Source organism: Jaculus jaculus, chromosome 8, assembly GCF_020740685.1.
Source record: "Jaculus jaculus isolate mJacJac1 chromosome 8, mJacJac1.mat.Y.cur, whole genome shotgun sequence".
NCBI classification, from domain to species: Eukaryota; Metazoa; Chordata; class Mammalia; order Rodentia; family Dipodidae; genus Jaculus; species Jaculus jaculus.
In genome coordinates, this window is record NC_059109.1 from 126,430,112 (window position 1) to 126,572,360 (window position 142,249).

General features: G+C 48.6%; 2 protein-coding genes across 10 annotated transcripts; both read right to left on the minus strand.

Moving 5' to 3' along the window:
* Nucleotides 1–804: 804 nt before the first annotated feature.
* Nucleotides 805–13,075, minus strand: Slc35c2 (solute carrier family 35 member C2). Of its 6 annotated transcripts, none has more exons than XM_045156825.1 (10): nucleotides 13,007–13,075; nucleotides 8,243–8,620; nucleotides 7,814–7,964; nucleotides 7,124–7,187; nucleotides 6,344–6,416; nucleotides 5,545–5,713; nucleotides 5,378–5,461; nucleotides 2,857–3,032; nucleotides 1,808–1,979; nucleotides 805–1,532 (listed from the first exon to the last, which is right to left on the minus strand). In XM_045156825.1, the coding sequence occupies exons 2-10, from the start codon at nucleotides 8,360–8,362 to the stop codon at nucleotides 1,420–1,422; spliced, it is 1,122 nt and encodes a 373-aa protein (XP_045012760.1). In that variant the 5' UTR covers nucleotides 8,363–8,620; nucleotides 13,007–13,075; the 3' UTR covers nucleotides 805–1,419. The 6 variants fall into 6 exon arrangements, with proteins under 6 accessions (XP_045012760.1, XP_045012759.1, XP_045012761.1 ...); XM_045156824.1 differs by having other exon boundaries at nucleotides 8,243–8,623; nucleotides 13,007–13,062; XM_045156826.1 differs by lacking the exon at nucleotides 13,007–13,075 and adding an exon at nucleotides 12,520–12,607 and having other exon boundaries at nucleotides 5,545–5,650; nucleotides 8,243–8,623.
* Nucleotides 13,076–14,381: 1,306 nt separating this feature from the next.
* Nucleotides 14,382–61,049, minus strand: Elmo2 (engulfment and cell motility 2). Of its 4 annotated transcripts, XM_004663888.2 has the most exons (22): nucleotides 60,963–61,049; nucleotides 46,953–47,080; nucleotides 46,624–46,664; nucleotides 46,179–46,251; nucleotides 44,669–44,719; nucleotides 40,078–40,259; nucleotides 38,538–38,637; nucleotides 37,211–37,362; nucleotides 33,327–33,405; nucleotides 32,039–32,074; nucleotides 30,032–30,082; nucleotides 25,064–25,186; nucleotides 24,636–24,770; nucleotides 24,020–24,124; nucleotides 23,819–23,927; nucleotides 23,167–23,303; nucleotides 21,411–21,574; nucleotides 21,187–21,299; nucleotides 20,971–21,078; nucleotides 20,172–20,254; nucleotides 17,936–18,013; nucleotides 14,382–15,796 (listed from the first exon to the last, which is right to left on the minus strand). In XM_004663888.2, the coding sequence occupies exons 2-22, from the start codon at nucleotides 47,028–47,030 to the stop codon at nucleotides 15,596–15,598; spliced, it is 2,199 nt and encodes a 732-aa protein (XP_004663945.1). In that variant the 5' UTR covers nucleotides 47,031–47,080; nucleotides 60,963–61,049; the 3' UTR covers nucleotides 14,382–15,595. The 4 variants fall into 4 exon arrangements, with proteins under 4 accessions (XP_004663945.1, XP_045012275.1, XP_045012273.1 ...); XM_045156340.1 differs by lacking the exon at nucleotides 46,624–46,664; XM_045156338.1 differs by lacking the exon at nucleotides 32,039–32,074.
* Nucleotides 61,050–142,249: the final 81,200 nt, after the last annotated feature.

Below are 142,249 nucleotides of genomic sequence, written 5' to 3' on the forward strand. Positions count from 1 at the left end.
GGCTGGCAGGATGAACCCTGCTTCTAGGAATCAGGCTTCAGGGGGACCCGCCATGCCTTTTGCTTCTGTACCTTGCAAGCCTTTTTCTCATGTTACAAGTTGCGACAGACGCCATATGGTCCCCAAAATGAAATATTTACTATATGTCCCTTCACGGAGCCACTGTGCAGACCAGCTTGTATGCTACTAGAGTTGTGGGCACAACTGAATGAATACAGCAGCTCTAATTCTACACGGAGCCCCTTTCCTGAGTCCTGGCCCACAGACTCACTGTCCCCCCTCAGGCGCACCTCGGCTGTCCGTGTTTGTGACAGGGGTGGCAAGAGGCTGGCAGAGCAAAAGTGTGGGCTGATGGCGCCACCTGCTGTGAGGGGCCCAAGTATTTCTGCTGGAGAGTCTCATGGGGCCCACCACCCCTCTGCCTGGCCAGCAGGGAGTCTGCTGTCAAAGACCGGTCACTATAGCCTGGAGCAGAGAAGGGGCAGAACTTGCTTGGATGAGCTGAAGGCCCACGCACACACACACTGACCTGACCTTGGAGCCTCAGCTGCCACTCAGTAAATGACCTTTTCTAGGTCTTGGGCCTCTTGGTTCGTAGAAAGATTTAAACAATAAGCACACAACATTTAATCTGCTACCAATGGTGGTAACACTCTTTTGAAAGGCTGGGATGGGCATTATCCTCCTCACAGACGGAAACACCAAGACACAGGGAAGTTACGTCACCTGCTTTTGATCACACAGCTAGGGACTGAGGCAGGATTCAAATCTGGGCTGTGAAAACATGGAAGTCCCAAAATGCAGTTCTGAACAAATATCCATTTATTTTCTGCCTGCAGGTGTGGCGGGGATCCAAGGAGGGGGCTCTGGGCTCACAGAGAAGAGTGAGGCAGGAGGCCAGGCTGCGGAGCAAGGCCTCAGGCAGGGGAAGGGGGGGAAGGCCAGGCCCAGGGCTCTCCCTGCCCTCATGCCTCACAATGTGAGGACCAGTGGACCGGAAACCATTTATTTCCCGAGTATAAATAAGCCTCTCCAAGGAAGCCGCTGTCCAGGAGATGAGGCCCAGCCTCTCCGTGTTCCACTCCTAACTGCCCAGCAGTCCAAAGCCATTGTCCTGGGGAGCATTCCTGCTCAAGTCTCAGCTTTCAGAGCCCGGTGGACAAAGAGCCACTGCGCCCTCACTGCCTCGGTCTAGCACAGCGGGCCCAGCTCTGGCCAAGTCCTGGGCAGGGGCACCCTGTTGGTTGAAGGGAAGGGCAGGAGCAATGAGCCCCTGACCCAGCCCCTCCCCAGAGACTCCCCGGCCACTGCAAGGAACTCCCGGGGCTCTGAGCTGCTGCCCAGTGAGTGTCCCCGCAGTGAGTGTCCCCGCAGCGCTGCTCGCTGGGTGGACCGCTTCTCCTGCGCGTGGGCTGCTGCTCACTGCGGCCCCTCCTCCTCCTCGTTGTCCTCTCCCTCCTGCTGGCTCCGTAGCAGCAGCTCCAGGTCGGCGCTGGAACCCACACCTTTCAGGGGCTTAGAGCTGCCATCACCTTGGGGTACGGAGAGCACAGTTACCACCCCGGGATAACGTTCTTGCCCTCCCCTGGGTGGTCAAGGCGCCCGCCTCTCTCTGGAGATGACCCTACATCCTCCCAGCGGGGGGAGGAGACCACCAGACATGCCTCCTGAGCTCAAGGAGTAGCTGGTGAGAGGCAGCTCCTTGGGGAAATAGAAAGCCCTGGGCTTTCCTGGGTGGCTAGGTGAAGGAGGCCAGGGGTAGCGGGCCCCGGGAGGACATGGGAAGTAGCTCTGCAGGCTCCAGTACCTCGGGAGTGTAGAGCCTTGAGGGCTACGTGCAGGGAGATGCCTGAGAGGCAGAGGGCAAAGCCCAGCCAGTTGACGAGGCTGATCTGATCACCCAGCAGGTGAGCTGCTAACAACAGGGTGCAGACCTCCTGTGGGCAGAGGCAGGAAGAGGCGGTTAGCTGGAGCTGGCTCTGTAACGAGGAGGATGGGGTCTGGTCACATAAAAACCCGATCCACAGCACACAGCAGGACAGGTGGCCTGGAGAGCGGGGGTCCGGGGCCTGGGCTGCCAGCCTTCTGGAATCACTGAGATGTTACCACACGGGTGTTTTCTACAGGACTCAGGCAGAAAAGGCAAGCTAGCTCCAGGGCTGCGGCACAGGGGTACCCCCATCCCTTCATGCACAGTCACCCCATGGGGAGAAACCTTGGGGGCCACAGCTTGGGCCTCAGCCCTTGGCTGGTAGCTGGCTGTAGCCAGCAAGCCCCTTGGAGTGACTGCATTTCCGCGTTGGGGGACATGCTCCAGCAGGGCAGATCCAGAGCCGCACAAAACCCCTGCACAGCCCTGGTGGGGCTGGAGAAATGGGGTGAGACAGCGGAAGGGCAAGGGAAATGTCTGGATTAGCAGGAAAGGGCAGTGTGGCAGCACGTGTCACGCAGACAAGGGCCCTATTCCAGCCAATCGTGGCATTCGGGATGTGGCTCCTGTTACAGCTTCATGCTGACCCATGCTGCTGGTTCCCAGCGACAGAACTTTTCACTAACGTGCTCAGATGGGTGCTTTCTAGCCTAGGCTCCAGCCACTCAAGGCACAATGTAAGCACACCTCAGGCCTCGTGTGTGAGATCAGACTCTGCCCAGTGTGTGCATGGCTGGCAGGGGCACTTCTACCCCTGGATGCAGCTCTCAGGGGGAAGACCAGGCCACCTCGGGGGCCATACGCTGTGCACCTCCATCTTTTCTCCAAAGTGCCTGGGGTACAGGAGCAGGATGGAAGCTGCCAGAAGATGTCATCACGGAACTCCCTCTTAAGACAGGCCTGGGGGGTCACCTCCCAGTGAGTACCTTAAAAATGCCTGCGATGGAGAGTGTGAGGCTGGAGGTCCTGGAGACCAGGAGGAACTCAGAGAAGCCCAAACCGAAGGCGAGGATCCCACCCAGGAAGAGGCTCCCGAGAACCCTCAGGAGAGGACCGGTGTCCTGGAAACGGAAGATTTTCTCAGAGGTGGACAAATGGAGACCTGAAAGCAACAGGGAGAGAGCGGGAGGCTGGGGCCAGGGTCGCCCTGTCTCTCAGCCGCTGAGCAGCTGGGCCTCTATTGGCAGCAGTGGACCTGCTCAACACAGGAGACTTAAAGTCACCCACACAGATGGCCTGAGACCCGGGGAGACCCTGGTGGCTACCACGCACTCTGGAGCAATACAAGTCAGCAATGTGAACAGGAAATGACTGCTGGGGCCTCAGTATTGCTCAGAAAAGTGGCTACAGGATCCTAAGGCTCTGTAGAGTGTGTGTGCAGACCTGTATGTGTGCGTACACTGCACGTGCGCCCACACAGACATGCTTTGTGGAGCTGAGGATGGGACACAGGGCCTCCCACATGGTCAGCAAGTGCTCTGCAACTGAACTACAGCCCAGGCCAATCTAAGTCTTGCTACTTCAGAGCCACAGGACTTGGGCTCCGAGATGTCCCCTTCTTAGCTGTTGGTTTCCTTAGTGACAGAATGACAGGGCTAGAACTAGACTGGTGTTTCTCTAACAAGCAGCACAATGTGATAAACACATTTCAGAACGAAAACACACAGCTGGGCATCGTGGGGGGGCACACACCTGTAATCCCAGCATTTTGGGGTGAAGGCAGGGGGATCAAGCATTTAAGGGTTGCCTTGGCTATATAGTGAGCTCAAGACAAGTTTGGGTTACACGACACCCAAAGGACCCAGGTTTAATTCCCCAGGACCCACAGAAGCCAGATGCACATGGTGGTGCATGCAACTGTTCATTTGCAGGGGCTGGAGGCCCTGGCATAATCATTCTCTTTCTCTCTCTGTACCTGTCTCTCTCTCTCAAATAAATAAATAACTAAATAATTTTTAAAAATAAAAAAAAGCAAACAACCAAAACCCACAAACAAACACAAACCACACACACATAAGCATGTGACAAAAGCCAGTCTCTTACTCCAGTCTAGAATGCATAACACACCAAAATTTGCTTTGACTTTTGGGAGCTATGGTCCCTCTCTGTGGGAAAAACACACTGGGTTCTTCCCACAGCAAGGTCCCCAGGGTGTGTCAACATTCACTGGACACCACAGTGACACCTGTGGCTGACAGAACTTCGGGGGTTTGGGAGGGAAGCACACAGAAATGCAGTGACAATGTCCTAGGCCAGCGGCTTTGCAATGTAGGCCATCTTGTTCCATGCTGGGCTCAGCAGTACTGCAAAGGCGTTGGCAAACTGAAGGGAATTCGGGGAAGAGCAACAGAAGTAATGAAGGCGCTTGGGGGATTAATTTACCAGAAAAGATTAAAGGAGCTAAATCCATGCAGCTTTGCTAAGTGGCAACGACCAGGGGTTTTCGGATGAGGTTTACAGAGCCGGGAATGGTGCAGACGTCCAGGGAGGGGCGAGCGTGGCGTTCGGTACAAGGGGCATAATGAAGGGATGGGGCGAGTTTCAAGAGGAAAAACACGAGGCTCTGAACACAAGTTTCCTGGACAACGGGGCTGCAGAATAATTTTCTCAGGGCGGCTGGAGACGCTTCACTGCTTGAAACTTAAATGGATGTGGGATGGAATTTTCTGTAATGACCCTGAGGACAGCCGGGACTCTGGGAGGAAGGCTACAGAGACAGGGACAAAGCCTAATCCCAGAACACCGGAGGGAGAAAGGTGGTGGCGTTCCTCCCGCCCTACATCCGCACTATCCTGGCCTCATCTCTTCTCCGCAAGGGCCCAGGGAGGGCGGGAACAAGAGCCCATGCCCCCAGGCTGCCCCCCACACCACATCTGGAAGCCCACATACCCTGAACACACCGGGCTGGATTTCCTGCCCCGCTCCGGGGCGCCCTGATGCTATGAGCAGATCCACATTCCATTCACCATGCAAACCATGGGGTGTGGAGGCCTTTCCTACTCCCACCCACCTGTGCTACCAGAGGCACACTGGGGGGGGGGGGGCGGCAGTATGACAGTGGGCCCAAAGTTTGGCTTAGGAGCTATGGGACCTTTCAAGGGACTGTCCCTTGGCTGTGCCCTAGTGTGTTTCTTCTGCCAAATGGGGATGGCAGCAGTCCTCCACACCTGGTTATGGGGAGCGTCTCATGAGTTAGTGTGCTTAAGAAAATGACCAAAATGGTCTCGCAGCACCTCCTCCTGGGGCTCTGTCCACACCCCACCACCCTGATGGTCCCTGTGGCTCACTCATACTCATCACACGGGATTCCAGCCCCACCACTTCTAGGCGAGGGACCGTTTTTTAGACAGTGGGGGTCTCTGCAACAAGCGGCTCTCTAGGCTCAGAGCTGGGACATGGGATCTGTTGGACCATGCATGGTACCTGGAGGTGAGTGACCCTACGTACCTTCAAATACAGCAAAGAGAGGGAAAAGCCCCAGGAACATGAGTGGCTGCAGGTGGAACATGGTGTCGATGGGGTTTTGGAGGCCTGCAGGACGAACAGAGAGCCGTCAGGCCTGGCCCGCACCTGTCCAGCCCTAGCCCGCACCGGGCCCTCTTGCTGTCTCTCACCCAGCTCGGCCTTCTGTAGGAGCATCTGGGTGAGGGTCCAGCGGATGCCACCAATGAACGAGGCCCCCAGCACCAAGGCGAAGCCCTCCACGTTGAACTGTGTGGACTTATAGGTGAACATGAAAAGGCCGCCAGCGATGAGGAGGACCACCAGCACCAAGGCCGCGCGCTGAGGAAGGGGCAGGGGGGCTCAGGCTCTAAGAGCTTGTCACACTTGTAGTTGGAGGGTCAGCTGGTATCCAGCTGCCCATGGGGCAAAAGAATCCTTGTACATCTCACCCCCTCCAGGGGTTCTAGATAGGTCATGCCTGTCGATAGGAGCCGCATTCAGCTGGCATGTCCCTAGGACCCTAACTGATCTGAAATACTACATACTTTTTTTTTTTTTTTTTGGTTTTTCGAGGTAGGGTCTCACTCTAGCTCGGGCGGACCTGCAATTCACTATGTGGTCTCAGGGTGGCCTCGAACTCAAGGCGATCTTCCTACCTCTGCCTCCCAAGTGCTGGGATTAAAGGCGTGTGCCTGGCACTGCATGCTTTCTGATCCAGGCCTCAAGTGCCCCCCCAGCAAACAAGGGATACAGTCCCCATCCAACAGAACCCCCGGGATCCGGCCCCCCACAGACCCTCATGCTTTCTCGTTCTGCCAGACCCTGGACACACCTTTCTAAACATCCTGCTACCACCTGTGCATCCAGGTCCCTCCTCAGAGAAGGGGGCAGTTCAGCCACCTGGGCCAAGACTGTCTGCTGTCATACAGTGACAAGGCGGGTCTAGGACAGGGGATTGCGGGGCCTCACCAGCTCCTCCAGCTTGAAGATAAGCGAGAAGATCAGGATGAAGAGCACAGCGGAGGATTTGGTCATAGTGTACCTGCAAGCGGACACCCACATTGCTCCGCCGCAGCCTGGGGCTCACGCCCACCGCCAGGACAGAGGTTGAGAGCACCCATCAGTAGGCTGGGGGAGGGGAGGCCTGGCTTCCCAGAGGGCAACTGGTGCTGCTCAGGGCAACAGGGTGACCTGGCCCAGGAGAGCAGTCTGCACTGACAGGCCTTTTGTGGGAAGCAATCTGTGACCCCGGAAAGGGGAGGGCGCTGGATGGTCACAAGAAAGAGCTGTGGGTCTGACACTAAGCTTGCTCAGTTTGGTTCTTCACCAGGCCCTTGGCTGAGATCAGATAAGGAAGATGAGAGAAGGGGGGGGGGGCAAAGAGAAGACAAGCCTGAGCTCTCTGAAGCCAGACATCAGATAAGCCACGGCTGTGCAGCCTGGTCTCTGAGAAGCCGTGCTGTGACCTGGCCCCTCTCCTCCACTGCCTGCTCTCCCCCACCATGCCATGCCTGTGACTGCTCTGCCGGGTCCCCTGGCGCCACCTGCTGCCCGGAAGGCAAGCGCGGCGGCCCTGCGCCGGGCTTACTGAAGAACTGAAGACTTCCCGGAGAGCTGAGAGAGCCTGGGCTGGTCCCAGAGGGTGGTGGAGCAGCTGGCCCATTGCCAGGCGTGCAGACCGCCAGCCAGCTGGACAGCGAGCGAGCGAGCGAGGCCTGAGGGGAGGCGGAGGGCGAGGCTGGTACTCACAGTGAGACGGTGATGTAGAGGAAGCTCCAGTTGGACAAGCCCACATCAAGTGCTGTTGCCAGTGCTGCAGAGACAGGGGCCGTCCGGCAATGAGGGCTGGCGCGCAGGCACACCGCTGAGTCACCCCAGGGCCCCTTCTTGCCCTGTCTCTCCCCGCTCCTCCTCTGGGGGTCCTCAGGCCTTCCTTTCCATCCCCCAGCCCCAGCAGGGGAGGGCGTGAGGCAGCTTTAGTGGTGGGAACCCATTGGACTAGCCAGGGTCGTAGTTCCTTTTGGTTAACTAACTTGAAAAGCTCCTGAAAGGGATATTAACCTGATCCTGCCAAATTTTTCAAGCGGGTACTGGGCCCTCTAGGATCTAGCCCTGCCAATTCGTCTTTCTCCCACTGAGCTGTTCGGCTCCCATTCTGACATCACACTCTGCTGGGTGCCCGCCCGCTCACAGGCCTTGCCTACTCAATACTCAGTCTGGTCCTGACCAGTATGGCCACCTCTGTGCTGGGTGGAGTTCATCGTGGCCCATCTCAGCCTACAAGGACAGAGCCGCTGCCTGCTTGGCATCGTGCTGGGCATGGGACCTCCAGGCCAGGGTTGGGGTGCAGGAAGAGGCGCCAGTCTCAAGGGCTGGAGGACTCCTCTTGGCTAGGCCCTACGTTTTTCAGCAGCCCAGCCTCCTGGCACGGGGACCTACCTGTGGGAGCCACTCTTCTGAGGTAGTCAGTCCAGCTCAGCACCACGCGGGCCCTGTGACTGGAGCACTGAACCAGCACCCGGGACAGGGCGGAGAACAGGAAGATCACAGCCAAGTGCAGCAGGGTCATGAAGAGCGGAAAATGGAAGCTCTGCGGGCCCAAAGCAGACACAGCCATTGCCTTGACAGCTGCTCCACAGCCTCCAGGTCTCCCTCCTCCCTCAGCTGTGGGGGCTTATCCAGTGTTGAGGGACCCGGATGCATCACAACCCCTGGGAATGTGAGACTGTGTGTCCCCACTATGGAGGCCAAACAGAGAGGAGGCGGTCCAGGGGCTCAATCCCAGCCCCTCCCAAGGCCTACCTCGAGGCAAAACCCACCATGGGCCAATACAGCCACACTAGGTATGGCCGCTGCCGGGCTCGTTACCTTGGTCAGCCATTTGTTGTAGAAAGTGATGCCGATGGAGAAGCAGTAGTAGAGGAGAACCAGGCCCAGGGTCAACACTGCCTTCCACACAAAGGCCACGTCCAGGGCCCACCTCCCCATCCGTGGAGGAGGGGCAGGACTCCAGCCCCTGGGCCAAGAGGGACAGGCACCTCTCTTGAAGATGGCCAGCAGGAAGGGCTGGAGGAGCTGGACAATGGCTTTCAAAGGGTAGGTCCCCCAGCTGGAAGAGTTCTCTTCACCTCCATAGGTGGCAATGCTCAACCGGCCCGAGTCGGACTCCTCACCTAATGGGCTGGTGGCCAGGGCCGACCCGGTCCATGGTTAGCTGGACGCAGGGCTCACAGGTCCCCAGATCTGCTGCTGGAGAGAGGAGAGGGTGGTTCTGGTAGCTTTAGCCAGAGACCAGGCTGAGGCTGGCCGTGTGGGCAACAGCTTCTGGGGCGGGCCTCCCCCTCTAGCGCAGGCACTCAGGACCCTAGGTCACCTCAAGCTGTTCTCTGTGGCTTCTCACCAAAGTGAACTTCCAACACGAACACCTGGTATGTCAGGCCTGTTTCAAATCTCCCGGGGCTCCCAGCATGCTTACAAAAGGTCAAAACCTTTTCTGGGGCTGAGGGGCCCACACACCAGGCCGCTTCTGGCTGCCCCGAGGAGCCCACCCTCCCTCAGTGCTCCCCACTTTTCCTTCATAGCCGTTTGGAGCAGTACAATCAGACTGTTTCTTTAAGTGCTGGGGACAGAACCCAGGGCTTCATGCCAGGGAGCAGGCAGCGAGCTACCACCGAGCTCCACTCCCAGTCCCTTGAGTACCACTGGTGACCCCTACAAGACCGTGAACCCCACCAGTGTTCAGTGTACAGGGCAGTGTTCACACCAGCTTTGCACATACTTGGCATTCTGTGAATCCCTCCATTTGGTCTGATGGCTCAGTAGTGGCATGTGTGGAATTGTCAGGAGACTGACCTGGTCTTTGGGGGTTAACAATGGACCAGGCCTACCTAGCCTTAACCTCTAGCAGCTACTCCCAGAGGAGCCTGCCTATCACTGAACCCTGAAGAGTGCCCAGGACAAGCCATGCTCAGGGGACAACGCGTGGGCGGGCTTGGGCCCAGCATACCACACCACACCACAGCTTCGTCCATGGCTCGTCCTTTAGTCTCTCTCCTCCCACTCTGGCCTTCTCAGAACCACAGCACCAGACGCTCCTCCTCCTCATCCAGCTTTTGCCCTGCACTTTGGAATGTGTTGTCACTTCCCTTCCCCGTTGACAACCCAGGAGCTGGCTCAGGGCGCCCCAGAAGGACCTCTAGGCTTCAAGGGAGCTTTGGAACCCTGGGGTAGTGACACGAGGGAGGCTCCCGGTGTGAGTAAGCAGGAATCACAAAAGCAGGGCTCACACTAAGCATTGTTCCGCTTTCTGTGCGCCTCTGACATTCACGGAGGTAAAAGGTACCTGATTGGTTTATGGTTACTGTAAAGAGTTTTCCACGGCTCTGCCATGCACAGACATTGCCAAGAATACAATAACCACGCACACTGGGGAGACACAATGCCTTTTGTCCATGTGGCACCAAGAGCTCTCATTCCGGGAAACCGTGATTGGCAGCAGTGGCATTGATGGCCCCTGAGCTGCTGACACCAGAGCTGTGAGCTGGTACTCGTGGCAAACACCCTCCTTCCCCTGCATGGCAAAGGAAGCCCACCGAGCCCTGTGACCCCAGCACCTTCTGCCCAGGAACTAACAGATGGAAACACATTTTATGTCATTGTCAATTTCTTTTCTTTCCTATTCTAGTTAGAGCAACATTGATTTTTAAAAATTATGTGTAGGGAAAAAAAAATTAAGTGTAGGCAGTTTTTACTAATTGCCAGTTTCATTTCAGGATAGTAAAAGGGGTAGTTAGGAGACATCTGTGATACAAAGGTTGTGGTGGATGGGGACGGGGGAAGAGCCACTGTCCTATCGGGCCTAAAGGCTCCTCATGCCTTCAGCAACGCAACAACTCACTCCCCAGCCGGCAGGCAGGCGGACTCCCAGGGTCCCAGGGGCAGTTCCCACTGTTGCCCTGACGTTCTCACTTGGAGAGCCTCAGACATCTCACATCCATGGGGTCCAACACTGACCCCTGGTGCCCACCCCCCACTCCAGGGACCCTGCCCTCCCACGGTCCAGGACAGCACCCACACCACCACAGGCAGAAGTCCATTCTCCACTGATTTCCCTCCTGCCTTCGCCTTCTCGCAACCAAACACCGTCAGCTGTACCCTCAACACCCCCCATCTGCCCAGACAACATCTGTAGGGTTACACCAAGGGGGCGGGGGGTGCAACCTGGCACCACAGACGTCTGGGGCTGGGTGAGTCTTCCGAAGAGGCCAATCCCATGCACTGCAGTCTGGCCTCTACCCAGTCCATGCCAGGGGCATCCCATCTCCAGCCTCAGTTGTAACAAACTGTCAGACACTGCTGAACGTGGCCTGGGGACCAACAGTGCTTCTGGTAGGACTGGGGACGTGGAGCCTGTCTGGCATCTGAGAGGTGTGGGGTTCACTGCGCGGCACTGCAGGCAGGAACTCCCTCAACCACTAGTGCACATGCTTTTGGGGACCACTGCTCTCCCTCCAAGTCAGTCACAGGGCACGCTGCTGGCCAGATTAAAAAGACTTTCTTGCCAGGCGTGGTGGCGCACGCCTTTAATCCCAGCACTCGGGAGGCAGAGGTAGGAGGATCACTGTGAGTTTGAGGCCACTCTGAGACTACATAGTGAATTCCAGGTCAGCCTGGGCTAGAGTGGGACCCTCCTTTGAAAAACAAACAAACACAAAGACTTTCTTCCTAGCACGTATTCATGGTCCTTCCAGTGGCTTCCATGCTAGAGTATTTTTTGTTCCTTTCTCTGAGTAGACTCTTTGTTGCTCTGACTTCTGCTCAGTTCCTGTTCTGACACTATAATGCCCTTCCACTACTCCAATCCTGCACCGCCGCCAGGAAGCCCTGCAAAGCCGGGACCACAGGGAGCAGTGTTAATTAAGGTGTTAATAACACTCATATTCTTATTAGCATTCAGAAAGTCACCAACCACCCCCCACCCCCCCAAAAAGCCAGATCTCGGCTAGAAAGACCTTTGAAATTAAACAGCCACTTACTCAATGTGTATTCATTAACGCCTGTTTGCCCAGCATTGGAACCAGTAAGGACCTCACCCACACTCTATGGTAGGGGAGAAAAGGCTTCAAATTGCATTTGTTCAAGAAAGGGATTCCATCTTGGGCTTGCCTTTTCCCAGGAAGCAGCAGCCCCGCAGGGAAGAACAGGGACACTGCTGTAGCACCTGGCTGCCCTCAAACTCCTCAAGGGTCACACCTGTTGGGTAGTTTAGCGCTCTCAAAGTGCACGCTTTTGAAGTCAGGCCTGGGAGCAAATCCTGCCGCCTCTACCTAGAATTGTGACTCTAAGCTACTTGACTTGTGGACTCAGTTTCTCCAGCTATGAAGGGGGATAAAACCATGTGTCTCTTAGGGAGGGGAGCGGCAGGCATTCAGCCCAGCACTTGATCAAGCTGGCCCACGGTGGGTGTCACTCCCTTCCCTCGTCCCTACAGCCAAACTTCCCACAGGACTTTCACGGCCAGCCGCACTCCCCTGCCTCCGTGTCACTTCAGGCTCTCCCACTGCCATTCAAGGCCGAGTCTCTGCTTCTCTTACACAACTGAACAACTTCCTCCTCCCAGAGAAACTTCTTGGATGCCACCTGCCACACTTCGGTGTTTTCTTCCGCTTTCTGGACAACTTCTTGGCCAATGCCTCTTCTCCAACTCAACTTGGAAGAAACGGTGCCTGAGGCCTGGAACCTGGGTTCTCCTTTCTGACTCGATTCTAACCCCAGCTAATGTCATCTGACTCAGCCAGCTAGCTAATGACTTCTGCATTCATTAGCCCTAAACCTTTTAGTGAATGCTGAGCAGGTTACCTCTATGCCCTTTCGGTAAACTCAAGATGCCCCCGGGGAGATATCTTAATTACCCCTCTGGCCTCTTACTCCAAAGTCACAGTCTGAACTACCTGGTTACTTAAACCCAGGGCAACCAATGAGTAAAGTCATTTTGCCTCCCTACCTCTCTTCAGACCCAGCCCTGTCAGGTCCACTTCCAACTGCTTCTAGACCCATCCCCAAGGTCTTGTAGCACAGTTTACCTGACATCTTACACCTGACCCCAGCCTCCCGGGGCTGCTCTCCCTTCACACTTTTACCCTTACCGTCTGCACACCAGAAAGAGCCACAGAGATGGCTTCATCAGAGACCAGAGTGGCCTTGCCGTGCCTGGACCGATTCGATTGCACCCCTCCACTCAGTCCGCGAGAAGTACTCCCCGGATCTGGGTGGCCTTGAACTCTGCAACCTCGTCTTCCTATCCCTGACCCCCCGCCCCAGCACCCGCGCCCTTCCCGGTGCTGGTTCTCAGCCTGCACCCCCTCCTCCCGCGGGCCGCCCCCTCGCCCCAGCACCGCCACCACGGCGCGTGGCACTTCCCACCGCCTGACGTCGGCCCGGGGCCCCCGTCTCTAGCAGATGCTCGGTAAGAAGCCACGGGAACCGACACAGGGCCCTCACTCCGCAGGGCGTCCGACCCCTTTCCAGATGGGGAAACTGAGGCTCGGGGTGGACGAGGGGGAGCACTGGGCGAGCCCATGCGGCCGCGCGCGCGCGAGGGGGACCGTCCGTGTCCCGAGCGCCAGCACTCACCTCGGCCGCGAGCGCTCCGGGCCCGGGATTCTCCCGCCGGAAGTGCGCGCCGGGCCCCGCCCCTGCGCTGCGGGGGGGCGACTTCCACCGGAAATCGCCGAGGGGGGCGGGGCGGGGCGGGGCCCGGGCGGCGGGGACCAGCCGGGGTCCGGAGCGTCTGTCTCGGGAAGACCGCGGCTTGAGGCAGATGTCCCCCTCCCGTCCTCCCCCCGCGCCCCCCCGCAATGGTCACCTGCTCAGTTTTTGCTAAACGTCCAGCCCAGTGCTGGGCGATCGTGGAAAAGACCGACGAAGATATAAATCTCTCGGGGACGCTCTCTTCTGGGAGCTCCAAGCCAGCTGGAAAGTGATGTCCAGGGCCATCGCATTTTGAGACTTAACGAAGTAGAAATAAACATTTGTGATAAGCTTAAGATTTTGTGAGGATTATTTAATAGGTTGAACGGGGGAAGAGCATTCCAGAAGAAATAGGAGACCACTGGGAGGGTGAGAAGGCGCCAGTCTTCGTGGGAGCTCAGGAAGGGGCAGGTCGCAACGTTCTCCAAAACAGGTATCTTACGAACTGGATTGCAAGGCATCTTTGTTGGCAGGGGTCAGAGCCCTCAGGCCGGGAAGGGTAGGGGGCCACTCTTCCTGCTTTTGCCCCTCCCCCCTTCTGGGGCTCTGCCCTAGGCTTGTCTGCAAACGGGGATTCTCAGGGTGACTCAGCTGGGCTCCTGGCCCTAACAGAAGACTCAAGGCCAGAGTGTAGGCTGTGTTTTGTGCACACTGCTGCGGAAGCCGCTGCCAGCTGGCATCACGCAGACATAGTTCATTCAGTGCTTCCCAAGACCTACAATGGTACCCATCGCAGCCCAAGGTCTTGGCTCCATTCAGCCCTGGATGCACGCACTTTTCTCTGCCTTCTGAAAGAGCTTGTCCTCGCTCCCATCTCTCAGTGGCAAGAGCAAGTATCTACTTTCATCATTGCCCTCATTCAAGCCTCCCAACTACCAAGGCTGTGGATTGGAGTAACAGCTTACAGCTCCAGCTGGCAGGCTGGGCACTGAGCACAGAGACACACAGGGTGCGGCATGTGTCTTCTTTGTAAGACGTGAGCTCTCGCGCTGTTGCCTGGCAGTGTCCCTGGCAGCAAGGCGGCTATGTTCATGGGGGCGTACAGTCTGCCTTTCTGGGTTGTACCCAGCAGTGCTGAGCAGGAAACATTTTGTCCCAGGGTCACAATGTTCAAGTATCCTTAGCTGGCAGGTGTGTGTGTGTGCCTGATGGGGCAGGGTGGATGAGGAAGGGGGGCGGGCAGCTGGAGCTCTCCAGAAGCTTCCAAGCACACTGAAATCCAGGCTGCTGAGTGACTCCTCTGTACCAGAAACCAGTCTGTACATGAAAGAGTATTTATTGAAAACATGGCTACTGACAGGAAGTTCCTGACTGCCCTCTGGCTCTACTCATGGCTCATGACTAGAACATTACTGTTTTACCCTCAATTTTATTTCCCCCAACCAGTCCGTCCTATGATAGGTAGATCTTATATATAAATATATATACATGTCTGTATAAGTATGGCCTATAGTAAAGAAAATATATAGTACACTCTTCATTGGGTAGTACCTACCATGCCAGGCTACCAATACTGAATGCCACCATGTTCACGTGCATCCTAGCAGAGAGGCTGCGTGTGGTTCAAGTGCCGCAAGCACCAGGGAAGGCCCACGGCACAGCTGTGGCCTCAGCTGGCCTTGACCAGCTCCCTGAACATCATGGCCAATGGCAGAAACCACAGCGCCAGGAAGGTGAGGAGGGGAAGGCAAACTTCCTGGATCTTGAAAGGCCAAAGAAAGCAAACCAGAGGGGGCTGTAGTTCAGATTAGTGGGAACTTTCAGCCCAGAAAGGAACGATCTTGATACAGGGGGAGAGGTGAAATTCTGGGACCTCACTAGGCTGGGCCTAGGCCTAGGTTTTCCTGGCAGCATTCCTGGAGCTTAACTGGGCAGGACTCAGCTAGGAGGTCTCTGCCTGGCCAAGATGAGACAGACAGCTTGGGAGGAAGAGAGAGCCATCTGCCCCAGTACTTGCATTGGCAAGAGAGGTCTGCGGCCCTACAGCCTGCAGATGCTGGGCCAGACCTCAAGCAGCAGCAGCACGGCACCAGATGAGCCCTCACGAAGACCCGAGCAAGGGCCCATGGCCTGTCCTTGAACGGGCCCCTGGGGAGGCAGTCACTCCAAGCCGCTCATCACCCTCAGCACACCTGTCCCTGTGGGCGGTCTTTCCTGGGCCAGCTCTGGCTCACAGGGGTCCAGCCAACTGGAGAGCAGGCTGGGAAGAAAAGGTAGTGGCTGTCACTAAGCCCAGTTCAAGATGCAGTTCCAGGCTGGAAGGCAAGTGCATCTTTGTTCCGACCCTGGGCTGGTCAGTGTTGAGGAGGGCAGTGTAACCCACCTCTGACGCTAGTAGACAGGGGCCGAGAGAAGCTCTGGGTTCCAGGTGGGTTGGAGGAATAGCCGCCATGATCACCAGAGATTCTGTACAAGTGAAGGGCAAGGCACCAGACTGCCAGTGTCTCTCCCGGGCCCCAGTGCATGCCCAGGTCAGCCGTAGTGGTACACGAAGTCGTAGCTGCTGGGCTCTTTGGGGACTGGTGGCGGGGCCTCGGGGATCTGGATGTTCTCCAGGTCCAGCAGGCGCAGCTTCATCTCCATGCTCAGCAGCGTGTCCAGGTCACTCTTGGTCAGCTCACTCGACATGTCCTTCCCCAGGAGGGCACTGAGGCCATCAATCCAGATGCAGTACTGTAGGCAAGATGCAGAATGTCACATGGTGGCCTTGGGGCTGCAGTGGACGCATAGCAATCCCTTCTGGCACCATTCAGAACAGGCAAAACCAGTATGGGTCAGAAACAAGAATAATGGGGAGGTGACCACTCTCTTTCTCTAGGGGGGCCTGGTTCTTACGGGAGATTTACATGAGAACTCCTTATAACAACATGAAATGGTATGGAACAGTTCACTTAAAGAACACAGCAAAATGGAAGGTCCTGGAGTATTACCATCCAAAGTCCCCCAAATCAGACAGGAGTGGAAAATACATGTCAGGGAAAAAGCAGGACACAAACAGGAACACTACAGAAATGCAATTTGTTTCAAAGAGGGGAAACCTTAAACATCCCAGTTAAGGTGCTGGAGAGAAGGCTCGGTGGTTAAGGCGCTTGCCTGCAAAGCCTAATGACTTGGGTTCAATTCCTCAGTACCTATGTAAAGCAAGATGCACAAAGTAGTACATGCATCTGGAGTTTGTTTGCAGTGGCTAGAGGCCCTGATGTGCCCAGAAACTAACTCACTGTCACTCTGTCTCTGTGTATGTGTGTGTCTGTATCTGCTTGCAAATAAACAATTAAAAAAAAAACATAAGCTGGGCGTGGTGGTGCACACCTTTAATCCCAGCAGTCAGGATGCAGAGGTAGGAGGATTGCCATGAGTTCAAGGCCACCCTGAGACTACATAGTGAATTCCAGGTCAGCCTGGGCTAGAGCGAGGCCCTACCTCGAGAAACAAAAAAAGCACCCCAGTTAATCTTTTTAAAAAATAAGTACTGAAGAAGTTGACATAGCCAGGCATGATGGCACATGCCTGTAATATCAACACCTAGGAGGTGGAGACAGGAGAATCAGTTCAAAACTAGCCTTAGGGCTGGAGAAATGACTTAGTGGTTAAGGCGCTTGCCTGCAAAGCCAAAGGACCATGGTTCAATTCCCCAGGACCCACGTAAGCCAGATGCACAAAGTGGTGCATGCATCTGGAGTTTGTTGGCAGTGGCTGGAGGCCCTGGTGTGCTCACTCTCTCTTGCAAATAAATAAATAAAAATAATATTAAAAAATTTAACCTCAGATACATAGCAAATTTGAGGCCAGTCCCAGGCTATATGACACCTGGTCTCAAGAACAAAACAAACAAAAGAACAATTGAGGGCTGGAGAGATGGCTTAGCAGGTAAGGCACTTGCCTGCAAAGCCTAAGGACCTACATTCGACTTCCCAGAATCCATGTAAGCCAGATATATATGGTGGTGAATACTTCTGACATTCGTTTGCAGGGGTTAAAGGCCCTGGTGCACCCATTCTCTCTCTAATAAATAAAAAATACATTAAAAAAAATAGAATGGCCGGGCATGGTGGCACACGCCTTTAATCCCAGTACTCGGGAGGCAGAGGTAGGAGGACTGCCGTGAGTTCAAGGCCACCCTGAGACTTCACCATGGTCAGCCTGGGCTAGGGTGAGACCCTACCTCGAAAAACAAAAAAATAGAACGATTGATCTGTCAGCTGCTGAAGGACACAGTGGAGCAGAAGAGAGCCCTCCTCACCCTCCCTTTAACTCCACCTGCCCCTCTGGTGTTGATTTCCTTTGTCAGCTGCCGGCTGGCTCACCTACTCCTGCCTCTTCCTCATTTCCTCCCAACAAAACTCCCCTAACAGCTCAGGCCTGGTCTGAGTGCCCACTCCTCCTGCAACCCCACCTCAAGGGCCCAGTGATGGATGCCTCAGTTAACAACTAGCACCTCCCTGGGCTGCGGGTGGAACCCAGCCTTTTGTCCCGAGAAGCACATCCAGCTGGCTCCCCAGCCCAGGCTGGACCTCTCTCATGTGACTGTGGGGCCTGAGCAGGAAGCTCCTGTCAAGTCCACCTGGGGCAGGGGCCATGGAGGATCTGCCAAGAGAAGAATCCTCTGCCAGGCCAAGAAGCTAACCTGAGATGTCCCTACTCTGAGGAGAAGGAGCTGCTGGTAACAAGCGACAGCGCAGCCCAGTGTGGCACATCCTTGGAGTCCCAGCCCTGGTGGTCTAGTGTGGCCACCTGCTCTCAGGGGGATGCTCCTATTCTGCCCACTCTTCCCCTCCAACTGAAGAGCCACGGTGAGGGCACACTACTCACTTCATATTTATTAGGAGCAATGAAGTTCAAGGTCTCATCAGGGTCATACAGGATGGAGAAGGCCAATTCCAACACCTCCTGGAAGAGAGAGGGTCTCCATCACCGGGAGAAATTACTCGGTTCTGACATCACCAATGGCTCTAAGCATGTGCATAGGTGTGGCTGACATTAGTTAACCTTAACTCAGCCACCGGTAAGACTGGAGCTGGGTGTGGTACTGCATGCCTGTAATCTCAGCACTTGGGAGGCTGAGGGTTCAAGGATAGGCTGGGTTACATAGGGAGACCTAGTCTCAAATAAGCGAATAACCAAATAGACTGAAGGGAAGCAGTATTCAACATTCAGAGCACTCTTGAATGCCAGACTCCAGGACTGTATGTTTCCCTAAAAATTTTTATTTTGTATTTCCAAGATGACTGGCTTCCTCTTTCTATTATACTGTAATTGGCACAGAAAAGCCGTCTTAAGAGTTTTTTTAAAAAAACCCAAAAAACATAACAAAAGCAAATTGCAGACAAAAGCTGAGACAGCGTGAGTGTCAACGCAATAACTGCAACAGACAGACTCAAATATAATTTGCTAAAATCCTCAAGCTCATAACACTAAACCAACACAAAACCGGTCATTACTGAATGATTCCAGGGAACCACTCACTGCTTCACCAGTAGTACACAATGGTAGTCAGCCTCAGCCTCCTTCCTTACAGACACTGTGCCAGGCACAGAGAAGCCAATAGTAGCTAAGGGCACGTCTCTCCACAGAGAAGTGGCCCAGCTCATTAATAAGTGGGTCATGGCATGAGAATACCCCTAGTTTGCAAACCTAAGCCTCTGAGCAGCAGCAGTCTGCTGACGACAGAGACACACCCAGCCACTATGGGCCTCTTGATACAGGTCCTGATACCACCCAGGACACGGCCTTGCCACAGCACAATCACATCTGAGCCGCTCAGGCTGCCAGATCCCTGTGCCAATTTACAGATCTGAAACAGAAGAACAAGTCAAACTACAGGGAGAAAGTCAGCAGAAATGGCCTCTGGGAAACTACCAAACAAGCAGTGTGTGGCTCCTTCAACTAACAAAAAAGGAAAAGAAGAAGGAAAAAAAAAAACATGGAGGGGATGTATGAATGGAAAACTTAAAGAGACTCACATTAATGTGTGGATCTTACTGGGGTTCTGACTTAAAAGTGGGTATGTGGGCTGGAGAGATGGCTCAGTGGCTACAGCCTACAGAACCTGACGACCTGGGTTCAATTCCCCAGTACCCACATAAACCCAGATGAACAAGGTGGCACATGTATCTGAGGTTCTTGCAGCAGCTAGAGGTCCTGGTGTACCCATTCTTTCCTTTTCTTCTCTCTCTCTCTACTTGCAAATAAATAACTAAATAATGATATAAAAGTGGGCATATGGGGCTGCAGAGATGGCTTAGTGGTTAAGCGCTTGCCTGTGAAGCCTAAGGACCTCAGTTCAAGGCTCGGTTCCCCAGGACCCACGTTAGCCAGATGCACATGGGGGCGCACACATCTGGAGTTCGTTTGCAGTGGCTGGAAGCCCTGGAGTGCCCATTCTCAGTCTCTCTCTCTCTCTCTTTTTGTCACTCTCAAATAAATAAATAAAAAATGAACAACAACAAAAAAAGTGGGGATATGTGTGACTGTGCTCACATATAAACCTGTCTATATTTTTATAGACAGAAATTATGGTATTACTAAGACAAAAGGTAGACCTTCAAACACAAATGGAAATTTGGTAATAGATACTTTTTCATTTATTTGTGAGGACAGAGAGAGGACAGAGAGTGAGTACACCAGGGCCTCTTGCCAATGCAAACGAACTCCAAATGCAGGCAACACTGTGTATCTGGATTTATGAGGGTACTGAAGAATCAAACGCCAGCCAGTGGGCTTTGCAAGCAAGCACCTTTAATGGCGGAGCCGTCTCCCCAGCCCCAGATACCTTTTCTTGTTAATTCTGGTAGTATCATGGTCAAGAACTCGGTATTTTAGAGACACATACCAAACATTCATGGATGAAATGATCTGACATGTGGGAGCATTTCAGAGTCATAAGGACAAAAGCGTGGTAGAACGTGCCACGGTTGCCAAGGCTGGGGAGGCATGTACTGGGGTTCTGCTTATTTTGCGTGTTCAAAGTTCTCAGCAGAATGTCTGGGAACAAACACTCCACCAGCTCCTCGGCAGGACTCGCTGTGGCAGGGGTGGAGCCTCTCACCTTGTTCTGCTTCAGAGCGCTCTTCTCCTTCATGTGGGGACAATCTTTGCCAGTGACAATAGCCTTAATGTCTGCAACAGGAACTGATAAAATGACGGAAATTAGGAACTGGAGGCTGAGGAGGATGCTGGTCAGCGCTGGCCTCAGGGCTGGAAGGGAAGCCCTTGGCAGCTCCGACCGGCTTCAAGGGTCCTCCCAGCTCAGGAAGTGTGGGCACAGGCAGCACGGGCTTGCCCTGTTCCCTCTTCCCTGGTCACTTCTTGTGGTCTGGTGAGGCTGTGTCAAAGCTCATGGGGTGTCATCTGGGCTCATTTCCCCACAAAGCAGAGCTTCAGACCCTGCTTTCCCTTCCCTAGAGTCAAAATGCCAATGCAACTGGAACCAGCTAGCTCACCTCTGCCAGCACTGAGCTACTGCAAGTGTTTCTCCCACAGTCCTCCTCGGACAAAGTATGGCTACTACTTCCATGGCAGAGAAGAAATCAAGCAGGGAAGAGGATTGCCTTGCAATTAATTATCATGAGTCGCTGGTGCGAGGCAAAGCCTAGGCTTGAATTAGAGCCTGCCTGCCTGCTGCCCACCCTTCCTGGTCGACACATGCATCCGCCTCTGTGATCTCAATCATGCTCCAAACCACCCCAACAGGCAGCCAGAGAGAGACGCTTTCTCACAGATGGGGAAACAGGCTCAGCGAGGGGACTTCCCAAGACTGTATGCTCAGTGTGAAACTGCCAAGACCAGAACTCAGGCCTCCTGACGAGTCGGATTATCATGACACCCTGACGGAGACATGCACCTACTTTTCTCTTGCAGTGATTCAAATGTCACTTCCCCCTGAGGGTTGTCGTCCAAGTCACCATAGTGCAGGACCTTGTGGTTCAGGGCCAGACGGCAATACCAGAAGCGTTCTGGAACAGACCAGCCAAGCAGGTGAGCGGGGACAGTGCTGGGCAAAGGGCAAAAGGACAGTGTGGCCACTGGTTCCCTGCAGGGTCATCCAGGCAGGCTCCCTCTACCTTGCCTCCGGCGATTCCCGATCTTTCGAAAGCTGCTGCCCTCGCAGAGCCGGTTCAGGCGCTGCTGCTTGATCAGCTCCAGGATCTCGGGCTGGATCTTCTCCCGAAGCTCCCTGGGTGCAGAGGACAGGCACACTAAGGTCATGGGGACAGTGGTGTCCTGGAAGACAGAGCTGGCAGCCCAGCTGCCCCCCCCCCATGGGCCTGTCTAGGATGCCACTTACACAATTGGTGGGGACTGGAAGTCATCCTGGCTCATCCTCTCGGACTGGCGCAGCCGCAGAATCTCTGAGTAGCTCAGGCTGCGAAGTTTGCTCTTAAATTGATCCAAAGAGTTGGGTTTGGAGGGCAAAGCTCGTGTGATCTGCTCGCGGACTACTTGCATAACCTGGGAATAGAAGGCAAGAAGTTCATGCCACTCAGGAAAACGGGCAAGCTGACTGGAGACCAGGGCTCCGCCTGACCTGTGTCTCCAGCACAGCAGGGCGCGCAGATGTGCACTGAGAGAACAGGACCGGCTTCGGTGGCTACTCAGGTCACGTGACAGAGGTGACAAGCACTTCATTTCTCATACATGTCAATTAGCTGTGGCATCAGAGAATGAGGCCTGGGGTGTGCAGTCAGAAGAAATGAGTCTGATCTTGAGTTTTAGTTCTTAATCTGCTTCTTGAACAAGTCAACTCACATCCTATGGCTTCTGCCATCGCCTCTCAAGTGATGGGAAGGAAGACATCTTCCAAAATGTGCCACCATGAGGAATGTGAGATGGTACATGCAGGGCAAGAATGGCGACTGGCACACTGGGTATATTACAAAAAAAGTGCCAGCTTCCATAAAACAACAACTGTTAAAGAAACTCACCCCCTCCCCCCACTGCACGGATAGCATGATCCTACTAGGGAAGAAAAACAGATAAGGGACTAGGGTGTGCAAAGAAAACTATCACTGGGTGGCGGCACTGCAAGTAGCCTTTTCTTCTTTATGCTGTCCATGTTTGTTCACTGTTGTTCTGTTTTGCTTTGTGAGACAGGTTCTTACTACGTAACTTAAGGTGGCCTCAAACTCATAACCCAGCTGCCTCACGGGTATGTGCCACTATGCCTGCTTCCTGTCCAGTTATTTGTTTGTTTATTTATGAGAGACAGAGAGCAGGAGAAAAAGAGAGAAAGAATGGGCGCGCCAGGGCCTCCAGCCACTGCAAATGAACTGCAGACGCGTGCGCGCCCTTGAGCAACTGGCATATGTGGGACCTGGAGAATTGAACTTGGGTCCTCAGGCTTTGCATGCAAGCGCCTTAACTGCTAAGCCATCTCTCCAGCCCCACTTTCTCCTTAAAAAAAAAACAAACAAAAAAAAACTATTTATTTAAAAGGCAGATACATATATAGAAAGAGAATAGGCACGCCAAGGCCTCTGGCCACTGTAAAACTCCTGACGCATGAGCCACCTTGTGAATCTGGCTTATGTGGGACCTGAATAAATGAACCTGGGTCCTCAAGCTTTGCAGGCATGTGCCTTAACCACTAAGCCCCTTTCCCGTTATTATGTGATGGCCTCAGAACATTACCTCCTGGGTTGTTGCTATGTGAGGGTGTAGGGATTGCTAAGGCCTGATGAGCAGGTCCCATGACGTGCACACACAATGTCTGCCTCCCACAGAGACAACGACACACAGGCACTGACGCTAGGCCATAGCTACCCCGCTATGCTGATCTTCCTGCCGTCTACAGAGGATGGCAGGACAGGTTTGAGCTTCACTGAACAAAGACCTTGAGCACCAAGGAAGAGACACCTGCTCAGGGTTACAGAGGATGTCACAGCCTGCTGGGCGGGAGGCTCTCCAGCACCTCAGCCTTGTGACTCAGCTCTGCAGAACAAGGTGATTTCCCAGCCCAGGCTTTCCCAGGAGCTGTCCAGCTGCCACGGCTGTCGTGTGATGATCTCCTTCTGTGGGCCTCGGCACAGCACAGGGACACTGACCTTGTTGAAGTCCTCTGCTGTCGCCCTCATCTCCTTCCAGGTCTTGTTCAGCAGCTGGATGCAGATTCCAAAGAGCTCTTCGAAGGCCCGGTCGTGGGTGAAGAACATTGGATGGTAGTCGTTGCGCCCTTCATTTGCTGTGAAGAGGTAACAAAGGCATGAGGGCTCTGCTGCAGGGCCTGGGTGCCCTTTGAGGAACTGAATGCTCTGTGCCAAGGTGAATCCCAACATTTCATAGTCTTGGTATATGTGGCTTTGTGCCTTTTGGTCCCACTCCTGGGGACACTGCTAGGGTCAGAACAGAAGCCAAACTGAGGATGGTGGCCACCATGGGCCTTTCCCCACAACTGTAGCTTTCTTGTCCAGTGTTTTTTCTTGGTCTCCTGTTACCGGGTTACAGCTTTAGCCAGCCTTGCCACACAGGCCTGGGGGAGCTTCTGAACACACCTCAAATTACCAGCTCAAACAAAGCAATAGCCACGACTGCCCTTAACAAGAGTAAGATGGATCATCAGCCATGCAGCAATTAGAAAACACCACACAAGCCCCCTCGGGCCGCCAGGGCCTGTCGACTTCTATCTGCTCACAACCTCTAGTCCTGCGGGCTCCTGCAGACAGCACTGGCTGAGGCGAGCCGGAGGTGCGGACTTACGCAGCTCCCCGACCTGCAGGATCTCACAGAGCATCTTGGTGAGCTCGATGGCGCTGCGGCCAAAGGGGCATTCGTGTTTGTCCTCTCGGCTGCTGTTCTCCAAGACGATCTGTGGGCAAAGAGAAAGGGAGCATCAGAGGGTGGGGGTGGAAGGTATGGATGGGCAGAGGGAGTGACAGGCCAGTCCTCCCCGACCTTTACCCGGATGTAGGTGTCCTGGTGGACTTTAGCCAAGTACAGCATGTTGTCCAAGGCCAGCATTCCAGGAGGAGTCTGGGTGAAGTCCAAGGCCGGGTTGATATGGTTCTGAAAAATCAAGATAGCAGATCTGAAACCTGGAGCGTTCCTATGTGTAGAATGAGCTGGGGGAAGTCTTCCTACCCTCCATCTTTACACTGCCAGCACACGAACTCACCTCCATCTTGATTCTGCTACTAAACTGTGAGCTCCTGGGATGCCAGAGTGGGGCCACCTCATCTTGAACCCTAGTACCTGGCTTGTCGCCAGGCACTGAGCAGGTGCACAACAAATACCTAATCGAACCAATCTCACCTACAGCCGAGCCATGCTCAACCGTGAGAACGTAGCTGCTGAGGTGCAAGGATGGGTCCCCTCTCCCGCACCGTGGCTGGTGGCCTCCTGGGCTTCCAACTGACGGATTTGGATTGCAGGGCCAGGTGTGCACACATCCTCACCAAGTAGCTACTGCCAGGGCAAACCAAACACCCAGACCCTTTCCTTCTTCCTGCCTGCTACATCACGAATGGGGAGCTGCCGGGGCTTGTCAAGGAGGGAGGCCTACAACTCCAGTACTTACAGTAAATCCCAGCATTTTGTAGTCCTTGGTATACATGGCTTTACGTTTCTCGGTCCCACTCCCAGGGACGCTGCTAGGGTCAGACTCGGCGTCAAATGCAATCCTTCTCAGTTCAAATATTATGTCTCTTTGAGCCTGAAACACAGAGCAGACAGGAGGCAAGTCAATAAGTGAAGCTAGGGAAGCAGGGCGAAAAACAGAGGGGCCAGCTTCTGGAGCCAGACTATGCCAGCGAGCGCTTAAGAAGCCTCGGCGACACCACAGCAAGTCCCCAGCCCCAGAAAACACACTGGCTCTCCCAAGGTCACACAAACCCTCTGCCCCCACATGCCACGCAGTGTGCTAAATGTGGACTGCTGGCAGAATGGACCCCAGCCAAGAAAACAGCAGGCCTCGAGCTGAGAAGACCCCCCCGACCCAGCACCTGCCTGGTCATTGGGGTCCATCTTAGTCATCATTCTTTCTTCCAGAAGGTTAAAGGTCAGGACTTGCAGGACGTATAACTGATGGGCCATCTCTGTTTTGATCGGGCGGTTCCCTCGAATCACATGCTAGAAAAAGCAACAGCAAGGAAGAAAAGGGGCTGAGCTGAACTGACTCTTTTGGAAAAACCCTGTCCATGCTGATGAGCAAAGGTGAGTACGCCTGGTGGGGAGCACCCCCTCCCCACACAGGGACTTCGGGTTCTGGAAGGGGTAGACGGCACTGACTCACAGCAGCAGAGGGGCCATCCCTTCCTCCACACTCCCTTGGGCAGGAAAGGTGGCATGAAACATGGAAGCGCCATCCACTTTGACCATTCCAGAATGGGGGAGGCAGTGGGCACCCCATCAAGATGAGGATGAGGGTCTGAAGAGACGGCTTAGCAGTTAAGGCGCTTGCCTGGGAAGCCTAAGGACCCAGGTTTGATTCCCCAGGACCCACGTAAGCCAGATGCACAAGGTGGCACATGCATTTGGAGTTCGTCTGTAGTGGCTGGAGGCCCTGGTGCACTCATTCTCTATCTCTTTTCACTCTCTCTAAAATAAATAATAAATGTATTTTTTTTAAAAGATAAGGATGGGGCCCCAGTGCTGCCTACTCCAGGCTGGCTCCTTCCAAGACTATTACAGCATGGCAATGGGCAATGGGCAATGGGAGTGCTCGAGAAGCAGCCATTCCCCTTCCTTGGGCAGATAAGCTTTACAAAAGGTGCTCGTCTTTAAGGGCTACCGAGTCACTACGAGGAGGTCCAACCACACACCATCCTCCCTTCCTTCTCTCCTACCCTTGCCCCTCTCCTCTCCCACCATCCCATGGAGACCACTGCATGCCCCATGCTCCCTCCTCCAACACCCCCACTCTGTGTGGCTCCCACTGTCATCTTATCACTTCCCCCCTTTCATCCGATGTCACCCCCCCAAGCCTACCATCATCTTTTCAGCTTCCATCTGTTTTGCTCTTATACATTCTCTCCCCATCCTGTGCTGACTGGTCATGTCTGGTCTGATCCTGTCCCTCACTCCTTTGTTCCTTGCTCCCAGGACTTCTCACACACCCACTGTCCTGAATCCTGTCTTTCTGGGTCCTTTCTTATCCAATTTCCCACATGCCACCTCTGCATCCTTCTGTAACCCAGACACTAGAACCATGCTGTCCAATGTGGCAGCAGTTTAAATCGGGTAGAAGCAGAGCACGGGCAGCTTGTGGCTCTCAGCAACAACAGCCACACTCAACAGGCCCTGCGGGACACCACCACCAGCACAGGCGTGCTCTGTGCAGCCCTGCCCCGGAGCTGACTCTGAATAAGTAACATGCTAGCTCCCAAGGGCTCTCTCCAGCTTGCCCTGGCTCTAGATCAGTCACATGGGATCTGTGCAGCGCAACTTGGTGGCCTGAGGCTCATTTGGCTATTGAATGTTAGTCAGGTGGCTATTCTAAACCAAGATATGCTCTAGGTATCAAAAGTGCCCAAGACCTTAGGCCTTACCTCGGAGAAAAGAAAACAGGGTGTCATTAATAATGTTTCATTTCTATTATGTGTTGAAGTGATGTTCTGAGTACCTTGTGTTAAATAAACTGTGTAAGTTTAATTCCTCCTATTCCCTCCTATTCCTTTGCCTTTCCACTAGTCAAGGCTATTCTAAATGGCTCTCTGCTTCCCTGCATCTACATTGCCTAGAGCAATTGTTGCCACAAGCCATACCCAGGTGAATCCAGCTGAAAGCCAGGAGGTTTCCAGCCATGCTGGAGTCACTTTCCAGTGTTCAGGCAGCTCCACCTCGCCCCTGCCACCCTCGGAATGGAATGAAATTGGGGACACTTCCTGCCCTCCAGCTCCCACTAGCTCCCATCTCCGGCAAGAGAAGTCTCTTGTTAGCTCAGTCTCAGGCACTGTCCCAAATCCCTGTGCTCAGTGCCCTTTGTCTGCTCTCATGGCCCTGGGCTCCCTCTGTCACTGCTGCTTGTCCCCCACTACACCTCTTCTGCTCTTTCTCTCTCTCTCTCTCTCTCTCTCTGTCTCTCACTCGCACTCTCTCTGACTGCTCCCTAAGTGTCCACCCCTAGTCCTTCCTCCTCACATTTCTCCATCCTTCATAAGATGGCTTGAAGTGAGGTGAATGTTAAATGCTCTTGGTTTTCACCAAGCTTACTTCCTTCCTCCAGGCAAGAGTTAAATCCTGTGCCAGAAAGGGTCTGGGCTCTCTGGTATGACTCAGTTAAGTCCCCGGTCTTCAGAAAGAATTCTTAGCTACTGTCTGGAAGATGGTTTAAGTCCTGATACTTCAAAACCCACAAAGGCAAGTAAGTCTCCAACATCATTACATTTCCCCAGGAAGGGTACTCCATGCATAGTACCACCACCCGGGGGCAGTGTTCTGGCATTTACAGGCAGCAAGGAGGACCCACTTGGGTGAGAGGAAGCTGGCCGACTGCAGGTTGAGACCTCTGACACACTTCACACACAGCAGAGCTCCCTCCTTGAGTTCTGTCACCTTGGTGTCCAGTTCTACCCATAGAAAGTCTCACCAGGTGCCAGGCACCCTGCTAAGCACTGGCTCGTTTAGTCCTCAAACCCAGCTGAGCAAATCAAACAGCCAAGGAGGTGGCTGACACTGTTGGAGATCAAAGAAGGTTGCAAAGTGACAGAGCGGGGCAGGCCGACTCTACAGCGCACGGTAAGCTTTATTCAGCCTTTCTTACCCGACCTCGATGTTTCTTTTACTCCCCTCACTACGGTCTGTGGGCTTTCCTTTGGTTTTTTTGTTTTTAAATATTTTTATTTATTTATTTGAGAGAGAGAAAGAGGCAGATAGGATGGGCACGCCAGGACCTCTAGCCACTGCAAACGAACTCCAGAAGCATGAGCGCCCTTGTGCATCTGACTTATGTGGGTGCTGAGGAATTGAACTTGGGTACTTAGGCTCTGCAGACAAGCGCCTTAACCACTAAGCCATCTCTCCAGCCCTTCCTTTGTTTTGACACCTGATAAACTTGCTTCCTTTGAATCCAGATCCTCAGTTCTCATCTCCCCCATCGACCCACATTTGCCCTCCTGCGCTCATAACCACTACAATCACAAGGAAGGAGGGCTCTTCCCAGGGTCCCCAGCAACGCCTCCTTCGCCCTCAGGAAGCTCCCAGTTCCTTCAAATATGCCTCTTTCAGCACCCGAAGACTCCTCAGTCACACTGGGGCTAAGGACTGACGCGATCGATCGCTCCAGCCTCAGCACAGCTTTGCTCCTTGCCCCCGCCTCTGACTGCAGAGCCCTCCAGCTACACTGCCTGCGTGTCCTGCCTGCCTGTCACCTTCAGATGACACCCCCACATCTACTATTTTCCAGTGCCATAAGTGCCAAGAGTTGACAGTTCAGCCTCTTTGTCCGCCTGCCTCCTCATATGGTCCATTTCAAAAGATTCAGTTGGTGCTTCCTCAATAACCACTTTTTTATGAGAAAGAGAGGGAATGGGCACATCAGGGCCTAAGCCACTGCAAACTCTAGACATGTACACCACCTTGTGCACACGTGTCACCTTGTGCATCTGGCTTACATGGGTTCTGGGGAGTTGAGCCTAGGTCCATAGGCTTTGCAGGCAAGCGCCTTAACTGCTAAGCCATCTCTCCAGCCCTCAATAACCACTTTTAATTCTTATATTCACAGCCCTCTCTAGCCTTCTGCTAACTTTTTTCCAGACCACCCCAGCAGGTTACTCAGACTTCTCCTGATGCAAGCATACAGACAGGGGCCTTTAAACTTTCAATGGAAAAGCCTCTAACCTAACAGCCATTTTCAGCCAGAGATGTCAGAGAGATGATCACTGTGGAATTCACCCCACCTCATAAGGCTTCTCCTCTTCTTTCAAAAGTTGTCTGTCTCTGTCTCTCTCTTTTCTTTTTTCAAGGTAGGGTCTTACTCTGGTACAGGCTGACCTGGAATTCACTCTGTAGTCTCAAGCTGGCCTCGAACTCACGGCGATCCTCCTACCTCTGCCTCTCAAGTGCTGGGATTAAAGGTGTGTGCCCCCACACCCAGCTCTGTTCTCTTTCATGTAAGCAAAGATGCTGGAACGTAAGAGACTCCGAACTGCCCACCCATCCTCCTCTCCTCCCTGCCACCCAGCGAAAACTCACCAGGAGATCAAGCCGAACAATCTCCCTTTCCCTTAGCACCAGCCACACCTCCACCAGCCCCTCCCTTCCACTGGGCAAACTGCCACACCCCAAGGGCATGGGCATAAAAACCAGATGTCATTCTCTCACTCTCTTTCTGGCTCTTTCCTGAAATAATCCCCGGTGCTACGGTCCCTGGTGGGATGGCTTCCTAGAGACAGCTCTCCTCACCGAGGAGGAGAAAAAGCATTCCAGTTTGAGAAGCGCTCGCAGGGCTCAGTGGGTAAAGTTCTTCCTGTGCGAGTGTGAGGGGCTGAGTTTGGACTCCTGTCGGGTGTGGCAGCACGGTCCTGCAATCCCAGCAGTGGAGTGCCGGAGACATGTGGACCCCCAGGCTTACTGGCTAGCTAGTCGTGCTGAATAGGGGAGCTCTGAGGTCAGTGAGAGATCCTATCTTAAGAAATACGGGGGCCGGGTGTGGTGGCCCATGCCTTTAACCCCAGCACTCGGGAGGCAAAGGCAGGAAAATTGCTGTGGGTTTGAGGCCAGCCTGAGACTGCACAGTGAGTTCCAGCTCAGCCTGGGCTAGAGTGCAACCCCACCTTAATGAAGAACCTCTGGTCTCCACATGCATGTACCCACATACCCAAACATACCTACGAGCACACGTACCCCACACGCGGTGCTTAGCTCCTGCTCATAAGTTCCCTGTGCATCCCTGCCACTCTATTTCCACGTAACAGCCATGCTAACGGTAACAACTGCTATTAAGGAAACAAAGGACAGCGTGTCCTGGGCACTTACGTTCAGGATTATGGAGCGGAGGTGCTTCTGAGCAAAGGCATTGGCCATGTCCTGTGGAGAAAACCCAGTGAGTGTAAAGGAGGGCGGCAGCTCGCGTCTGCAGCCGCTAGCAAGAGGAAGGAGGTGGTATAGTTCTGGGGCCTTTTTCTTAATTCTATTCCTTTCACATGAAAAATGAATGAGCAGAAGAAAACCCACTGACCATTAAATATATTTCACACTCTAAAAAATTCCCTCACTTTTTTTTTACATGAATGCAAATTAACTTCCTTGGGGCACAAGAAATGCACAAGCGCATTGTCTGTCTTCACAGAGGCACGCGGCTATGACAGGACACTGCCACGCAGATGCTGGGCAACGGACATGGCACAAGGAGCACACAGCAGCAGGACGGGTCCCCAGCCACACGCACGGTCCCAGGTGGGTGCCACAGGAATGGCTCGGAGATCTCAGAAGCACTGACCACACAGCTGACAAGGCCCGGGTCCAGCACCCAATGGTGACCTGAGTCACTCTAGCCTGGTCAGCAGCAATGTGCTGGGTGCCTTTGTGTAAGTTTTCATGATAGCTTCACCTTTTTGAAAACTCTTATTTGGCTCAGACTTTGGCAGGAACATTCTATTTGTTTAGTTTGCCCAGGAAATAAAGTATCCCACTTAAACGAGTCTTCCAGAGCAACGTTTTAAGGGTTCTATGAGCACTAATATTTTGCCAATTTTTTTAAAATCTAGGGCTGCAGAGATGGCTTAACAATTAAGGCACTTGCCTATGAAGCCTAAGGGCCCGTGTTCGACTCTCCAGATCCCACGTAAGTCAGATGCACAATGTGATGCAAGGGCACAAGGCTGCACATGTGCACTAGGTGGTGCACGCATCTGGAGTTCGATTGGCTAGAGTTCCTGGTTTCTCTCTCACTCTCTCATTAAAAAAATCACCCCCCCATAAATCTACATACATCCTTCACTTCTGGAGGCGACAGTAATTATTGCTCAGTCATTGCCCAAGACTTGGACTCATCACAAAGAACACTTGGGGGGCTCTGCTATGACACTGCCCTGCCCCCAGGAGCTACTGAATCGTGAAGCTATTTTCGCCTGAGCAGAATGGCCCCCGGTTACGATGCTTTTAATTTTTCTGACAGCTTTTCACCATCTTTCTGTCTCCTCCTTCCAATGTCAGCAGTCAGTTTGTACTAATGTTAATTAGAATGTCTTCCCTTCTCAACAGCTGCCTTCATTTAGCTTTATAGACAGCTGTAAATCAGCAGGCCTGAGGGAGTTGTCACACCTCTCCTATTTAGTAGTATTGGTGAGCTCTCTCATTTTCCTCCAGCTGAAAGGTCTTTCTCACTTCTAAATCTCTACGCATGTTCCAGGTGGTTGGGGCTCTCGGGAGAGGGTAGTCTCACTTTGCCGCTATGCAGCACATCCTGGCTGGCAGAGGAGCAAGGTGGCCTGGAAACTTCTTTTTGTTGGCTGAACTTTTAAACCTTGCTGTGGACAGCACACAAGGTGGGCAGCCAACAGCAGTCTCGAGATCCGAGTGGGAACGTCCTTAACCAAGTGTCCCCCTAGTGTGCTGGGGTGGGGAGCATGCAGCCCCTTCCACGGCCTCTCCAAAGCTCCTTCTAACCAAGCAATGAGTGTTTGCTACTGGTCTAAGCCCCCTCAAGTCTATCTAGGGAAAGTCCTGACAGGGCCCGAGTTGCCCTCATTCACTTATTCTCTTGAGATGAGAGGTGCGACATCCACGTGATCACCTGGACAAAAGCCACAGTGATGATGATCTTTCCCCTGCTGAGCCACACACTCACAAAGGGCAAGTCACAAAGGAAAGCCTGGGCCACATCCTGAGTCCTGTGTGACCTGGATGTGCGATTTGCAGCCTTTAACCTCTCCTGGGCCTTGGGCTCCCTCACCGGCTAGACCAGCCTTGAGGTAGGTTCCTGCCTCCACGACCTCCCACCGGAAAGAGCGAAGGCCCTTTCCACACAGCCGCGCTACTTACAGTGACGGGCAGGTCTAGAGGATTAAGGTGCTTGTCCTGCCGGCAGAAAGCAAAAAGCACAGAGAGAAGCAGACGGAATGAGCTTTCAGCTGACATCCAAACAAGGACCAGGAAGAGAGTCACAGACCAGATCACCCAGACAGACAAGGACAGACAGACCAGTGATGCTTGCAGGCCTCTCTCTAGAATCTACCTGGCGTTTGGCTCCTGGCCCCCTTGGATTTCATTTTAGCATGCCCACGATAGTCACAGAATTAAGGTCTTCCTCTGAACAGCACGAGCTTTGGTCTGAGAGCCCTAGCATGTTAATGTTGGAGGCCTCAGAGACCATTTCACCGGCTCTTTCATTCTGCAGAAAAAGGAGCTGAGACCCAGGGAGGCTGAGCCACCCACCCAACCAGAGGTGGGAAAAGGACCCCGTGCCAGGACCTCCACTGAGGTCGGTGCCTGCTCTACTGCTCAGCTGATTCCTGTGCCCCTCATTTGTAAAGCAGGGGTCGTGTTTGTCCCCATGAGACCCTCGTGAACAAGCACAACAAATGTCTCTCCCCGCATTGTAGGTGAGGAAACAGGTTCAGAGAGGCAGAGCGTAACGTATTTGCATAGCCTCACACGGTGATGTGAGGAGAGGAAGGCGTAGGGTTTGGATCACAGGACCTCTACACGTGAAACTATGCTAAATTCTTTTAACCCCAGACCCCTGGGTCCCTAGCAATGATGGTCAGAGGGTCTCCCTTTTCATATCCTTTGTTTTGTTTTGTTTTTTCTAGGTAGGGTCTCTCTAGGCCAGGCTGACCTGGAATTCACTATGTAGTCTCAGGCGTCCTCAAACTTACAGTGATTCTTCTACCTCTGCCTCCTGAGGGCTGGGATTAAAGGTGTGTGTCCGGCTCCCTTTTCATATTCTTGGCTTTCTCACCAGTGGGTACACTGGGCTTGTTGGCTGTCTGTGTAAATGGGTTTTATAGGAAGACAACCGTACCTGTTCTCCTCTTGTCTGAGGTGCTTCTGGCTATAATAGCCAGGTTGAGATAGCACATTGGTCCACGAAGTAGAGAATATTCTCAGAGGAAAAGCTTTCAGGCCTCTGCTCTGAACCAAGAATCAGCGAGCCGCCCCTCCCAGTTTTTTCCCCAGGGCCTGACTGTGCTTGACTCTGGCCACAGGTTAGAGGGGGGAACTCTTGGGAGCAGGGCTAGATTTCTTCTCTCTGCCTAGCAGAGTGGGTGTGGTGGGAATTCTTCTCAGAAGAGCCCAACAGGAAAGGCGGGGAGAGGCAGCCACAGACCTGCCGCTTGTCCTCAGGAGCCTTCAGGAACAGCGCGTTAATGAGTGCGATGGCGTAGGTCTGGATCTCCTGGTTGGAGCTGTGTCAACAGAGGCAGAGGCAGGGGAGATCAGACAATGCAAGAGTAAGGTGATGATGCTCACAGACAGCTAAAAACAATCACAGATATCAAACAACAACCTGGGGCTAAGTCTGTGGAGCAAGAAAGGCAGGCATATTCTTGATGCAGGAACTCCATCATAGGAATTTATCCAAGAGAGCGGTGGGAAAGCTAGGTGTGATGGATTGACAGACTGCTTGACTAGATACCACTAAAAAGACGGGAATGTACCGGTTGTGGTGGCGCACACATGTAGGATATTGCTGAAGATGCGGAGGCAGGAGGATCAGGAGTTTGAGGCTAGCCTGGGCTACACATTTAGCCAGATATGGTGGCTCACACCTTTAATCCCAGCATTTGGGAGGCAGAGATAGTAGGATTATCATGAGTTCAAGGCCACCCTGAGACTACATAGTGAATTCCAGGTCAGCCTGAGCTAGAGTGAGAGCCTACCTTGAAAAACCAAAAGAGAGAGAAAAAAAAAAAAAAAAGAGACAGGAATGTTAAGTGATCCAAACACTCTCCATAGCAGCAAGAACCCTAAATTGCTCCTGAAATTGTGTTTTAGGATAAAGATTCTTACCCCGGAACTCAGAGATAGCTTAGGGTATCTGTGAACCCAGAAATTATTCTATGTATCTAGTTATTGTATGCTTTCTTTTCCAAAGAGGGAAAAGTTCATAGCAGTGAGTGGACTTTCAAAGACATCTGGGAGGTTCAGAATTATGTTTTTGGAAGAATCTTGGACATGGAAGGATGTCTTTATAGAAACACTAAGGTACACAGAGTAGGTATAGTAGTATGTCAGTTTTGTTAAAAGCATGGAAAGGAACACAACATCCTGGAGGGACATGAATTGAATGTCAGCAGTGGTCGTGTCAGGAGGTGGGAGAATGTGGCCGTGCGTCTTTTGCGTTCTTTTGTCTTTTCGAAGCTTTGACTACAAACTTCTCTTACTTAAGTGAAGAAAACAACTATAGCCATGCTCTGGACTCTTAGCATCCCGGCATGTGCATGGGTGCCCTCTGTGACCCCTCCTTGTCAAGGAGATGCCACACTGAGCACGTGTGTGCTGCTAATAGTGTGGGTCCAGAGTAGTCACGCGTGACCCCTAAGAAGTGCACGTTCCCAATCAGTCTTTTATTTTGACTGATTGAGATGGAGAGGGGATATGATGGAGAACAGAGTTTCAAAGGGGAAAGTGGGGGGAGGGAGGGTATTACCATGGGATTTTTTTTATAATCATGGAAGTTGTTAATAAAAATTTGAAAAAGTAAATAAATAAATAGGTTAAAAAAAAAAGAAATGCACGTTCCTCTGTCATCTTTGGGGAGGCTACTGTGGTCATCTCCAATTCAGAGTCAAGAAACAGAGAAGTGTAATGTTATGGGAAATGAGAATGCTCTCTCCAGGGTTCAAAATGTTGCTCTCGTCCTACTCAGCCTTGTTGGTTCTTCAGGTATGAAAGCTGGGGCTGAAAATAAATTAAAAAAAAAAAAAAAAGGCTGGAGAGATGGCCTAGAGGCTAAGCCTTTGCCTGTAAAGCCTAAGGACCCCAGTTCAAGGCTCGATTCCCCAAGACCCACGTTAGCCAGATGCACAAGGAGGCACATGCGTCTGGAGTTTGTTTGCAGTGGCTGGAGGCCCTGATGTGCCCATTCTCCCTCTCTCTCTATCTGCCTCTTTCTCTCTCTATCTCTCACTCTCAAATAAATAAACAAAAAAAAATTAAAAAGAAGAAAGCAAGCTGGGGCTGAAGTAGTCTTTAACAGTGCCATGGTGAAGCCGGGCATGTTGGCGCATGCTTGTAATGGCAGCACTGGGAATGAGAAGGCAGGAATACTGGGAGCTCAAGGCTAGGCTCAGCTCCGTAACACGTTCTAGGCTAGCCTCGGCTATATAAGACACTCTCAAAAAAAAGGGGGGTGGGGAGATGGCTCAGCAAAGCCTGCCAGCCTAAGTTCTATTCCCCAGTATCCACAGAAAGCAAGATGCACAAAGTGGCACACACACCTGAAGTTCATCTGTAGCAGCAAGAGGCCCCGGTGTGCCCGTATGCTCCTGTTACTCTTTCTCTTTCTTTCCCTCATTTTCTGCTCACAAGTCAATAAAAAAAATAATTTAAAAACCAGCAACAGGGCTAGAGAGATGGCTTAGTGGTTAAGCACTTGCCTATGAAGCCTAAGGACCCCAGTTCGAGGCTCAATTCCCCAGGACCCACGTTAGCCAGATGCACAAGGGGGCACACGCGTCTGGAGTTAGTTTGCAGTGGCTGCAAGCCCTGGCGCGCCCATTCTCTCTCTCTCTTTCTCTCTCTCTCTCTGTCTCTCTCAAATAAATAAATAAAAATAAACAAAAATTTGAAAAAAGAAAATTTAAAAACCAGCCACAATGAAAAGGAAAGAGTTATAGCCAGGCATGCTGGCACACCCTTTAATCCCAGCACTCAAGAGGCAGAGGGAGAAGGATCACTGTGAGTTTGAGGCCAGCCTGGTGCTACAGAGTGAGTTCCAGGTCACCCTGGGCTAGAGTTAAGACTTCGCCTTGAAAAAAAATCAAAATCAAACAAACAAAACCCCAAAGGGGAAATTTAAAAAGTGACAAGGTGAAATTGTTATGCTTTCTCTTCTCTTGGATTAACCTGGGGAGCATAGTTCAGTGGAGACAGAGCAGCTGGATCTGGGAGCTCAGACTTCCTCAGGACCCAGCGGGGAGCCCTTCAGACCACATCCTCCAACTGGCAGGAAGGAGCGCTGAGCCCAGCAGGACTAAAAGTCTTACCACCCTGCTGGGAAGGCCAGACCCAACGTCGTGAACACTGGTTCCAAGCGAAGACAAAATTATAGAAAGAAAAGAAACCTACTTCACAGAGGCCACCAGCCATCTGGTTTTATTACAGCTAAGATACACTAAGCTTGTAAAAAACCAACAAACCCCAAAATCCTTAGGTTAGGTGTTGATCTGGGCTGGCCACCATGCCAGTCCCTTCTTAAATTTTGGATCCTTGGAAATCTGGGGACGGGGTGGGGGGTGGGGATGACTCACCCACGTCTACAGATGAAGACACTGAGGCTGGCAGAGAGTAGGTACTTGCTGAAGGCAGAGACCTTGCATTCCATGCAGCCAGGAGTTGAACTAGTACCCTAACCTCACACCTGTCCCATGCTTCTTTCATTTAACTATTTCTTGGTTTTTTGAGGTAGGGTCTCACTCTAGCTCAGGCTGAGCTGGAATTCATTATGTAGTCTCAGGGTGGCTTTGGTCTCTCAGCGATCCAGCGATCCTCCTGCCTCTGCCTCCCGAGGGCTGGGATTAAAGGCGTGCGCCACCACATTTCTTGCTGAGCACACTATTGACTCTGTAAGTGCCCAGCCAACAACTATAAACCAAGCTTCCACTTAAACCCAGGCAGGGGACTCAGATACAATGGGTCTTTGTTCTTAAAGTTTCAGACACAACACACGTAATGAAAATACAAAATTTATATCAACATCACCTTCATAGTAAGCGAGCCTTCCAGGCCCTCAGCAGTGGACGTGCCTGGCTCTCCCTGGCCCCCGAGTGGCGGGGGATACTGAGAACCTTAGCACTGGTCTAAAGGGAAAGAAGAGTCTCAGAGGGTTTTAGCGGCCTGGCAAGATGGGGCCTGGACTTCAGGAGGAATTCCCTGGTGCTTGTGTGGTGGAGGTGCTGAAGGGATGTGCATGGCAGAGGCAGAATTGTCCGAGGAAAGAGAAGAAACAGTGTGGGGAGGGAGGGAGGGAGCGCTGGGCCTCTTACTCACACCTGCAGGTGTGAGATGAGCTGTCCCACGGTGATCTCCTCCGCTATCTTCTGGTACAGGCTCTGGCTGTTCAACACCATGCTCTCCAGGATGGCCAGGGACCGCTGCAGGATGGACACGTCCACCATGGGCTGGCTCACATACCCTGCAATCTAGACCCAGAGAGGGGTGGGGCGCTCAGGGCACAGGAACCCCCATAAGCTTTTTCCTGGTCATGCTGCCTGAGTGTGGGCAGCAGTGGCTAGGGGCATCATGGCATCTGGTCTATGGTGCTCCAGCCAACGTGCCAGGACTCCTCCATCTGGGAGGATAGTAAGTATCCACCTGACTGTGTTTCCTCAAAATCTGAGAGCCTAATCCTTCTTTTCAAAATAAGAGTTCAGGCATAAGAAAATCCAGTATAGAAAAACAGGATCTGCTAATCCCAGATCTTCTCCTCTTCTCTTCTGACATACCCTTCCTCCCTACACCAAGTTAGACCTTCAGAGTGAGAGGCCTTGCAATCGAATTCTTCTCAGTGCTCAACACATGCTCACTTCCTGGTGCCAGGAAGTTCCCGGTGTCCCAAGCCAGGAGTGGGTGAAATACTAGGCTGTGGGTATAGCACCATTCACTGGTCTTAGCTCAGTTTTCTAACTGACACTGCCCCTCCTGGCAGAAGAAAGGAGTGCAGAACCAGAAGTGCCCTTCTCATAAGTCAAGGAGGCTAGCTGGCAGCTGTGTGACTGGAAAGCACATTTGTAGGTGACATGCACATTTTCTGCCCATGGAGAAGAGAGAGCTAAGGAAACAGGCCAGAAGGCTCTGGGATGGTGCTGACTGACTGGCTGTTTTATTCCAAGTCTCACTGAAAACCAGTTCTGCTTGGAGTACATTCAGTGAGAGGCCTGCTGTGGCCTCTTGGTGCAGCCCCAAGATAAACCATCCTTCGCATTTTGTTCTTGTCCTGGGCAAGTGATGATGACAGCCTGTCTTGTGGGCACTGGAAACGAACCACAGCTCCCAGTCAGGCCTAGGACATTACTGTGTACTGAGCTGCTAAGTAAGCTGGGAGGCTCGGCAGGCCTGGGGCAGTACCTGCATTTCAACCTGATGCTATTTTCAACTCATGATGCGTTTATCAAGTCAGAGCTCATTGTAAACCGAGGAGCATCTGTTCAGCAACGTATAAATCTTTCAGTTGCCATGGGAAGATGATACCTGGATGATGAGAAATGCAGCCCCAGGGGACATAAAGCTGACCTTTGCCAGAGTGAACAGGCCATACTGCCCGCACCTCCCCTTACGCCCAGAGAAAGGGATGAGAGACAGAACTTAGAGACCTCACCTGCTTAATAAAGGTGATTGAAACCATGTCCCAGGAGACAATGCCATGGTCCATGAGCTCTAAGAAGGCAGTCAGGGTGAATGCCAGCATCTCACTGTAGCTGAGACACGCACGACACACACACACATACACACACACACACAAAATAATACAGAGATTCAGATGCGGGGAACAGAAGTGTGAAGGTAGCTACAACACAGACCTCAGTAAATAGCCCTGGAAAATCCATCGAAGGAACAGCAGGAGCCCATATGCAAGCCTGGCCAGGTGCGGAACAGACGCAGCCTGGGCATCTAGTAATACAGCAGGCTGCTGGGTAACCAGGCTTGCCTTCTCCATACTGCTCCATCCGTTAGTCATCTACCTCTCAAAACACACTTTCATCAAACTGATGCTGGTTGGAGACCTAAGAGCTTATGTCCCCTTTAAGCCAAAAGGCACTAGAGTAAGGGAGAAAGCCTGACCGTTGTTCAACCAGTTATTAACCATGCACACTTCATCTTCTCCAACTTCAGTTTTTTTCCCCTATAAACTGAGCGAGTTTCACAGCATTGGCTGCCCAGTGTGGTTGTGAGGGAAACTGAGGAAGGGTGTGGAGCCTTGCAGTAATGCTGCTGTAAGAATTAGGGTGTCTCCTGCCTCTGACCCCCTTGCACATGTCATCCTCTAAGTATCGGCGCAGTGCTCTGTAATCAGCACACTGTACTTCCATTTACCAGCATGTACAGAGGAAGCCCCATAGCAGGGCTGCTCATACCCTCAGCACAAGGAGGGCATCATCCCCATTTCAAGAGGCGGAAACTAAGGCTGCACTGGCGCAGCCCTGCACTTCGCCGATGGCAGCCAGAGGCTTTAGGACTTCAGTGCATGTGGAAGACTCCAGACTTAATACAAATACCCATGATTAGCTGCTTGGTTTAGCTAAAAATTTCAGGGGCTCAGCCATCGCCTGAGAGAAGATTTCGGACTCCCTGTCTGCCAGCTTAGGCTCAGTAGGCTTAGGCAGAAATCTGAGCATTTGTCACTCGCTGATCAGAGCCACTGTTTCCTACCATATCCACTCGACTCTGGGGGGCAGTAAAGACGCTCGTGGGGTGGCATCAATTCCTGAGCTCCTCACGTGTGCAGCAGGGAGATAGCAATGGCAGGGGAAACATGGCACACATGAGGGAAGGCTGTGTGAGTGCATGCACATGGGGAAGGAAGGAGTCAGGAGAGATCTGTCCCCAATGAAATGGTCCAGTCTGCTCCCTAACTGTCGTTACGCCAAGAACTTTCCTTAAATGGCAAAGTCCATCATGGACTGTTCTCTTTATTCTTAACTCCTACAGCCCCTACCTTCACGACTACTTGGCCTGGCACTGGGTAACAGTGGCAGTGAGTCACTCACAGCCCCCTGGACTCTGAGGTGCCAGACCCCAACAGGGAAGGAGACCGTTGGGTGTGGACTCCAGCTTAGCCCAATGCTGTGTGCAGCCAGGGTGCAGTGCCCCCGTGTGCCCCCACGGAAGCCCTGGGAGAAGGCTGCTGCGGTACTCACTGGGACAGGAGCTTGGTTCCGCTCTCCACGAGCCTTGTCAGCACAACAACGCCATCCATGTTGATGAACTCCGTGGCAAAAGTCACATCAGCCGAGAGCTTGGCCAGCTCCTTCATGGCATCCAGCCGCGTCTCCATGTTGGAGGACTGGGTCCTTTCCATCAGCTGGCGTGCAGCCCGGGACTGCAAGACCAGGGACAAAACAGATGCCATCTGCTCCTTGCGACAGGTTACTACTCTGTGGATAGCTCATGGGGGCTTTTCTGCAGACATTTGAGCCCCAGACCGAATTAGTTTTTCACACGGCTTAGGAGCTGCTAAATAAATGTTTATTGGACCAATCAAGGAATTTCCAGTATGCCAAGACCAATCTGTAGTTAGCTGTATTTGTTTTTTCTGTATCCTCTAGTGCATTACACATTTAAAAACAAACAATTCCTAGCACTGAGGAGATGGCTCAATTGGTAATGAGCTTGGCACACAAACATGAGGACCTGAGTTTGGATCCCTAGCCCCATGTAAAAAGCCAGGCATGGTGGTGCACGCCTCTAATCCCAGTGCTGAGGAGGCTGAAGACAAGGAAATCGTTGGAGATCACTGGTTGGTTACTCTTAGCTGAAATTGTGAGCTCCAGGATCAGAGAGACCATGTCTCAAAAAAATAAGGTATAAAGTACTGAGACAGACACCCAATGCCACACACATTTAAGTGTGGAGACGCACGCACACACACACTCCTACCAAAGAAATCTAGAGAGATCTGGGAGATCTGGGGATCTGGGAGATCCACATCACTGAGAGGCAGGTCTGGGGAGTTTTCTATTAACGAAACTACTTAACAGAAGAGGAGGGTTCCCTTGAGGAACCTGGCTCCCTGCCACTAACAGCAATGAAGGCGAACCTGGAATCTGACAGAGACACACTAAGGGCTCACTGCACTAGAATTTTATCCAGTGACTCTTAAGGTCCCTTCTAATTTTAACATGTGATAAGCCTTCCAATGTTTCAGGAACTGTCAAGGTTTCACACCATCATTCCTCAAATGAACAGTCCCAGGGAAGCCACAAATGTCAAGAAGCTGAAGACGTTCATTGCGAAAGAGCTCTATGAACATGACGGCTGGGAAGACGAGCCTTCCTCCCACCCTGGCAACTTCCACCAGCAGGGTGCTTGCTTCTTGCCTCCAGTCTCGGCTCAAATCCCTCCTCTCCTGCCCCCCCCCCACCATTATTCCTTGCTAACACATAGTCTCATCCTCCGCTATGTTTTGAACTTAACATTCTTGGCTGGAAAGATGCATCTTAAGAGCAAAAATGCTCCTGCCATCTTTCTTTTTTCTCAATATCTGGCTACTGCCTAAAGCCCAGTTCTGCAAGACGGCGGCAGAGGGCAAGGAGGCAGGCCACTATGCCCCTTCGCCTCTCCTCTTTTACTGTTACAGAGGGGCCAGCTCTCAGCAATCCACAAATCCTCCAGATCCTAAGGCAGAGGAGAAGCGTGTGGTGAGAAAAGGTCACGGGCTCGAACAATGCGCATAGCACTGCCTGCGTCACACTGAGACACGCCAGTCCAAATGTCAGCTTTCCTCTGGAGGCAGCCTTCCTGGCTGCTGCCTTGGCTCCAGACAGAGGGGCTTCTGGGAAAGCCAAGCACTTTGTGAAGAGGCCTATAAAAGGTTTTTGTATTTCCACAGAAGTGAGGAACTCCTGGGCCATTATGTGAAGCCAGCAGAGCTGGGTGTGTGTGTGAAGTCCTTCAGTGAAGGAGGGAGAGGACAAGATCCAAGTCACACAGGGCTGACTTCACTACTTGCTCAGCTGTGTGACAAGTAGCAAGTTTTGAAACCTGTTCAGTTTCCCTGTCTGTAAAATGAGGCTTTCAAGAGCGTCGTCCTCTCCTCTCGGCTCCTTGTCAGGATTTAGAGACAGGACACAAACCCCTTAGCATGGCCCAGGCGTGCAGTTAGTGTGTTGGAACTTCTCTATACTTCCCTTCCTCTCGGGTGGGCTGGTGTCTCCTCGCCAAGACAACAGGTGCCACCCTCCCCTGAATTTCCTGGCAGACCTACAAAGTTGACCAAGGCTGTACCCTTGCTGGTCATCTGTCACAGGCCTAGCAGTCAAGGTGATCCCCTCTACTTGGGCCCTGAACCCTATCTGTCCTGACCCCTGTCCTGCACCTTCAACCTTCCCCTCTCCCTTCTGAACTCTTATAAGGACACATAAAACAGAAACTAACAACTGTGAGGGGCCAGAGAGGTTGGGAACCCAGAGAGGGCCAGGAGGCATAAGACCACAGAGGTGGAGAGCCCAGTGAAGGTACAGAAAGAGTGAGACCTTTCACTACTTCTTAGCCCAATTGCGTTAAGTTCTGAAGTACATCAATGTTTTCCTTATTTATTTTTTTTGGCATGAGTATCGTGCTGTGTGTGTGCATGAGTGTTTGCATGCTTGCATGTGTGTGGGAGCACATACATGTACATGTGAGCAAAGGCCAGAGGCTGACTCTGGGTGTCTTCATCACTCTGTGGCTTCAGCCCCAAGCATGCCAATTCTGCTAGTCCAGCTAGCTAGATAGTGGGGACCCTTTCTCTGCCTTCTGCTTGCTGGGATTACAGGTAAACTGCGACACCCACCCGGCAGGGATCTAAATTCCTTGCCCAGAAAGCACCTCATCCACTGAGCCATCTTCCCTTGTTTTACCTATTTTAAAAAAGCATATCCTGGGCTGGAGAGATGGCTCAGTGCTTAAGGCGCCTGCCTGCAAAGCCCAATGACTCAAGTTCAGTTCCTCAGTACCCAAGTAAAGTCAGGTGCACTACGTGGTGCAGGCATCTGGAAGTCATCTGCAGAGGCTAGAGACCCTGGTGAACCCATTCTCTCCCCCTCTCTCTGCTAGGCATGTGACACAAGCCTTTAATCCCAGCACTGGGGAGGCAGAGGAAGGAGGATCGCTTGAGTTCAAGGCCAGCCTGAGACTACATAATGACTTCCAGGTCAGCCTGGGCTAAAACAAGACCCTACCTCAAAAAAAGCAAAACTAACAAAAAGCCCATCTTTTGACTCTACATTCCCTGAGTTACTACCTTTTCGGTATATTTCCTTTGAAACCAAGCTTCCTGACACATGGGTAGACTTAAGGCTCTCTATTTTTCCCCCAGCTATTACTGTGCCCTCTGCCATCTCTCCACTCACTTTCCCAACTAGACCTGGCTTTGTGAAGATCCTGGTGCCCCCTGCCTTCTTGTCTGTTCTGTTTACCCTATCTGCTTACCATGAACTGCAGAACGAACCTTCCTCCATCTTGACCTGCGGCCCCTCGCTTGGCTCCAGAGTTACCGCACACCTTTCCCTGCCCCTTTGTTTTTAGTTTTTTGAGACAGGGTCCTATATAGACCAGGCTGGCCCTGAATTTCTTAAGAAGTAATTTCTGATCTTCCTGTTCCCATCTCTCAAGTGCTAGGTTTACAGGCGTGTGCCACCGCGGCTGGCCTGGACCCCTTCCCTTCTTTTGAGACAGGGTCTCTACTCTGTAATCCAAGCTTCTCTATAGTCTGGCTTCCAACTCATAATTCTCCTGCCTCAGCCTCCTGAGTCCTGGGATTATAGGCTTGCACCACCACACCTGGCTCTGCCTTGATGGTTTCTTCTTTGAGTTGTCTTTAACAGTTGCTCATAAAGGGGGATGAAGAGGTGGCTCAGTGGTTAAAGGGGCTTGCAAGACCTGACAGTCTGGGTTTCATTCCTCAAGCCAGATAAACAAAGTGGTGTATGCACCTGGGGGTCATTAATAGTGGCACGAGGCCCTGGTGTGCCCATTCTCTCTCCTCTCTCTCCTTGCAAATAAACAAATAAAAATATCTTTTAAGAGTTGCTCATATGGAGCAAGTAGATGTGTCCTCTACATCCGGCATGTGACCATGTTCATGAAGGTCATCTCTTAAGTATTCCTCACAACAGTCTTTCCAGCCCACCGCCTTTGCTGGGACATGAGCATTCCTTCCAGCCACTCCGAGGTCCCTCCTGCAGCCAGCCTTCCTTCTTGTAGCCCGTCTTCCAGGCTGCAGTGAGCATAATCTTCCCGAGACTTACATCTAAAGAGTGTACCTCCCCGTGTGTCACCCGCTTCCTTTTGATAAAGTGCAAAAATGTAGGCGGGCCATGCAGGAACCTTCAGGGTTCAGCTTCTCAAGGATTCCACTCTCCCTGAGCTGCCAGGGCTCCCGCCTCCGCCACCACACAGTTAGGGTAAACTGAGAACAGAGCCCTTGAACAATACAGTGCTCGGACATGTCTTGCTTTCTTCTTCCTCCAGACAACTCAAGCTTATCCTTCAGTAGCTCAGTGAAGGCTCTCTGGAACCCCCCCCCCCCCAAGGCTGAGTTGAGGGTCCCTCTCTGAGTTCCCACAGCTCCCTAAGTCCCTGGAAAGGTCCCGCCGCTGCCCTCACTCATTTGCTCTGCGAGGCTGTGAGGGGTGAGGCCTTTCTGACTTCACCCCCACATCCTGATTTCTAGAGCAGAATCCGGCCCACCACAGGCACTCAGACATGTCTGTTAAACCAGTCAGTTCCTGAGGGAGGAAGCATGCTTACCGGGGAGACTGCCAGCTGTAAGATTGTCCCATTCTTAATGTCACCTCGTGTCTGGAGAGCAAAGAGAAAAATGAAACAAAAAGATACAATATGAAAACAGTACATGCGCAGTGACTCAACAAGTCCTTGTGGTCATTTTTAAAGTATGGTTGGCCCTGCATATCTGTAGCTTCCACACTTATGGGCATCTAAGGTGCGGTGTATGATCAAGTAAGCCATGGCACACGTGTAGAGCTCAGAGGACAACTTAGGGAGTCAGTCTTTGCCTTCCACCATCTTTTTAAAAAAATTTTTGATTTTTTATTTATTTGAGAGTGACAGACAGAGAGACAAAGTGGGAGAGAGAATGGGCGCGCCAGGGCTTCCAGCCACTGCAAATGAACTCCAGACTTGTGCGTCCCCTTGTGCATCTGGCTAACGTGGGTTTTGGGGAATCAAGCCTCAAACCGGGGTCCTTAGGCTTCACAGGCAAGTGCTTAGCCATCTCTCCAGCCCATCCTTCCACCGTCTTTTCCTCTCCTTCTATTCTTGGCTGTGTTGCCCACAGTGAAGATCTGAGCTCCCAGGAAGTTATCCTGTTTCTGCCTCCCATCTCTCCACCAGAGTGCTGGGAGTACAGAAGCCCATCATATCTCCTGGCTTCTTACATGGGGTTGGGGACTGAACTCAGGTTCTCGGGCCTGAGCGACAGCATTCTACCCACTGCACCGTCCTCCCAACTCCACCTAGGGCAAATTTAGCCAACGGTGAACCAAAAGTATTTGTGGAGAAAACAACTGCTTTTGAATGGTGTGGACTTTTTTCTTACAGGATTCCCTCAACAATACAGTCTAATTATTTACAGCATTTCCATTGCATTGGGTACCACATGTCATCCTTAATGTAAGGTACAGGAAACATGCCTGGGTTACATGTAGGTATGGCACTATTTGTGTATCTGAAGACGATGTGCTGGGGGAGGGGGGTCCAGAACCAACTTCCTGTGGATACTGAGGGGCGACTGTAACGGACACAGGTGCTTCAGGTAGCCCTTCCTCTCCTGCTTGCTCCAGGCAAAAAGCTTCTAAGAGGGCCTTAGAGACAGCTTAGCGGCTAAGCACTTGCCTGTGAAGCCTAAAGACTCTGGTTCAAGGCTCGATTCCCCAACACCCACGTTAGCCAGATGCACAAGGAGACGCACACATGTGGAGTTCGTTTGCAGTAGCTGGAGGCCCTGGTGCGCCCATTCTCCCTCTCTCTCTGCCTCTTCATCTGTCCCTCTCAAATAAATAAATTTTTTAAAATCTTACATCAAAAAAGCTTCTAAGATATTCTTCCGGTGCCCTCAGTCTGGGGAAGCCAAAGTCACTGGCAGGCCAGAGTTCTCCATGCTGCCCAAGGGGCAGCTCTTTACCCAGAAAATAAAGCTACCTGAACAGTAAGTGAGCTGGTGCTGCCATCTCCCTGGGCAGCTCTCCTGCAAGCAAAGCCTGCCCTGTCAGGAAGCCCTGCCAGGCCTCCCCATACTGACCTGCTCAGTGATGTAGAGCTGGGGGCCATCTGCATATCGGAGTGTGTAGTACTCTGGGTTCGGCAGAGACCACCTGTGTGAGGGAAGATGGCATGACCCATGTGGCTTGTCTAAAGGAGCAGACCGACAATTCTCAACAGAGTTGCTCAGTCAGCCTGCTGGGCTCCAGAGAAAGCTTGTGGGTGAGCTGCTGACAAGGACCTCTTCGACCATCAGTGAAGGTCAGTGCCACCCAAAGAGGTGCGCACAGGGCAGTCCACCTGAGCCTCTCAAGGGGCACCCCTGGACCACAGAGCAATGGAAGGTTTGTAGGAAGTCTCAGGGGTATCCTCGTTGGGTAAGGATGACCACAAATACTGCCCCTACCCACCCCAGATCTGTCCAACTGGACAGCCTTCACAGAGGTTAGCTGCCACTGCTGCCAACGAGGTCAGTTTCAACCTACCCATCACACACTTCCTTGATGATGGAGGCCAGGGGTCGTTTCTGAAACACACGCACAGACAAAGAGAGAGAAAGACAGAAAGAGAGAGAGACAGATCTATCACCATTTGCTACTTGTACCAGGTGCTGAGACAGGCTGCCTGCCAAACTACTATGGCTTTTGTTGAAAAGCTGCCATTCCCGAGCCCCACTGACCCACCTTCCCCAGGACAGGGACAGGACCCAGGCTGAACCTTTCAGCTATTACCCTAACCTTGAGGCCAGGAGGACCAGCTCTAAAGACATCCTCTGTCATGCATCCCAAACCCTCTTTTCCTATCAGGAACATACCTGGTCAATTTCAAGGAGCTGGGCATTAGCACCTGGCCATTCAATGGCCACCTTGACGATGTCAGATGGTGGTGGCATTGTTTCCAGTGGACCCTACTTCTCCAAACCACATACACAGACACAGTTGCCTGGAGAGAAAAAAAAATTAGAAAGATAGAAAAAGTCAGAATATGAAGTGGTGTGGTGGTGCATGCCTTTAATACCAGCACTGTGGAGGCTGAGGTAGGAGGGTCACTGTGAGTTCAAGGCCAGCCTGGACTACAGTGTGTCCCAGGCCAGTCTGGCCTGATTGTGCCTCAAAACAACAAGAAAATGCCAGAATGTGACTTCCTTTTCATTCTTTGTATGTGTGTGTGTGTATACACTTATGTATGCATGCATGTATATGTTTTTATGTGTGTGGGTGCACATATGTGTATGTGAAAGCCGAAGGGTGACACTGGATGTCTTCCTCAACCTCTCTCTAGCTTACATTGGAGACAGGGTCTCTCACTGAACCTGGAGCTCACAGATCTAGCTAGACTGACTAGGCAGCAGGCCCCAGGGATCCTCCTGTCTCCACTTCCCCAGCACGAGGCTTACAGGAAAGCACGACGATGTCCGGCATTTACGCGGGTCTGGGGATCTGGACTCGGGTCCCCGTGCTAGCACGGCAAGCACTTCACTGACACAGCCATCTTCCCAGACCCCTCTTCACTCATTATCTACTTCAGAGAGTCTAAAGAGAGTGTCCACCGTAACACATGGTGCTATTTGGTGCAACAGGTTTTTGTTGTTGTTGTTTTTGGTTTTTAGAGGTAGGGTCTCACTCTAGTCCAGGCTGACCTGGAATTCACTATGTAGTCTCAGGGTGGCCTCGAACTCACGGTGATCCTCCTACCTCTGCCTCCCGAGTGCTGGGATTAAAGGCGTGCACCACCACGCCCGGCTGGTGCAGTTTTTCAGAGCAGAGCTCAGCCTCTCCTTGGCTGTTGTCTCCTTAGGCTCCATCAGCAGTAGGAAGGGGACAAGGCCATCTATCACCCACGGCTCAGCTGGCAGTGTGATGTGAGGGTCAAGAAGACTCGGAGGCAGAAGAACATATTTAGTGCAAATTCCTGTCTTGGGGCCTGCGGAGGGGAGACGCACACGCTCTGGGCTCAACAAGAACAGACAGTCTTTTCTTGGTGGAGTGGCTCGCCAGGACACTTCTGCTCGGCAGGCGTGCTCAAAGACCCCGTGTCGCAGAGCGCAGACACTCTTTCCACCTCCCTGCTCACTCCTGCCCGCCGAGAGCAGTGTGGAGCCTCCTCTGTGTGGGCTGAGGCAGAGTTCAGAAAGGGAAGGGAAGGGAACTGGGACAGGAAGTGCCATTTCCGTCCCCCGTGTCAAGGGCAGGGGATGCTTGGGGACTCAGGAGCAGAGTGGGAAGGACACTCTTCCAAAGACCCCCCTGGACAGGACGAGGCTGTGGGAGTGTGTCCGCGCCCTCCCCCACTTCGCTTTCAAATACAGGAGAATAAATCACTGCGAACAAGTCTGGGAGATGGGCCCATGTGACTGGTCTCCTAGGCAACTGTGGCGGCTTAGTGGTATGCCAGGCGGTAGCTGCGCTCTCTCCAAGGGCCGAGGTGGCAGGCGCTCGGCTGATGGGTCAGTTCACGGCATATTTACACGCCTTGCCTACAGGTTCAGGAGTGGCCGCTCACTTAATGAAAAAGACCTTTGTGCCTCCTCAAGGTTCGGCCCCCATCAGGGATTTGTGCCTCACGAATGGGGACCACTGGCCTCTCCCGGCACGAGCGATCGCATCGCCGTCTCGGCTGGGGGATGCTGTTAATTTTCCAGCCCAAACACAGGTCGCTTCTCATAGCGTGGCGGGTACAAACGTCTCTAGTGAAAAACAGGGTGGAAGTTTGTTCTCCAACGTCCCCACAGCCTCAGAATGAAGGAAGCTTTCATGGCCATTTCCTGACAGGGGTGGGCTGAGTCAGACGCTAGCTGTCAAAGATGTCACCGTTTCCAGGACACAGCCATGTAAAGTGTGTAAAGTGTTTCCGCTTAGCTGGGCCTGGTGCCGCACGCACATGTGAACACAGCATTTAAGAGGACGAAGCAGACAGGGGACATGGATTCGAGACCAGCCTGGTCTACCAAGGGAGTAGGACAGCCTGGGCTACCATGAGACTCTGCCACACACAAAAAAAATAAATGAAATAAAATAAAAATGAGGGGGCTGGAGAGATGGCTTAGCGGTTAAGCGCTTGCCTGTGAAGCCTAAGGACCCTGGTTCGAGGCTCAGTTCTCCAGGTCCCATGTTAGCCAGATGCACAAGGGGGTGCACGCATCTGGAGTTTGTTTGCAGTGGCTGGAAGCCCTGGCTCGCCCATTCTCTCTCCCCCTCTATCTGTCTTTCTCTGTGTGTCTGTCACTCTCAAATAAATAAATAAATAATGAACAAAAAAAATTTTAAAAAAACAAAAATAAAAATGAGAACAAAAAGCTCTCACTTATTTTGCTGAGTAATCCCAGCAGTCCTCCGCAGGAGGCAGAACAAGACTGCCCCTTCATCTGAAGGTGACAAAGGTGAAACTCAGAGCTTGGCCAAGTGTCATGTTTACCCAGCTAGGAGTGGTAAGAGGGGGCTAAACATGAAGCCAACTCTGGTGCTCTGCCCTTTTTCTGAGAAGGCCTGAACTCCTCTTGATTGTGACCACATCCAGCCCAAAGGCACTGAAGCTCCTGCCACTCTGCATCTCTGGGTTAAGGTCTCCAGACACTTGGTGATATCACTAAGTGCTATGGCCTCGTATTGAAGAGAGAATATTCCTTGTAGTGGGCAGCCACCCCTCCCTATCCTTGTGACTAGTATCTGTTGACTGCAACTACCTCCAGCCTGAAGGGGCTGAAGGGGGCTGGCTAAAGAGAGTGGGGACAGGATTGCATAGTGTGAGGCATTTCCAAAGATGGACACGTGACTTACATACAACGACATGTACTGGGCTTAAGTATATATACATACACATATATGTATGTAGAGAACATGAAAATATAAACACACAGACACACACTTCTCCCTGATACCACCACCACTTAACAAATCACTGAACATTTTCATCACTCCAGGAAATGCCCTCGTCCTTCTTTCCAGGCCCTTCACAGGCAAGCTTTCTGGCTTCATCACCGAGGAGGAGTTAGGCCTGTGCACACTTCCTGGAAATGCAATGGCAACTAGCTTTCTGGACCATTTGCCTACTTGGTTTCTGTTTCTTTTTACAGGAAGTGGGCAAGAAGCACTAGAGAAAGAGCATGAGGCTGGGATGAAGAAAGCAAATGGCCTCAGGCCCCGGCCGAGTTCTGTCAGGATGAGCAAAGGTCCCTTTCTTTTCCCAAGTCTGTGTGTTCGACTCAAAGACATGAAGGCTTTACTCTGAATGTGCATCTCAGGTGCCTTTGGAGGATCAAATTCACAATTCTAAAGCAGAACTTTAAAAAGTCCAAATGAGGATGACCTTTTAAAAGGTCCTCAAAGAAACTAAGCTCTTATTCTAGTCTCAAGCTCACGGTTTTAAAGCAAAACTTAAAAATCCAAATAAGGGTGACCTTTCAAAAGGTCCTCAAAGAAGCTAAGCTCTTATTCTATTATTGTTAAGAAACAAACCACGTTTTAAGATACATGGTTTTTTAATAGAATGTTCTTTTTCTTTTTGGGGGGGCAGAGGGGATGGGGTTCAAAGTAGGATCATGCTCTAGTCCAGGCTGACCTGGAGTTAGTCTCAGGCTGGCCTTGAACTCACAGAGATCCTCTTACCTCAGCCTCCCAAGTACTAGGATTAAAGGCATGCACCACCATGCCTGGCTAGAATATATATTTTTTTAATGTGTGAGAGACAGAGAAATGATACACCAGGGCTCCAGCCACTGCAATCGAACTCCAGACACGTGCATTCCCTGTGCGCATGTATGACCTTGCGTGCTTGCATCACTTTATGTCTGTCTTACATGAGACTCAGAAAGTTGAACATGAGTCCTTAGGTTTCACAGACAAATGCCTTAACTGCTAAGCCATCTCTCCAGCCCTAGAATATTCTCTCTCTCTTTTTTTTAAACATTTATTTACTTGTGAACAGAGAGAATAGGCATGCCAGGGCCTCTTGCAGCTGCAAATGAACTCCAGATGCATGTGCCACTTTGTGCACCTCGATGTATGTGAGTACTGAACAATCAAACCCAAGCTGGTGGGCTTTGCAAGGACTGATAAATGCTGAGCCATCTCTCAACCCACAAACAACATTTTAAAACCCCCCTTTGCTGACTATAAACAAACAAAAGCTCATGACTTCACAGCTATCACTTTATTTTGACCTATAACATATCCTAGGTTGTCTTATCATGTAGTAAAGCTAGCCCTGAATGATTCATGGCTCCTTCAAAAATTCATACCCATTTTAGGGGCTGGAGTGATAGTTCAGCAGTTAAAGGAACTTGTTTGTAAGCCTGCCAGCCCTGGTTCAATTCCCCAGTATCTAAACCTAGGATCAGACCCACAGAGTGGTGCATGCATCTGGAGCTTGTTTGAAGTGGCAAAAGGCCCTGGCATACCCATGCATGCATGCTCTCTCACAAATAAAATATTAAAAAATACAAATAACAGAAATTCACACCCAATTTTAGATCACGAAGGAAGAAGTTTAGGCACCCAGATCATACAAAAGATAGTTACAGGGGCTTGGCAGTTAAGGTGCTTGCCTGTGAAGCCTAAGGACCCAGGTTTGAGTCCTCAGGACCCACGTAAGCCAGATATACACAAGGTGGCACATGCATCTAGAGGTTGTTTGCAGTGGCTAGAAGTCCTGGCATGCCCGTTCTCTCTCTAACTGCCTCTTTCTCTCTTTCCCTCTCTCAAATAAATAAAATATTTAAAGTAATAATAATTATTTCAAAACAAAAAAGATAGCAACAAGTCCCAATTCTCAGAGTCCAAGCAGCCTGTGTATGTTGAAGGGCACTCCCCAGTCCTGCTCTGGCTGATGGGACAGAGCACATACGCAACTTGAGAACTAATCTAAGTCTTCCTCTGGTGACAATGGACGCTGGAGCAGTGTTGTCGTAGCTTCAGGGCAAGCACCATGGTAAAACCAAAGCCACTGGGGAGCCAAGGACAAGGCGAAGTAAAACCCAAGATCACTGCAGGAAGAATGTAGAGCTGAGGTGAGTCCAGAAACCACAGAGTCCCAAGGGGAGGTGGGAAGGGCTGTTGTGTCCACAGCTGCACCTCCTGTGCTGAGGCCATGGAGACCTCTGTACCCCGCCCTGTGCTCCTTTACAGCGCTCCGGCTGCATTTCTGTTCTTTTCAAGTAAAAAGCCTCAGACCACTGCTCACTCGGAGTTCTGAAGGACGCTATGGTGGAGGGCAGAGCAGACAGAGGCATCGCTGGCAGAGGAGGGCGGGTGTATCTGGGGGGCAGGTAACCAACGCTGGCTGAGTTAGTGAGCACAACCCACTTAGGGAAGGCTAGCTTGCTGGAACAGGCCACGTCCAGCGTGGGTTTGTGGCTCAAGCTGCACGTAATAACAATGTGTAGACAGTCTCTACGGATGATGACTCATGTCCGCATCATTCTATAGCTGATGCTCTTGAGAACCCCGGAAGACACTCTTGTTTTACAGGTAAGGCAATGGAAGGCCAGAGGGGTGGAGAAACTTGTTCTCTGGCCCATCTACTGAGTGGAAAGAAGGGAAGGGGAAAAGAAAGAAATGAACCACATCACAACTGGATCTCAGCTGGGGAGATGGCTCAGTGGGTTTAATGCTTGCCTCACAAGCCTGAGACCTGAGTTTGACGCCCCAACAGCTATGTAAAATGTCCAGTGTGGAAGTGTGAGACTATAATCTCAGGACTGGGGAGGCAGAGTTAGGAGGATACCTGAGGCTCATTGGCCACCCAGTCAAGACTAACTGGTGAACTGCAGGTCAGTGAAGAGACTGTCCCAAAATGAGATGGGCAGTGAATGAGGAATGATACCAGAAGTTACCCTCTAACTTTCATGCAAATATATGCAACACACACACACCCTAAGGTTAGGTCTTCAAATGCCAAAGGTCATTGTCTTCCCTCTACACTACCCTTCCTTTGATGGTAAAGGATAGCGCTGATATTGACTAACTGTACAATGTTAGGACACTACTCTAAGTGCTTTATTGATTGATCAGTCAATCTTACACAGTGAGAATTAACCCCAGGCCTTGAACACGCTAGGCAAGTGCTCTGTCACTGAGCAACTTCCTCAGACCTCTTTTCACTTTCTGAGACAAAGTCATGTGGGCTGGCCTTGAACTTGTGATCCTTTTTTCTCACCTCCCAGGCTGCTGGTATTCCAGGCCTGAGCCAGGACATGGGACCCAGGTACTTCACACATGTTAATGTGCCCTTCAATGGCAGCTTCTTACACAAAGAAGTAGAGGCATGGGGAAAGTTAGGCAGCATTCTCAGAGCCACCAGCTGGTAGGTGTCACGTCCAGAATTGGACGGTGGGTGGTCTGGTGTTGGAATGCCATGTGAGAGCAGGCAGCTCTGCCTCTGGCCCAGAGCAGATCCTCTGTGGAGAGACTGGTTTGTGTGTTACAGCTAAAACTACCGATGCGGCCTAACGTGAGCTCACTGTTACCACAAAGCCGCCCTGTACGGTGCTGAGAAGGCAATGTCCATGTCCTTGTGTGCTTGTCTGGCTCTTCCCTGAGCCACCTATTTCTGAGGCAGACCAAGCTCTCCCATCTCTTCTATTCTGCACGTCTATGAAGCACTGGCTATACTCTAGTAGTATAGTAATGGCATTACCCATGTCTCTTGTTCACTAGCTCCTTGGTCTTCTGACCAAGCATGGCACAAGGCACACAGTTAGGTCACAGGAAGTACCCGTGTCTGCTCCACTCCTACAAACCGGGGCTGGCTCCAAGGGGCAGGAAGGCAGGCTCTGCTCCCTCCATGTCCTTCCAAGTACACAACCTCCTGTATTTATTCCCATGTTAGCCTGTTTTCATTTCTAACGTTGGAACAAGTCTCACTGGAGAACCATGCTTAGCATACCTGACTCTAGTTACAGGGGAAACAGCACCTCTCGAGCTTCTTCCCTGTGGAAACATTAGGAGGGAGAAGGGAGCAATATTTCTCAGATGATTAGCACTCCCAGGATAAAGAACCGCCTTGGAGGGAAACCCTCTGCCACGTGGTTGCTTACTCTCTTCATTGTCATTTCAGAAGGGAAGTGGAAAACTGGGTCGAAGCAATTCAATAACATTGCAAAATTCTCAGGGTTATAAATAGCCTCTTGCTCCACCACTCAGCAGTCTTATAGTTAACAGCAAGCAGCCAGGACAGGGAGCTGCAGTCCACTCCCAGGTCACAGGGCCCTTCCGCCGCCTCCTTCTCTCCACCCTTCTCCCTCTTGCTCTAGGCACTTATTTATTATCGCCTCCCACACTGGCTGCACCCCCCCACACACACACACACTCCAGCCCCCTGGAAAGCAGCCAGAAAGAGAAGAGAGGTCCCCGCAGATCAGAGAGTATGCTGTCAGAATGAGAACTTAAAGCTAGCCCAGGCCAGGCACCAAGAGGACTCTGTGGCAGGGTCTCTGGTGAGACAGCCTCAAAGTGGCTTTGGGAAGGAGGCAGCAACCCCTCTGCTCACATCCTCCCCTCCACCACCTGGTTTTCTCCATCACTCCTGCAGGGATGCTTTGGGCCAGCGGGGCTGAAAGCCTATCTCAGGGAGGTGAAAGGCAACCTTTCCTGGGGGCATTGGCAATGGAAAGTGCCAGAAGGTGTCCTGCTCCCCTTCCCCCTCTGGCAGGAACAGGGATTCCAGGGTACTGTCTCTTCTCTTCTCTTTGGGGGAGTTTGGCTGCTGCTTCTGGCAACAGAATGTAGCCTTACCCAAGGTAACTACAGCCTCTTTCTAATCAGGGACACAATCTCAGTAGAGGCTTCCCTCCTCTGCAATCTTTTCATCAGGAGTGACTCAATTTCCCTCAGTTTACTCCCTGAAAGAGGGGGAGGTGCTAAGGGCAGATGGGGCTATTCTACTGGGCCAGCTTCAGGTTCCAACATCCAGAGCTGGGAAGCCAGGGGGGGCTCACAGTGGCTGAGGGGCTCCATGTTGCCATATGAACACAGGCCTCTCCCAAGGAGGGCTAAGAGCCACTTCGCAGAGATGAGAGTGTGGAGAAGGGTGTGGGAACAGCGACCATCTGGGTTTCTTCCCCAGACTAAAGCCTCTGGGCTCAATGTCCTGAGGCGAGCACTGCCCTATGGGGCGTCCAGGCTTGAATTACAGTTCCAGGGTAGCTCTCAGGTGGAACCGGTGTGGTGGTTTGAATCAGATGCACCCCCCCCCACACACAATCATGTGCTCTGCATGCTTCGTCTCCAGCTGGTGGCAATGTGGGAAGTGGAGCCTTGTCAGACTGGAGGGGGCGTGTTGGGGGGAAAACGACTTAAGGTGCATTGGCCCCTTGCAAATGTTAGTTTGGCTCACTCTCCTGCTGCTGTTGTCCACCTGACTGGCGTTGCCAAGGAGGGGATGTCCAGCCTCTGCTCATGCCATGTTTTCCCCTGCCATCATGGAGCTTCCCTATGAGACTGTAAGTCAAAATAAAATTTTTCCTCCCATCAGCTGCTCTGGTCAGGTGCTTCATCCCAGCAACAAGATGGCAATTTCAGCAGCTGGCTTTCAGGCTGATCCTTGGGGATGCCATCAGACACCCTTCTGCATCTGCAGTTTGCCGTATGGTCGGTTATCCCGCCATGTTGGCCAACTAGACAACTCTACTTGCTCCCCAAGGCACAGCTCAGACAAGGACTACTCCGGTGTGGCTTCCTGACCCTCTCACGGCAGGTACAAGTGATGGTGCCCCTCACTGTGCTCCCAGTCCTTGGAAGACACCCTCACAAGGGCACAGACATTATCACTCTGTGGGAAGTGGAAGTTATGGGTACTACTGCTGAGGCACCCCTCGAGCCCAGACTCTATGGATCAGAACCAGCCTTCAGAAATGACTCAGGAGCCGGGCGTGGTGGCGCACGCCTTTAATCCCAGCACTCGGGAGGCAGAGGTAGGAGGATCGCCGTGAGTTCAAGGCCACCCTGAGACTACATAGTTAATTCCAGGTCAGCCTGGGCTAGAGTAAGACCCTACCTCGAAAAACCAAAAAAAAAAAAAAGAAATGACTCAGGGAGCTTCATGTGTGTGGCAAGGTCTGCAAGGCAGGCTCCAGAACAATGCCTCTTCTCTGTGGCTCTGAGTTGCCAATGTCCATCCAGTGCCAATGACCACTGAAACCTCTCCCAGAGGAGATTAATGGGGTGGGGCTGAGACCCTGCTTTAGGAAGAGGAGCAACCTGAGGCCAAGAGCTCTGAAACCCATACCTCTTCACAGCCTACAGTCCCCTTCACCCTCCCCCACCCCCCAGCTTGCAGCATAATGCTGGGACGAGCCATGACCACAGAATTCCACACTAAACATACCCTCAGGCCTATCTCTAAAACGGAATGAACCCAGCCAGAGTGGTGGTGCATACTTTTAATCCCAGCATTTGGGAGGCAGAGAAAGGGGGCCCGCCATGAGTTCAAGGCCACCCTGAGACTACATAGTGAATTCCAGGTCAGCCCCATATACAGCAAGACCCTACCTCGAAAAAACAGTAACAAAAACTGAATGAACCATTAGTGACTGGGTTATCCATTGCCTAGAATTTCTAAATTCCTAACTCCAATTCCCCAGGTAATGGGTCTAGAAGGGGGAGAGTTTACACATGGGGAACAGAAACTGAGAGAAAAACAGTTTCCCACCAACAGCCTAGCAGGGTTTCCCAGGAAGGAGGTGTGGCAGGCTGGGAGTGGCCTGAGCTGCCAGTGAAATTCCAGGCTGTGGACCCGGTTCCTTCAATAGCGGCCATAACAACATAGCATTGTTCTCAAAAAAATTAGGGCAAGCCTTCCTTCCCGTTTTATAAGGAAGGGGACTGATATTCAGAGGAGTTGGCAAGGCCAAGCTAGACTATACCCACCAGTTATGGACAAAAGACAAGGCCTGGCCTCCACTTCTAGTTGAGTCCTCCCTGCTGCTGTGCCCCACACAGTATCTCTAGACAGGACCTAGACTCCGGGGTGGACTAAGTGTTTTCTAGGTCTCCTCCAGCCTTGACCTTCCTGTGAGGCAGCCTAGGTTTTGGACCCAAGGCCAACGACTTCCTTACTGTCACACAGGGACAAAACCAACCCCTACTTGCTAAGCTGTGTGAACATTAAGTGAATGATGGATGTGAAGCACTTGCCATGCTACGTGGCAGAGCAGGCGGACTTCTGACTGTGCGAACTCCAAGCTGCAGAGACAGTGTAACCATGTTTCCCCAGCAAAAAAAAAAACAGCCCTACTTGTCACACTGTGGTATACTGTTGAAATGAGGGGACACATGTGAGGGCACTCAGGGAGGGAAGTAAGTAGAAAAAGGCAGCATGGTGATTGATTCTGACTGCTACTGAGCCTTCTGGAAGAACCTTGTGGAGTTCTCTTTCTGTGCCAGAGCAGGCCAACACCACAGGCACATATACAGGCCCTCCACCAATGTCTCCCAGTGACTCAAACCAGCATGCCCGATTCAGGTAAGAATTCAAATGTTTTAAGCAGCCAGGCAGATAGATAAATAAGCTATGTCAAAGACTGGGCAAACCACAGAACACTACCCTGCCTAGAAGAGTTCAATATTTAAAACACACACGTGTGCACGCGCGCGCGCACACACACACCCCCGTAGGGCTGGGTCAAGAAGCCACTGCACAGCCTTTGACATATCACCCATTCTGCTTCTCCATCACCCTATGGGATATCTTACACTTGCTAGTCATTTGATGTGATTCAGCCTTGTCTTTCCAAGTCCACCGTAAGCATCCTAAAGATCACCTTAATTGCCCTAGAACGGCACCTGCCTCACAGAAGACACCAAGGGAGCAACTGGTGAGTTCGGTCCATTTGAAAACTTAAGCCCACTAACGCCAGCACCAGACCTTGAGCAGAACACGGAAGGGTTCCTACCCCAATCTGGCATCGAGCTGGAACACAGGTAGGCTGGGATGGACTGGGCCAGAGAAGGATTTGCCTTAAGAGTTTTCTTGGGCTGGAGAGATGGCTTACTGGTTAAGCGCTTGCCTGTGAAGCCTAAGGATCCGGTTTGAGGCTCGGTTCCCCAGGACCCACGTTAGCCAGATGCACAAGGGGGCACATGCGTCTGGAGTTCAGTTGCAGTGGCTGGAGGCCCTGGCATGCCCATTTTCTCTCTCTCTCTCTCTATCTGCCTCTTTCTCTCTCTGTCTGTTGCTCTCAAATAAATAAATAAATAAATAAAAATGAACAAAAAAAATTCAAAAAAATATTTTTCTTTTCTCTCTCTCTTTCAAGTATTTACTTATTAGAGAGAGAGAAGCAGATAAGAGAACAGGCATTAGCTACTGCAAACGAACTCCAGATGCATGCACCACCTTGTGCATCTGGTGCTGGGGAATTGAACCTGGGTCTGTTGGCTTTGCAGGTAGGCGCCTTAACCATTAAGCAATCTCTCCAGCCCTCCCTCCCTCCCTTTCCCTCTCTCTCTCTCTCTCTCTCTCTCTCTTTAAGTTGAGATGAGGGCGGGAGGCAGTAGCCCCGCAGGATGTGGCTGAGGTTGGCCTTGAACTCCTGGACTCAAGGCATCTTCCTACCTCTAGAATGCAGGTTTTACAGCCCCTCAGCACCTCATAGACACCGCCAGGCATAAGGGTTTTTTTTGTCTAATTGCATCAAATATGACTGCTTATAAGCCACCTAGGCAGATGGCACTGATATATCTAGAAGTAGAACAAGCTAGGATATACTAAATATGGGTGTCACTGTTTTTCAGAAGTCTAGCATTCACTTTCTATGCCCCCAAATTTCTTGGCACCTTTTGGCAGTAACAAGATTAAGGTATAAGAGGACAGGCTCGATCTAAGGGTAACAGATGGAGGCCCTATTTTTGCCTCCTTCCCTCATAAACTCTAGGATGAGCCCGGGCAGGTAAGGAGTTCTAGGAGCGTCACAGTTTTTACTGGTTAAAATGTGACCCGGAGTACCCTTGAAAGACTCCAACTGGCCTTTAGTCCCAGCACTTGGGAGGCCATGAGTTTGAAGCCACCCTGAGACTACACAGTGAATTCCAGGTCAACTTGAGCCAGAGCTAGACCTTACCTTGTAAAACCAAAAAGACTCCAACAAGAATTAAACACCTTCACGTATGCATACAAAATATGTAGCACTTTACAGCCGCTAGCCATGTGGCTATGGCTGCTGTATTACTGTGACATGAGCGGGACTGAGCCAAGTGCAAAATATACACCAGACTTCAAGACCTTAGCACCGCGGCTGGAGAGATGGCTCTGTGGTTAAGTGTGCTGCCTTGCCTGTGCAGGCATGAGGGTCTGAGGGCTTGATATTGCCAGAGTTCAAATCTTCAGATGCCATGTCAACAGCTGGCTATGGCCACATGTGCCTGTAACCCCAGTCCCACAGAGGAGCAGAATCTATCTGCAAGCACCAGGTTCAGAAAAGAGACTCCAGATAAAACAAGACTAGGCAGAAGAGCAACAGAGCAGGCCACCTTAGGTGAACCCTCTCCCTCTCTAGGCAGGCATATGAGAAGCCTAGCTGTACTGTACCACACCACACACACAACCCCCCCCAAAGGTAAAGCAGCCTAGCAACACAATTTCATGTTGTTGTCAAAAACTGCCATGAGATTTTTGGAACATGTTAGGTTAAATAAGCCCTATTGCTAAGGTTACTTTCACCTGTTTCTTTTAATTATTTTTTTTTTTGATGTGGCTACTAGAAAAATTTAACATTTTTTTTTCAATCTGACAGCATTGCTTTAGCATAGCACTTGGGCACTCAGAAAGTATTCCAAAAGGTGGTTTCCACCACCCACAGGTAGGACATCTGTGACTCCTATCATATTTCTTTCCTCTGGTCAAATCTAAGGCCCCCTCCGTACATTTACTTACTAAATATATATAGTGTCTGCCCTGTGTGACATACTGTAGATGCAAGGGGCGTCTGTGCTCCTACCGTGGTCTTTCCTATCTGGTAGAATACACAGACATCAATATCTTCAATAGACCCAAAGTTGCCCTGGGGCAAATGGAATGAGCAATGCAATAGTGTTGAGAGTGGGGCAACCCCTGGGTGGGGGACAGGGGTGGAGGTGGGGGGCAAGGACCAGTGAAGCCTTCCTGGAGGAAGTGATTCTGCACAGGGATTCTGAGGATGAAGAAGAGTTTACTAGACTAAGTCCAAGGAGAAGGAAAGATGAATTGGGAGGAAGGCCAGGCCTTGGGTGGGTGGGGGGGCGCCTGGGCGAGGCCCAGCACTGACCCTAGTACCAGTCCATGGGACACCGGACTGTTTTAAGCTTGATCTGACATGCATTTTGCAAAGGCTTCTCGGAGCACGGTAGAGGCGGGTCCCAGGGCTCGAGGGCTTATAGAGTTGGAGGCATTACAACTGTCTAGACAAGAAGTAGAATGAGAGGGGCCTGAACTGGACGGGCAGCGGAGGAGATGGAAAAGGGATGGGCAGGAGGCTAGCGAGTCGGCTGCCAGCATCGATGGCAGTGGGGGGATGCCCCGGGAAAAGACGACGGGGCCGGGGTGTCCCCCAAACATCGGGCTGGAGCCCCGGCCGAGAGAGTTCCCCACCCCCTTCCGTGGGCTCCCGCCTCCTCCGGGCCCAGCTTCTTCCCCACTCGGCGCCCCTTCTCGGGCGGGGACCGGGGTTCCGTCAGACCGACCGGGCCGCGATCCCTCCCGAGGCCCGACGAGTCCGGCGATGCAGCCCAGGTCCGCCCGTTCCAGCACCGCAGCGCCCCGCCGCCGTAGGCCGCAGCCCAGTGCTCCGCCCGGCCCATCCTCCCGCGCCCTTCGGCCCGGCTGGGCTGCTCCCTCCCGCGCGCCCCTCACTCACCCGGGCGACCACCTAGGCCCAGCTCCTCCGCCCGGCTCCAGCGGCCGCCGCTCCGCCAGCCTCCGCCCGCCCCGCCCTCCTGAGGCCCCGCCCATCCCAGGCCGGCCTGGGCTTCTATTGCTCTGTTTGATCGTCACTCTGAAGCCTCCTGCTTTCATTGGTGGGTATGCCTGTCACTCAAAAAGAGGTGGGCTCAGCTGCGGGCGCGGGATGAAGGGACGCCGGCAGACCCCGCCCCTTCAACCCAGGCTTCTTAAAGAAACAGGACACCTCCGGCTGTGGGGTCTGAAGGAACGTGATTTCCCCAGCAAAACACTCGAGACGGAGACCCCACCCAAACTTTTTATTATTATTATTATTGTTTTGTCTTGTTTTGCTCTCTTAATTCACAGCTTACGAGTGAAGAGGGTTAAAGAAGAAAATCAAGACCTAGATCCTTGGGCACATCGTTGTAAGGACACTCAGCTGCTCAAGCGTGGGGATAGCTGGTTTGGGGAACTGAGTGGGAGGTGACAGTCGTGTCAGAGGCTCTGAGCAGCTCACTACAGAGAAGATGGAGCTAATTATACCGGCACCCAGGGCTGACCGTGGGCGCTGAACAGAGACGCAGAGATCCGTGGGAGGTGGCATTCGTCACCGCACCTGCGGATCCAGTGAGGCTGGGCACCAAGCCAAGGACTCACTCTTGCCGACTCCCTCGATGCTCTCAGCAAGCCGGGGGTGAGGGCAGTACTTGGGGATTTGTTACAGAAGGGGAGACTCGGGGGAGGGGGGTTCTTGGAGGACCAGCCCCTATAGCTGGTGACAACACAGCAAGCCTCTGTCTGTCCTCCAGAGTTTATTCTTTGGTCATTCTAAATCAGCGGATTCCGAGAACAATCCTGGAAGGCAGGAATTTTGTTGCCTTCTATAAGGAGACTCACACTCAGCAAAGAGAACTTTCGCTGTGGAAACCCCACACCCCGTCATTGTACTTACTATTAACCGTTTATTGTTAATGTTGCACTCTCATTGATAGTGTTATGATATTTGTCATTTTTTTTTTCTTACATATCCCAGGCTGGCTTCCAACTCGCTAAATAGTTTCGTATGACTGAACTCCTGCTTCCACCTCCCAAGAGCTGAAATGTTATGCACCACTGTCCCTAGCCAGTGCACAGAAGAAAGAGGCAGGTAGCAAGATAGGGCATAGCAGGGCCTTCAGCCACTGCAAATGAACTCCAGACGCATGCGCCACCTTGTGCATCTGGCTTATGTGGATCCTGGGGGATCAAACCTGGGTCCTTCGGCTTTGCAGGCAAGTGCTTTAACCACTAAGCCACCTCTCCAGCCCACCCTCAGTCTTTCTAAAAAGCTTAGAAAGGTGAAGGCTACACCTGAGAGCAACCCAGAAACCAAGATTCAGAGCCAGTTTTCCAACCTCTGTCTACCATGCTGCATGGTGGACTTCCATGAGCATTCTACGATGGTCCAATCCATATCCTTCCTGTCCCATCACAAGACACCGCCAGGCCTTGTCCTTCTGGCCCCTGAAATTGTCCCTTCCTCTCTGCCCTCCCCTTACTCCAATCCCTAAGCACCTCTTCCATTCTGAGCCCCAAGATGTTTACCTGCCAGCCTTTACTATCACTTAGAATCTGCTGGAATATAGCTTTCAGGTGAGAAGTGACTACAGTGGCATTTATTAAGTGCTGTGGTTTGAATCAGATGTCCCCCATAAACTCATGTGTTATAAATGCTTGGTCCCCAGCTGATGCCAACTTGGGAGGTAGAGCCTTGCTGGGGGAGGTGTGTTGCTGGGGGTAGATCTTAAGGTTTATTAGTCCTTAGCTGGCCAGTGTTAGTTAGTTCAGCTCACTCTCCTGCTGCTGTTGTCCACCTGCTGTGGCAGAGGTGATGTCCAGCCTCTGCTCATGCCATGCTTTCCCCTGCCATCATGGAGCTTCCCCTCAAAACTGAAAGCCAGGACTGGAGAGATGGTTTAGTGGTTAAGGCACTTCCCTGGGAAGCCTAAGAATCCAGGTTCCATTCCCCAGGCCCAATGTAATCCAAATGTATATGGTGGTGCATGCATCTGGAGTTTGTTTGCAGTGGCTAGAGGTCCTGGGGTGCCCCTTCTTCCCCTCCCTCTCTCTCTTTCTGTCTCTCACTCTCAAATAAATAATTTAAAAAAATAACTGTAACCCAGGAGTGTTCAGCACTACATTATCTCTTTCACACCTTCCAAGGCTCAGGGTCCATTGCAGAAGAGGTGGCGGAAAGAATGTAAGAGCCAAAGGAAGGGTAGGACTCCTTACAACGTGCTCCCCCAGACACAAAATGGCCTGAATATCCATGACCTCACCGTGCCTGACGCTACCTACACAAGACCATCATAAGAGGAGGGAAAGATCACAACATCAAAATAAAAGTGAGACTTATTGAGAGGGGGAAGGGATATGATGGAGAATGGAATTTCAAAGGGGAAAAGGGGGGAGGAAGGGTATTACCATGGGATATTTTTTATAATCATGGAAAATGTTTTTAAAAAAATTGAGAATAAATAAATAAATAAATAAAAGAGAGATTGAGATGGGGAGGGGCTATGATGGAGAATGGAGTTTCAAAGGGGAAAGTGAGGGGAAGGAGGCCATTACCACATAATATTTTTTAAATTTTTATATTTTTTCTCAATTTTTATTAACATTTTCCATGATTATAAAAAATAACCCATGGTAATACCCTCCCCCCACTTTTCCCTTTGTAATTCCATTCTCCATCATATCCCCTCCCCCTCTCAATCAGTCTCTCTTTTATTTATTTATTTTTGTTGTTGTTGTTGTTTTTTCGAGGTAGGGTCTCACTCTGGTCCAGGCTGACCTGGAATTAACTCTGTCATCTCAGGGTGGCCTCGAACTCATGGCAATCCTCCTACCTCTGCCTCCCAAGTGCTGGCTCTCTTTTATTTTGATGTTGTGATCTTTTCCTCCTATTATGATTGATGGTCTTGTGTAGGTAGTGTCAGGCACTGTGAGGTCATGGATATCCAGGCCATTTTGTGTCTGGAGGAGCACGTTGTAAGGAGTCCTACCCTTCCTTTGGCTCTTACATTCTTTCCACCACCTCTTCCGCATTAGACCCTGAGCCTTGGAAGTATTACCACGTAATATTGTTTACAACCATGGAAGTTGTTAATAAATTTTTTAAAAAACTGTAAGCAAAAAATTGTTCCTTTCATCAGCTGCTTTTGGTCAGGTGCTTTGACCCAGAGACCAGAAGGTAACAACAGCACTCACTGTCCATTAAAGACCCTTCTTCCTTCCCTCCATAGGGACTTGACTGCTCCCCAGTGCTCACTTCCCAGTCTCACTTGTGACAAAGAGAGAAGACCAGCTGAGGACCTATTTCTCACCAGGGGACATGAGGTGTGAAACCTTAGGCTGAGGCCTGAGGTCAGTGGCTACCTCCTCCCTGCTCTTTCTCCTTCTCATGGGTGGGACCCAGCTTTGGCCTTGTTATTGTGATGATGTGTTGGGGCATAACAGAGCAAAAGCATAGAGGGCAGTGGGGTCTCTGAAGGATCAAATGCAACAGAAAGCTCCCTGCTGGCCTGGAAGGCTCACTTCGTACTCTCATGCGAACAATGAAATAATTAAATAAATGTCTTTCTTCTTTTTCAACATCTCTTTGTGTTGGTTCTTATATGTACCAGGCTGACCTTGTATCCAAGGATGACCATGAACTTCTGATCCTCCTGCTTCCACCTCCTGAGCAGTTGGGACTACAGGTGTGTGCCACCTCACATGGTGTAAGTGAGGTTAGGGGAGGGGGATGGAGGAGAGGAGGGCGTGGGAAGAGAGTTAATCAAAACTGAAGATGTTGTGAATAAGCCATATGGAAAGTTACTTCTTTGTTAGTTAATTAAAAACATATGATTTTTAAAAAGAGAGAGCTTGGGCAAAAGTATCCTGCGTGGGTAGATAATGCTAAGCCATAGGTTGTTACACAAAAAAATGCTCAGTGCGAAGGGTGGGTGGCCCCCAACACAACACAGGCTATTGCCAAGAATCACAGGGTCTTGGTTGCCCACAAGAGCCTGCTGGGCAGGGAGGGGTCGGGGAGTCATCAACAGCCTTAACCAGCAGGAGACCTTGTGTTGCAGTCAGGTCCACATTGCTGATAGAAATCACACAACCAAGAGCAGCTACTGGGGATGGGGGGTAGAGATTTGTTTTGGTTTACAGGCTCGAGGGGGAAGCTCCATGATGGCAGGGGGAAATGATGGTATGGATGGAGGGTGGACATCACCCCCTGGCTAACATAAGTGGACAACAGGAACAAGACAGTGTGCCAAACACTGGCATGGGGAAACTGGCTATAACACCCATAAGCCTGCCCCCAACAATACACCACCTCCAGCAGGCATTAATTCCCAAATCTCCATTAGCTGGGAACCTAGCATTCAGAACAACTAAGTTTATGGGGGACAGCTGAATCAAACCATCATACCTTGCAAGCTACACAACCGATCTGCTAAGCAAGATGTGCCCATTAGTACAATAATGGCATTTCTGTTATGAGGGTAAACAACTGCTCTCTGATTGGATTTAAGGCTTGTTCCATGGAAAGACATTCAGGCCCCATGCTGAAAACCTAGTCAATAATTTTCCCAGGCCTGTGGCTGGAAAGATCATAAGCCTTAGGAGGGGAAGCTGCTACTGCTGTTTGGCTAAGTGGATATATTATGCTCACCAAATTGCCCTCTCCCTGTTTAGGTTTATGCCCATATATTGGTGTTGCTTTCACTTGTGGTTAAAGAAGCTTCTCTTTTCAGTTGGCAGTGACAACTGGGATGACTAAAGACTAGTCAAAGTGCTGAGAAGAAGTGGAGTGTTTCATTAAGCACTAAATGAAACTTTTCAGTCACAGACTTTAAGGCTCAGAGATCATTATGGAAGAGGTGGTGGAAAGAACGTAAGAGCCTAAGGATGGAGGGAAGTGCTTTGAAATGGTGCCTTCCAGATACAAAGTGGTCTGACCTCACAGAAGGGATTGTGACCTGCATAATGGAGAGGCCACCAATAGGCTGTCATGGACAATGGAGGAAGGCAAAGATAGAAGACATCAAAATACAAGAAGAAATAGGTAAGAGTCCTTTTGCAGTCAGGTTCACACTGCTGGCAGAAATCACCAGACTAAGAGCAGCTTGTGGGGAAAAAGGGGTTTATTTTGGTTTATATACTCCAGGGAAAGCTCCATGATGGCAGGAAAAATGATGGCACGAGAAGAGGGTGGACATCATCCCGCCGGCCAGCATAAGGTGGACAACAGCAACAGGAAGGTGTGCCAAACACTGGCAAGGGGAAACTGGCTATAACACCCATAATCCCACCCCCAACAATACACTCCCTCTAGGAGGTGTTAACTCCCAAATCTTCATCAGCTGGGAACCTAGCATTCAGAACAGCTAAGTTTATGGAGGACACCTGGATCAAACCACCACATTCCGCCCCTGGCCCCCATAAACTGATAACCATACATGATGTAAAATACAATGCATTCATCCAGCTTTAAAAGCCCCCATAGTTGTAATCAATCCCAGTGATGTTCAAACATTCCTATAGTCCAAGGTCTTTTAACTGAGCCATAATAGCAAAAAATCCCCCCCCAAACCCATAATGGCAGAGAATAAACACACTGCAAAAGATGGCATTGGGCATAGCAAAGAAATGCTCAGGCAATACAAGATTTAATCAGGGAAAGCAGGGACTAGAGAGATGGCTTAGCGGTTAAGTGCTTGCCTGTGAAACCTAAGGACCCCAGTTTGAGGCTCAATTCCCCAGGACTCAAGTTAGCCAGATGCACAAGGGAGCGCACACTTCTGGAGTTCGTTTGCAGTGGCTGGAGGCCCTGGCACGCCCATTCTTTCTCTCTCTATCTGCCTCTTTCTCTCTGTCTGTCACTCTCAAATAAGTAAAAATAAACAAACAAAAAAAAAATTAAAGAAAACAGGGAAAGCACCAAACTCTGTAGCTCCAAGTCCAACAACTCTAGTCAATGACAAATCTCCAAGTCTGAGAATTTTAACCATTGACAAGTCTCTGGAGTTCTAATTCTGCCCCTCCAGCTAGGCTACTCATAGTCCTGGAAAACTTCATATGGGGCTGGTAGCTTTCCTTAGCAGCCATCTCGTGGTCCTGGCATCTCCACTGGTCTCCCCCTGCAAACCACAGTTCATCCTTATGGCCCCATGGGGTCTCCATGCAGGCATCCAGCAAACCTGCTTCACACTGCCCATGGCCATTTCCAAAACACAAGACTGCACTGTAAACTCAATGAGCTTCTCTTTCTAGCATTTCTTATACTCCATAGTAGCAGGTGGGGTGCATTTATTAATCCAGGGGGAATAAAGCAAACTTTGAAGAACTGGATACTCCAACATTCTGGCCCCTTCAAAAGACTGCATTCTTTCTGTTGTCTCAATGCAGGTCAGCTGGCCCAATCTCAATGGTTGTAATATCTCAATTACAGTGGAACAGGCAGCAGTTTTGGCCTGATTATTTCTTTCTGTGCCATATCACTCTGCTCACATCAGTCTGTTTCTACACAAAACAACCCCACACAAATTCTCAGGACACAGGCATAACAGCAAGCCTCTCACACAAACTGCTTCTAGCCCAGTCCAGGCAAGAGCTCTTTCTCACCCTCCCAAGCCAAACCTCACAGTCCATAGTTCTTACTGCATTCAGGTCTTTCAACTCTGGCCAGAATAGTCCATCAAGCTGTACTTACAGCACTGCAAGGTGTCTCTTAAGTCAAGATTTCAAATCCTCCCACATTCTTCTTGAAAATCAGCTGCAAGAGGCCAAAGCCACACAGTTAGGTGTCTAGCAGCAAATGACATCATTCCTCGGTAGCAATATTATTGTTGCAGTCAGGTTCACATTGCTGGCAGGAATCACCCAACCAAGAGCCGCTTATGGGGAAAAAAGGGTTTATTTTGGCTTCAGGAGGAAGCTCCATACTGGCAGGGGAAAATGATGGCAAGAGCAGAGGGTGGACATCACCCTGTGACCAATATAAGGTGCACAATAGCAACAGGAGAGTGTGCCAAACACTGGCAAGGGGAAACTGGCTATAACACCCACAAGCCTGGACCCAACAATACTCTGCCTCCAGGAGGCATTAATTCCCAAATCTCCATCAGCTGAGAACCTAGCATTCAGAACACCTCAGTTTGTGGGGGACACCTGGATCAAACCACCACAGGTTCAGTGGAGGAGGGGTAAAGTGGGGGACAAAGGAGGGTAGTAGGACAGGATTATGTAAAATTTTTAATAATAAAAAAGGGGGAGCTGGGCATGGTGGTGCATACCTTTAATCCCAGCACTCGGGAGGCAGAGGTGGGAGGATCACCATGATTCGAGGCCACCCTAAGACTACATAGTGAATTACAGGTCAGCTTGGGCTACATCAAGATCCTACCTCGAAAAAAACGGGTGGGGGGGAGGGCGTTGTAGAGATGGCTTAGCAGTTAAAGTGCTTGCCTGTGAAGCCTTAGGACCCAGGTCTGATTCCCCAGAACACCAGTAAACCAGAAGCACATGGTGGTACGCATGTTTCTGGAGTTCATTTGCAGTTGCTAGAAGCCCTGGTGTGCCCCTTCTCTGACTCTCTTTCTCTCTCTCTAAATAAATTATATATATATATATATGTATATATATATATATTTGTAAAAAGACTTTGTGCATGCTAGGCAGGCCCTCTACCAACTGAACCAGGCACATCTCCAGCCCTATCAGTGACTTTTTTTTTTTTGGTTTTTTGAGGTAGGCTCTCACTCTAGCCCAGGCTGACCTGGAATTCACTATGTAGTCTCAGGCTGGCCTCAAACTCACAGCGATCCTCCTCCCTGCCTCCTGAGTGCTGGGATTAAAGGAGTGTGCCACCACACCTGGCCTACATTCTTCTTTTTATATGTTTTTTTTAAAAGATATATATTTATTATTTATTTGTCTGTTTGTTTGAGAGAGGGAAAAAGAGAGAGAGAATGAGAGAGAGAGAGAACGGGCATGCCAGACCCTCTAGCCACTGAAAGTAAACTCCAGATGCGTGCTCCACCTTGTGCATCTGGCTTACATGGGTCCTGGGGAATCAAACCTGGGTCCTTAGGCTTCACAGGCAAGTGCCTTAACCACTAAGCAATCTCTCCATCCCCCATTCTTCTTTTTTAAAAATTTTTATTTATTTGTGTGTGTGCACATGTTTGTGGACATGCTAGGGCTTCTTGCATGCCAGATGTGCTTTTGTCACTTTAAAAAATAAATCTGGGGCTGGAGAGATGGCTTAGCGGTTAAGCACTTGCCTGTGAAGCCTAAGGACCCCGGTTCGAGGCTCGGTTCTCCAGGTCCCATGTTAGCCAGATGCACAAGGGGGCGCACGCGTCTGGAGTTCGTTTGCAGAGGCTGGAAGACCTGGTGCGCACATTCTCTTTCTCTCCCTCTATCTGTCTTTCTCTCTCTGTCTGTCGCTCTCAAATAAATAAATAAATAAATAAATAAATAAAATAAATCTGTTAATGGCCCAGAAGTTGAACCTGGGTTGGCAGGCTTTGCAAACGTCTTTAACTGCTGAGCCATCTCTCCAGCACCCTGTCTTCCCTTTCTTCCTTGCAAGTCTTAGGAGCCTTGGAGTCACTTTAGCAAGAAGTGGCAGGCTAGTGGCTACCTCATTTGGGTGACAGGAAACTGAAGAATCTGACTTAGGAAATGAGAGAGACCAGAGACACTTTGGGAGTGTACCTGGGCAAGCCAATCAGTTCCATAACTTTTTTCTTCCTTGGGTAGAACTTCCTGTGCCCAGACCTGGAGTTCCTGGAACAAAGATCTGATTGGCTAAGTTTAGACAGTGTGTCCATCTTTCAGCTAAGGAGGTAGACACCTAGACTCTCAGCCCCACTCAGTAGGAGATGCAGAGTTCCAGATCCTTCCACCACTACCCCAGCTGCTACCTCTGGGGCCCCCGAGGTCAGGCATCCCAATTTAGGCTGAGACAAGGTAAAAGGTAAGACAGTACAGAGGCATGATTATATGGCACATGAGAGAACCTTCTAGTTAAGATGTCATGCTTTGCGATCATGTAGACCTTATCAGCTCTGTGTCCTTGGGTGAGGTCCCGTCTCTCTCTGAAGCTCCGCACAAGGGGGAGTAGAATAGCTCAGACTTAATGGATTGCCTTGAGAACTCAATGTGACACAGTGACTATATGTCACTTAGCTTGGAGCCTGTCACAGAGCAGGTACTCTGTTACTGTAATTTTTATCGTAATAAGAATATTATTTTTAGCCAGGCATGGTGGCGCACGCCTTTAATCCTGGCACTTGGGAGGCAGAGGTATGAGGATCACCGTGAGTTCGAGGCCACCCTAAGATGACATAGTGAATTCCAGGTCAGCCTGGACTAGAGTGAAACCCTACCTTGAAAAAACAAATAATAATAATAATAATAATATTATTATTATTTTTCACTGTAGGGTGTCTCTTCGGCCCAGGCTGACCTCGAATTCACTATGTCGTCTCAAGGTGGCCTGGAACTCACAGTGACCCTCCTACCTCTGCCTCCCAAGTACTGGGATTAAAAGCGTGCGCCACCATGCCCGGCTGCCATTGGGATTACAGACATGCGTGCCACTGCACATCAGCTTTGTATAGGTGCTGGGGATCAGAACTGGCCAGCAGACTTGTAGAGTCTGTGCCTTTAACCCCTGAGCCATCTTCCCAGCCCCTAACTGTAAGTTTTTCAAGGCTTCAGGATTTATTGTGTGAGTGAACTATTTATAGGATTTTGAGTTCCTCTACAATGAAATCTGAAACTGATACACACGGAAATGCCCCTCCCACTTCCCCAATCCATTTGATCTCCACTTGTGAAGATTTCTACCTGCTCTGTAGTCTTACTTCCAGCCTTACCCAGCTCAGAGATCCAGTCTTTTTTTTTTTTTCCCAAATTTATTTATTTATTTAGGAGAGAGTAGGTATGTGTGTGCCAGGGTCTCTTGATGCTGCAAACAAACCCCAGATGCATGTCCCACTTTGTGTATCTGGCTTTGCATGGGCACTAGGGAATTGAACTTGGGCCTGCAGGCTTTACAAGCAAGTGTCTTTAACCCCTGAGCCATCTTCCCAGCTCGGAGGCCTAGTCTTAATCACCACCCCTCCTATCTTCAACTGTGATATCATCCTAGTTTGTCAATTACTCACTCACTGGAGGAATCCCAATTCTCCTTAGACCACTGGTTCATACCTGTGCCCAGTACTGAACAGGGTCAAGGTAAAACAGGGAACCTTTCTGGCCCAAGCAGGTCCTCTCTACCCTGTGGAGAAATGCAGATGTGCCATGAGAGCAGCGCCCAGTTGCATTGCTGTCTTGCATCTTCTCCCTTCTGCCTGTGACTCCTCGCTCTCGCTAGTGACTTCTTAGTTTTATGGGGTGGAGGAAAGAAACTGAGGCAAGCATTGGGATAGCTTGACAACCTGAGACTCCACTTGGCTTGGACTATATACAGCCCCTGTGGTAGGCAGCCTCAGGTTGTTGGGATGAATTTTCAGACCAGGCACAGTTCTGGAGGAAGGGATTTGTTGAAGATAGAGGGGAAATTCCATAGTGACAGAAGCAGCTGGCTCCCTTTCACAGGTCCAAGCAGGGAGAGAAGCCAACACCATTATCATCACCAGCACAAGCAAGCACACTTCAGAACTCCAGTACTTTGCATGTCTTTAGACTGGAATTCCAAATTCACCCCTCCCCCAAGCACCTTAGGGCTGGACCCTAGGATCTACCCACAGTGACACCTCCTCCAGCCAGGGGTCGACAGATCTAAATTACCAACTTTAATAAAATCCTGAATAGAAAAAAAATTTTTTTTAATAGAAAAAAGAAGAAAAAAAAGAATAAAATTCTGAATATATTGGGTTCCATCCATTCAAACTACCACATTCTGCCCCTCACCCTCAATAGATTTATAATCAACTCATGTTGTAAATTATCAAATTCAAAGGTCCCCTCACCTTTACCAGCTTAAGATAGTTCTAAGTCCTAAGTCTTATTTGAGATTTAAGACTGGCCCTTAGCTGTGAGTCCTATAAAATCAAACAAGTTATATGCAGTCAACATAGAAAGGCACAGTGTAAATATTTTTGACTGCTATAAGGCATAGCAAGGAGAGACTGGAACAATGTAAACTCAATAATCATCAAGCAAACACCAAACATCTGCAGTTCAAGTCCAATATCATAACCAGTGACTGACAGTCTCCAGATTTTTCAATTTTGCTCCCCTAGCTGGGTTGAGTAGCCAGGGAAAACTTTCATCCCAAGCTGTTGTAGTCAGGGTTGCATTGCTGGTAGAAATCACCCAACCAAGAGCACCTTGTGGGAAAAAGAGGTTTATTTGGGCTTACAGGCTTGAGGGGGAAGCTCCATGATGGCAGGGTAAATGATGGCATGAGCAGAGGGTGGACATCACCCTTTGGCCAACATAAGGTGGACAATAGCAACAAGAGAGTGTGCTAAACACTGGCATGGGGAAACTGGCTATAACACCCATAAGCCCGCCCCCAACAATACACTGCGTCCTGGAGGTGTTAATTCCCAAATCTCCATCAGCTGGGAACCTAGCATTTCGAACACCTAAGTTTATGGGGGACACCTGAATCAAAACACTACATAAACCAATAGCCTCTGTGGTAGCCCTTGTATAAGCCTGGCAGATCCAAAACATCCTTGAGTCTCCATTGAAAACCACAGTCCATTTTTCAATGGCTTTGCCAGACTCCTCCTCAGGGTCATCATGACCTGTCTATATGTCACATCTAAGCAGTGGCTCCTGGAACTGTGTGTGTACTTCATGACAATTTCATGCATGTTTTCATGTTCCCAAAACCAATACCAGGTGTGCAGGACACAACCACATTCTTAATTTAGGAACAAAATAAATTGTAACCTTGAAAAGCAGGTTCCTTCTTCAGTCAACTCTTTCCAAAAGAATTTGTACTTCTATCATAGTCTTTTCTCAGGCATCCTTTCTATTGTTTTAATGTAAAGCAGTTGGACCATCTTGCTGAAGATTGTTAATGCGTTTGATACTAGCAATTTCAGTAACCTAAAATCAGTCACCATGCCAGTAAATTTTAAATTCGCTTTACTTTTTTCCAAGTTAAATCTTAAATCTCTCAGTCCCATATATTTAGCCAAGCACATCAGTCTATTACAAAGTTAACCTTGATCAAACTCTCTGGGCCTCAGCAGCAGAACACAGCCAACACTTATGCCACTAGCCCGGTTTCAACAAGTTTTGTTTTTTTTTTGTAGTTTTTATTTTCCCTTAGAAAGGTCATAAGTCAAGCCTCTAAATATGGTTTTATTTGCATTTAGCATTTTAAAACTCTAATCAGAATAGTTTATAATACTCCAGATGGCGTCTTGATCTGCACCTAACAGGTCCATGCCATTCCTGTAAAACAAAACTTCAATAGGACCAAAATTCATATGATCAGATTGAGAGACCAAATATAACCATTTTAAGTAAAAAAAAAAAAAGGCCCAGGCCTGACTTAGATAGAGAACTAGCCAGCCAATGTGCTGACCTTTTGCTTCTGTAAACTTTGCTTGCTTAATTGCTGCCTTTCCCCCTAAAGTTTCTGAGGAATCTCCACTTCAAGGACATTGCAGAAACACGCCACTGCGGGGGGGGGGCAGGGGGGCCTCCGACCACCTGCTTAGATAAGAAACTGAGGACTCTCCACTTCTAGGACAATGGAGATGACTTCATCTGCCTGGAGTGCCCCTAGCTCCTGCCCCCAACTTTGCCCGCTGAAACCCCAAGCCAATCAGAACTGTTTAAATCAACCAATCATGTATCTATCCCCTGCTTCTTTGTTCAAATTCCTATATGAACCCCTTCCCCCAAAAGAAAGGGGCTCTCTCCCTCACTGCCGCTGTGCCGGACTGTGGGGACAGAGCCCAGGCCTAGGCTTGCAATAAAGAAGCCTGTTGCTTTTGCATTCGAGTGTCTCGGCTTCTGTGGTGGTTCTCTGGGTGACTCCTGGGTGACTTGGCTTCTGGTCAGGGGTCTTGGCACAACAAGATTAATCTCAGCCATACCCCACTTCTGGTACCAATTCTGTGGCAGACAGCCTCAGGTTGTTGGGATGATCTTCCAGACCAGGCACAGTTCTGGAGGAAGGGATTTATGGAAGATAGAGGGGAAATTCCATAGTGGCAGAAGAAGCTGACCTACTTTCACAGGTCCAAACGGAGAGAGCAACCACCACCATCACCAGCACAAGCTGGCACACTTCAGGAACTCCAGGCAGAACTGAGGCACTTTGCATATCTTTAGACTAGAATTAAAAATCCACCCCCACGCCTTAAGGCTGGACCCTAGTATCCACCCACAGTGACACCTCTTCCAGCCAGGTGGCTGAAGATCTAAATTACAAACTTTAATAAAATCCTGAATATATTGGGGACCACCTATTCAAACTACTACACCCCCTTTCCAATAATGTACCTAGCAACCTGGAACCCTTTCCTACCTCAAGCTGCAAGTACACCCTGCTTCAAACAATGGAGTGAGTGTCTCCTCTTTGCCCATCCTATTGCAGCATCTCAAGTCCATTCAAACATGTCCCAAAACACTGACTTGAACTGGTTTTGGGAGCACATGCAATAAGACAAACTATTTCTTCTGAGTGAACTTTTAGGGGAAAACAAACATATTTCCCATCTTATGCCTATGCATGACTGGATATGCATGATTAAAATCAGATACATTGCCGGGCGTGGTGGCGCACGCCTTTAATCCCAGCATGTGGGAGGCAGAGGTAGGAGGATCACTGTGAGTTCAAGGCCACCCTGAGACTACATAGTGAATTCCAAGTCAGCCTGAGCTAGAGTGAGACCCTACCTCAAAAAATAAATAAATAAATAAATAATAAAATCAGATGCATCATGGAAGACATATACACAGTCAGGAATGCATTTCAATCATAAGAATGAACCACCCATGCTACTCTCCCTAGGAACTGATTCATCCTCCTTGAAGACCCCACAGAGGGGAGCCCCAAATGGTAACCCGCTGCTCTAGAGCACTCTGACTCAAGAGGTCCGCTGCTTGCCTGCGACATATCCCACTTGGACTTTTGCTGGCTTGCTAATGAAACTTCTTGCTGCTTGAGCTTCTTCAGTTCTTGTTTTTTTTAAAATATTATTTTATTTATTTATTTATTTATTTATTTATTTATTTATTTATTTGAGAGAGACAGACACAGAGAGAAAGACAGAAAGAGGGAGAGAGAGAGAATGGGCGCGCCAGGGCTTCCAGCCACTGCAAACGAACTCCAGACGCGTGCGCCCCCTTGTGCATCTGGCTAACGTGGGTCCTGGGGAACCGAGCCTCGAACCGGGGTCCTTAGGCTTCACAGGCAAGCGCTTAACCGCTAAGCCATCTCTCCAGCCCTATTTTTATTTATTTAGAGAGAGAGAATGGGCACGCCAGAGTCTCCAGCCACAAACGAACTCCAGATACATGCACCTCCTTGTGCATCTGGCTTACGTGGGTTCTGGAGAGTAGAACCTGGGTCCTTAGGCTTCACAGGCAAGCACCTTAACCTCTAAGCTATCTCTCCAGCCCATTTCTTTGGTTCTTTGAACAAGATGCCAAGACCCTGAGAACATCTGGTCCAGTCCGTGACCACCGACAACAAAACCACAAGGAGTAAACAACCTCATCTCTCTCCAGATTCAGCCTCTTGGCTCTCTGGCTCCCCTCCCCCACCTCTAGAAAAGCCCTGGGCCTGCTCCTGGGTTAACTGTGCAAGCATGTCCAGCTTTCACCCCACTCGCCCATTCCAAGTCTGCTTCCACAGTCAGAAGTTTGGTTCTGATGCAGGGTCTCACTCTGGCCCTAACTGATCTGGCACTCACTCTATAGCCCAGGCTGGCCTTGAACTCATGGCGATATTCCTACCTCAGCCTCTCCAGTACTGAGATTATAGACATGCACCACCACGCCTGGCTCAGAGGTCTGGTTTTTAAATGCCCTTAAAGGACCACTTGTTACTGTCTTCTCCTCAGCCTTGAGCTTTAGGTCATGGGTGATCCTCAAAGGGGATTGTGGGATATCAGTCTGTTCTGTCTCTTGGAAGTGACCGTGATGTGAGCGGACCTCCTCTGCCACATGCTTAGGCCTTGATGCACCCTGCCTGCCTCCATAGGCCCCAAGGTGGCAGGACCCGCCTCTTCATGGGCTGACACCTCCCCGTCTGTGAGTCCATAGAAACCTTTTGTCTCTCGAAGCTGATGATTTCGGAAATTTGTCCCCATGAAGAAGAGGGGGAAGGGAACGGAGAGGAGAGGAGAGGCAGCAGGAATGACAGAGGCCGAGGGAGAGACAGAAAGCATCACCATGACAACGCTCCTGTCATTCCACGCACGCTGTCACGTGGCCATCTTTAGCGTGGTGGAGAACATAGCCAGACGAAAGCTTCACAGTGGTCTACAAGATGACCTGGCCCTCGCTCACCTCTTTGACTTGATCTGTTGCATCTTTCCCCGTCCCACCGTTGCATCCACCCCCGCACCTGCGCACCTGCTGCTCCCTTGTCGGGGTGCCTGCCAGGCTCATGCGGCCTTCTTCCCTCCACTTAGCTCCTGCCTCGACCCTGCATCACACACATCTTGTCTGATCACTGTCTCCTGTAAGGCAACCCTTGCACCCCACTCCGTCCCCCAGCCTGCTCTAGTCACCTTCCCAGCCCCACTATGTCACAGTGCTGCTTTGGTTCCTGATTTCCACATTAACCGTCAGTTCCCTGACACTTGGCCGACCGGGTAACAGCTGGGTTCCCCTGTCCACAGACCGTGCCAAAGACATGATGCGGGCGTGGTATCTTTTTGGTTGTTTGTGTTATGGGAGGAAAGGGGTTGTTTCAGATCTACACATTCCAGGGGAAGCTGTGTCATGGTGGAAGAAGCTGGCTTGCTTCACACATCCACAGTAGAGAGAGAAAGAGACTAGTCACAGTTCAAGTTGCCTCAGGCATGGACTTAGGATCCACCCCCCAGGACACCCCTCCTCCAGCTGGGCTCTGTCTGCTAAATGTTCCTCCAGGGAGGGCTAAATAGGAAGCTTAATCATAAATACCTGAGGCCATGCAGACATTTTTTTTTTTTTTTACATTCAAACAATCACATTCCGTCCCTGGCCTCATAGACTTATGACCATCCCACCATGCAAAGTGCACTCAATCCAACCAATTCCTTCTCCTCCTCCTCTTCCTTCTTCTTCCTACTCCTCTTCCTTCTCTTCCTCCTCTTCCTTCTCCTCCTCCTTCTCCTTCTTCCTTTGGTTTTTCAAGGTAGGGTCTCACTCTAGCTCAGGCTATGTAGTCTCAGGGTGGTCTCGAACTCATAGCAATCCTGCTACCTCTGCCTTCCAAGTGCTGGGATTAAAGGCATGTGCCACCACGCCCGGCTCAATATCTTCTTTATTGCAATTTTGAATAAACAAATTAAACTATGAAAGCCTCTGTGGGCTGTGACTTGCCTAAGGTTCGAATCCCTTTAAATACTCATACTTGAGCAGAACCCTTTTTGCATACCGTTATTGTCGACATCCAATCCCTGCCTCCACACTAGAAGGATTTTCTGCTATGGTTGGTTATAAACATCAAACCTGTATCTATTTACTGAAAGAAATAAAACCAGAAGCCAGGGAGGATGGTGCATGCCTTGAGTCCCAGTGCTCAGGAAGTTTATGCAGGAGAAGCTCCGTGAGTGAGTTTGAGGCCAGCTTGGGGCTTCAGAATGAGTTCCAATCATCAGCCTGGGCTAGAATGAAACATTACCTCAAAAAGAAGGGGAAAAAAAAGAAGAAGAAAAAGAAATAGACTCAGCATTAAGTGTGGGTCTTCTGTGTGTCAAGACTTCTAATGAAGGTTGTTACATACATTATCTTTTTTTTTTTTTTTTTTGAGGGAGGGTCTCACTCTAGCCCAGGCTGGCCTGGAATTCACTATGGAGTCTCAGGGTGGCCTTGAACTCCCAGCGATCCTCCTACCTCTGCCTCCCGAGTGCTGGGATTAAAGGGGTGCGCCACCATGCCTGGTTTACATTATCATTTTTTTTTTTAAATTTATTTATTTGAGAGCGACAGACACAGAGAGAAAGACAGATAGAGGGAGAGAGAGAATGGGCGCGCCAGGGCCTCCAGCCTCTGCAAACGAACTCCAGACGCGTGCGCCCCCTTGTGCATCTGGCTAACGTGGGACCTGGGGAACCGAGCCTTGAACCAGGGTCCTTAGGCTTCACAGGCAAGCGCTTAACCGCTAAGCCATCTCTCCAGCCCTACATTATCATTTTTTAAAAATTTTTTATTTATTTATTTGAGAGCAACAGACACAAAGAGAAAGACAGTTAGAGGGAGAGAGAGAGAATGGGCGCGCCAGAGCTTCCAGCCTCTGCAAACGAACTCCAGACGCATGCGCCCCCTTGTGCATCTGGCTAACGTGGGATTCTGGGGAACCGAGCCTCGAACCGGGGTCATTAGGCTTCACAGGCACGCGCTTAACCGCTAAGCCATCTCTCCAGCCCACATTATCATTTTTAAAACAGTTAACTTCTTTTTTTTTTTTTTTGAAGCAGGGTTTCACTTTAACCTAGGCTGACCTGGAACTCTGTAGCCCCAGGCTAACCTCAAACTCATGGTGATCCTCCTCCTACCTCAGTCTCTGGTACACTGGGATTAAAAGCATGTGTCATCACGCCCAGCTAAAACAGTCAAGTTTTAATAGCTATTAGTGTGCCCATTTTGCAGATGAGAAAGATTGAGGCTTAATGATGCAAAGACACTCAATAAGGCCACACAGGCTGGCTGGCAGCCAAGTGTGACTTCAAGGTTCATGCCTGTCTTTACACTACTTTTTTTCCCCCCACACATTGTTTTCTGTGTGTGTGGTAAGCATGCGTGCATGCTTGTTCACATGTGATTGGGCACAGGAGTGTGCAGGTGCATGTGTTTGAGTGTGTGGAGATCAGTGGACAAGCTTGGGAGTTGTTCCTCATGTCTGCCTTTTCTGAGCTAGGGCCTCTCATTGGCCTGCAGCGCCACCAGTGAGGCTGACTTTAAGCCCCAGTCGGTCTCCTGTCTCCACACCTCTTCCCCCAGGGCTGGGGTTGTAGGCACAGGTCACCATGGCCAGCATGTGTATGTGGGTTCCGGAAATTAAGCTCAGGTCCCCATGCCTGTGAAGCAAGCACTTTCCTGCTGAGCCATCTATCCAGCACTTTCTTTGCTTTTGAGAGGGTTGTGTAGCTCAGGCTGACCTCAAACTCGTTATCTAGCTGAGGATGACCTTGAACTCCTGATCTGCCTAAGAAGTGCTGAAATTACAGGTCAGGGCCACCACACATGACTACCCCCACCCAGTCTACTCTGGTTGCAGAGTCGATGGTAATAAGGTCCTTCTGTGACATCTAACTTGATCCTCACGTTTCTCTGAAGCAATTTTACAAGTGGGGAATCTGAGGCACCGATTGTTTTGATCTTTGTCCCATTTTTAAATTTTTTCATTTATTTATTTATTTGCAAGCAGAGAGAGGTGGGGGGGGGGGAGAAACAGAGACAAAGAAAGAATGGGCATGCCTGGGCCTCTAGCCACTGCAAAAGAACTCCAGATGACGCACCACCTTGACTTTATGTGGGTACTGGGGAACCGAACCAGTGTTCTTAGGCTTCGCAGGCAAGCACCTTAATGGCTAAGCCATCTCTCCAGCCCATCCTGGCTTTTTTTTTTTTGGCTGACCTGGAATTCACTCTGTAGCCTCAGGGTGGCTTTGAACTCACAGCCATCCTCCTACCTCTGCCTCCTGAGTGCTGGGATTAAAGGCCTGCGCCACCAGGCCCGGCTTTTTTTTTTTTTTTTTAAACTGAATGGTGAAGCCAGTATCAAATCCAGTTCTGTCTGACTTCAAGGCCTGGGTCCTTTTCTGCAGCAGTGCACTGGCTCCCTTAGGACAGCTCTCAGCCTCAGCTAGAAAGAGAAGAAAAGTGACTAAAACAGACAAATTCAGCGTCCTGAAGACAATGCATGGCGACTTGGTTCTTCAAGCGGGAAGCAAAGGGCAGGCGGCAGCCAGCCAGTCTAGCTTCGGCTCTTGCAGGCTGGGGTTCACATAACTCACGATAACTTAATTTGAGAAGATTGTTCTTCCAGGAACTGGGGTTTATGGCGTCTTTGTGTGTGTGCAACTCAGGGACGGTGGGGAGCAGAGCGATGTGGGTCGGGGGGAGCTCAGCCAGCCTGCGTGAGTCTAGCGCCCTCTACTGTAGAACACAGGAGGCCTCTTCCAATGCAAGGGGGCGAATCTTGGTTGCAGGGGGAGGGGAGGGACTGGAGGATTTTGGGAGCATAGTACGCGAGATTTGCAAATTTTCTCTCACACACAGTAAATGAACATAATAGCCAGCACTTACCAACGTAGCATTAGGGTAGAGGGCAGGCACTGTTTAAGAATTTCGCATTAATTTATTTACTCCCAGGGACTTTACACACTGTGTCTTTCTCACCTTCACCTTGGCCCTTGGAGTTGGGAATTATGATTATTGCCTCCACTTTTCACTAGAGAAAGTTGAAGCATACAGGAATTGAGTCATCGGCTGTACAGCTATTAAGGAGCCGATCTGGGGCGGGAACTAGCGGACTCTAACCTTGGAGGTCAGAGCTCTGCGAACAGCTACGGAGCCGTTCTGTAGGTCAAGAGCGCCCCCTGGCACTCCTCCTCGTAATGACCTCACCAGCCGCACGGTTCCAGCTCAGAATTCTTTCTCCTTTTTTTCTTTTTCCTTTCTTTTCTCTTCCTTCCCTCCTTCCTTTAAAAAAAATGTATTTATTTATTTGAAAGAGAGAGACAGAGAATGGGTGCTCTGGGGCCTCCAGCCACTCACTGCAAATGAATTCCAGATGCATGTGCCACCTTGTGCATGTGGCTTACCTGGGTCCCCGAGGTCCTTTGGTTTTGCAGGCAAGCGCCTTAACGGCTAAGCCATCTCTCCAGCCCTCTTGTGTTTTGAATACTTGGTCCGCAGCTGGTGTTGGGAAAGTTGGAGGGGGGGAGCTAGAGCCTTACTAGAGGAGGGGTGTCGTGGGTGGATTAGGGGTAACTATAGCCCTGCTCCAAGCCCAGCCCCCAGACTACTTCCTTCTTGTTGATGTGGAGATGCGACCCAGGCTTCCTGCACGGGCCTGTCATGCTTTCCCTGCCACCGTGACACGCCCCTTGAAGCTGTCAGCTGAAATAGACCCCTTCCTCCCATCAGCTGCATCTGGCTGGGTGTTTTGTCCCAGCGACGAGAAAATAGCTGCTACAAGTCCCAGCAGGTCAGAACAGACCGCTTGGAGCGGAGCCTAGAAGACCTCCCCTTCTTCCCTGGCAGTCTGGCCAGACCAGGGCCTTGACCTTTCCTTATTGAATGCCGAGTTACTGGGTTAGAGGTAAAGGAGGAAGTCCGAGCAGCTGGGAAAGTGCAGATAACACTGTGTGTGGGGGTGGGGGACGTGGGGGGGGGAGCTGAGGCAGCCACTAATCACCCACCAATAGAGAAGACTCACACAACAGAGGGTGCCCTGGGGCAGCCTTGACGTTACCTCCCACAGTTTACAAGCCCCCAACTCATATGGTGATGTTTGGAGGTGGGGCCTTTGGGAGGTCATGGGGTGTGAACTCCTGGGTGGGACGTGTGGCTTCCTAAGCAGAGGAAGAGGAAGAGAAACTTAGCCTGACAAGGTCCCTTGCTGTCACTGTGAGTTCCAGCTGAGTGCACCATGCGAGGGTGCAGCCTGACGTTGTCCTGGCATGTTAAAGGTGGACCTGCCAACCTCTGGAGCTGGGAGGAATCATTTTTATCTTATTTACTGATTTATTATTTTTTGTTTTTTTCGAGGTAGGGTCTCTGGCCCAGGGTGACCTGGAATTATCTATGAAGTCTCGGTCATTTTATTTATTCAGTTATTTATTTTTGTTTATTTTCATTTATTTACTTGAGAGCGACAGACAGAGAAAGAGGCAGATAGAAAGAGAGAGAGAGAGAGAGAGAGAGAGAATGGGTGTGCCAGGGCTTCCAGCCACTGCAAATGAACTCCAGACGCATGCGCCCCCTTGTGCATCTGGCTAACATGGGTCTTGAGGAATCGAGCCTCGAACCGGGGTCCTTAGGCTTCACAGGCAAGCGCTTAACCGCTAAGCCATCTCTCCAGCCCCATTTTATTTTTTATTATAAGTCTGTGACATTATGAGAGAGACAGGAAAACAGAATTCTCCCAGAATGGAGTGCAAACAGTGATGACAAAGAAATGATTGCAAGAATGAGCCAGCGTTAGGAGCCATGGAGGACAGAGATACTCTTTAATTCATAGGAATTAGAGGAAGAACTGAGGCAAGAGGGAAGAAAACTGAGGAACGCGCCCCCCTGAAGCAATGTACTCAGCCATTCCTCCAGCCCCGGAGGCTTCGCCTCGTTTTCAGGATCTCCTCCATCACCATCATGACCCCTGTTTGTGTGAACATCCACATGCATTCACATTCTGGCTTCACACCTCCGCGACGCATTCCCAGTGTGAGGTTGTAGCAAGAGAGGAGTTGAGACAGTTGTTTTATTTTGATATATGTTGCCAGATTGTTCTCCAACAAGGTTGCAGCTACTGGAGATATGGTGAGAAGGTGGCCCTTTGGGGGGGGGGCTGGGGTGTTGTCACAGTTCTGCATTTTCTTGAGGTGAGGAAAGCGAGATCACACTGTTGTTTCATTTGCATTTCTCTCAATCACAGGGAAACAGGAGTCTTTTTGTTGAGTCCCTTTGGATTTGTTCTTCCTTGAGTTGTCTAATGAGAGCAAGTGATCACCTTGATCCTGTTACTCATCGGTAAGAACTCTTCGCTTAGCTGGGTGCTGAGTCTTTCTCTGATACCTGATTTGCACGTGGACAGAGAGAGCTCATCCGCCGCTAGGTTGATACTCCGTCATAAGTTTACCCTTAGTATTTTCTTATTTCTTTGCAAGCAAAGAAGAAAGAGTGTTGTGGAACTTTTCTGAAAAGGTCACTCCAATGCCAACCTGAGTGAGAGCAGAGTTTATTTCCCAGGGACCGAAGTTGGGATCGCCCCCACCCCAAGTAACTTTGGTGAGATTTCACTTTCATTCTACAGCGTTCACAGTCAAGGGGAGGAGCGAGCGAGCAAGCGGGCGGCTGGTTTACAGGAGCAGGATGCGAGTTAGCTTGTGCAGTCTGTACGCTTTGAAAAACATACCTATGAATCAACATGCGTATGCATCATGTAGTTGGGTCACCCTAACCACGAGCTCTATTTTATTTTATTTTAGTCTAAACTGCCCTTACCTCTTATTGTCCCTCTGGGTCCCCTTAGACAGTTCTCTCGGGATTCCTTCAGCTACTGACAGATAAGTTCAGCTCCTCAGCAGTTAACTCGTTCAGTGACTTAGTGCATCAGTCCAACTTTCAGCTTCTTTTCTACTATGAGAGAGAGAGAGAGAGAAAGAGAGAGAGAGAGAGACAGACAGACAGACAGACAGAGAGAGAATGGGCATACCAGGGCCTGTTGCCCCTGTAAATGAATTCTAGAGGCATGTGCCACTTTGTCCATCTGGCTTTATGTGGGTACTGGGGAATAGAATCAGGGCAGCCAGGCTTTCCAAGTAAGTGTCTTTAACCACTTAGGCATCTCTTTAGCTGCTCTCCTCCCCACTTATTATTATTATTATTATTATTATTATTATTATTATTATTATTATTATTATTTTGTGTGTGTGTGTGCTTTCAAGATGAGTCTCACTCTAGCCCAGGCTGACTGGGAATTCACTCTGTATTCCCAGGCTGGCCTTAAACTCACAGTGATCCTCCTACTTCATACTTTTTAAACTGTAATGCAGTCTGGGGAGATGGCTCAGTGGTTCAAGGTGCTTGTTTGCAAAGCCTGACAGGCCTGGGTTCAAATCCCCTGTATCCATGTGTTCCCAGTTGAACAAAGTGGTACAGATACCTGGCATTCCTTTGCAGCTGCAAGAGGCTCTGGCATGCCCATGAGCATGCACGCACACACGCACACACACACACACACACACACACACACACACACACACAAATAAGCAATCTTTAGGGGCTGGAGAAATTGCTCAGTGGTTAAGATGTTTACCTGCAAAGCCTAATGACCAGGGTTTGATTCCCCAGTACCCAAGTAAAGCCAGATGTACAAAGTGGTGCATCTGTCTGGAGTTCATTTGAAGCAGCTGGAGGCCTTGGTGTGCCCATTCTCTCTGCCTGTCTCTCTTCTATGTATCTTTCTCTGCTTGCAAATAAATAAAAATATTAAAAAAACTTTAACAATAAACAATAAAATTATAATGCTTTGATGCCTTTCTTATTCTTATTCTTTTCTTTGTTTTTTGAGGTAGGGTTTCACTCTAGTTTAGACTGACCTGGAATTTACTATGTATTCTCAGTTAGCATGGAATTCATGGTGATCCTCCTACCTCTGCCTCCCAAGTGCTGAGATTAAAGGCATGCGCCACCACGCCTGGCTTATTTATTTATTTTTTGAAACAGCTTCCTAAGTATCCCAGACTGGCCTCAACCTCACTCTCTCTTTTTTCTTTTTTTTTTTGTTTTTTGTTTTTTGTTTTTTTGTTTTTGTTTTTCAAGGTAGGGTCTCACTCTGGCCCAGGATGACCTGAAATTCACTATGTAGTTTCCGGGTGGCCTTGAACTCACAGTGATCCTCCTACCTCTGCCTCCCGGAATGCTGGGATGAAAGGCATGCACCACCACACCTGGCTTCACTCTGTTTTAAATATATATTTAATAATTTATTTATTTGAGAGAGAGAGAAAGTGGCAGAGAGGGAGAGAATGGGCCCACCATGGCCTCCTGCCATTGCAAAGAGCTCCAGATACATGCGCCACCTTGTGCATCTGGTTTACGTGGGTCCTGGAGAATTGAACCAGGGTCCTTTGGCTTTGCAGGCAAACACCTTAACTGCTAAGCCATCTCTTCAGCCCTCAACTTCACTCTGTAACAGAGGACGAGCCTGAACTGCTGATCCTCCTGCCTTCACCTCCAAAGTGCTTGCTATTATAGGCATGGATCACCATGCTTGGCTTTAAAAAAAATATATTTAAGGCTTTTATTCAACTGGAATTCATTTTTGTAATAATGACATGAGATAGGGTCCCAGGTCTATTTCCTTTATCTTCGTTATGTCCAATATAATAGCTACAAGCCACATGTAGCTCCTGAGCACTTGAAATGTCACTGGTGCGAGTTGAAATGGACTGCAGGTTGAGTACATCATATTTATAACTTTTATATTGATTCTGGGTTGAAATGACAACATTTTGGAAGCGTTGGATTGAACACCATTTTATTAATATTTATTTCACATATTTCATTTTACTCTTCTAAGTGTGGCCAGTGGGAAACAATTCTAATTGTATCCATAGCTTCCATTATATTGCCTTTGGACAGCTCTATCCTAGATAATCAGCTATTTCTCAGACTTTTCTTTTTGTCCTTGTTCACTCATCTTTTATCTGTCTCATGAGCAGTGGCTCTATTTTATGTCCTAGAGCAGACATCTGTCTTTTTCATCACTTTCTGTCACCATCTGAGTGACTCTTTTATACGGGGAGAGATTCACAGTCTGAGGCCCGCCTCTCCAGGGAAGAAGTTAGACTCAAACTCCAGCCTCCCTCACCACTAAGGTGTGCATACTTGACCTTTCTGGAATGAATTAGAAGTGATCTACATAAACAGGTCCTGGGTTGAGATTCCATCCCTGTAGGCCAATCTGGGTGGGTGGCATGGCAACCAGCTTTGATGGTGACAGTCCAGACAGATCAAATTCTTTTTTATTCCCCCTTCTTCCTTCCTTTCTCTCTCTCTCTCTCTCTCTCTTTCTTTTTTTTTTTTAAATTGTTTTTGGTTTTTGAGGTAGGGTCTTGCTTTAGCTCAGGCTGACCTGGAATTCACTATGCAGTCTCCGTGTAGCCTTGAACTCATAGCAATCCTCCTACCTCTGCCTCCTGAGTTCTGGGACTAAAAAGACGTGTGCCACCACGCCCTGCTTAAGATCAAGTTCTTGAAATAAGGGCTGGAGAGATGGCTTAGCGGTTAAGGCAGTTGCCTGCAAAGCCAAAGGACTCAGTTTTGATTCCCCAGAACCCACATGAGCCAGATGCACAAGACGACATATGTGTCTGGAGCTTGTTTCCAGTACCTGGAGGCCCCTTTTCTCCATCTCCTCCCCACCTCGCCTTCTCTCTGCCTCTTTCAAATAAATAAATAAAATAAAATATTTTTAAAAATTATTCAGACTGGAGAGATGGCTTAGCAGTTAAGGTGCTTTCTTGGTGAAGCCTCCGGACTCATGTTCAACTCTCTAGGTCCCGTGTAAGCCAGATGCACAGTGACACAAGCACACAAGGTCACACATGTGCACAAGGTCACACATGTGCACAAGGTCACACATGTGCACAAGGGGGCACATGTGTCTGGAGTTCGATTGCAGTGGCTGGAGGCTCTGGCATACCAATTTTCTCTCTCTCTCTCTTGCTTGCTCTCGCTCTTACTCTCACTCTCTTGCATTAAAATAAAAGGACAGTCTGGGGCTGGAGAGATGGCTTAGTGATTAAGGCATTTGCCTGCAAAGCCAAAGGATCCAGGTTTGATTCTCTAGGACCCACATAAGCCAGATGCACAAGGTTGCACATGCATCTGGAGTTCGTTTGCAGTGGCTAAAGGCCCTGGAGTGCCTGTTCTCTCTCTCTCAAATAAATAACTAATATATATATATTTTAAAAAGGCCAGTCTGTTGGGCTTGCCTCAAAAAATATTATTGAGCCAGGCGTGGTGGCGCACACCTTTAATCCCAGCACTTGGGAGGCAGAGGTAGGAGCATTGCTGTGAGTTCGAGGCCACCCTGAGACTCCATAGTGAATTCCAGGTCAGCCTGAGCCAGAGTGAGACCCTACCTCGAAAAAAACAAAACAAAACAATATATATATATATTATTGACAAGAGGCTTATGATAAAACTAAGTTTCTTCACCAGGCTGATACTGGATGCAGTTTAGAGGTGCTGTTTACTTTTAACTCTGAGTTTTTAGCCCTTCCACATGTTGTAGTCAGGTTCATGTTGCTGGCAGAAAACACCCAACCAAGAGCAGCTTGTGGGGGAAAAAGGTTTTATTTTGGTTTACAGACTCAAGGGGAAGCTCCATGATGGCAGAGGAAAATGATGGCATGAACAGAAGTTGAACATCACCTCTTGGCCAACATCAGATGGGCAATAGCAACAGGAGAGTATGCCAAACACCGGCAAGAGGAAGCTGGAGATCACACTCATAAAACTGCCCCCAGCAATACACCGCCTCCGCGAGGCTTTCATTCCCAAATTGCTATCAGCTGGGGACCCAACATTCAGAACACCTAAGTTTATGGGGGACACCTGAATCAAACCACCACCCCACAGTACTGACTAGTGTTGAACACTCATTTATATTCCCTTTCTCTCTCCCCTGCCCCCGCCCACATCACGCTGTGTCGTTTTGTAGCCCAGGCTTGCCTCAAGCTCCCAATCCTTTCTTCAGCCTCCTCCGTGTGAAGACTGCAGATGTGCACTATCTCATCTTATGACTTGTTTACTTTTTAAAAAGTTTTTTTTTTATTTTTACTTATTTATTTGAGAGAGAAAGAGAAAGAAGGAGGGAGGGGGAGAATGGACATGCCAGGGCCTCCAGCCCTGAACTCCAGACACATGCACCAACTTGTGCATCTGGCTCGCGTGAGTCCTGGGGAGTCAAACCAAGGTTCTTTGGCTTTGCAATCAAGCGCCTTAACCACTACGCCACCTCTTCAGCCCTTGTTTACTTTTTATGAATGTGCTCTCTGCTCAGTTAGCCAAATTGGCTCCCATCACTGGCAGATGGAGCCTTAACTGACGTGTTGTTCTGCTATGAATTGTCTAGTGATAACTTCTGATCATTCTTGTTCTGATACTAATTTGCAAGAGCTCTTTGCTTTGATAGCTGTTAGATCTTGTTTTTATCCTCTTCAAACAAATTCATCTTGATTTTTTTTCTTATTTCTAAATACTGTCTTCTATTTTAATGTGTTTCCCACGGAGATTATTGTCTTCACCTGGGTTCTCCAGAAAATAGAAGCTGCAAAAAATATATGTGTATATACATATGTATATGTATATGTATATATGTACACATATTCAAACACCTCTTTGGGTGGTGAAGCCTTGGGGAGACTAGGCTGAGGGGAACTAGAAGCATGGAAGGATGGAGGAGGGTAAGGGTGAGAGGTGTTCCTCAGAGGCCCAGAGCTGTTACTATTGCAGCTCATGGCTTTGCACCAGGGCATCCTTAGAGGGGCTCTGTGGACCACTGTGACTTGGAACAGAGCAACTTCAGAGGTGTGTTCCTTGCTCCTCCTGTTCCCCACCTGTGGTTCAGTGTCAGCCCCAGTAGGGTGTTCACCCTTTGGCAGGTCTAGACTGTTTGACTAGCTTTCCCAGACTGCAGAGGGGAAGTCAGGCTCTCCAGGCCAACCCATCCAGAGAGATGGTTTGTCTATCTTCCTCGAAAGGGGACCTTCAATGTGGGAAGGCGTCCACCATCTGTAGTGCAGTGAGTGGCAGAGGCAGTGACCTGGCTTGACGACCCAGGAGTAGCTGGTGGTCCTATGCAGAGGGGCCTCCATCTGGGAAGCAAGTGGTTCAGGCCTCTTGAAGTTGATGAAAGTGTGTGTGTGTGTGTGTGTGTGTGTGTGTGTGTGTGTGTGTGTCTAGGAAAGGATGCTCCAGAGATTCTATGGTGGTACATGCATGCCAAATCTGGTCCATTCCACATTGCACTGTTCAGACCTAGCTTTACCTCATGTTACATATTTGGAGCACACAGGAGAGTGAGATGCCCTCCTTTCTTCCCGAGAGGAAAGATGCAGGTCTGTCCTTCCATGTGGAGGCTTGGCTGTTTCTGAACATCCTGAAGAGGGTTAGTAAGCAAACTAGTGTCTACTGCTGTCACTGGTTCCAGGGTGGTTCAAACTCACCCTCTATCTTCTCTGTCACCTGGTCTAGATTCCCTTCCCCCTTGGCCATCATTTCTGCTGGTGGGAGACCCAGATCTTATTCCTTGGGCTCTGAGTTCTTACCCCTGACCTTTGTCTAAGTGCTTGCTAAAACTGTCAAGTGGCATGAAGTCCTAAGAGGCATTCTGATGGTGCTCTGAGTCCCATTAGGCAGCAGCTTTCCAGTTCCTTATACCACAGGGTGGGTTATCTGGGGTGATGTATCCGTTTCTTCTTTCCCTGGATACTCCTCTGGCATGAAAGTCACCACATGACCACGTGGTGTGGGAATTTTCTGTATCAGTTACTTTCTCATTGCTGGGGAAAAATACCTGATCAGAAGCAGTTTATGGAAGAAAATAGTTTATTTTGGCTTATAGTTTTAAGGGGAAATTTCTTTTCTTTAATCTATTTATTTGAGATTGAAAGAGAGAGAGAGAGAATAGATGCATCAGGGCTTCCAACCATTGCAAATGAACTCCAGACACATGTGCCACCTTGTGCATCTGGCCTACATAGATTCTGGGGAATCGAGCCTTGAATCAGGGTCCTTAGGCCTCATAGGCAAGCGCTTAACCACTAGGCCATCTCTCCAGCCCTTGAGAGGAAATTTCTATCATGGCAGGGGAAGCAGGGCAAGAGCAGACAGCTGATGTCACATCTTCACATCAATAGGAAGGAAGTAATAAAAAAAAAAAAAGCACAAAGAGCACCAGGCACAGCTGGACCATAAGACCTCAAGGCCTCCCAGTGACAAGGTGACACACTTCCTCTATAAGGCTCCACCTCCCAAAGGCTCCACAACTTCTCAAACAGCACCACTACCTGGGGATCAAATATCCAAACGCATGAGTCTATGGGGGACATTTCACATTCAAACCACCACAGAGAGGGCAGAGTTGTGTCCACTTTTTTATTTTTTATTTTTCGAGGTAGGGTTTCACTCTAGCCCAGGCTGACCTGGAATTCATGATGGAGTCTCAGGGTGGCCTCGAACTCACAGTGATCCTCCTACCTCTGCCTCCCAAGTGCTGGGATTAAAGGCGTGCACCACCACACCCAGCTTGTGTCCACTTTTTGCTCCTAAGAGACATAGCACGTGTAGTCCATAGACTTGTATAAGTGCCCTATGCTGGAGAAGACATTCTGACCCCAAAAGGAGCCATGTCCAAGCTGAGAGAGGCTGTGCCATTGTGCCTGATTGTGTTTGGTGGTAGTGTACATGCTTGCTACTCAAACTGTGTGTGTGTGTGTGGACATAAATGTATTGCAAGTATGTGTATATGCACGTGTACATGTGCATGTGTGTGCCAATGTGTATGTATCCATTTACATGTACATGAGTATGTGTGTATGTGTGAGGGTATGTATATACAAGTATGTGTGTGCATGTATGTGGGGGGGCATGGGCAGCAGGCACTTGGGAGCATGTTAGAAATGCAGAATCCGGGCTGGAGAGATGGCTTAGTGGTTAAGCGCTTGCCTGTGAAGCCTAAGGACCCCGGTTCGAGGCTCGATTCCCCAGGACCTACGTTAGCCAGATGCACAAGGGGGCGCACACGTCTGGAGTTTGTTTGCAATGGCTGGAGGCCTGGGGCACCCATTCTTTCTCTCTCTGCCTCTTTCTCTCTCTGTAAATAAAATAAATAAATAAAAAGAAAAAAAAAGAAGAAATGCAGAATTCCAGGCCCCACCACAGACCTACTGAAACAGAATTGCATCACAACAAGATCCTCCCCTGGTAGTCTGAGAAGAACAGGTGCTCGTGGAAAGCCAAGGCACTGGTCCCTGGAGCAGGGTGATGGAGGGAGGGGGGAAACGGGTGGGGAAGGAGGTTGGCTGTGGGCCTAGAGCACCAGGTAGAGTGTGTCGTGCTTAAGCACTAAGTGTTTTTCATTTATCGATGATGTTGCTTGGCCTGCAAAATTTTCTTGGAGGGCAGCTTTGTGTCCCATGCACGTGCATGAGGACGTCTTCTTTTCACTGTTTTCTAGGTAATTTGTAATTTCTTTTTTTTTTTTTTTCTTTTCTTCTGGTGTGTGTTCGTTAGTGTGAGTGCAGGCACCGTGCCACGGCGTGCGTGTGGAGGTCAGCAAAAGATGCTGAGTGTCGGGCTGGAGAGACGGCTTAGCGGTTAAGCGCTCGCCTGAGAAGCCTAAGGACCCCGGTTCGAGGCTCGGTTCCCCAGGTCCCACGTTAGCCAGATGCACAAGGGGGCGCACGCGTCTGGAGTTCGTTTGCAGAGGCTGGAAGCCCTGGCATGCCCATTCTCTCTCTCTCCCTCTATCTGTCTTTCTCTCTGTGTTTGTCGCTCTCAAATAAATAAATAAATTAATTAAAAAAAATAATAAATAAAATAAAAAAAGATGCTGAGTGCCAATCTTTGCCCTTCTACCTTGTTTGAGGCTGGGCCTCTCCTTACGCATTGCTGCGTTTCCAGGCCAGCTGGCCCATGAGATTCCGGGTGATTTTCCTGTTTCTACCCTGCTGCTTGCCCTAGATGCACGGGGATTCCAGAGGCTAGTGCTATGGTATCTGGCTTTAGATGAGTTCCGTAGACCTCAGGTGCTCATGCTAACGCAGCGGGCACCTTATCCACGGAGCCATCTCCCCGGCCCTGTTATTTCATTTTTTTATTTCCTTTGATCTGAAGGTGATCCAACAGTGTGCCTCTCTCTTCATTTCCAAGTTGTGAGCGTATTGTTGGCAACCTTTTCGGTTTTCTTCTTTTTATATTAGGTGGTGAGCCGAAAAGATAGCTATCAAATATTTAGTTTATTGAATTTTACAAGATTTTCCTTATGCCCCAGCCGATAAAAAATTTTGATAAATGTCTCATGCATCCTTAAAAATACATATTCTGTGTCTGAGAAAAATCTTTATCTATTTGAATTTGTGGGTTGTTTAATTCGTCTATGCACCTATTTTCTCTCTCTGGCCTACTGATTGTAAACTATTTTTATTTAATATTTTATTTATTTGAGAGAGAGAGAAAGAAGAAGAGAGAGGGAGGGAGATAATGGGCATGTCAGGGCCTCTGGCCACTGCAAACAAACTCCAGATACATGGCCCACCTTGTGTATCTGGCTCACGTGGGTACTGGTGAAGTCCTTAAGCTTTGTAGGCCTAAATGGGCTACTGATTTTAAATAGACTCTCTTAAGCCCCCTCCCCCACACCCTTCAATACTGAGGATTGAGTATAGGGCCTCATGCATGCTATGCTAGGCAAGTGTCCTACCGTTGAGCTATATCCTAAGCTTGTTTTTTTAATTTTAATTTTGAAACAGGGTCTCACTAAGTTGCTTAGGTTAGCCTTGAACTTGCAATCTTCTTGCCTCAGTCCCCCTAGTAGTTGGGATTTCAGGCCTGTACCACCAGGACTGTCTTTCAAGTTTTGATTTCTATAATTATCTGATATGTTGTTTGATGCCAAAAGTTTTACGCCCATGGCATCCTCTCTCTACGTTGTATCATAGTACGTCCCTCCGGGACCACTTTAGACCTTTGTTCTTAGAACAACAATATCTCTGATGGGAATTTTGCTACTTGTGTTTTCTGTTTATCTTCAAGCACAAGCCACTATTTGGATCCTAAGCATGCCAGCTGAGACCAGCTGCACTGGTAGGATGTGATGGTTAATCTTGTCAATTTGGTGGGATTTAGAATGACCATGGAAACAAATCTCTGAGCATGGCTGCGAGGTAAATTACTTGAGCTGGGAAGAGCCAGCTCAAACACGGGCATCGTCATTTCCTGGGGTCTGTATCCTGGACTGCATGAAAAGGAGAGAGCTGGCTGAGTGTAGCATCATCACCCCACTTCTGGACTGTGGATGTGATGGGACCCGCTGTCCTCCTGCCCCCACCACGGTGGGCTGCACCTCCTAGATCTGTAAGACTGTGGGCACAATGTGACCAGCAGCCTCCTACAGCTAGGCCGTCCCCACCATGACCAAATGTATCTCCTGGAACTTAAGCTGTATCAGGTGTATGGTCACAATGCATGAAGTACCTAACACACAGGGATTGTATTTTTCCTCCTCCAACCTTCCTCTTAAAGGATCCCCCCGCCCTAAGAAGCATGACCCTGGAATAGGGAGTTGTAGCTCTGAGCACCTAAGTGAAGTGTTTCTGAGTGGGGGAGACAAGGGCTCTACCGATGCACTGTCCAAGTTCTCTTAAGAGTATGGGCTGGAGAGATGGCTTAGCAGTTAAGCGCTTGCCTGTGAAGCTTAAGGACCCCGGTTCGAGGCTTGATTCCCCAGGACCCACGTTAGCCAGATGGACAGGGGGGGCTCACACATCTGGAGTTCGTTTGCAGTGGCTGGAAGCCCTGGCGCGCCCATTCTCTCTTTCTCCCTCTATCTGTCTTTCTCTCTGTGTCTGTCGCTCTCAAATAATAATAAAAAAATGAATAAGAGTAAAGGGACAGCTGCTGGTGGTAAATGGGCCCCAGGGTCAGCACTTTAGGAAGGACTCTGGCCAAAGAGTCCTGCCGACCCAAGACTGAACTCCTGGGTCAGTCCATGACCAACTCCTGGTTGCTGTGAACCTATACAGGCTTAGCTCTTGGGAAAACTGCCACCAGAGCTTTAAATCTCCTTGTGAAGGTGGCTTTGCTTACATCGAGTCTGTGTCACAGCCTGCTGCTTCCCTGGGCCCAACCCACCTTCTTTCCCTTTCACAGTTGTTGACCTCAGGTCTTCCTTCATGAGGTTCCCACGGGTGCACTTTCTGCATCTCTGCTTGAGAGAAGCCAGTGTGGGCATTAGGGAGTTAGCCTGATTCTTGGGGGATGCTTGCTTGAGTGGGAAATGTCATCATATTGATTACTTTTTTTTTTTTTGACTTTAGAGGTAGGGTCTCACTCTAGCCCAGGCTGACCTGAAATTCATATGGAGTCTCAGGGTGGCCTTGAACTCACAGCAATTCTCCTACCTCTGCCTCCCGAGTGCTGGGATTAAAAGGCATGTGCCACCATGCCTGGCCTTACATTTTCAAATAGTTCAAAAAAACAATGTGTATATTTGTATTGCAAAAAAAGAGACAAATATAGCAAGTGTACAAAATCTTAACAAGTGGCAAATTTGAATGGCTCATGTGTAAATGTTTATTGTAGTATTCTGCCTTTCGTGGGAATTCAACCATTTTAGAAAATTTGAAGGTAAAACAAAATCCCTTCCTCTATTTAAAAACATGTTGTTTTATTTGTGCGTACGTTCGTGTGTGTGTGTGTGTGTGTGTGTGTGTGTGTGTGTGTGTGTGTAGATGTGCTTGGGAGTCGCACTGCTACGTATTCAACGTATGCACCACTTTTTGCATTTGGTTTATGCAGGCAGCTTGGGAATTAATCCCAGGCCACCAGCTTTGCAAGTAAGCACCTTTAACCACTGAGCAACCTTCCAATCCTTCCTGAATTAAAAAAAAAATATTTTAGGGCTGGAGGGATGGCTTAGTGGCTAAGGCATTTGCTTGCAAAGCCAAACGTCCCAGGTTCGATTCTCCAGGACCCACATTAGTCAGATGCACAAGGCGTCTGGAGTTCATTTGCAGTGGCTGGAGGCCCTGGCAATCCCATTCTCTCTCTCTCCTTCTTTCTCTGTCAAATAAATAAAAATAAAATATTAAAAAATATTTTATTTATTTGTGAGAGAGATAAAGTGGCATATAGAAAGAGAGTAAGTGTGGGCATGCCAGGGCCTCCAGCCACTGCAAATGAACTCCAGATGCGTGCACCACTTTTTGCACCTGGCTTTATGTGGATACTGGAGTACAAAACCCAAGTCATCAGGCTTTCAGGCTTTACAAGCAAGTACCTTCAACCATTAAGCCATCCCTCCAGCCCTTTCCTCTACTTTTTTTTGGTTGTTGTTGTTTTGATTTTTGAGGTAGAGTCTCACTCTAGTCCAGGCTGATCTAGAATTCATTATTTAGTCTCATGATAGCCTCGAACTCATGGCAATGCTCCTACTTCTGCTTCCTTTGTGCTGGGATTAAAGGTGTGTGGCACCACACCTGGCTCATTTCCTCTCTCTCTCTCTCTCTTTTGAGGTAGGGTTTCACTCTAGCTCAGGCTGACCTGGAATTCACTATGTAGTCTCAGGGTGGCCTCGAACTTACGGCGATCCTCTTAACTCTGCCTCCCGAGTGCTGGGATTAAAGGCGTGCATCACACACCCAGCCTTTCCTCTACTTGTAATGGGTGTTTCAGTGGGGAGAAAATTAGACTTATATGTTCAATCTACTGTCCTTACCTGAGACCTCTTTGTTATTTTTCATCTTGTGTTTTGTTTTTCTAATAAATCTGTTTGAATTGAGGTTTGGTCACAGCTCATAGATTTTTTTTTTTTTTATATAGGGCTCTCATTGTAATTCTTTAGAAATTGTTTATGGTTGTGACTTCAGCTGCGTGGTTAGGTGATGAAAGGAGACACTTCTGCTTATTTGTGTCTAGAGGGGTTTTGCTGGCAGCGAGGCTTTCGTTCATTGTTCGCCTCTTCTCTGCTTGACCCGCTCCGGTCCTACTTCCTTGTGGCCTGTGGAACTGCCTCAAGTGACATCTCTGCCTTTTGGAACACAGTGGCATCTCCTCCTAGAACCCTGGGGATGGCTGTTCAGATGCATCTTTGCTATGAATATCCTTCAATTTAACTCTTTTTTTTTAGAGAGAGAGAAAATTGGCGCACCAGGGCAACTCCAGATGCTTGTGCCACCTAGTACACATGTGTGACCTTGCATTTGCATCACCTTTGTGCAGATGGCTTGCATGGGATCTGGAGAGACATTTAACATGGGTCCTTAGCCTTTGCAGGCAAGCCCCTTAACCACTAAGCCATCTCTCCAGCCCTATCCCTCAATTTTTAAAAAATATTTTATTCATTTTAATTTATTTATTTGATAGCGACAGATAGAGAGAGAGAGAGAGAGAGAGAGAGAGAGAGAGAGGGAGGGAGGGAGGGAGGGAGGGAGGGAGAGAATGGGTGCACCAGGGCCTCCAACCACTGCAAACAAACTCCAGACACGTGTGCCCCTTGTGCATCTGGCTAATGTGGGTCCTGGGGAACTGAGCCTCAAACCAGGGTCCTTAGGCTTCACAGGCAAGCGTTTAATCACTAAATCATCTCTCCAGACCCTATCCATCAATTTAAAACCAGCTGCTGAGCCTTCTGTGAGCTGAGCTGCTTCTGGAGTGTGGAGTAGATGTGAGAGCCAGTACATCTCTGGAGTCCAGAGAAGTTGGCAGTGGTACCTTCTGCCTCCAAGCCCCATAATAGCCCAGGGACTAGGGACTCAGGGTGCAATGGAGATGGTAAGAAGAAAAAGTGGTGGGCTAGAGAGATGACTTAGCAGGGAAGATGCTTGCCTGTGAAGCCTAAGGAACTGGGTTCAATTCCCTAGCATCTACGTAAGGCAGATGCACAAGGTGGCACATGCATCTGGAGTTCATTTGCAGTGGTTCCAGGCCCTGGAGCACCCATTCTCTCTCTTTCTCCCCCCTCTCTCAAATAAATAAATAAATAAATAAATATTAATAAAAGAAGGGGCTGGAGAGATGACCCAGCAGTTAAGGTGTTTGCCTACAAAGCCTAACGACCTGGATTTGATTCCCCAGTAACCACATAAAGCCAGGTACACAAGGTGGCACATGCATCTGGAGTTCGTTTGCAGTGGCTAGAGGCCCTGACATAGCCATTGCCTCTCTTTCTCTCTGTCTCTTTCTGCTTGTAAATAAATAAATAAATTTTAATTAAAAAATTTTAGAGAGAGAGAGAAAGAGAGAGAGAGAGAGAGAGAGAGAGGGAAAGAATTGGTGTGCCAGGGCTTCGGCCACTGAAATCTAACTCCAGACGCTTGTGCCACCTAGTGGGCATGTGTAACCTTGCGCTTGCCTCACCTTTTTGCCTCCGGCTTATGTGGGATCTGGCAAGTGAATATGGCTCCTTAGGCTTTGCAGGCAAGCGACTTAACTGCTAAGCCATCTCTCCAGCCCTAAAATATATTTTTAAAAGAGAAGAAAAATGGTGAAATCTGGGGACATTTGGCTTAGAGAATTCCATCCCTGCCCCAGAAGCTGATATAACACCTGCCCTGTAAGCCTTTGGAAAGCTCACTGCTCTAGCCTCAGAGGTGTGGGAGGAAGTCTGTGTGCTGTGTCCTTTCTCCCCTGGGAACATGCTGCCTTTTATGGCCCAGGAGGCTAGAGGGGTGAGGGAACCCTTCTAGAAACAACAACCAGGCACCTGTGAGCCTTGGACCTGGCGAGACAAGGCCAGCTGGACCACCTCTTATATAGCCAACAGTTGACAGTGGGCCCCAACGAGCCGGCAAGAGAAATACTAATCATCCAGGGTGATCTGGTAATGAGAAAAAGAACAAACTGGAATATCACAGATAATAGCCACACACATCCTGTGGAGGAGAGCAAATAATCAGGGCGCTAAGGAACGACAAGCGGTGTGTAAGGAAAGTGGAAGAGAAAAGCATCCCGGACTTGATCTCAACAGACAGAGACTGTTTATTGAAGCACAGCGAGCGGCCGCCGCCTTCCTGCAGGATGGAGGCCGAAGCGCTCAGCAGGGGAAGGAGCTCGGCTTATAAGGGAGCTATTTGAGGGGGTAGACAGGAGTGGGGAGCAGTCTGGTGGGGGTAGACAGGTAGCTGCATAATAGCGATGTTTGGTTAGTTGGCTCTTTACAATGAGTCAGAGGAGCTTCCTTAGTGGTTTTCTGTAGGGCAGAATGTCTTCAATTGTTTCAGTTCCTCAGAGCTTTTTGAATTAAAGAAAGTCCATCGATCTTTCATGAAGAAAGTGCATCAACCCTTCATAGCGTGTGCAAAACACACACACGCTTGCCCCATGCACACCTGCGCGAGTACACGTGTGCCTTGGATCTCACTTTCAGACTAAAAAATTTCAAGAAATGACTCAAAGGAGAAGGTGAGTACTGTTGAAATCTGACCTGGGACCAAATGGAGAAAGAAAGAAAGAAAGAAAGAAAGAAAGAAAGAAAGAAAGAAAGAAAGAAAGAAAGAAAGAAAGAAAGAAAGAAAGAAAGAAGGAAAGGAAGAAAGGAAGAAAGGAAGAAGGAAAGAAAGAAAGAAAGAAAAAGGAAAAAAAAAAAAAAGCAAACACAGATCAAAACTCCAAAGTGAAGCCGGGTATGGTTGGCACACACCTTTAATCCCAGCACTCGAGAGGCAGAGGTAGGAGACTCACCATGAGTTCGAAGCCACCCTGAGACTACATAGTGAATGCCAGGTTGCCAGGTCTGCCTGGGCTACAGTGAGATCCTACCTAAAATAAACAAATAAAACTCCAAAGAGATGGGACTTGTAGTGGTGTTGGGGAATAAGAAGGGGTTGGTGGTAGTGATACAGGCAAAGAAATAAATACATAGCTGGTTCATACAATGCTGCATGTATGCTTAGCATAATGAAAGATCCCACATAAAGCAGATAGGAGACAGGCATGATCCAGCAAACACTGGAAGACATTTTCCCTGAGATGGCTTCAACAAAGACCCAACCTATAGCTTTAAAGGGCCCACTGGATTCCAACCAGAACTTACAAAGAAAAACACTCATTATCAGTCATGCCCTGAAAAGTTCCCGGCATCACAGTATTAACAGGAAGGCTTGCCAGTTTCCTAAGAGGGAGAACAAGTACCTTACAAAGAGGCATGGCAAAGCTGGCATTGTTCTTCCCATCGGCTACAGTGGACTCACATGGTGGGGCAGTGGTACCTATAGACTTCTGAGAAATGAGGAACCCTAAGGAAAAGACTGGTGTCCATGGGGAAGGTCAGTGCTGAGGGGAGCTAGCCTAGATTTGAGGACAGGACAGAGGGAGATGGAGAATAAAATGGATTGTCATTTTGCTGTTTGAGACAGGGTTTCACGTAGCCCAGGTTGGCCTCACACGTGCTAGGTAGCTGACGCTGAGGACGGCCTTGAACGTCTGATCCTCCTGCTTCTGCCTCCCGAGTGCCGGCGTTAAAGGTGTACACCACAGCGCCCCAGTGTCTTTGGTGGTGGGGCCTTCAACACAGGGCTTCTCGCACGCCGAGCAAGCACTCTAACCGACTGAGCTACATCTCCAGCCCATGGATAGGTTATTGCTGCAGTCAGGTTTGCATTGCTGGCCGAAATCACCCGGCCAAGAGCAACTTGTGGTGGTGGTGGTGGGGAAGGTTTATTTTGGCTTACAGACTCAATGGGGAAGCTCCACGATGGCAGGGGAAAATGATGGCATGAGCAGAGGGTGGACATCACCCCCTGGCCAACATAAGGTGGACAATAGCAACAGGAGAGTGTGCCAAACACTGGCAAGGGGGAACTGGCTATAACACCCATAAGCCTGCCCCCAAGAACACACTGCCTATAAGAGGCATTAATTTCTAAATCTCCATCAGCTGAGAACCTAGCATTCAGAACACCTAAATTTATGGGGGACACCTGAATCAAACCACCACAGTCATCTTCATGTGTGATAATAACTAATGTTTTTCATATCATGGAAAATCATATTGATATTATGTATTTGATTCTGAATGTTTAAAGGGAAAAAGAAAAGAGGATATTTAAATAACCAACAAGTCTCTCATATCAGCTGGGAAATGCAAATCGATACCAATGTACTATTGTCTTATTCCAGTGAGGTAGAAAGTACTGGTGAGGATGTCCACTGCTGGGCGAAATGTAAATTAGTATATCCATTGTTGAAAACAGATGTGAAGATACCTCAACAAATTAAAAACAGGACTAGAGAGATGGCTTAGCAATTAAGGCATTTCTTTGCTAAGTCCAAGGACCCAAGTTTGAATCCCCAGGACCCACATAAAGACCCACATAAAGACAGACGTACGAGGTGGTGCATGTGTCTGGAGTTCACCCACTCTCTCTCTATCTGACTCTTTCTCTCTCCATCTCTCAAATAAATATTAAAAGAAACCAGCTGGTCATAGTGATGCACGCCTTTAATCCCAGTACATGGGAGACAGAGGTAGGAGGACAGCTGTGAATTCAAGGCCAGTCTGAGACTACATAGTGAATTCCAAGTTCATCTAGGCTAGAGCCATAACTGACCAAAAAAATAAGGGGGCGGGGGAGGTCGCTGGAGAGATTGCTTAATGGCTAAGGTGTTTGCCTGCAAAGGTGGCACATGTGTCTGGAGTTTGTTTTCAGCAGCTGGAGGCCCTGGTGCACCCATTCTCTCTATCTCTCTGTGTCTCTTCTCTCTCTCTCTCTTTCTGATTGCAAATAAATAATATTAAAAGAAATTAAAAATGAGCCCAGCATGGTGGCACACATCTTTAATCCCAGCACTTTGGAGGGAGAGGTAAGAGGATCACCGTGAGTTCAAGGCCACCCTGAGACTACATAGTGAATTCCAGGTCAGCCTGAGCTAGAGTGAAACCCTACCTCAAAAAAAAAAAAAAAAAAAAAAAAAAAAGGAATGACATTACTAATGACATTACAACTCCACGACTGGGTATATATCCCCAAAGGAAATAATATGAACCTGTCAAAGAGACATTTGCACTTCCACGTTTATTGTATCACTACTTACAACAGCCATCAAGCTAAATGTCCATCAACCGATGAATGGAGAAAAAGAGAACGTGTATATGAACCACGGGATACTCTGCAGCTACAAAGGAATGAAGTCCTGTATCACTCATGACCACATGGACAGAAGTAGAGATCAGTACGGTTTGTGAACTAAACCAGGCACAAATGCAAGCATGAAGACATTATTATGTATGGCTCCATTGGTAGAGAGCTTGCCTAGCATGCAGGAAGCCCTGTGTCTGATCCCCACACTGCAGAAACCAGGCATGGTGGTGCACACCTCTAATCCCAGTACTCTGGAGGTAGAGGCAGGAGGCTCAGGAGTTCAAAGTAATCCTTGATGACATGGTGAGTTCAAGACCACCCTGGGATACGTGAGAACCTGTCTCAAAAGAAGAAGACAAGGCAATCCTGCATACACGAAATATTAAAACATAGACGTCAGAGCAGAATGGTAGTGATAGAGATAGGGAATGGATGGAGATTGGTACTAAGATGTATTTATATATGAATAAGACATTCTGGCATGCTGCTTTCTAGTAAGATGGTGATCATGGTTTGTGTATTTCAAAAAGCAACAAGAGGAGGAAAAAAGATGAGAGAGAGAGAGAGAGAAGAAAATAACTACTAGCAGAATGGAAAAGTCTAGAAAACATTAAAATCTATAGGAAGAAAAGGGAAAAATGGTCATGTTACTGCGCCAGCAAAAGTAAGGAAAAAAAAGTAAAATGGTGAGCCTACATTAAAAATGGAAGCATAAAATGAATATATATTTTTACATAGACATCAAATGGGCTGAGTTCTATGAAACAAACAAACAAACAAAAAGCCCACTGCATAGGATTGGAGAACAAAACCCAGGCTTATGCTACTGTAAGGAATTCTGCATTTTCAGAAGTGTGTGATGGAGGGTCGACCCACAGCGGTTTCAACATGTAAGAGATTTAATTTCCCTCTTGTAACGAGAGTCCAGGGCAAGTGGCATTGAGCGAGGCAGCTCAGAAAGTCTCATTTCTCCTTCTCTTCTAGCTTCTCTCCCGCTCTGGGCTGGACTCAGTGCCTGCCGGGTAGTGTGATCTGGCCCATGCTGGTTACCACGCCCATCTCAGCATAAAAGCCAGATTGGCTGCACACACCTATTCATCATCAAAATTGGGCAGCCAATCCTTAGTCCAAGCCCAGGTATCTTCCTAAGGCTCCTTACTCCATGAAGCCATGGGTGTGAGCTGGGGAAGAGGCCACAGGTGGAGGGAATGGGGTCTGGGTGACCTGGTCATGGTCTTTTGCTTAACCCTTGAGGCCTCACTTCTGTCCTGGCATGCTGTTTGGCTCATCTCAACATGTGATTTAGTTGATATGACGACTGGCTGCAAGGCCATTTAATCTCCCAAGGTCAAATGTACAGGCCCCCCTCCATTCCCCATCCACGCCTACCTGGGCCCAGCAGCATTCAGGTACTATTTATTGAAAGTTGTATGACTCTTCAATGCAGATGACACAGACCAGATTCGGAGCTCTCGGGAGCAGAGTTGTCATTTTCCTAGTGAGTTCTGTCATAAACTCTATTCTGCCTTTTATCACAACCCATATTTTGAATACCACAGGATCCCCAGCTTTGAGGCCACTTGTATCACAGCAGTCTGCACCTGCTATAGAACGCTTTCCTTCTCTGTGTACTCTCACACATGGCACGTATGTTGTGGGATAAATGTGAAAACGTCCCCCATAGGCTCATGTGTTTGAAGACTTGGTCCCCCGCTGGTGACACTATTTGGAAAGGCTGTGGAGATGGAGCCTTGCTGGAGGAAGTGGCGAATGTTGGGGTGGGGGGTAGGCCTTGAGGTTTATAACTCAACTCCACTTCTCATTTTCTCTCTGCTTGTAAAGACACTCAGATTAGCTATTTATTACCTTTGTGCCTGTAGCTAGCTGCCTACAGACCAGGGCTACTTGAAAGGTACGAGTTTATTACTCAATGTAGACTCCTGCAATGGCCTTCTCTGGCAGAGGATCCTAAGCCCACATTCTGCTTCCAGGACTGGGCTAGTTATAGGCCTCTTAGAGCATAGGAAGTGGGGTGATGTGGAGAGCTTTGCAGCTAGCTACTCCCGTTAGAGGAGGAAATGGGAGTGACTGCTGCTGATCCCATTAGGAGAAATGAAGTGGGGCTGGTTGATATGATCCCATTAGGAGAAAGGAAAGAGGGGCAAAAAGTTTCAGTCTAAAGAGAAAAAACTATGGGATTATCCCCTGGGGACCTCTCCTGTTTTATAGGAGCTATGCTTTCTTTCCTTCTCTTAAGCTCTATAATAAACTCTGTCCAAAGAGAGAGAGAGAGAGAGAGAGAGAGAGAGAGAGAGAGAGAGAGCGGGAGAAGACATAAGAACAAGAACTAGGTATTCTAGTTCTGGGGGGTTGTCATGGCAATATGGAGGCCCTAGAGCTAATACTACCTTACCCATAATTCCTGTCAACTCTCCTTTGGAAGCCTCTGTGACCCACCCCCCACAGTGCTTGCATTCTGCAGTCCTGCCAAACCAGTATCATATGGACACTGCCAAGGGCCGTTGCCGGCTCACGCGGTAGCCAGGCCCGCTTGGACCACTGCTGCAGCCGATGAATGACAGAGGTCAGAAAAGGAAAACGTACTAGTGGCGAGTTCCACGCCATGTGTCTAGAAAATACGGAAGACGGAGGTTGCTTGGGGATGGGGGTAGGGAACAGGAGGGTGGGAGTGCCGAAGGATCAGAGAACGCCGGGGACAATCAGGGTGGGTCCGTGTTGAGCAAGACAGGACCTCCAGTTAGAAATTGTTGAGGCTGGGGCTGGAGGGATGGCTTAGTGCCTGCAAAGCCTGTGGACCCAGGTTCGATTCCCCAGGACCCACGTTAGCTAGATGCACAAAGTGGCACGTGTCTGGAGTATGTTGGCCATGGCTGATGGCCCTGGAGTGCCTATTCTCTATCTGTTTCTTCTTTCTCTTTCTCTCAAATAAATAAATAATAAAGAAAGATTAAAGAAAAAGAAATTGTTGAATTGAGTCACATCATGGCAAACCTCAAATTCTAGAAGAATTGCCTTATGTACATATCCACCTCTAACTTCAAGGGTGGCACAATGACAGTAGTTTTTTTGTTTGTTTGTTTGTTTTGTTTTTCTAGGTAAGGTCTTACTCTAGCTCAGGCTGACCTAGAATTCACTACCTAGTCTCAGGGTGGCCTCGAACTCACGGTGATCCTCCTACCTCTGCCTCCCCAGTGCTGGGATCAAAGGAGGGCGCCACCACGCCTAACTTTTTTTCCCCCCCTTAATTCAGCCAACTCCTTTAATTCAGTGTTCCTCTAGTTTTATGTTTTAAATTCTAGCTTCCCCAACAAGCCTCTTTATTTTCTTTTCTTAGCTTTCCCCTTTTCTCATGGCATGATAATCCCACAAATATGTTGTGCATTTGTTTGCTTACTATGTTTATATCTGTTGTGTGTGTGCTTAGTTCTCCAGTAGACCTCCACGAGGTACAGACTGACAGTAGCTGAGACAGCCTAGAGTTTTGCAGAGGGTAAGACTTTTCTGCCCCCTTGGAGTGATACTGACTGTCGAGAATGTATGTCTTCTTTCAGACAAATGTAAGCAGGGATGAAGCTATGTGTAATTAAGATGCAAAGCTGTGTGATTGAATTCTTTGACAAAAGTCTAGTGACACGCTTGTCCGTGGAAGTGTCCCCAGAACTGCTCATTACTGCGGATTAGTGAACAGGGGAGGCTGAAATGAGAAGGGGGGTGGGGGAGGGGCGGCGGTGGGTAGGCAGCGTGCACAGTCCTGGGAAGCTGCAGCCTTTCCTTTGTGACCAGAGCCCTCTGCTGTGCATGATGGGAATATCTTCCAGAAGGTGTGCTGGGCCCATTCGTTGGTCTGCTGTCTTTGCATCCCGAACCATGTGCTGCTGAGAGTCAATCTAGGTCTAAGGCCTACCGAGGCCTCATAACCGAATCAGCCGCGCACAGTGGTCAGGGATGAATCTGGAATTCAGAATCAGGTTCCCCTGAGACCAAAACGCCAGCTTCCTCCTCCCCATGGTGCATTCTTACGCACTTTGGAGAGAGCCACCTTCTTGGTCTGTGGGACAGAAGGGAGGGCAGGCACCGGCAGTAGTGGCTTTATGGAAGAAGATGGGGACATCTGGGGGACTGCCGTCTAATGATGCCTCTATTCTAGAAGCTGGGGCAGCAGAGGGCGGGGATGACTTGGGCCAAGCCCTATCTGTGCTGGCTTGCTGCAAGAGACTGTTCTAGAGAGGTGGAGGACTACCCAGCAGAGAAGGCAGCAGAATTCCCAGCACAGGTGAGACTTGCAGGTAAGGTTAAGTCACGTGGGAGGAGCGAGGGGTTAGGGGCTCAGCAAGCCTTGGAGGTCGAGGTGGTCCTCGGGAGAGCTGAGTCCCTGAAGGAGGCCACCCCTCTGCCTGAGGCCATGTTCACAGTAAGGGAGGGGTTCAGCCTCAGGACAGCCAGGGGTTAGCGGCCATGATTTTGTTAGTAGCCAAAGGGGACGTTGGATGACATATCATCATTTGGAGCCTCAGCGGACGGTATGGTCGCTTCAGGCTCCTCCTTCCCGTGTCCGGCCCCCCAGGTCCCAAGGGGCGGTGCCATGGGTTCAGATAGATGTTCCCACCTACTGGACTGTCATGAAGCTGAGACACCCATGACCAAACACTCAGCATATCCGGATCCAAACACGCCAGCCGCCACCCACTCCCCAGACAGCAGTCCTGCCAAGTCCCTTTACCTACACAGCCACCTGCAGGGCTAGTCAATTATTGCTGGTTGTTTATTGCCTCAGCACAGGCAGAGAAGTTAGGACTGCCTGAGGTCTCTCATCCAGAGGCAGGAAAGAGAATGAGACCCGCAGTACAAATTTAAAGGGATAGTGAACAAGAAAAGTACAGCTAGCCGATTTATAATGTTCCATGAGCCACGCAGGGTCACGATGTGGCAGGATAGTCTTGTTGCTAAGTGCTGGTCATGCGGTGCCACACCATGGATCAGCAAGACTACAGGTTTGAATGAGTCCCCCCAAAGCAACAAAGGGTGGAGATGGGGCCTTGTGGGAGGCGTTAGGTCATGAGGGAGGGCCCCATCTTTAAGTAGATTATATGCCAATTACAAAGGACATGATCATTTCCTTTTTTTTTTCTTTTTTTTGTTTTTTGAGGTAGGGTCTCTGGTCCAGGCTGACCTGGAATTAACTCTGTAGTCTCAGGGTGGCTTTGAACTCATGGCGATCCTCCTACCTCTGCCTCCCGAGTGCTGGGATTAAAGGTGTGCGCCACCACGCCCGGCATGATCATTTTCTCTTTCTTCTCTTCCCCTTGTGAATGCAGTGGAAAACAATGAACAGATCTCTTTCAAGGCAAGGACTAGCATCTGAGGTTGTCCATTAACCTCCACATATATGCTATGGCAGGAGTGCACACACACACACACACACACACACACACACACACGCGCGTGCGCACGCGCGCATACAGTTTCTTAATAGAAATGAGGACCAAAAATGGTCTGGAGAGATGGATTAGCAGTTAAAGCACTTGCCTGCAAAGACTAAAAGCTCATGTTCAAATCTCCAGGTCCCACATAACCAGACACACAGTGATCCAAGTGCAGTGCACAATGTTTCCCATGCACACAAGAGGGCGCACATGCCTGGAGTTCATTTGCTGCAGTCTGAAGGTCATGGCATGCCTATTCTGTCTCTGCCTCTTTCTTTCTTTCTCTCTCTCTCTCAAAAATAAAAATTAATAATAGTGAGGACCAAAGGACAGGCACACTGGTTTGCTGACACAAGCTGTAATGAACTCAAGAGGTTGAGACAGAAAGGTCACAAGTTCAATGTCCACCTGGGCAACTTAGAGTCTGTTCAGAATTTTTAAAAAGCAGGGCATGGTGGCACATGCCTTTAATCCCATCCCAACACTTAGGAGACAGAGATGGGAAGATCACCATGAGTTCAAGGCCACTCTGAGACTACATAGTGAATTCCAGGTCAGCCTGGGCCAGAGTGAGACCTTACCTGTGAAACAAAAACAAACAAACAAACAAAGGAGCCAGACGTGGTGGCGCACACCTTTAATCCCAGCACTCGGGAGGCAGAGGTAGGAGGATCGCTGTGAGTTTGAGGCCACCCTGAGACTCCATAGTGAATTTCAGGTCAGCCTGGGTTAGACTGAGGCCATACCTCAAAAATAAATAAATAAGATAAAATAAAAATAAATGAAGAGAGGGTCTGGGATATGGCTCAGTGGTAGAGCAGTTTCCTAGCACGTGTGAGGCCTTGGGTTCCATTCCTGGCATGGTGAAGAAAAAAAAAAAAAAGATATTCCTGAAAAGCTCTTCCCTGCCTTGCAGTTTCCAGAGTTTTCTGTGGATTCTCTGCCCGTGAAGGGTTAGAATGTCAGTTGAAGACAGAAAACCATCACCCTGGAGGCATATTTTCTGGTCAGGGGTCATTTCCCTTCGAGGTCATCCTTGGTGACAGGCTGGGAAAGCCGAGGAGGAGCAGCGTAGGCTCCGGAGCACACTGCCTGCACCCAGGTCCTCGCTCCATCTTTCACAGGTTGGATGAGGGGCCAACAGACCCCTGGGCTTCAGTTTTCCTATCTGTTCTTCGGGGCTCACAGCACTTGCTGATAGGCTGTTAATAGGATCAGCTAGCAATTTAATCACGGCCGTTAGCACGTGTGTGCCTTGTTAGGGGCACTGCCCAGAGGGAGAAGTCTCCTTACTGTCACAGCAGCGAGACATTCTCCACTTTGGCTATGCCATAACTATTTAGCCACCTCTGGTACTGTGTATTTGGTGACCTTCACTTATTTTGGTGTCCAAAGAAGGGCAAATTCTCAACCAACCCACTGGAAACGAATATCTGCAGACAATATAAGAGTTACAATGAATAAGGAGATCCCTTCGTATTTCTTCCCATGAGAACTTAGAAGAACGTTCGCATGCCAAGCAGGGACGTCTACTGGAGCATGAAGAGACCCACCCTTCCAGAAGAGCAAATCGGCACGCTTGACCATGGTTACCGTGTGTCAAGTGCACATAAGATTTTTTTTTTTTTAATGAGATAGCGTGAGAGAGCAGGGAGAGAGAATTAGTGCACCAGGGCCTCTAGCCACTTCAGTCAAATTCCAGACGAGTGTGCCACCTTGTGTGTCTGGCTTATGTGGGTTCTGAGGAGTTGAACCTTGGTCCTTAGGCTTCTCAGGCAAGCACCTTAACTGCTAAGCCATCTTTCCAGCCCATGTTCTTTCTATCTTCCTTCCTTCCTTCCTTCCTTCCTTCCTTCCTTCCTTCCTTCCTTCCTTCCTTCCTTCCTTCTTTCTTTCTTTCTTTCTTTCTTTCTTTCCCTCTCTCTCTCTCTCTCTCTCTCTCTCTCTTCTTTCTTTCTTTCTTTCTGTTTTGAAATAAGAGCTCACTACGTTAGTCAAGACTGTCCTCACACTTCTGAGCCTTCTGCCTGACAGGCATGTGCTACCATACCCAGACACACAGAGGTGTTTTTAAGCTACTATTATTCATTCATTATTTTGTGTGTGTCTGTATGTGAGCGTATCACGTGGTGCAGATGGAGGTCAGAGCACAACGTTCAGTCAGTCCTCACCTTCCTCCTCATTTTGAGGTCAGGTTTCTTTCTTGTTCTCGCTGATTTCCAATTTGTTGTGGCCCAGGGATTGAACTCTGGCACTTAGGCTTGAACCAAGAAATTTTATCTACTAAACCATATCCCCAGCCCCCACACATAGGACTTTGAGCATTCATCTTCCCTCGAGACTAAACTTCATAGGAATTGAGTTAAAAAATATAACCTCAAGACTTCTATTATGCAGCACACTTTATTGTGTGGCTTTAAAAAAAAAAAACATGTTTTGGGGATGGAGAGATGGCTCAGCAGTTACAGCACTTGCCTGCAAAGCCTAACAACCTGGATTCAATTCCCCAGTCAGTACCCATGTAAAAGCCGGAGGTGTGTGTGTCTGGAGTTCATTTGTGGCAGCAGCTGGAGGCCCTGGTGAATCCATTCCCTGTGCCTATCTTTCTTCTCTCTTTCTCTCTCTGCTTGAAAATAAATAAAAAATATTTTACGGGCTGGAGAGATGGCTTAGCGGTTAAGCGCTTGCCTGTGAAGCCTAAGGACCCCGGTTCGAGGCTCAATTCCCCAGGTCCCACGTTAGCCAGATGCACAAGGGGGCACACGCGTCTGGAGTTCGTTTGCAGAGGCTGGAAGCCCTGGTGCGCCCATTCTCTCTGTCTCCCTCTATCTGTCTTTCTCTCTGTGTCTGTCGCTCTCAAATAAATAAATAAAATTTTAAAAAATATTTTACAAAAGCAAAAATAAAAACATATTTTTGTCATCCTATAACCTCTAAACTCCCTTTCTTAACTGGTTTTAGACTTTTCAATTTTTTTTTTTCCTGGTTTTTCTTTTTTGGTTTTTCGAAGTAGGGTCTCACTCTGGCTCAGGCTGACCTGGAATTCACTATGGAGTCTCAGGATGGCCTCGAACTCTCAGTGATCCTCCTACCTCTGCCTCCTGAGTGCTAGGATTAAAGGCATGCACCATGCCTGGCTTTTTATCTGTTTTATTTCCAGGTAGGGTTTCACTCTAGCTCAGGCTGGCCTGTAATTCACTATGTAGGGTCCGGGTGGCCTTGAACTCATGGTGGTGCTCCTACCTTTGTCTCTCAAGTGCTGGGATTAAAGGTGGCACCATGCTGGACTTAGACCTTTCAATTTTTAAAGTAGTCATTAAATTACTCAATAAGGTACTTTAGCCTTTAATGTGAGAATTTACCTTCCTGCTCGTATTTGCCATCACTAGCCTCATGGGCTTCTCCCTTTCCTTACACGCACCTGAGCGTTGGTGCATGTGCAGGCAGAGGTCAGAGGACAGCCCCAGGGGCTGTCCCTCAGGCACACCACACCCATCCAGTTTTAAAACAGGATTTCCAATGGTCCTGGAGCTCACCAATTAGGCTAGGTTAGCTGGCCGCCAGGCTCTAGAGATCCACCTACCTCTGCCTCCACAGAGGACATTTTTCTATCTTTGCCAGTTCCCACTTTATTATTTTAAAGATTAGGCTGTATTACTAGAAAACAAAATGCAATAAAAAACATCAAGAAATCTGGGCCCAAATGACTCTTTATTGTTACCATATCAGTGACTCAAATTATTCACCCTTTTAGAAAAGATGCACATTTCATTTTTGTTCAACAAAAAAAATTCTCCGTTGTCTTTTATGTAATAAGTTTGGCATCAAATCTGAAATACAACTTCTAATTAGACAATATTTGCACAGGGACGTATTTCTCCATATTCCTTAAAATAAACATTTTTTCTCACAACAATTTGGAAGACCTGTTAAAAGTGTTTCTTCGTTGGAGTGTTCATGTGGTTTCACTCCTACATTAACTCTCTGGTTAGTTATAGCCTGTTGAGGAACAATTTCCGCATGAGTTCCCCTGTGAGGGTTTCTGCACTCGGATCTCGCTGGTGTTCCATGAGTTTGGATGGTTGATGCAGATTTCTGTACCTGAAGGGTGGTGGTGGCAGTTTTCTAATTGTGTGTTTTTCTTTGATTCTTGGTGAGGGGTGGCCTCTGGTTGAAGGTTTTTTGACACTCGTTACATTCATAAGGCTTTTTCCCTATGTAAATTCACTGTTTCTTTTGAGGGCTGGCTTTTCATAGGTTTTTCCCACACTTGGCATATTTATAGGGATTTTCTCCTGTATGAGTTCTCGGATGTACTTCAAGGTTGGATTTCACACAGGAAGATCTCTGACATTGTTCCCATCTATAGATTTTCTCTCTTGTGTGGGGGTCGTTTGATATTGCATAAGGTTTGAGTTCTGCACGGAGGAGGTTTTCCCACGTTCTCTGCACCGGTTCGGCTTCTCTTCTGTGTGAGTCCTTTGATGTACTGTGCGGGCAGATTTCTGGCAGGGTGACTTCCCAGTCATTACTCTGAGAGGGGCTTCTCCCGTGTGAGTTCTCTGATGTTCACTAGGAAGGATTTCTCATATTCACTGGACACAGGATTTCCCCCGTGTATGTGTTCGGGTGATGAGTAAGGTCTGCACCTCGTGGAAGCTCTCCCCACACTTAATGATTGTCATAGGTTTCTGTCCTTTGTAAGTCCCCCGATTTTCACTGAGGTGTGCTTCCCATTTTCCTTACACTCATCAGGTTTCTTCTCCAAGGTTGTTTTCTTTTTAAAATTTTTTAAAAATTTAATTAATTTAATTGAGAGAGTGAGAGAGGGAAAGAGAGAGAGAGAGAATGAGCATACCAGGGCCTCCAGCCACTGCAAACAAACTCCAGACATGTGTGCCCCCTTGTGCATCTGGCTTACGTGGGTCCTGGGGAACTGAACCAGGGTCCTCTGGCTTTGCAGGCAAACTCTTTAAGCGCTAAGCCATCTCTCCAGCCCCTCCAAGGTTGTTTTCTGATATTGAATGCAGTTTGACTCCTTGAAGGATTTCTCACAGTCACCTCCTTTGTGGGTTCTCTCTCTTTCTTGTGCTAATCTTCGGAGTTAGATTCAGGAATGGCTCCTTCTTTAAGGCTCTTCGTAAGCACACTTGGATTTTGTTGTTGTGTGAGCTCCGTGATCATGGAAGGCATGGCTTTTCGCGGAAGGATTCCCGACATTTCCTGCAGACACCGCCTCCCTCCCGCAAGACTCCTCCCATTTTGAGTTAGGGGTGACTTCCCCGAAGTCTTTCTAACTTTCATTCCATTCATCAGGCTTTTCTTTTGTGTGCCTTCTCTGCTGTTGGGCAAGATCAGATCTCTCGGATTTCTGATGCCCACGTTTCTCCCTTAGGCATGAGAATCTCCCGCTCCTGCTGGCGCTGTGGGCCTCCCTCTGCCCAAGGGTTCTGGGAAAAGCCCAGGTGACGGCTCATCTGCATTTGCTACCTTCCAGTGCTTCCTGTCCTGCCCGTCGCGTGTGACAAAGGCTTTCCTTCCCTGTGAGGCCTTCCCATGGTTTTTATATTCAAGAAACCTCTCCAAAGATGAATTCTTCTGATGTTGTGTAATGTTCTCATTAGGGTTGTTGGATTTCCTCTGATCATTTTCAGTTTTTGTTCCTTGTGTGAGGGTTTTTTTTTATGCTTAGTATCAAAGGACCTAGATCTGCCGAAATCATCAGACTTTTTTCTATGACAAAGAATTAATCCGGAGACATTTTCAAGTTTATTTCAAATGAGTCACATTTAGGATATACTTCTCTTGAGGACACTGGGTTTGTGACCAGATTAACACACACACATTCTCCTTCTCTCTCTCTTTCTCTCTCTCTCTCTCTCTCTCTCTCTCTATCTCTCTCTCGGTCTTTCTTAGCTCCTTAGTATTTTGTTGCTGACAAATAAAGCTTGTCTCAAATATTTGTCTTCGTTTTCTTCACCTTTTTTTCATGTTACTTTCTTGACCTCTAGAAGTATAAAAGTTAACTGTACAGGATAAACCTTAGTATACGTTAAGGAAACGGGTTGCACACGAACGCCCCATGCTGAGCAAGCTCTGGGGTTTCAGGCACACCTTCATGGGAAGATAGCCATCTTAAACAAATCTCGTGTCTAGTCTTTTCATTGAGTATTATTGTAACAGAGAAATATTCTGTGGTAGGAACAGTTTCTATGGCTTTCCCCCTCTACTTCTTTTACAATTAAGCCTGATTTTCACTGCTTTGGGCAGTATTTTTCTTTCACTTTTAAAACTTTTTTATAACTGATATTTCTGCTGCTACTGACCTCCAGTGAAAATGGAGTAGATGTTTTTTTTCATCTTCCTTGTGGCTTTTGGATAATATACATGAAAAGGAAGGCCCACGCTGACTTCACACCTTCACCTCTATGTTGGAATTTATTCCTTCCATCCAATACTGTTCCCGTGGCTTCCAGGACACGGTTCTCTGGTTTCCCACACCACCGCAGATGGATGGTCTTTTTCAGACTCCCTTGCTAAGGTCCTGTGGCCTGCATTCCTGACCTGCAAACCTAGGCCACAAAGGTGTTGCCCATGACAGTTCTTTTATCAGCCATCTAGTGCAGGAGAACTGAAATTCTTTAGAGGGCTTAGGGAGATGGCTCGATGGATAAAATTCTTGCTGTGTCTCTGAGTGCCTGAGTTCAGATCTCCAGACTCCATGTGGTGGACTTCTGTAATCCAAGGCTCCTACAGCAATAGGGAAGCAGGAGACAGAACTTCCTATAAACTTGTGAATAGAGTTGTGAACAACAGCAAAGAAACAGAGAGAGAAAGAGAGAGAGAGAGAAGGAGGGAGAGGTGTAAGGTGAAAACCAACCCTAAAAGTTGTCCTCTGAGCGCCACATGCTGCAGCACAAGTGTACCTGTCTCTCTCCCTCCCTCAACCTCACACACACAGACACACTCACCCCAAATAAATTTAATAAGTGTGAAATTCAGCCAGGCTTGGTAGCACATGCCTTTAATCTTAGTACTTTGGAGGCAGAGGTAGGAGGATCACCATGAGCTCAAGGCCACCCATATGTAATAAAGCAAGACTACATATTAAATTCTTGGTCAGCCTGACCTAGAGAGATACTCAAAAACCAACAAAAATAAATGCAGAATTCTTCTTCAGATCTAGAAATCCTGCCCCCATGGAGTCTGTGAGGTCATCTTTCTCTTCACTCACCCCCATCCCAGTCCCACTGGCTTCCCTGCTGTTCCTTATCACACCACGCACACTCTTGTCTCAGAGACTTGACACCTACTGTTCCTCTGGCTTGGAAATCCCCTCCGATAACCCAGGGCTCACGCCAAGTTCCAACCATGTTCCCCTGTTCAGATGTTCCTCTCCTCCGGGAGACGTCCCCCCACCCTCCCTTCCCAAGACACGCTACCCATCTCCCGTTCTTTCATGTGACTTGAATTCTTGTGTTGCTGAGTCGCCTGCCCATCATGTGTAGTCATCATGTATAGCCATCACGTGTAGCCATCATGTAGTCGTTGACTAAGTGGACATCTTACCGAGGGTGGGGATTTTGCTTCTGCATGTTCCATGTTTGTATTGTATTTTATTTATTTGACAGAGAAAGAGGGGGAGAGAGAGAGAGAGAGAGAGAGAGAGAGAGAGAATGGGAGTGCCTGGGCCTCCAGCCACTGAAAACAAACTCAAGACACATGAGCCCCCTTGTGCATCTGGCTAATGTGGGTCCTGGGGAATTGAACCTGGGTCCTTTGGCTTCGCAGGCGAACACCTTAACCTCTAAGCCACCACTCCAGCCCTGCATCTCCCATGTTTAGAATGGGGCTGGTGCATGGCAAGTGGCTCACAAGTACTTGTCAAATAAATAGAACATTAGAACAATAGAATATTTCCAAAGCATTTGACCCTGGAGGAGAGATGAAGGCTAGTTATTGTTGAACAGAGAGGAAAACAGAAATAAAGGGGCAGAATGAAACAAGCTGTGGTTGGCTCTTATTAAAAAGTAAAATAAAATCTCTCCGTAAGATTCACATAGAAACAAAGATTGCTTGTACATGAAAGTGATAGCTCCAGGGCTGTGTCGAGTTGTCTGAGCATCAGGCTCACTTCTGACAGTCCAGTACCTCAGGAAGAGATTTTAAGGCACATTGTTGAAGACATCAGGTCTTGAATAGCTACCCAAGACTTCATTTCCATTATTCTTCCCCCCTTCCTTTTTTGTGGTTGTTTGACATGGGGGGTCTCGCTGTAGCCCAGCCTGACCTGGAATTCACTATGTAGTCCTCAAACTCACAATGATCCTCCTACCTCAGCCTCTGGAGTGCTGGGATTAAAGGCCTGCACCATCACACTCAGCTCTTGGCATTTATTTATTTATTTATTTATTTTGGTTTTTCGAGGTAGAGTCTCACTCTAGCCCAGGCTGACCTGGAATTCACTATGTAGTCTCAGGGTGGCCTCGAAATCATGGCAATCCTCCTACCTCTGCCTCCCAAGTGCTTCTATTAAAGGCATGTGCCACCTTGCCCGGCTAGCTCTTTGCTTTAAAAAAATATTTATTTATTTATTTATTTGCAAGCACAGAGAGATAGACAGACAAATAGAATGGGCATGGCAGGGCCTCCAGCAGCTGCAAATGAACTCCAGACGTGTGTACCACTTCATATACTTGGCTTTACATGGGTTCTGGGGAATCGAACTCGGGTTGTTAGGTTTTGTAGGCAAGCGCCTTAACTGCTGGGCCATGTCTCCAGCCTTTGTACTCTTCTTTCTATATGATGTCAGCTCATCCGAGAGGCTGTGATTTTGTGGTCCCTTCTTTATCTGCCACAGTCCTCCTCCTTGCTCCAAATTGCCAACCAGCTCAGGTTTGGCAACATGGCACCCTGAGATGGGAAATGACAGCAGAAATGGCAAAGCTGCATAGGGTTCAAGGCTCGTTGAAGAATAAGAAGGTCCTAGTGTGTTTCCTCCTTTTCTTTTCTTTTTTATCATTTTATTTTTATTTGACAGAGAAAGAGGGGGAGAGAGAGAGAGAGAGAGGGAGAGAGAATGGGTGTGCCAGAGCCTCCAGCCACTGCAAATGAACACCAGATGCGTACGCCACCTTGTGCATCTGGCTAACATGGGTCCTGGGGAATCAAACCTGGGTCCTTTGGCTTTGCAGGCAAATGCCTTAACCACTAAGCTATCCCTCCAGCCCCATCTTTTCTTTTCTTTCTTTCCTTCTTTCCTTCCTTCTTTCTTTCCTTTTTCTTTTCTTTTTTCTTTCTTTGAGGTAGGGTCTCACTCTAGCTCAGGCTGACCTAGAACTCACTATGTAGTCTCAGGGTAGTCTCAAACTCTCAGAGATCCTCCTATCTCTGCCTCCCAAGTGCTGGGATTAAAGGCGTGCATCGAAGACTATTGCTGGGACAGCAGACATCTGGTAAAGACCCCTCCACCCGGGAGAAAGGATGTAGTATTCTTTCAGTACCTAAAAGAGTCTCAGGCCCAAACATCTCAAGCTTAAAAGTCTTTACTCTTGTGCATCTGGCTTATGTGGGTTCGGGGGAATTGAACCTGGGTCCTTTGACTTTGCAGGCAAGCGCCTTAACCACTAAGCAATCTCTCCAGTCCTAAAACTCTTTGCTCTTGACAGGGCTTTGGTTCCGAAGGTAGGAGGCTCTTGCTGGAAAGTGCGTGGGAGGTGAGACTTATCTGTTACTTCCAGGTACCTGCAGGTCTCTAGCACCTCTTGCTGTACAGGGGTCTCTGGGCAGTGTCTCCTGGGTGAAGGCCACAGACACAACTTGAACATTCGCCCCTGCAACAGACACGTCCTGCTCAGTCTGAAAGGCTCAAGACCGAGCACCATGGGAGATATCGGAGAAGTAATTCCTGCTGTTTACCAGAAAGGGGTACAGAGGTTTCCTAACCTCCCCTCATGTTGTATTTGGGGAGAGAAGCAGAAGCCCTCGTAGAAATATTCAGTGGTCACCTGTAATTTTCTGATTAATACCTACAAGAATTTCCATTTCCTCTGCCCACAGGATCTGTTCTAGCTGTGGGAGACACTTAGGAATTTGTGATGGTTAATCTCTTGTTGTCAAATTGCTGTAGAATCACCATGGAAACAAATCTCTGGGCTTGTCTATGACAGATTTTCTAGATTAAATTAGTTGTGATGGGAGGGCTCGTCCCATTCCATGGGCAGGGGCTGGGGGTGGCCAGGGCTGGGGTTACCAGATGGACTGGCAGATGCTTATCTCTGACGGTTAAGACAAAAGAGCTTGCTTCCTGTAATCAGAGGAAACTCTCACAGAGAGGCTGTGAGGTTTGCAGCTATAGGGAGAAGCCCCAGATTTTCTTTTTATTTTAATTAATAAAAAATATTTGTTTATTAGCACATGTGTGATTGCACACCTACATGCATCAGGGTCTTTTGCTACAGCAGATTAATTCCTACCTGGTTTAGGGAATTGAATCTGGATTGGCAGGCTTACCAAGCAAGTACTTCTAACCACTGAACCATCTTCCCAGCCCCGCCCGATAAAGTCTTTCAGGGTAATTCTGAGGAAACAGACAAATGTGTGATACCATTAGGTAAAATACTGCTGTCTTTAGTAGGGAAGGGCTCTCTTGAGTTTGCCTTCCTGCTCCATCTGTGACAGCCTCAAGGTGATGATGTCTATAGACATCCCCTTGGAACTCAGGCCCCAAGCCAGGCCTTCACTCAAAGAGAAAGCTTGTCATGGAAAGCGAGCTCGTGCTGCTGGATGAACACAGAGCCCTTTTAGGCTGGTCCAGGGAGGCCTCTCTGCTCTCCTCACCACCCGGAAACCACGAAGGGGCCCAGACACGACATGAAACCGCCTCAGAAGTAAAGCATTGGGACGAGTCTCGCAGAGGGCTGAACAAATGCAACAGAAATGAAGAATTACAGCCTAAAACAAGAACACCCAGAGGACCGGGGAGATGGCTCAGCAAGTGAGAGCACTCACCATGCAAGCATCAGGGTCTGACTCGCCCTAAGTTTGATCCCTGGCACCCCCATACACACACACAAAAAGCCCAGTGTGGCCTGTGACACTCATCCTGTGAGGGGATGGAGCCAGGAGAATTGCTGCGGTTTACTGGCCAGACAGCCTGACCAAAAATGATAGATCCAGGCTCAGTGAAAGGCTCTGTTGGAAGGAAACAACAGAAAAGAGTGACAGAGGAGGGCACTGGGTGTTCTCTGGCCCCCACATGTGTACACGCCACGCACATACAGAGCCTATCACACATATCACCCGTACGTTAACACACCGCACACACACGCAGCACAATGCATACCACACACACGTGCCACAAAAGAAAAGCAAAGAGATGAAAAGACTTGAGAGCTTTGGCACACAGCTCCTGAGAACAAGGGCGCGCACACATCTTTACATGCACAGAACCGCTACACGAGGATCAAGCCCAAGAAACCAAGCATGGCCGTGTGCCATCGAATCGCTCCACTGTTGGAGACCAATTCCATAGCAAGGGTCCGGAGCCACCTAAGCTCCCCCTTTTGTCCTGCACGGCAGGAGGAGGGGTGGGGGGAAGCATTCTCAAGTAAATACACTGCAAGTATTCTCAGGGGAGCTGCTGACCCCATGCTAGACATGAAGTCCACAAGTTTCTCAGCGCTTTTCCCAGACAAGTCACACTTCTGTTTGCCAAAATTCTTTTTCAGGCAACTCCAACCGACTGCCCCTCCCCCTTTTTATTTATGACAGAAAGAGAGAGAGAGAGAGAGAGAATTGGTGTGCCAGGACCTCCAGCCACTATAATCAAACTCCAGATGCGCGCACCACCTAGTGCACGTGTGTGGCCTTGTGTCCTTGTGCGCCTGGCTTATGTGGAACCTAGAGAGTCGAACATTAGTCCTCAAGCTTGGCCGGCAAGCACCTTAAGCTCTAAGCCATCTTCTCTCCAGCCCTGTTTGCTAAGATTTTTTAATACTTTTATTTATTTATTTGCAAGCAGAGATAGATAGGTAGATAGATGATAGATAGATAGATAGATAGATAGATAGATAGATAGATAGATAGGGACAAGAGAGACAGAAAGATAGAGAATGGATGTGCCAGGGCCTCTAGCCACTGCAAACAAATTCCAGATACATGGGCCACTTGTTTGCTAAGTTTAAGTCACAATGATCTTGTTTTTAGGTCAACATGCTTTTGTTAAAGATTTTACTAAATCCCCAATAATACTAACATAAGACACAGTTAAAGAAGCAATTGTATCTTAATGTAGCTTTCACATCATTTCCCTATGTGCCTGTTAAGAACAGCACCATGCTGGGCTGAGAGGCAGAGGCGTTGCCATGATGTCCTCTCCCCAGCCGGCCTTTCTGCTCAACGCCTGCTGTGTCTTCAGTGAACTGGGACCAGCTCTTTTTCCGGTGCTGTCTGAGGCATCCTACCATGTTCAAAGTTCACCCTGGTCCCAGTGATATTCTTTGTCACAGGTTTTTTTTTTTTTTTTTTCTTTCCTGACTCAGATTCCAATTGAGTGATTTGTGACACCCTTTAATCTCTTAGTTTGTCTCTGTGTTTGAGGCCATGGGTGATTGTAGTAGGCAGCCCTCGATGCTGGGATGAACATCCAACCAAACACAGTTTATGGGAGGAAGGGATTTATTTAAGCTTATAGGTCAAAGGAATTTCCATTAATGGAGGAAGAAACTGACTCGTATTCATAAATTCAATCAGAGAGAGTGGGGGGAAAAAAAAAAACACCAACCAGCAAAATACCAAAAAAGCAGCAAGCACAAAAATATGCCAGAGCTTAGACTGCTCACCTCACTTTTGGGCTAGAATTTAGATGCACAACAAATGATACCTTAGGGCTAGACTCCAGAATCCAGCCCCAGTGACACCTCCTCCAGCCAGGTGACTGGAGACACAAGTTACAGGTTAAATTGTAATACCCAAGTCAATGGGAGATATGCATTTAAACTACCACAGCAATTTAAAATGCTGTTAAAAATTTTATCTATTTATCTACCTATCTATCTTTATGAGAAATAGAGAGTGAGGGCTAGAGAGATCGTTCAGTGGTTAAAGGCTCTTCATTACAAAGCCTGAGGGTCCCAGTTTGATTCCCAGTACCCACATAAAGCAGATACACGAGGTGGTGCATGTATCTGGAGTTAGTTCATTTGCAGTGGCAGGTGGCCCTGGCGTACCCATACTCTCTCTGCCTGTCTCTCTCTCAAGTAAATAAATAAAAATATAAGGAAAAAAATCTTAAGAAAAGGAAGAGTGAGCATGGTGTGCCAGGGCTTCCTGCCACTGCAAAAAACAAACAAGCAAACAAACAAAAAACTCCAGACACATGTGTCACTTTGTACATCTGGCTTTATTTTCCCAGCTACAACATTGCTGATTTTGTTCATTTATTTATTTGAGAGCGACAGACACAGGGAGAAAGACAGATAGAGGGAGAGAGAGAGAATGGGCACGCCAGGGCTTCCAGCCACTGCAAACAAACGAACTCAAGATGCATGTGCCCCCTTGTGCATCTGGCTAACGTGGGACCTGGGTAACCAAGCCTCGAACCGGGGTCCTTAGGCTTCACAGGCAAGCGCTTAACCACTAAGCCATCTCTCCAGCCCCAACATTGCTGATTTTGAAGAGGACCTTCAGCTTGTTTTGAGGAATGTTCCTTCATTTCAGTTTTCCAATTGTTTTCTGATGCTTAGATGCAGGTTATGCATTTATGGGAAGGAATCCTACAGAAGTGATGCTTGGTTCTCCCCAGGAACTGACTCCACACGCATGACGTCATCTCACCTCATTTTTGGTAATATAAATTATGTTTAAGATGACCCACAAGTTAACAGACTTTTATACCAACTAATTTTCTTCTGCCAATGATAGTTAGATGATAGCTTACTAAGTATAAGTCCCAATCACAGTAGCAGCTGGTATCCAGGACCAAGTTAACAAGAACTGGGCAGAGCTCACAGAGAAGATAGCATGACTCTCTAAGATGGGCCTTTCAAGCTGTAAATACAGAGAGGGCTGCTTTCCTAGAGAGGAATATTTCAAAACACAATCTCAGTAGAGGGCTGGAGAGATGGCTGAGTAGGTAAGGCACTTGCCTGCAAAGCCAAAGGACTCATGTAAGACTCTCCAGATCCTACATAAGCCAGAACCACAAAGGTGAGGTAACTGTAAGGTCTCAAATGCCCACTAGGTGGTGCAAGTGTCTGGAGTTCGATTACAGCAGCTGAAGCCCTGGTGTGCCAATTCTTTCTCTCCGTCTCTAATTTTTTTTTTTTTAATTTTGTTTGAGTGATGTGGATTCTTTTCCTATTTTATTTTGTTTTGCTATACACATCAAAATTTCATCTGGAAGAACAAAACTCCCTAGATAGCAGCCAGGATTTTTTTTTTTGTTTTATAAATTTGGCCAGGCCTGGTGGCACACGCCTTTATTATTACTTTTATTTGTTTGAGAGCGACAGAGAGAGAGAGAGAAAGAGGCAGAGAGAAAGAGAGAGAATGGGTGTGCCAGGGTTTCCAGCCACTGCAAACGAACTCCAGATGCGTGTGCCCCCTTGTGCACCTGGCTAACGTGGGTCCTGGGGAATCGAGCCTCGAACCGGGGTCCTTAGGCTTCATAGGCAAGTGCTTAACCACTAAGCCAACTCTCCAGCCCCAGCCAGGAATTTTAAATTGACAATTTGGATCATTACCTACTAGACATGAATATTGACACCACTTCTTAGAAGAATGGGTACCAAGCTGAGTTTGTAAGAATTTGTAGTGTATAATAAAGGTAAAATGTCCAAATCTGGGGCTGGATGGGGGAGGAGAGAAATGAAGAACTCAAAAAAAGTAAGGTAGAAAGGAGATATAAAGGGACTAGAAAGGGAGGGAGGGGGAGAACCTAATAGGATGGTATTGTATACATGTAAGTACAAGAACAGATTAATGTGGGTGAAAAGGTCTAAGTGAGGTCAAGGGAAGAGCTTGAGTAAAGGAAAGGTGGAGGGAGGGCTAATCAAAGTCTAAGAGGATATAAATAAGTCATATGGAAACCTACTATTTTGGACAATGGAACAATCAGGAGCCATAGATTATTACTAGAAAATATTCAGGGCCAAGGATGGGATACCTTCCAGTGAGTTGTTGGCCAGGGAGGTCCCTAATGCCCCCAAAACATTACAGGCCAAAGCCCTTAGCTTCCCACCAGGAATAGATGATAAGACCCTATTGCTGAAGACTCCACACACTCGGGCTGTAAGGTCACTGAGAAGTCCTGCTGGTACTGAGCTGAAAACCTCTTCCATGTAGACCAGCTGACAGAAAGCTGGAAAAAAGCCACACTGCATGCAGTTCAATGGGAGAGAGAGAAATCACCAGTGATGATACTTAACAGTGGACACTGCAAGCCTTATATTTGGCCAGCCAGACCAAATGAGCCAACAGGTGCAATAGTGGCATGTCTGTCATGGTGGAAACCAACCACCTGCTAATTTGACTGGAGGCTGCTCCATGGGAGAGAATGCATCCCTGATACTGAAAACCTACAACAGGGGTAGTCATGAGCTCCAGGGGCGTAACATCTGCTGCTGTCTGGCTAAATGTATATACTATGCTCATCAAACTGCCTAGTAAGCACTTCTCTTAATGTTCATACCCATATATTAATGCTACTCTCACTTTTGGTTAGAGAACCTTATCTTTTCAGATGGCAGTGACTTTGGGATGACTCAGAAGGCACCATGGTACTGAGAAGATATGATAGAGGAGTGCTCAGCACTGAAATATCTCTATCACACCTTCAATGGCTCAGGGTCCATTGTGGAAGAGGTGATAGAAAGAATGTAAGAGCCAAAGGAAGCGTAGGACTCCTTACAACATGCTCCTCCATACACAAAATGGCCTGTATATCCACGACCTCACAGTGCCTGATACTACTGACACAATACCATCATAATAGGAGGAAAAGATGATGGTATCAGAATAAAAGGGAGACTGATTGAGAGAGAGAGGGGATATGAAGGAGAGTGGAGTTTCAAAGGAGAAAATGGGGAGGGGGAAGGAGGGAATTACCATGGAATACTGTTTACAATCATGGAAGTTGTCAATAAAAAAAAATTAGGAGCTGGGCATGGTGGCTCATGCCTTTAATCCCAGCACTTGGGAGACAGAGTTAGAAGTATTGCCATGAGTTTGAGGCCACCCTGAGACTACATAGTGAATTCCTGGTCCACCTGAGTTAGAGTGAGACCCTACCTTGACAAAACAAAAACAAAAACAAAAACAAAAAAAAAAAAAAATTAGGGCTGGAGAGATGGCTTAGCAGTTAAGGCACTTGCCTGCAAAGCCACAGGACCCAGGTTTAATTCCTAGGACCCATGTAAACCAGATGCACAAAGTGGTGCATATGTCTGGAGTTTGTTTGCAGCAGCTGAAGTCTCTTGTGTGCCCATTCTCTCTCTCTCTCTCAAATAAATAAATCAATAAAAAATCTTAAAAAGTTAGGAAACTGGAGGTGATGGAGATAGATGAGGAAGCATGGACATAATGCTGTAACACACAGATCTCATACAGATATGATTTGATATTCTGATGATAAATCACCAAGTACCTCCAGAAACTATCAAAACTTCCCACTGGATGTATGGTCAGGGGTCTTGGGTAGTAGACACCAGTGAAATGACTGGCTACTTTTACACCAGAATAAAAAAGTAAAACTTTATTTCCAGAAAAAAAGGTAAAACACACTTAAAAAATATATTTTTTCTAAGTATATGAAAGCAATGGTTTACTGGCTTCATTTAATTATCTCTTACACATTTATAAGAAGATCACTCTCCCATAAAAATGATCTATGGATACAAAGGACAAGTAATAAAAGGGAAATGCAAATGAGGAATAAATACATGAAAAGAGTCCATAAACTACAAATTAAAAAATGCATGTGTTTAAATACATTTTTGGCCGTCGCAGTAGGCAAAGATTACAAAGAAATATGATCTCCAGCATGGGCATGAGTTTGGAAAAATGTTCATTCTCATAAATATCTTTTGGGAATGTAATTTATAAAAGTATTTGGAGGCTGCTCCATCCCAAGATTCAACAGGCGCACGTACTTTATTTAATGCACCAATCCTACGCATATAGCTTCGCTGCTCAGTTTATGTTCATGGTAATACAGTGTACGAAATCTAAGCTTTATACTGGGAAGATGCTTGCCCTGCAAGTGTGAGTACTTGAGTTTGGATCCTAGAATCCACGTAAAGCTGGACCACGTAGCACAAGTACCTGTGATCTCAGTGCACCAACACACACACCTCAGTTAAGCAAAACCTTCCAGCTGGAGACACGGCCCAGCAGGTAAGAACACTTCCCGCGCAAACATGAGGGTCTGAGGGGACCTGAGTCTGCCTGAGTTCAATTCTCCAGTGCCCACATAAACAGCCAAGTGTGGTCATGTGTGATTTACACCTTAGTCCTGTGGGGAGCAGGGAGCAGAGAATTCCTGGAGCGAGTGAAAACAGCAAATTCTGAGGTCAGTGAGAGATGTGTCCCAAGAAAATATGCAGATAGATAAGTGATGGTGGGGTCACCTGGCGTTCTCCTCTGGCCTCTGCATGTGTGTATATGGGATGTGCACATTGCACACACATGGCATATATCGCTATACCACTGTGGTGGTTTGATTCAGGTGTCCCCCATAAGCTTAGGGGTTCTGAATGCTAGGTCCCTAGCTGATGGAGATTTGGGAATTAACACCTCCAGGAGGGAGTGTACTATTGTGGGCAGGCTTATGGGTGTTATAGCCAGTTTCCCCTTGCCAGTGTTTGGCACACTCTCATGTTCCTGTTGTCCACCTGATGTCGGCCAGGGGCTGATGTCCACCCTCTGCTCATGCCATCGTTTTCCTCTGCCATCATGGAGCTTCCCCTTGAGCTGGTAAGCCAAAATAAACTTTTTTTCCCCCCCACAAGCTGCTCTTGGTCAGGTGATTTTTGTCAGCAATGTGAACCTGACTGCAACAGCAATGTTGGTACCAGAGGAGTGGGATTACTGCTAGATGCCTGACTGTGTGGCTTTGGCCTCTTGGAGCTGATTTTCAAGAGGAATGTAGAAAGATTTGAAATTTTGGCCTAAGCGATGCCTTGCAGTGCTGTAAGTACAGCTTGATGGACTATTCTGGTCAGAGTTGAAAGGCCTCAATGCAGTAAGAACTATGGACTGTGAGGTTTGGCTTATGAAATTAAAAAGGAGCTTTGTCTGGACTGGGTTAGAAATAGTTTGTGTGAGAGGCTTGCTGTTATACCCATGTCCTGAGAACTTGTATAGGGTTGCAGTGCGTAGAAATGGACTGGTGTGTGCAGAGGAATATGGCACAGAAATAAATCTGTGAGCCAAAACTTCTACCTGTTCAACCACAATCATATGAGAGATTACAACCATTGCGACTGGGCTAGCTGATCTGCATTGGGACAACAGGAAGAATGTAGACTCTTTTGAAGGGGCCTGAGTGCTCAAGGAGTGTCCTGTTCTTCAAAGTCTGCTTTATTCCCCCCCCCCCCGGATTAACAAATTGGTACCCTACATGGTATTGTGGAACATAAGAAGTGCAGGAAAGAGAGGGCCATTGAGTTTGCTATGCGGCCTTGTGTTTTGGAAACTGTTTGCTGGATGCCTACATGGAGACCCGATGGAGCCATGAGGATGAACTGTGGGTTGCAGTGGAGATGCCAGGACCATGTGATGGCTGCTGAGGAAAGCTGCTGGCCCCAGATGAAGTTTTCCAGGACTGTGAATAGCCTAGCTGGAGGGGCAGAATTGGAACTCCAGAGACTTGCTGTTGGTTAGAATTATCGGACTTGGAGACTTCATTGACTAGAGTTGTTTGGCTTGGAGCTACAGATGTTTGCCCTGTTTAAATTTTGTATTGGTTGAATATTTCTTTGCAATGCCCAATGCCATCTTTTGCAGTGTGAGTGTTTATTCTGTGCCATTATGGGTTTTGGGGAGATTTTTTGGTATTATGGCTCAGTTAAAAGACCTTGGAATATAGGAGTGTTTGAACTTCATTGGGATTGACAAAATGTGGGGACTTTTAAAGTTGGACTGAATACATTGCATTTTACATCATGGATGGTTAATAGTTTATTGGGGCCAAGGGTGGAATGTGGTGGTTTGATTCAGGTGTCCCCATAAACTTAGGTGTTCTGAATGCTAGGTTACCAGCCAATAGCGATTTGGGAATTAATGCCTCCTGACACAATGTATTGTTGAGGCAGGCTTATGGGTATTATAGCCAGTTTCCCCTTGGCAGTGTTTGGCACACTCTCCTGTTCCTGTTGTCCACCTGATATCAGCCAGGGGATGATGTCCACCCTCTGCTCATGCCATCTCTTTCCCTTGCCATGATGGAGCTTCCCCTTGAACATGTAAGCCAAAATAAACTTTTTTGCCCACAAGCTACTCTTGGTCGGGTGATTTCTGCCAGCAGTGTGAACCTGACTGCAACACACACACACACACACACACACACACACACACACACACACACACAAATATACACATACAAAAAAAAAATCCTCATAGAAACCCACAAAGTAGGACACTAGGTAAACACTAAACATGCACTGTAAATTGCAAAGTATTAGAATTATGATAAATTGAAGTGAGAGTCCTGCAATGTATTTTAAAATAAGATATAGATTATACAAGTTAGTACAACCATCATTTAAAATTTTTTTTTTGTTCATTTTTATTTATTTATTTGAGAGTGACAGAGAGAGAGAGAAAGATTGGGAGCGCATGGGCGTGCCAGGGCTTCCAGCCACTGCAAACAAACTCCAGATGCATGCGCCCCCTTGTACATCTGGCTAATGTGGGTCCTGGGGAATCGAGCCTTGGACCAGGTTCCTTAGGCTTCACAGGCAAGTGCTTAAATGCTAAGCCATCTCTCTAGCCCACAACCATCATTTTTTTGGTGAAAATTCTATGCCCCTACTAAGGTTTAAAAGCAAATGTAAGCACCAAGTCCAGGGGCAAAACTGCACCCAAAAGTTGAAAACCCACTTATTCTCAACCCTAATAATAAAGCAGTCTCAGCAAGGATTTTGTTATCAACGTCTGGAATTGTCAAGACCCAAGCCATTCAGTGCTAACCTCCCAAGAGACAACCTTGAATAGGGAGGCTGTGTTTGCAGGAAGCATAAATTTACATTCATCGTGGAAGGCATTACTCTGCTCCTGCCTTTTTAATTTTCTCAGCATTAGCTCTGATGTATTTAGCGTTCTCCACTAAAGGAACCACATGGTGCATTATGGTGTTTGTTTAAGTGTCTTTGTTGTACATTATTGCATCCAATTTCCACTTCAAAGTAATTGGTCTTCACGAGTCTTTTCTTTTAGCCCCTAAAAGTGCTGTCATTTAATAACTATTTGCAGGAGGCTGGCATAGTAATTAAGCGATTTAAAATTTTAGTGAAAACAAATGTTAACATGATAATTCAAGTTACTAAGTGACTCTATGTAAGCTAACACAGTGGCAGCAGTGGAATCATTCACAGGACACTGACAATCACGGTCCTGATCATTAGCTGGCCACATTGTGATTTATATGCAAACATGGTGGAGCTGCATGTCAGGAATGTGTATTCACTTCACCGTTAGTGCTCCTTTTAAGTTATTGACTCCCTTTACCACTTTATGTCTTCAGAAGACTAGTATCATGCTGAAACCTGTACCCAGAATAAAACATTACCATCACCCCATTCTTTGGTATCATTTCCAGTGTGTATCATTGAAATTCCTGTGATGGCACTGTACTAGATATTTGCCACAATAACAGTTCAAACGTGCATATATAAAAATTAAGCGTGGTTGTCTGAGTGTGAAGTGACAGCCCCATAGCCTCACGTTGTTTGTGATTAAGTCTCATATTGAATCCCCAGTTGGTAACAAGTGGGGAAGTGGAGCCTTGCTGGAGATGGGTTGTTCATGGTGCTCCTTGGGGTAATATAACCCAAGCCCCCCTTGCCGGAGCCAGCTCACTCTTTTTTTTTTTTTTTTTTAGGAGAGAGAGAGAGAGAAAGAGAGGGAGAGAATTGGTGTGCCAGGGCCTCCAGCCACTGCAATCGAACTCCAGATGCGTGTGACATTTGTACACGTGTGCGAACTCGCGCACTTGCTTCACCTTGTGCGTCTGGCTTATGTGGGATCTGGAGAGTCAGACATGGGGCCTTAGGCTTCACAGGCAAGCGCTTAACTGCTAAGCCATCTCTCCAGCACCCCCAGCTCACTCTTGATGCTACCTACCTCCCCCTGCTTCTGTGGTAAGATGTGATGCCCAGCCTCTGCTCTGCCATACCACGATGAAAGTTCCCCATACCCACCCCCCACCCCCGACTTACTATCAGCTGAAACAAACTGTTAGAAGGGTCATGCTCTCTGAGCCCACGTCAGCTGCTCTAGCCGGATGTTGGGTTTCAGCAATGAGAAGGTAACTGTGACACTGGCAAATCAAGGACTGCAGCCTGACACGAAGGCAGCACTTACCTCTCCGCAGGTGACTGTGACTGTCAGTGGCCAACGAGACTCTCATTACCAATATCACCTTGTTTTATGAACAGAAATGAGTGTGTTTATTGGACGTCCATGGTTGTGTGCCCAAGTAATGGGGTTTAGATCAACAGAAGACCACGTGTGCAACAGGGTCCCATAAGATTATAGTGGAGCACAACAGTTCCTATGATCTAGTATCCTTACTGTACCGTTCCTGTGTTAAAATATACAAAAGCCAGCGAGGTTCAACTGCCTGTAGGATTCAACCCAGTAACATACTGCATGGGTTTGTAGCGGATGTCATGTAGTCTGGGCGTGAAGCAGAATACATTGTTGAGGTTTGTGTAAGCACGCTCTATGAAGACAAAACTCTTCAGGAAACCTGTGTAGGTATTCTTCCTTTCTCTTGCATCGTGTGTGTGTGTTTGTGATATATGTGTGTGTGTGTGTGTTATATGTGTGTGCACACATGTTCATATGTATATGGCCACATGTGTGCAGGTGTGCATGCACATGTGTGTATATGTATAAAGAGGCCAGAGACTGATGTTGCTCTCCATCTTTAAAAAAAATTATTTTTATTTATTTATTTGAGAGAAAGAGCAAGAAAGAGAGAGAGAGAGAGAGAGAGAGAGAGAGAGAGAGAGAGAGAAAGAGAGAGAATGGGCATGCCAGGGCATCCAGCCATTGCAAACAAACTCCAGATGCATGCACTACCTTGTGTTTCTGGCTTAAGTGGGTCCTGGGTAATCGAACCAGGGTTCTTTGGCTTTGCAGGCAAGTGCCTTAATGGCTAAGCCATCCCTCCAGCCCTCCACTTTGTTTTTAATTTAATTAATTCAATTTATTTGAGAGAGAGAGCAAGAGAGAAAGGGGAGAAAGACAGAGAGAGAATGGGCACATCAGGGCCTTCAGCCACTGAAAACAAACAAACTCCAGACACATGTGCCATCTTTTTTTTTTTGTATAGTTTTAATAAGAATGTATATTACATGTGCCATCTTGTGTGCATCTGGCTTATGTGGGTCCTGGGGAGTTGAACCTGGGTCCTTTGGCTTTGCAGGCAAGTGCCTTAACTGCTCAGCCATCTCTCCAGCCCTCCATCTTGTTTTTGGAGGCAGGGTCTCTGATCAAACCTGGAGCTCACTGATTTGGCTAGACTAGCTAGCCAGCAAGCCCTGGGGATCCTCCTATCTCTTCCTCCCCAGTGTGTGATACCACACCTGGATTTTATGTGGGTACTGGGGATCTGAACTCAGGTCCTCATGCTTGCACAGAAAGCGCTTTATCCACTGAGCCATCTCTCCAGCCCCTCTTCCATCCATTCAGCCTGTCTCTCCTAGGCATGCTGGTACTGAGAGAGGGCTTCTGGTTCCACTGGTAGAAGTGAACCCTCTTTGAGAAGGTTTGGGGCCCAAACTCTACCTTCTAGCCTTCCGCTCTCCACTCCATGGACTGTGGTGGTGCTGTAGACCTGTCAGAAAGGGCATCTTCTCAGAGCCCACACTGAATCACCTGTGGATGTCTGGGAATTTCCCTTCCTCCAGAGAAGTCATGCAGGCACATGACCATAGACTCCTGGGAAGGTTTGGAGGATCCTTCTAGGTCCTTGCATCACATGCACTAGGTTCTTGTATTATTGATGTTTTTAATATGTTGGCAACATACTTGGGAGAAACAACTTAAAGGAGGGAGAATTTAGTCTGGCGCATGATTTCAGAGGCTCTCAGTTCCCTGTGGTGGGGAATACGGTGGTGGGAGCAGCTCGGTTGTGTATCAGTTACGTTTTCATTGGTTGCAGGAAAGGGTGTGTATTTGGCTTACAGTTCAAGAGGGTTGAATCTATCACGGTGGGGAAAGCATGGCAGAGACACATAGTTGGCATTATATTGTCACATTGGCAGGGAGGATGTAGAGTGATGCAACAAGGCCCATCCCCAGTGACACATTTCTTTCAGCAAGGCTCCACCTCTTAAAGGTACCACAACCATCCCAAACAGTGTCACCATTTTACATTCAATCCACCGCCCACATCACTTGGATTTGACTAACATGTTCTGAATTGTCAAGGTGACCCCTCTAGCCACATTTTCTGTCCCAGAGCTTCATAAACCATTCACTTACTGCATCTCAGAAGGCTGTCCATCTTGTTTCATTCTAGGGTCTCCACATCAAACTAGTTATTTGGGAGGCCCCAATTTGAGGATCTCTCTGTCCTAAGGCACGCTATATTAACTGTGTCCACTTTGTCTCCAAAGGTTAGTGCGGTACCTGCCCTCTCCCATACAGAGTCCAGCATCCTGTTATTTCTGTTTTGAGGACCTGTTTCTCATGGCTACTTCTGACACCAATCACAGAGTCAGTCCTATTAAGAAACAACACATTCAAGAGGATGAATGAGAACTAGATAAAGAGATGGTAAAACATGTGGGTTGAGCTGGGGATCTTTCACCTCTAGCTCTCCAGGGAAAATGGAATATGCTGGTTATAATGAACCATATTAGTTCGCCCAAATCTATGCCTCCAGGTTACCTTCCCTGTTTCCACTGAACATGAACCACAGAGGATATGTCTGTGTGAGATCTGGAAGGTGGGGACAGAGAAGGATTCATTCTATAAGTATGTTCAGAGGCACCAGTACCTAACTGTGTTGTTTGACTTGTTGGCTCCACTGTTGATGTGGACTGGTGGACAGGCCTGTGGCTTCTCTCCCTTTTCCAGGGAGCTTGTTCCAACTCTTACAACCCCTGGAATGTGGTGGTTTGAATCAAATGATCCCAATAGACCCATGTGTTTTGAATGCTTGGCTTGCACCTGGTGGCAATTTAAGGGGGTAGAGTCTTTCTGGGCATGGTGGCCCATGCCTTTAATCCCAGCACTTGGGAGGCAGAAGTAGGAGGATTGCCATGAGTTCAAGGCTGCCCAGAGACTACATAGTGAATAGGTCAACCTGGGATAGAGTGAGACCCTACCTCAAAAAAACAAAAAAAGGGGGGGGTCTTTAGAGTCTTTATGGCAGAGGGACAGGCTTTGGAGTATTATAGCCAGCTCCCCCTTGTCAGCGCTCAGCTTGCTCTCCTGCTGCTGTTTTCCACCTGCTGTGGCTCTGCTCATGCCATGTTTTCCCTGCCATCATGAAACTTCCCCTCGAGACTATAAATCAAAATAAAAGCATTTCTCCCATCAGCTGATTTTGGTCTGGTGCTTTGTCCCAGAAATAAGAAGGTGATTACAACAGAAAATTAGTGCTAGGAGAGGGGGTTGTTGCTTCTTGAAAACCTGACTGTGTGGCTTTGGGATTTCAGGAACCGATTTGTGGGAGGAATGTGGAAGGACTTGAAATCTTGGACTAACATAAGACTTGCAGGGCTACAAGCAAAGTTTGATAGATCATTTCTGGTCAGAGTTAAAAGACTTAAATGCAGAAAGAACTGTGTTGACTCAGTTTATGAGGAGAAGAAAGAGCTTTGTCCAGTCTGGGATAGAGGCAATTTGTGTGAGAGGCTGCCTGTGATCTTCTTGTCTCCTGAGGACATGGTTGGGGTTGTTTTTAGAATAAATGGATTGGTGTGAGCAAAGGAATGAAAGTTTTGTGCAGGAGATAGCAGCCATATCAGCTGTAATTGAGAAATTACCAACACGGAGCTTTGCCTAGCTGATCTGCATTGGGACAGTAGGAAGAATGTTGGCTATTTTGAAAGTAGGGGGCCAAAATGTTGAAGGTGTTTTCCTGTTCTTCAAAGTCAGTTTTACCTGACATGGACAAACTGTGGGTTGCAGAGGAGACCCTGGGATTATGGAGATGCCAGGACTATGGGATGACTGCTAAGGAAAGCTGCTAGCTCTGGACGGATTGTTCCCTAGGCTTTAAGCAGCCCAGCTAGAAGGGTGGAATGAATTGGAATCCCAGAGACTTCATCATTGGTTACAGATGTTGAACTCGAAGCTACAGAATTTGATGTTTGCCCTGTTTGTTTTGGACCTTTCACTAGTTCAATCTTTTCTTGAAATGCCATCTTTTTCAGTGTGAATGTTTATTTTACACCTTATGTGTTTTTGGTTTTATAGGCTTCGTAGTTAAGATCCCTTGGTCTATGGGGATGTTTTAACAGTAGCAGGATTGAAAAAGCTATGGGAATTTTTAAAAGTTGGAATGAATGCATTGCATTTTATATGATTGAGTGTCATGAATTTAAGGGGACAGAATGTGGGGGTTTGGATTATATGCACCTCATAAACCCATGTGTTTTGAATGCTTGGTTTCCAGCTGGTAGTAATTTGGGAGATGGAGCCTTCCTGGAGGAAGTGTGTTGTTGGTTGGAGAGCTTTGGGTTATTTTAGCCAGCTCCCCATGGCCAGGGCTCAGCTTGCTCTTTTTTCTGTTGCTTTCGACCTGCTGTGACAGAAGTGATGTCCAGCTTCTGCTCATAGCATGCTGTACTCTACCATCATGGAGCTTCCCCTTGACACTGTAAGCCAAAACAAAAACTTTTCTCCCATCAGCTTCTTTTGGTTGGGTGATTTGTCCTAGCAATGAGAAGGTGACCATGATGTGGGATAAATGTGGTTTAGCAATTTGACATATGGTATCACTTCTCTTATAGGAGACTCACATTATGTGGCCTGAGAACAGTGAAAACTGATACAAATCCATTCGCCTTTGTGGTCCAGCTTGTCTGTGTCATTTGGCACTCACCTTCCCTTCCTGACTGCTCTGCCATCTGACAGGGGCTCAATCACATAACAAGTCCCCTACAGTTACATAAGGTCATATCTCTGCAATCAGTCTATCCATGGCCATTGCTTTGCTTTTTATTGAATTCCAGGTGACACAGGAAGGAAATAACTTGGGGGCCTAACAGACCTCTAACTATAGAAGAGGGCCACTGACGGAAGGTCTCCCCAGGCAGGAGATGGCCAGAGATCCTGGCTGACGCAGTTCCTAGTCTGCCCCAAGTGTGGGGAGTGGGATGGAGCATGGTTCTAGAGGGAGAGCGGGCTTTCAGAAACACCAAACAACATTTGGCACTGGAGCAATGGATATGCAACAAAAGGAAAAGCCAACAAAGGGGTTTCAACTGATCTTCAACTGCAAAGATTACAGACTAACAGTGAGAACAAAACCATTCAGGGGACACGGTGTCTTCTTTGACAAAAGAATATGCTATCCCATTTAATTAGATTCCAGATCAACAGGGAGAGACGAGATGACCAAGCAATTTCAACATGGACTTATTATAAAAAGCTAGTAGATAACATCCTTTCTCCCCTGCCTGAAAATATCAGGGGATTCAGAGACATTACATAAGGTCATTAACTGATAAAACATAAACACAAAATTTCTTAAATACCAAAAGACATGATCCCACAATGCTATGCAGTGCAAGAAAGTCACAGATGTGCTTATGAGTAAAAAGCAGTGAGGATGCATTGAAAATTAATGTTGAATTATGGATGGACTGGGGAGATGGCTCAGTTGGTACAGTGCTTGTCACGCAACCATGAGGATCTGGGTTCAGGTCCCTAGCACTCACATAGATGTTGAACATGGTGGCACATGTGTATAATCCCAGTGCTGGCTGGCAGAAGAAAAGGAGAAACCTTGGAACTTGCTAGCTAGCTTGTCTAGCTGAATAATTGAGCTATAGGTTCAATGAGAGACCCTGCCTTAAAAATATGGTGGAAGCCAGGCATAGTGGTGCATACCTTTAGCTCCAGCGCTTGGGAGGCTGATGTAGAATTGATATGTGTTTAAGATAAGCCTGGGGCTACAAAGTGAATTAACAACTTGTCTCAACACACACACACACACACACACACACACACACACACACACACACACACAACAGGGTTGCCAAGGTGACTTAGTGGTTAAAGTGCTTGCCTACAAAGTCTAAGACCCAGGTTCAATTCCCAAGGACCCACCTAAGCCAGATGCACATGATGACACATTCATCTGAAGTTCATTTGCAGTAGCTGGAGGCCCTGGCATGCCCATTTTTTCCATCTCTCATAAATTAATAAATAATATATTTTAAAAAACTGTGGAAAATGATTGGGAAAGACAACCAATGTTAACCTTGAGCCTTGTAGTAGTCAGATCCACAATGCTAGGATGAATATCCAGCCAGGTACAGTTTATGGGAGGAATGGGGTTTATTTCAGTGGGAGTCCCATCAAAGGTGGAAGAAGCTGGCTCCCATTCATAAATCCAAGCAGAGAGGCACACCACCAGCAAGTGCCAGCACCGGTACACACAAAACCCACCAGAGCTCAAGACCTCTTTGCACACCTCTGGGCTGGAATTCAGATCTGGACCCAATGATGTGCCCCCTCTAGCAGCAGTCGGCTTGCTAGGGGCTGAAGATGCAAACTCAAGTTTTAAAAATATTTTTTTAGAGAGACAGAGATAGGTAGATAGATAGATAGATAGATAGATAGATAGATAGATAGATAGATAGATAGATAGAGAGAGAGAGAGAGATAGAGATAGATAGGGAATTGGCATGACAGGGCCTCAGCCACAGAAATTGAACTCTGGATGCTTGTGCCATCTAGTGGGGATGTGTGACCTTGTGCTTGCCTCACCTTTGTGCATCTGGCTAACATGGGAGCTGGCGAATTGAGCATGGGTCCTTAGGCTTCGCAGGCAAGGGCCTTAACCACTAAGCCATCTCTCCAGCCCTGCAACCTCAATTTTCTTAAAACATCTGAGTCTATGGGGACATACCTTCAAACTACCACAGGCCTCCCTATACATACGTGTTCATGCTTCTGCACACATATATGAATATGCACATACATCACATATACAAGAGAGGACAGATGTCAGTCATATCAACAATGGTTAATATTTATTTCCTCTCTCCTGTTCTCTCTTATGATGATCTTATTCTCTACTTCATTGGACAACTAGGAGCAATTATAAAAGAAATTCACAAGTTTCGACCTTCATTCATATATGCTCATATGTTCTGTAAATAAACAAGGGGAGTAGTTGGTGGCCCCAGCCAATCCAAGATCTCTCTCTCTCTCTCTCTCTCTCTCTCGTAACTTCACACTCTCTATCCTCCTGTTGCTGTCTCTTGAGCGCTGGGATGCGGCCATGCCACCACACTCTGCTTGCTCATTATTCTGTAATGGTCATGGCTTGTGTGTGAAGAAGCCTGATGATGGCTTAGGCGTGTTGAATACGTTACTTCATTCCACATTTGTGACCCCCCTGATGGGACAGTATTATTAGTATCCCAATCTTGAAGACAAAGAAACTGAGGCCCAGAGAAGTTAGACCACTTGCCCAAGGATGCACAGGTAGTGAGGAAAGAAAAGGGCTATGACTCGATCCCCAGCAGCCTGACTAGGCAGTTCATGTCCTCACCCATTGCACAACGCACCAGGCCATCCTCTGGGATATCAGCAATAAAAAGAGCGAGGCTCCTACTCTGACCTGAACACCATGCTGTGTTTTAGGCTTGGGGTCTCTGCTTTCCTCAGGCCCGAATAGGCAAGGATTTTTACTTCCATCTTGGAGATGAGAATGCTGATGTCCACAGGGGAGTGACCTCCAGAATCATACAGTCAGGATCAAACAGGAAACAGAAGCCACAGCTCCCTGTACCCTAAACCTAGCTAGAGACAGAGAGAGGGTGAATTGGCATGCCAGGGCCTCCAGCCACTGTAATCAAACTCTAGATGCATGTGCCACCCTGTGCACATGTGCAACCTTGTGCTTGCATCACCTTGTGCATCTGGCTTACTTGGGATCTGAAGAGTCAAACATGAATCCTTAGACTTCGAACACAATTGCCTTAACAGCCGAGCCATCTCTCCAGTCCATAAACCTAGTTATTTCTTACTCAGGTCTTCCCAAGGTAACAGGTAGCAGCTAGCCTAGGCTCCACTCTGAGTTGCGGCAGTCCACTCTGAGTGTGGTCCTGAACAGTCCTGCCACCCACGTTAACAGCAAGCAGCTGCTTGGATTTCTCTCACTCCTCGCCAGCCGGCTCTGACATTGAGCTGATCAGTGGCCAGTAGTAAAGGACAGAATCTGGCAATGGGATAAGTGTATCCAGAGGAACTTTTTCCTGTTCTTCTCTGTCCACCCCATTTTCTCCATCTTAGTAAAAAAGTATTACCAGAACTGGGCATGGTGGCGCATGCCTTTAATCCCAGCATTTGGGAGGCAGGGGTAGGAGGATTGCCATGAGTTCAAGGCCATCCTGAGATTGCATAGTGAATTCCAGGTCAGACTGGACTAGAGTGAAACCCTACCTCAAAAAACAAACAACAAAAAAAACAACAACAATAAAAAGTATCACCATCTGACTTTCTCTCCCTAACCAGTACTGACATACTTAAGAGGGTCCTCAGTTCTACATACAAAACACCCAAAACGAATGCTCTTTTTTTGTATATGTATGTGGTATGAATACACTATTGTTTCAAGCCACTCAGCTTGAGGTTATTTGCTATGGTCCCACTGTTTCATCAGCTGGAAACCTTTTCTGTTTTTTTTTTTTTTGTTTGTTTGTTTTTTTTTTTACCAATAATTAATTTATTTATTTGCAAGGAGAGGGAGAGAGAGAGAGGGGAAGAGAGAGAGAGAAAGAGAGAGAGAGAGAGAGAGAATATGTGTGTGTCAGGGCCTCCAACCACTGCAAATAAACTCCAGATGCATGTGCCACCTTGTGCATCTGGATTACATGGGTGCTGGGGAATTGAACCTGGGTCCTTGGGCTTCACAGGCAAGTGCCTTAACCACTAAGCCATCTCCTCAGCCTCTGGAACTCTTTTCTTCTGGGTGTTTCCCTCTTTTTCCTCGGGTCTCCAGTCAAGCCTCATCTCCTCAGTGGTTCTTCCCCTCACCATCGTAGAGGAAGTGACTCCTGAATTATTGCTTATCAGTAGTTTCTTCCTTCACAGGCTTTGCCTGAAGTTATCTTGTGGAATTCTTTGGGTATGTATGTGTGTTCTATCTCACCCTAAGAAAATCTAAGGTGCATAAGAATCACATATGAGCCAGGCATGGTGGCTCATGCCTGTAATACCAGCATTCAAGAGGTTGAGATCAGGGGATTGCTATGAGTTTGAGGCCAACCTGGATTACATAAGGAGATCCAGGCCACCCTTGGCTACAGTGTGAGACTCTGTCTTTAAAACAAAACAAAGGGGCTGGAGAGATAGATTAGTGATAAAGGCACTTGCCTGTGATGCCTGAGGACCCATGTTCGACTCTCCAGATCCCACATAAGCCAGACGCAAAGGTGATGCATGCCCAAGGTTGTGCATGCACACAAGGTGGCACATGTATCTGGAGCTTGGTTGCAATGGCTGGAGGCCCTGGCATGCCAATTCTCTCTCTCTCTCATAAAAGAAATTACAAAAAAATCAAATAAAAACAAAACAAAAAGAATCGCAACCATAAACACAACACACAGACAAGCATTTTATATATAAGATGAATTAAATAAATATTTATTAAGTGAACCCATTGCATAAAGAGTCAGCATGGTCAAAAAAGGAAACAGGCTGGAGAGATGGCTTAGTGGTTAAGCACTTGCCTGCGAAGCCTAAGGACCCCGGTTCAAATATCCATTCCCCAGAACCCACATTAGCCAGATGCACAAGCAGGTGCATGCATCTGGAGTCTGTTTGCAGTGGCTGGAAGCCCTGGCATGCTCATTCTCTGTCTCTCTCTCCCCTCTTTCTCTCTCTATCACTCTCAAATAAATAAATAAAAATAAACAAAAATTTTTAAGAAAGAAAAGAAACAGGCTGGAGAGATGGCTTAGCAGGTAAGGCAATTGTCTGTGAAGCCTAAAGACTCATGTTTGACTCATCAGATCCCACATAAGTCAGGCGCACAGTGACACAAGTGGACAAGATTATACATGCACACAAGGAGGTACACGTGTCTGGAGTCCGATTTCAGTGGCTGGAGGCCCTGGTGTGCCAATTCTCTCTCTCTCTCTCTTCTCTCTCTCACTCACATAAAAAGAAAATAAGAAAGGAACTTGTCCAAGCTCACATCATCAAGAAGTCATGGAGGTGGTTTTTTTTGGTTGCTTGTTTTTGTTTTTGGAATTTCATTCTTTTAAATACATTATAACAGGTTATACTCTTTTATCCCCTCACCCCTGCTCCTGTTTCCCTGGGCTCCCTCCTCAGTGGGGTCATGAAGGTTTCAGTCCCTGTGGGGTAGCCACTCTGTGGCTCTTACAATATTTCTGCCCCCCCCCCCATGAAAAGTCACAACATTTTTATTTAAACATAGGCTGTCTGAGTTTGGAGCTCAAGTTCATAACCATCATCTACGTTAGATGAATTAACTTTGATGCAAGAGAGGAATATGATTTAGGTTGAACTCTAATAAGAGGAGACAGAAAATTCAAATCCGCTTTAGTATGACAGAATCTGTTGGAAAGTAAGGCTGGGTTTATGGAGAAAGTCTGACTTGAAGGGTGAGCCTTCATGTAAAGCCAGAGGAGAGCCTTAAGTAGCTCTCGGGGAGAGCTGTCCGGCTTCCCCGGTGCTGAATCCTACGCTGGGGTTTCATGGTGCCACCTGGTGGCTATGACGTGCGGTTTAGCTCCTTAGATCCACTCTAATACCTCACCCCATTGGGGTAGCTCACTTATTCTTATTGTTTTACTTAATTCCTGAACAGGATTATCTGCGAATCCAATCTGCAAATGCTCTGTGCCTCTGCTGCTTTCAGGCTGCTTGGGAAGACAAAATTTTCCCTTCACAGACAAAGTAGAGAAAAATAAGGGAGACACAGCTGCTGGCCTTCCTTCACTGGTTGAACTTCTGGTCTCTTTTTGCTGGCATGAACAATGCATAGCAACTGCTTTCAGAGACGCAACCATACTCCCGCACGGAAGTTAGCCAGCAAGCCCTACGGGTCCTCGAGTCCCTACCCTCGGCGCCGAGATTACAGGCATGTGCCACCACGCTGGGATTTTACACACGTGCTGGGGCTTCTGCAAGTGACCGGACAGAGTAACTGGCACATCGTCTATGGCACAGTGGAGCTCTGCCACGCCATCTACGAGCCACATCCAGAGTGCAGTGTCTATGTCTTGAGAAGTCACGGAGCTGGCTCACATCTCTTGAGTGGTAGTGGTGAGGTCACATTGCAGAAGAACCCATAGGACATGTCGCTGCATGCCAATACCTGATGTGGAAACTTCCGTGGGCCACAGAGGAGCAGGAGGAGGCAAATGACGCCTTTGAGGGTCAGTGACTGGGAGCCATTCTGCACTTTGTGGGGCGGCCTGGGTGGAGAAGGCCACTGTGAGCTACCTGTCCAGTAATGACTCCTGGAAGTAAGCAGAGGGTGCATGGAGGTGGGACTGTGGAATGCAGTGATGGTATCTTCAAAATTAATAATTTTTAGCCCAGCATGTTGGTACATGCTTTTAATACCAGCACTCAAGAGGCAGAGGTAGGATCACCATGAGTTCAAGACCACCCTGAGACTACATAGTGAATTCCAGGCCAGCCTGAGCTAGAATAAGACCTTACCTCAAAAACACAAATAATAATAATAATAATAATAATTTTTAATTAGTGGGAAAATGATGGGTTTAAATTATGTCTTGTTATTGAAATGTGGTCTCAATTAGCCCAGGCTGGCCTCAAACTCATTATGTAGCTAAGAATGACCTTCAACTCCTTATCTTCTTGTCTCCACCTTCCAAGAGCTAGGATTGCAGGCACGCACCACCACATCTAGCTAGCATAATGCCATTTTCACATACATATCATTGGAATTTGCTCATATGTATGCCCCTCATTTTCATCTCTTGGCCTGCTTCCAGCCTCTGGCCGGTTCCCTTATTCCCCCTAAATAATCACCCTTCTGCTTTAAACTGTTATGTATCTGGACATAAATATATATGCGTACACACATGTAGTTAAATCTAGACAAATATCACACGTTACCTTTCCCGTGTGGAATCTAGATTTAGTGTAGGGACAGTACGTGAGCCAGTCAGCTGGATTCAACTCCAGGCTGCCCCCTTGAGCAGTGGATGCCTCTGAGGCCTGTCGTGGAAGCCCAGGGACTCTGCCTCCATATCTAATAGAAGCTGAGGATTGACAGCTGTATCTTCTCACAGTTTCACAGGATCTGTTGTCCCTTTCGCTGCAGGGCCTGCTGTGGTGCATCTCAAAGTGTGCAGCAAAGAAAACCCATTGCCTTGATGGCCAAGTGGCTGAGGAAGTGGGAGAGGCTGGGGTCCTGGAAGTTCAAACTTGCCCCAGGGGTTGGGGAGGGGAGTATTCACCATATAGGACTCAGCAGTCACTATAAATAAGGGCGTAGAGACAGAGAAATGAAACACCCAGCAAGCTGAGTGTGTTACTTATTATCTGCAATGCTCTGATTTTTTTTTACTGTTTTTTTTTTTTAATTTTAGAGAGACAGTGAAAGACAGAAAGAGAAAGAGAGAGAGAGAATTGGCACACCAGGGCCTCAACCTCTGCATTCGAATTCCAGACCCTTGTACCACCTAGTGGTCATGTGCAACCTTGTGCTTGCCTCACCTTTGTGCATCTGGCTTACATGGGATCTGGAGAGTTGAACATGGGTCCTTAGGCTTTGCAGGTAAGTGCCTTAACTGCTAAGCCATGTCTCCAGGCCAGCTCTGATTTTTATAAGGAAAAGGATTTATGTATGCTTTGTGCAATTAAGAAAAGTGCAGATGATTCGTCACCTAAACAAAAAAGGCAGCTTCCTGGGACAAGACGTTGTGGTGAGGGCTAGGAAGTGGCTGGAGAGGACCTCAGCTACCACAGGGTGACTCAACCTAAAAACGCCTCTGAGGGCTGGAGAGATGGTGTAGCAGTTAAAACCCTTGCCTGCAAAGCCTAAGGACCCAAGTTCCACTCCCCAGTACCCATGTAATCCAGATGCAGATACATGGTGGCCCATGCATTTGCAGTGGCTAGAGATCCTTCTGTGTCCAATCTCTGTCTCTCTCAAACAAATAAATTAAATTAAATTTAAAAAATTTTAAAAACCACCTCTGAGCAGGGGTGTGGGACAGAGAGTGGCTTGCAGCTTTTCTCTTCTCCATCCTCTAGCAAATACAACTGTCCAGATGTGCCTTGGATGCCACACTTTAAAAAAAATTTAGTCATTTATTTGAGAGAGAAAAAGAGTGATCATGGGTGTGCCAGGGTGTTGTGCTACTGTTAACAAACTCTGGGTGTATATGTCACTTTGTGCATCTAGTTTTGTGGGATGTCACTGTATACAGACGTCTGGGTGGGACCTCCCAGGCATTTTGGATGGAGGCTTGGTGTGTGCGTCCCTCCCCCGTAACCATATGTCAGTTAGGGCCCTGTTGGATTCTGCACCCAAATAAACATTTTGGCAACAATGCAGAGCAATTGGAGGAGTCATTTTATTTTTACTGGAGCACCTCAAGAAACCCCCAGAGGGGGGGTACTTAACCACCACATTGTTTAAAATCCTCTTCTGCAAGCAGGGCGTGGTGGAGCATGTCTTTAATCCCAGCACTCGAGAGGCAGAGTTAGGAGGATCACTGTGAGTTCAAGGCCAGCCTGAGTCTACACAGTGAATTCCAGGTCAGCCTGGGCTAGAGTGCAACCCTCCCTCGAAAAACCAAAATAGTAATAACAGGCCTCTTTTGTGTTGCCTGTGCCTTGGCACTGTGTACTCCAGGGCTTCCTCTCTTTGCTTCCTGTCCCACTTCTCAAGACCATTCATCTCTAGGGCAAGTCTGAAGCCTAGTCTACCTTCCCCCAAGACTCAACCCACCCTCCTCAGCAGGACTTCCCATCTAGTGGATCCTTATGGGTAATTCTCTTCACGAAGCAGAACAGAACAGATCAGAATCCATGTGATTAAATGGAGTAGGGCAGAACAGGACAGGGTTGAACAACACAGAAAACACCAGAGTTCATCACACAAGAATTAGCATCTTCAATGGACAGTTGTGAATTGGGATGTTTTGGAACGGGATTGCAAAAGAAAAGGTATTTGCTCTGTGAGGATTAGTCAAAAGAGTCTGAGGGGGCTGGAGGGATGGCTTAGCAGTTGAGGCATCTGTCTGCAAAGCCAAAGGACCCAAGTTCAATTCCCCAGGACCCACGTTAGCCAGATGCACAAGGGGGCACAAGTGTCTGGAGTTCGTTTGCAGTGGTTGGAAGCCCTGCCGCACCCATTCTCTCTCTCTCTCTCTGTCACTCTCTCCCTCTTTCTCTGTCAAATAAATAAATAAATAAAAATAAAATATTAAACAAAAAAGAGTTTGAGGGCTGGAAACATGGCTTAGCTTTTAAGGCATTTGCCTATGAAGCCTAAGGATCCAGGGTTGATTCCCCAGTACCCATGTAAAAGCCAGATGCACAAAGTGGTGTGTGTGTCAGGAGTTCGTTTGCAGTGGCAGGAAGCCCTGGTGTGCCCACCCTTCCTCTTTCTCTCT

What these genes read in the sequence shown, in the direction of transcription:
- Slc35c2 (XM_045156825.1), bottom strand. Translation starts at nt 8,362, where the DNA reads ATGGGGAGGTGGGCCCTGGACGTGGCCTTTGTGTGGAAGGCAGTGTTG. An exon ending in CTCTACATCACCGTCTCACT is followed by an intron (nt 6,417 to 7,123) that starts GTGAGTACCAGC and finishes GTCCGCTTGCAG; the next exon opens with GTACACTATGACCAAATCCT. An exon ending in TCTTCAAGCTGGAGGAGCTG is followed by an intron (nt 5,714 to 6,343) that starts GTGAGGCCCCGC and finishes CCCCTTCCTCAG; the next exon opens with CGCGCGGCCTTGGTGCTGGT.
- Elmo2 (XM_004663888.2), bottom strand. Translation starts at nt 47,030, where the DNA reads ATGCCACCACCATCTGACATCGTCAAGGTGGCCATTGAATGGCCAGGT. An exon ending in AGCTCCTTGAAATTGACCAG is followed by an intron (nt 46,665 to 46,952) that starts GTATGTTCCTGA and finishes CGTGTGTTTCAG; the next exon opens with AAACGACCCCTGGCCTCCAT. An exon ending in TACAGCTGGCAGTCTCCCCG is followed by an intron (nt 40,260 to 44,668) that starts GTAAGCATGCTT and finishes CTGGTCTTGCAG; the next exon opens with TCCCGGGCTGCACGCCAGCT.